This window comes from Hemitrygon akajei, chromosome 7 (genome assembly GCF_048418815.1).
Source record: "Hemitrygon akajei chromosome 7, sHemAka1.3, whole genome shotgun sequence".
Taxonomy (NCBI): Eukaryota; Metazoa; Chordata; class Chondrichthyes; order Myliobatiformes; family Dasyatidae; genus Hemitrygon; species Hemitrygon akajei.
Window position 1 is genome coordinate 95,296,539 of NC_133130.1, and position 144,179 is coordinate 95,440,717.

General features: G+C 45.2%; 1 protein-coding gene across 6 annotated transcripts; it reads left to right on the forward strand.

Annotated features, from left to right (window-relative positions):
* Window positions 1-11,568: 11,568 nt before the first annotated feature.
* Window positions 11,569-81,781, forward strand: LOC140730693 (synapse differentiation-inducing gene protein 1-like). 6 transcript variants are annotated; one of them, XM_073051480.1, is made up of 4 exons: window positions 11,569-12,504; window positions 31,231-31,806; window positions 46,097-46,234; window positions 77,645-81,772. In XM_073051480.1, exons 2-4 carry the CDS (start codon window positions 31,336-31,338, stop codon window positions 77,801-77,803), a joined length of 768 nt encoding a protein of 255 aa, XP_072907581.1. In that variant the 5' UTR covers window positions 11,569-12,504; window positions 31,231-31,335; the 3' UTR covers window positions 77,804-81,772. The 6 variants fall into 6 exon arrangements, with proteins under 6 accessions (XP_072907581.1, XP_072907583.1, XP_072907584.1 ...); XM_073051482.1 differs by having other exon boundaries at window positions 11,569-12,387; XM_073051483.1 differs by lacking the exon at window positions 11,569-12,504 and adding an exon at window positions 12,950-13,272.
* The last annotated feature ends 62,398 nt before the right edge of the window (window positions 81,782-144,179 follow it).

Consider the following 144,179-nt stretch of genomic DNA (forward strand, 5'->3'; position numbering starts at 1 on the left):
TGTAATGCAGTTAAAAATTGAGACAACGTTCCTCCAGAAAAGCATATGACAAAACAGACTACACCAGAAAATCCACATAACGTTTGGCAATCCCCAATCCAGAGTCCGGAGAGACTGCTGCGTATTAATATCACGCTACCATCTTAGCGTGTTCCCCGGAAAGGAGCTCCAAATTCACCAGACAAAACAAGACCAAAAACTAAAGCTACAAGACCTGCACAAAACCACATAGTTACAACATATAGTTACAACAGTGCAAACAATAGCATAATTGATAAAAAATAAACAGACCATGGGCACAGTAAAAATAGTCCAAAGATGTTAAAAGACTATAAGTTCAAAAGAAATCACCACACAGTTTCCACGAGTCCCCAGGGTCCCGACAGACTCGCCATCCCACGCCGGCGGCAGGAGGTAATACCCCCACTATGGACTTCCAAGGCACCGCCCGACTCAGTCTCGCAGACACAGCACAGAACAAAAGCTCTGTCGAACCCAGCCTCGCAGACACAGCACACACCGAAAGCGACCTGACCGCAGCAGATTCCGAGTCTGTCGAACCTGACCATCCCCTCCGGCACAGTTTCTCCGAGCACCATCCTCTGCCGAGCGTATTAAGACGGCCCCGCCAATGGCCATTGGCAACGTGACCCTGAGGACTGGGGGCCTGTTCTTCCCAGCAGAGTCCCGGACCTCACAACAGCAGCAGCAACGAAGAAGGTCTTCCTGAAGATTACCCGATGTTCCTCCGTGCTCCCACGTCCATTTTCAATCGATTATGATTGCGCACGGCACCCCACTTCACAAATAACAGATAATCAGCTCCGGAGTGGCCGCTGCAAGCTGCGTCGCGCCGCCATCTTAGAATTAATTATGTACTTTTGATTATTTTTGGTACTAACCACCTGGTCCTGTGTTCCCAGAAGGAACCTTCTGTTTCTGGGAAAAGGTCTCCAACTCTGATCCAGGCGTTCAACACTTCCTCGTCAACATCTAGTCTGCTCAGATCGTAGGGATGTCTTCCATGGAGGGTCATGCTCTTCCGTTGGTTAATTTTCTCTTTATAGTGGCAATTCTTTTCAGTTTTCTGGATTGTGCTTTCATTTAAGTTTAGTGGTATGTGCTTATCAGAATTGTATATGCTCACCTGGAGTGCTGAATCCGGTTTTCATTGAAAATATATCTTTAGAAGTCTTATCTGACTGTTGTGTGTATTTTCCTATGATTTCTCTTCTACCTTCTGTCCTAGGTAGTGTTAATCTAAGCACATTCAAGTATACATAGTGTTTTCTAAAAGTTCGTCATTTCAGTTTTTATCTTTCTTTGTAAATGTTCCAAATCAGTTTTAGACCAAGTTATTATGCCAGAAGAATACATTAATATAGGTACAGCGAAAGTGTTTATTGCCTTTGTTATATTGTTACTACTGAGCTCTGTTTGGCAGATTTTCTTAAGCCTTGAAGTAAATTCTGTCAAAAATTTTCCCTTTATCACACTATGCTCTATCTTCCTTATTTGTTGATATCCCAGATACTTAAATATTTCACAATCCTCCATCAGTTGTATTGTATCCTGCTGCCCTGTTTTTTTATTCTACTAGTTCTATCGTGCCTTTCTTTATGTTTAATGTTCTGCACTTATCGTCCAAAGTTCATGTTTCTATCTTTTGAAAATAATTCTACTAGTTGAATTAATTGCTTTAGCTTTACTGATGAAGGAGTATATAATTTCAAATCATCCATGGATAGAAGGTGTATCAAGGTATAATTAATTTGGTTGTTTCTAATTTCATACCCTATTTTCATCCAATTCAGTAAAATAGGGAGTGGGTTTAAAGCTAGACAAAACCATTGTGGGCTTAGAGTGGCCCTGGAAAATGTCTTGTTTTATTTTGATAATTCTTTTTTGGTTATTAATAGATAGGGTGATTATAGTACACCAATGCTTCAGCAGATGTTTTAGGAATTTTGCAAGTATTGGGTGCAGTTTATATATATTAAAAACTTCTATTAACCATGTGTGTGGGACAGTCAAATGCTTTTTAGTATTCCATATAGCAACATGAAAGATTTCTGCTTTTCTGTATTATTATTCGTTTTTATTGGTATTTGCACAATTTGTCTGCTTTTACACATTTGTTGTTAGTGTGTTGTTTTTCATTGATTCGTTGATCTACTGTCAATGCCCTCATGAAAGTGAATCTCAGGGTTAGATGTACACTGTGTGTATGCTGCAGTCATTCACCCCCTTCAAGGTTCAATGTGTTGTGTGTTCAGAGAAGCTCTTCTGCACACCACTTTTGTTATATGTGGTTATTTGAGTTACTGTCATCTCCCTGGCAGCTTGAACCAGTCCGGTCATTCTCCTCTCACCTCTCTCATTAACACGATGCTTTGCTCACAGAACTGCCACTAACTGGATTTTTTTCTCTTTTTCATACCATACTCTGTAAACTCTAGAGACTGTTGTGCATGAAAATCCCAGGAGATCAGCAGTTTCTGAGATACTCAAACCACCCTATCTGGCACCAACAATCATTCTATGGTCAAAGTCACTTAGATCACATTTCTTCCCCATTCCGGTGTTTGGTCTGAACAACAACTGAACCTCTTGATCACTTCTCCATGTTTTTATGCATTGAGTCGCTGCCAGAAGATTGGCTGATTAGATATTTGCATTAATGAGCAGGTGTACCTAATAGAGTGGCTACTGAGTGTGGTGACAAACAAGTACTTTGATTATAAAGTTGCTTTGAACTTTGAACTTTTGTTTTTTGAATCCAGCCACGTCCTTAATATGCTAAAGCTGGAACTTATGCATCTGTAAGATTCTGGTCAAGTATCTGAACTAAAGAATGGAGGATAAAGTCAATTATTGCTTGCAAAGTGATTCAACAGAATGAATGATTCAAATCAATTTGGACATCTGAGGGGAAATGAGCTGTTGAACTCTGTCATACGGTGAAAGGAAGTACTCACCACACAGAGCAATGAAAAATGACAAAGAGTGCACAGCAAGATCCCAGTCCTGAAATGAGAAGATATACACTTGGTGGCATCGCTTCAAGAATAACTATCCACTGGCCTTTGCCAAACGTGAGCCTGTTAAGATGGGCAGACAAGACCTCAGCTTAATGTTGCATGACCAAAAACCTGCAGATGTTGTAATTGCAAAATGAAAACAAAGTGCCAGAAACACTCAGCAGGTCAGACAGTGTCTGTTGAGAGTTCATAGTCATAGCAAACCACAGCATAGAAGCAGACCCTTTGGCCCATCTAGTCCATACTGAACTGTTACTCTGCCTAGTCACATACCCTCCACACCTCTCCTATCCATGTACTTATCCAAACTTCTCGTAAATGTTCAAATTGAATTTGGATCCACCACTTCTGCTGGCAGCTCATTCCACCTTTGCTCCATCCTCTGAGTAAAGTAGTTCTCCCTCATGTTCTCCTTAAACACTTTACCTTTCACCCTTAACCCATGACCTCAGGTCTCACCTAGCCTCAGTAGAAAAAGCCTATGTGCATTTACATTTCATCATTTTGTATACCTCTATATAATCTTCCCTCATTCCCCTACACTCCAGGGAATGAAGTCGTAACCTATTCAACTCTATAAGTCGTAACCCTATAACTCAGGTCCTCAGGACCAACCAAACTCATTGCAAATTTTCTCTTTAGCCAGAGGGTGATGAATCTGTGGAATTCGTTGTCACAGATGGCTGTGAAGGCCAAATCATTGGATATATTTAAAGCTGACATTGATAGGTTCTTGATTAGTAAAGGCGTTAAAGGTTATGGGGAGAAGGCAGGAGAATGGGGTTGAGAGGGATAATAAATCAGCCATGATGGAATGGTGGAGCAGACTTGATGGGCTGAGTGGCCTAGTTCTGCTCCTATATCCATGTTCTTATAGATAAGCTTCCTGCAGGTAGGTGACCAGGACTACACAGTAAAAAAGGAGCTTTGATCAGCGAGCAATCCAGATACCAGAACTTGTGAGAGAAAGGGATTTCACTCAGGTCCACTGCCCGAGTAGAAAAGCAGCAAAGAAGGACAAAAAAGAGCTTGGACAAGTGACCAATTGATGTTTGCGATTGATTAGAAAGAGCAAATTAAAGGAAGCAGGGCAAGTGTAGCAGCCATCGTCTGCGTGGACAGAGTCAGAGTGGTGATCTTGAGGCTTCAGCAGAGAGAGACTTCACTCAGAAAAAGCAAAGGAAAGAGAAGTTCTAGGTTAAGTTTTTCTTTCCTTCCCTTCTTTATGTCTGCTCAGCTAGGACAGCAGAGATGCCAGACAGGGTAGTGGAATGTTCCTTCTGAAGTATGTGGGAAGCCAGGGAGACCTCCAGTGTCCCTGATGACTACAAATGCGAGAAGTGGATCCAGCTGCAGCTTCTAACAATCCGCATTAAGGAGTTGGAGCTGGAACTGGATGAACTCCGGATCATTTGGGAGGCTGAAGGGATGATAGATAGGACATATAGAGAGGTAGTTACACCCAAGGTGCAGGACACAGGAAACTGGGTGACAGTCAGGAAGGAGAAGAAGGTTAAGGAGCCAGTGCAGAGCCCTGTGACCATCCCCCCTCATTAACAGGTCTATCACTTTGGACACTGTTGGAGGGAATCGACCAAACAGGGAAAAGTCACAGTGGCTGGGTCTGTGGCACTGAGTCTGGCTCTGCGACTCAGAAAGGAAGAGGGGAGAAGAGGCACACAGTAGTGACGGGGGATTTGTTAGTTAAGGGAACGAACAGGAAGTTCTATGGACAAGAACAGGATTCCCAGATGGTATGTTGCCTCCCAGGTCCCAGGGTCCAGGATATCTCAGACCAAGTCTTCAGCATTGTTAAGTGGGAAGGTGAACAGCAAGAAATTGTGGTCCATGTAGGTACCAATGACATGGGTAGAACAAGTGACGAGGTTCTGCATAGGGAGTTCAAGGAGTTGGGTGCTAAGTTAAAGGGCAGGACCGCCAGGGTTGTGATCTTAGGATTGCTACCTGTGCCATGTGCTAGTGAGGCCAAAATGAGAAGATTATACAGTTTAATATGTGGCTAAGGAGTTGGTGTAGGAGGGAGGTTATAAGATTTTTGGATTTTTGGGCTCTTTTCCAGGGAAGGTGGGACCTGTACAAAAGGGACAGCGCGCACCTGAACTGGAGGGGGACTAATATCCTAGCAGGAAGGTTTGTTATTGCTACACTGTGGAGTTTAAACTACAGTTACAGGGAGATGGGAACCAGGGTGCCAGAACAGTTAGTGGAGAGGTTATGGAGCCAGATGTTGGTAAGACCTCAGACAAAGTTCAGAATCAAAAGGCTGAGCATGGTGTGACTCATGTCCTGAGCTACATACAGTATACTTCAATGCAAGAAGTATTGTAGGAAAGGCAGATGATAGAGCTGAAGATGAGGTAGCTGGTTCATAAACAGAGGTAATGTGTAATGAGGAGAAGCTGTTGATAGGGCAAAATTGCAGTCAACTGGATGAGTTGCAACAGAAAAGACAGACAAAATCGAAAAGGGTGAAAGCAGGACTGAAGGTGGCTACACACAGTAAACGGATTAAGGTAGATGAACTTGCAGCAAAGTTACAGGCTGGCAGGTATGATGTTGTAGGCATCACTGAATCATGGCTGAAAGAAGATTATAGCTGGGAGTGTAATGCCCAAGGATACACATTGTATCGAAAGGACAGGCAAGAAAGCAGAGGGGGCAATGTTGTTCTGTTGGTAAAATATGAAATCAAATCATCACAGAGAGGTGACACAGGGTTGGAGGGTGTTGAATCATTGTGGATAGAGCTAATGAACAGCTAGAATAATAAGACCCTGATGGGAGTTGTACACAGACCCCCAAACTGTAGTAAGGAAATGGTCTACAAATTACAATGGGGGATAGAAAATGCATGTCGAAAGGGCAATGTTACAACAGTCGGGGGGATTTCAATATGTGGGTAGATTGGGATTCTAGCATGGATAAAGCCGCGGCTGATTGCCAGGAGGCAAAGAGTGGGACAACGGGAGTCTCTTCGGGCTGGCTGCTGGTGATTAGTAGTGTTCAATGGGAGTCTGTGTAGGGAACAATTCTTTTTACATTATATGTCAAAGATTTGGATGATGGAATTGATGGCTTTGTTGCAAAATTTGCCCGTGATATGAAGATAGGTGAAGGGTCAGATAGTTTTGAGGAAGCAGGGAGGCTACAAATGAATGGGCAAAGAAAAGGCAGATGGAATACAGTGTCAGGAAGTGTTTGCTTGAAGAAATGAAAGGGTTGACTATTTTCTAAATGGAGAGAAAATACAAAATACTGAAGCGCAAAGGGACTTGGGAGTCCTTGTGCAGGATTCCCTAAAGGTTAATTTGTAGATTGAGTCTGTGGTGAGGAAGGAAAATGCGATGTCAGCATTCACTTCAAGGGGACTAGAACATAAAAGCACGGATGTAATGTTGAGACTTTATAAAGCACTGGTGAGGCCTCACTTGGGAGTATTGTGAGCAGTTTGGGCCCCTTATCTTTGAAAGAATGTGCAGAAACTGGAAAGGGTTCAAAGGAAGTTCTCGAAAATGTTTCCAGGAGTCAATGGCTTGGCATATGATGAGCATTTGATGGCTCTGGGTCAATAAGAAAGCTAATGGCATGCTGGCTTTTATAACAAGAGGAATTGAGTATAGGAGTAAAGAGGTCCTTCTGCAGCTGTACAGGGCCCTGGTGAGACCCCACCTGGAGTATTGTGTGCAGTTTTGGCCTCCAAATTTGAGGCAGGACAATCTTGCTATTGAGGGAGTGCAGCGTAGGTTCACAAGGTTAATTTCCGGAATGGCGGGACTGTCATATGTTGAAAGATTGGAGTGACTGGGCTTGTATACACTGGAATTTAGAAGGATGAGAGGGGATCTGATTGAAACATGTAAGATTATTAAGGGACTGGACACACTGGAGGCAGGAAGGATGTTCCTGCTGATGGGTGAGTCCAGAACTAGAGGCCACAGTTTAAGAATAAGGGGTAGGCCATTTAGAACAGAGATGCGGAAAAACTTTTTCACCCAGAGAGTGGTGGATATGTGGAATGCTCTGCCCCAGAAGGCAGTGGAGGCCAAGTCTCTGGATGCATTCAAGAGAGAGTTAGATAGAGCTCTTATAGATAGCAGGGTCAAGGGATATGAAGAGAGGGCAGGAACGGGGTACTGATTGTGTATGATCAACCATGATCACAGTGAATGGCGGTGCTGGCTAGAAGGGCTGAATGGCCTACTCCTGCACCTATTGTCTATTGTCTATATAATTCACTAGTATTCAGAAGGATGAGGGATGACCTCATTGAAACCTATCAAATGGTGAAAGGCCTTGATAGTGTGGATGTGGAGAGGATGTTTGCTATGATGGGGGAGTCTAAGACCAGAGGACACAGCCCCAGAATAGAGGGGTGTCCTTTTAGAATGGAGATAAGGAAGTGCAGGTGAGAGAGTGGCGTATTGTGGATTCTTTGCCACAGGCCAAGTCTTTAAGTATACTTAAGGCAGAGGTTGATAGCTTCTTGATTGGTCAGGGCATGAAGTGATATGGGCAGAAGACAGGAGATTGAGGCTGAGAGGAAAATTGGATCAGCGATAATGAAGTGGTGGAGCAGACTCGATAGGCCAAATGGCCTAATTTTGCTCCTATATCTGATGGTCTTATGGTCTTAATACTCCAAATTAGGCCTCGCCAGTGGCTTATACAACTTCAACATAACATCCCAACACCTGTACACAATACTTTGATTTATGAAGGCCAATGTGTCAAAAGCTTTCTTTGCACCCTATCTACATGTGATGACGTTTTCAAGGAATTATGGATCAGTACTTCATGATCCCTCTGTTCTACCACACTCCTAAGTTCCCTGCTGAGTGCATTGTGCAAGTCCTATCCTGGTTTGTCCTTCCAAAGTGTAACAACTCACACTTGTCTGCATTAAATTCAACCTGCCATTTTCCAGCCCACTTTTACACCCCACTACAAGCTTTGATAGCCTTCCTCGCTGTCCACTACGGCCCCAATCTTGTTGTCATCTGTAAATTTGCAGATCTGGTTTACACATTATCATCAATATTGTTGATATACTGCAGATGACTAACAACAGCAGACGCAGAACCGATCCCTGCAGCACTCCACTACGTACAGGCCTCTAGGCAGGGAGGCAGCTATTTAGATCCACTCTCTGGGTTCTCCTGCAAAGCCAATGACTAATCCAATTTATTACCCCATCCTGAATGCCAAGTGACTGAACCTTGCACTCGGACCATTGACAAAGGCCTTGATAAAGTCCATGCAGACAACATCTACTGCCTTTCCTTCATCAACTTTCCTGGTAATTGGTTGGACATGACCTACCATAAACAAAGGCATGTTGACAATCCCTAATCAGAACCCGACTTCCCAAATATTTATATATCCAGTCCCTTAGAACACCTTGCAATAACTTACTCACTGCTCACCAATCTATAATTTCCCAGCTTATTCTTAGAACCTTTCTTAAACAATGGAGCAACATTAGCTATCCTCCAATCCTGCAGCAGCTCTTTCCTGGCTAATGATGTAGACCTGAAGTTCCAGCTTGAAGACTTATGTCAGAACAGCTTCTTGCTAAGTACTGACACCAATGGACCTTACCTCTCCTCATTGATGCTGCCCAATTTATTCTAAATTATTGAGATACATCGTGGAATAGGTCCGTCCAGCCCCTCGAACCACATCGCCCGGTAGTCCTCTGATTTAACCTGAGCCTAATCACAGGGCAATTTACAAACTTATCTACCAGCCAGTACATCTTTGGACTGGAGGAGGAAACCCACGTGGTCATGGGGAGAATGTACTGTACAAACTTCTTACAAGCTTCGGTGAGAATTGAACCCAGATCACCTGTACTGTAAAGCGTTGTGCTAACCACTACACTAGCGTGACTCCCTGACTGCTGTGCAATTCTGGCATTCTCTATCTTTAAATCTCTTCAGTGTCTCCACCAAAAGAGTACACCTCTGAGAGTGCAGTTCTCATTCCAGTTTCCACTTGGGATGTCAGACTAACCTCTCACTCAGACCTTAATGTCAAACTTGCAACAAAGCAATTGGGGAAGGAAAGCTAGCAGTAAGGCTAGTGCACATTGTCCCACAGAGTCAGAGACTGATGGAATAGTACAGCATGAAATCAGGCCCTTCACTACACTGGGCACTTGCTGACTCTCCCCTCTCACCTTACATGCATGCCCTCTACTTCTTGATTTCCCCACCCTGGGGAAAAACCCCAACCCTGTATCCCTCTTCTTCCACTTAGGCAATCTCTCAGGATGGAGAATTTCCTGCTGCCACTGCACTGTGAGAAAACCAATGAGGCCACTGTTGGAACTGCAGGCTCTTCTGCAGACAGAGAAGGGTCTCATAGAGTGATACAGTATGGAAACAGGCCTTTTGGCCCATCGAGTCCATGCTGACCATCAAGCATTAGTCCCACTTTATTCTCCCAGCATTTCCCCTCAAGATCCTACCCCTCACCTACCAGCTAGGGGCAATTTACTGTGGCCAATTCATCACTGACCATGTACACCTTGCGATGCGCGAGGGATCTGAGACAGGCAGAATCTTTTTCCCAGGGTAGAAATGCCAAGTACTAGAGGATAGCTATCAAAGTTGAGAGGGGGAAAGTTTAACAGAGATGTGCAGAGCAACCTTTTAACACCGAGAATGTGGGCCGCCGGAGGTAACGGTTGATAGTGGTGTTTCAGAGGCCGTTATTCACATGATTATGCAGGGAACAGAGGAATATGGATCATGTGTAGGCTGAAGAAATTTATTTAATTTGGCATTTTGTTCAGTGCAGGTGTCATGGGATAAAAGCCCTGTCCCTGTTCTGTCCTGTACTGTGCTGTTCCATGGCAACACACATAGCATGAAGAAACTCAACAGGTCAGGCAGCATCTATGGAGGAAAATGGAGAGTCGGCATTGTGGGTCCAGACCCTTCATCTGCACTGAAGGACAGAGCGAGGAGTTTCAAGCTCCTGGTTGTCAACATCTCTGAAGATCTATCCTTTGGCCCAACATATTGATGCAATTACAAAGAAGGCATGTCAGTGGCTCTACATTGTTAGGAGTTTGAGGAGATTTGCTATGTCACCAAAAATTTCTGCAGGTGTACTGTGGAGAGCATTCTAACTGCTTGCATCCACCATCTGTTACGGAGGGGCCACTGCACAGGATCGGAAAAAGCCGCAGAGGGTTGCAAACTCAGCCAGCTCCACCACAGGCACTCACCTCCCCAGTACCGAGGATACCTTCAAAAGGTGATGCCTCAAAGTGCATCATTAAGGACCCCCATTGCCCAGGACATGCCCTCTTTTCATTCCTACCATCAGAGAGGAGGTACAGGAGCCTGAAGGCACACACTTAATATTTTAGGAACAGCTTCTTCTCCTTTGCTGTCAGATTTCTGAAAGGACATTGAACCAACCCATGTACCTCATCATTTTTGCTCTGTTGATGCATTACTTATTTCATTTTTTAAATATATTTATAAGTGCAATTTATAGTTTTTATGTATTGCGCTGTATGGCTGCCACAAAATATGCAGTATGTGATATGAAAGCTGATTCTTGTTATAGGGAGGTCGCTGGTTTATGGGTGACCGGGTGGATATACCAAAAGAGGAGCCAGGTGCTCCTTCCCTCTGCCAGCCTATAGGTCACCCTTGGGCAAGGTGGTTAGCCCCCCCCCTCCCCCTTTGATCAGAGCCATGAGAAGCCATGGGAACAAGTGGTGGATGGTCATATGAGCAGCTGATGCATATTAAGTCCTGGTTATGCAACCACTGACGCCAGGCAGACAATCTCTGAAGAGGATTGATAATGGCTGGGGTCACCCGTCTTGTCCTGGTCGTGGAAAGATAAAGATCACCCAGGTCATACGAGACGGCACATAATGAATGAACCAACAGGCCAGTATAGCCAGAACCGGTGTACAGGTACCAGATAGCCTCTCCTTCAATCAGAGGAGGCTCTTGATCCAAAACGTGGGTTATTCACTTCCCTCCCTAGATACTGGTTGACCCGCTGAGTTCCGTCAGCAGGTTGTTTCTTGCTGCGGGTTCCGGCATCCGCCGCCGCTTGTGTCTCCTTACAATTCTGCAGAGCAACCAGAGAAACACGTGGTCGAATCGAAACTCGCAAGCGGGGCCCTGTCTCTGCTGTTCACAATAGACTCCTGAGGTATGATTGTTGCCTAGCACTGACGCAGAGGGCCGAAGGGCCTCTTCTCATGCATTATGAACTCAGTGGCCTTGGAGTTGAATATCAGGCAAGTTCCGTGAAGTGTCTGAATGTAGCGAAATCTTGATGTATCTTAGACCCCCAGCATCACCTAAGAGATGGGAAGACCATTGTCTGATTCTCCAGTGGACCTCCGCAAGTCGACGTCAATTATTGATTACGTTTTTATTTAAGCGTTCGTTTGTTTAACTAAACTGATGTAACACACGCACAAAACGCTGGAGGAACTCGGCAGGTCAGGCAGCATCTGTGGAAGGGAATAGAGTCGAAGTTTTGTGATTTTATCTGAAACGCCCACGCTATTCCTTTCCAAAGATGCTGCTGAGTTCCTCCAGCATTTCGCGTGTGTTGCTTTGGATTTCCAGCATCCGCAGAATCTCTTGTGTTTCTGATGTAGCTCTATATTCTTACTAAAGTGACCGTTCGGCCGATTGAATCAATGTCAGCAGTTCCATCCTTCGCTAATTTTCCCCGTTATCTATTCTCCCCTGATTCCATTTCTCTCTCATAGCCCGGCGCCGCAGGTTACTGGTCACTCTCGGGGAAACTGCCTGTGACTGAAAGCAGTTGTTTTCCCGGGGTGAGGCGTTGGGAGGGAGGGGAGCTGAACTGTCCGTCCACGCACAGGAGCCGAACAATGCGGAAATCTGCTCAGATGTGGGCGAAACTGCTCCCCCTCCCCCTCCCCCTCAGTTGCAGTGGTTTCCGCGGGTAAAGAACGCTGCATGGATAAATGATGCCCACATAACAAGGAACTGGCATTTTCCGTGTGCCTGAAAAACGGTGCAGGGAGCGAACAGGCACGGCGGCCGTGTGCACAGAGGAATCTGGACGAATACCCACAAACAACGTGAGCAGAGACAGCCTCATACTGCAAACATGGGTCAGGAAGAACCCCCCTCCCTACATCGCCGGTAACCGGACTGTTGAAAGGATTGTGCTCCGTGTGGCGAGTTAAAACCCGGCGGTAGTTCTGTCTCTGGACCGTCTTAACCCGTGGGCAGCAGAACTGTGGAAGCTTTGCACTTGGGTCTGGAGTTGTGGCTGTCGGTGTGGGCGCACATAGTCCCTGGACTGCCTGGTGAGCGAGGAGACTCAACTCTAGAGTGGGAGAACTTTTAAAGAAACGTGCCTAACTGGATGTTAGGGGGTGGCGGAAATATATCGTGACTGGGTCGCCGGTTACTCCAGCTTAACGGTGAGCCCCCCCCAAAAAAAAAAACAACCTTAACCAACATTAGTACGTGTCAACGGGGCGGGAAAGGGGAAAAGTCTATCGCACTGTATCACATGCCTTCTCTTTCTCTCTCTCTCTCTCGCTCTCACACACACACGCTTAGGCATTGCTGTATGCACACCTTTACACAATCTCGCACACATACACAGACTCACGCACATACGCAAACTCATAGATGTGAACATACGCACATCCAGTGTTTAATACATAGCAACACTCACGTGCACATTTAATTATACATGAATGCACTTTATACTAATGCAAACACGAATTTATAAACAAAATGCGTTATAAGTATATCATGTGACCTACGTGTGTGTGTACTGACACTAATTTAACACGGTTTGTACGCACGGCTATGTAAACATACGTATATGTATCGGTATGTCTGCGCGCCTGTGTTCTTTCTGCACACAGACACGCATGTGTACCTGTACATATATATTTGCATAGACACTCCAGTTCACGCCCCGCCAAAGTGTGCCGGGAGGCAGGTTGTACCCGGAGACCTCCGGGGGGTCTGCCGGGCTGCGAGCTGCGGTCAGCGGGATAGGCTGGTCCGGAGGTGCGAGCGTCAGGACAGGCGATCCCTTCCACAATGCAGCAGTCCCGCTGCCTTCTCATGCGGTTCACACCCCCCGGAGGGACTCCTGGCTGTAAGAAGGCTCCTCCAACAACCCCGCGGACTGAGAGGGGCATTCGGCAGGGTCATTGAACGAGGAAGGTGAGGTAGGAGGGAGTGCATTTGAAACAAAATGTTGTAAGCGAAGAATGCGAAGCAGCGCGTTTATAGAGACACCCACACACGTATACATTCCACACACTAACTCAGGGCCACGCATCATTTCCCGGACACTGCAGAGCACGGGGATGAGTTCTGCTTCACAAATAAGCGCCCCGGCTGGTTTGTAACCGAAGCCCCACCGTGGCTGTTGTGCGTGCGGGGATTTGAGAAATCCTGCCGCTGTAGGGAGTCGTGATCTGATGGTCTGTGTGCCCCCCTTCATGTCTCTGCATCTTTCCGTAAGACTGGGCGAACACCTGTGTGTGTGTCTCTAACTCTAGATCTGTGTGCTGCCTTTTGCATCTATATACATTATTTTTGGCATGCTGTACAGTACAGGAAAAGGCCCTTCACCCCATCACATCCATGCCCAAATTTTTTTACCAGTCTACTCGAATCCCCATTTGCCTTTATTAGGTCCATACCCTTCTAAGCCTGTCTAAAATGTTCTGAAAGGTGGTCATTATGTCCAACTGCACCACTTCCTCAGGCTGTCAGTTCCACATATCAATGGCCCTCTGTTTAAATAAAAACTCTTCCTCTCATTCCCCCTCAAAATTCCAGCCACACACCTTAAATGTATGCACTCTTGTTTTTTTGTTATATCCCCGCTATAGGAGTGTGTGTGTGTGTGTGTGTGTGTGTGTGTGTGTGTGTGTGTGTGTGTGTGTGTGTGTGTGTGTGTGTGTGTGTGTGTGTGTGTGTGTGTGTGTGTGTGTGTGTGTGTGTGAGAGAGAGAGAGAGAGACTCATCCTATGTGTGCTTGTGATGCATCTGGTGTGTGTGTGTTAAACATAACAGATTCTGTAGATGCTGAAAATCTAGAGAAACACACACAAATTGCTGGAGGATTTCAACAGGCCAGGTGGCATCCATGGAGAGGAATAAACGGTCAACTTTTCTGGCCGAGATCCAAGTCCTGATGAAGGGTCTCGGCCGAAAAAACATCAGCTGTTTATTCCCCTCCGTAGATGCTGCCTGACCTGCTGAGTTTCTCCAGCATTCTGTGTGTATTGTTCCTGTGTGTTTGTGTGTGTGACGGTGTGAGTTTGAGGGTGTGGATGTGTTTGTATGACTGTGTGTTAGTAGAGGCTGTTGGGAGTTCACATAAAGATGGAAATGATTAAAGTTCCTTTTTTGCATGCCCTGGCGTAACCAAATTGTTAAAGGACTTGGTGGATTGCAAGTAGGTCGTTGCTGCAGTTCTTGTCGATTTGATCAACTGTAGGCAAAAAGCCAGCTGATTTTGCATGTGTGTATGTAGTACCTGGAGCTGTTTCTGCAGTCTGTCTTCAAACAGTCCCCCAATCCTTGTGATACCATGATCGATAATATTGGCAGTGTGTAACATAGGAGTTCAATTCGGTTTCACAACACTGATACATGGTTAATTATGGTATCATTGTCTCCAAAGCAGTGGTAGTTCTATTTATTTCAGTAAATAGTAAAGGTCTCTATGAACTATAAAATGAGCACAAAATAATCTGAATGAACTGCAATGAGAATTCAAGCTGTCCAATATTTGAAAGTTGTTTTGCTGTGCGAGGACAGTCTTGCCAAATCTAAAGTGGAAATATTCTTTGAATCACACATCTTCCACATCAGATGAGAGGAGTAACACAATCACCATGCTGGCAGCATCTTGGGCCAAGACCCATCCTCAGGAAATGTTAACTATTTATTCCTCTCCATAGATGCTGCCTGACCTGCTGAGTTCCTCCAGCATTTTGTGTGTGTTGATCAAGATTTCCAGCCTCTGCAGAATCCCTTGTGTTTGAGAGTGGAGGGGTGTTGGAGAAGGCAACATTTTTTTAACTGCAGCACTCCAAGGGATCCCCACCAAATGAGGGGAGAATGCCAAGCGTTACTTGGAAACTTGACATGCCTTGTCGAACGTCTACTGCTGCCGCTGTTTCTTTAAAGCTGCTGCAAAGTGACGAAATTAGGGTTCAATGTCTGAATGCCTGATTCAAAGGAAAGGACAGGTATCACATGGGATGTAATCGCACTATAGTCTGGGGAGTGGGGAAATGAGGAAGGAGCAAGAGCTTCTCTCTCCTCCATGTCTCTCCATACCCTTCTCTCTTTCTCTCCCTCTCTCCACTCTTCCCTTCCCTCTCTCCACTCTTCCATCTCCTCCCTCCGCTCTCCGCAACCCTCTCTCCAATCTCCCCATCCCTCTCCCTACTCTCCCCATCCCCCTCAATTCCCATAGCCTCTCAACTCTTCTCATCCCCCTCTCAACTCTCCCTTCCCACTCTCCACTCTCCCTTCCCTCTCCCTACTCTCCCCATCCCACTCTCCACTCTCCCCATCCCTGTCCCCACTCTCCCCATCCCCCTCAATTCCCATAGCCTCTCAACTCTCCCTTCCCACTCTCCACTCTCCCTACTCTCCCCATCCCACTCTCCACTCTCCCCATCCCTACTCTCCCCATCCCCCTCAATTCCCATAGCCTCTCAACTCTCCCTTCCCACTCTCCACTCTCCCTACTCTCCCCATCCCACTCTCCACTCTCCCCATCCCTGTCCCTACTCTCCCCATCCCCCTCAATTCCCATAGCCTCTCAACTCTCCCTTCCCACTCTCCACTCTCCCTTCTCTCCCCATCCCACTCTCCACTCTCCCCATCCCTCTCCCTACTCTCCCCATCCCCCTCAATTCCCATAGCCTCTCAACTCTTCTCATCCCCCTCTCAACTCTCCCTTCCCACTCTCCACTCTCCCTTCCCTCTCCCTACTCTCCCCATCCCACTCTCCACTCTCCCTTCCCACTCTCAACTCTCCCTTCCCACTCTCCACTCTCCCTTCCCTCTCCCGACTCTCCCCATCCCACTCTCCACTCTCCCCATCCCTCTCCCTACTCTCCCCATCCCCCTCAATTCCCATAGCCTCTCAACTCTCCCTTCCCACTCTCCACTCTCCCTTCCCTCTCCCTGCTCTCCTCATCCCACTCTCCACTCTCCCCATCCCTGTCCCTACTCACCCCATCCCCCTCAATTCCCATAGCCTCTCAACTCTTCTCATCCCCCTCTCAACTCTCCCTTCCCACTCTCCACTCTCCCTTCCCTCTCCCTACTCTCCCCATCCCACTCTCCACTCTCCCCATCCCTGTCCCTACTCTCCCCATCCCTTCATCTTTCCCCACCCCTCCACTCTCCCCTTTCCCCTCCCATCCACCCTCCACTATCTCCATTCCCCTTCTCTCTCTCTTCATCCCCTTCGCTCTCTCTTCATCCCCTCTCTCTCTCTCTTCATCCCCTTCGCTCTCTCTTCATCCCCTCTCTCTCTCTCTTCATCCCCTTCTCTCTCTCTTCATCCCCTTCTCTCTCTTCACCTCTCCTTCTCTCTCTCTCTTCATCCCCGTCTTTCTCTCTCTTCATCTCCTTCTCTCTCCATCCCCTCCTCTCTCTTCATCCCCTTCACTCTCTTTTCATCCCCTCCTCTCTCTCTTCATCTACTTCTCTCTCTCTTCATCCCCTTTTCTTTCTCTTCATCTACTTCTCTCTATACCCATCCACTTTTCTCTCTCTCTCTCTTTTACTCTCCCCATCCCAGTCTTTCTCTCTTTCTCCATCCCAGTTTCTCTCGTCCTCCATCCTGATCTCTCACTCACTCTAGCAAACCCCTTCTTTATTTCTTCACCACCCTTCTTTCTCTTCACCGCTCTCTCCATCCCCATCATCCTTCCCTCTCTCTCCATCTCCTTCCTTCTCTCTGTCTCCTTCCCCCTCTCACTGTCCCCTTCCCTTCCCTCCTTGTCCCCCTCCCCACCTGTCCCCCATTCCATTTCCCCCTCCTCCACATCCTCTTCCCCCATCCTCGTCCCCTCACATTATCCATTCCCTTCTCTCTCTCTCCAACCTCCTTACCCTCTCTCCATCCTCTTCTCTCCATTACACTTATTTCTCCCTCTATCCCCTTCACTCTTTCCATCCTTGTTCTCTGTCTCGCAACCTTCTTTCTCTCTTCCTCTCTGCATTGCCCTTCTCTCTCCCCTGCCCTTCCCCCATCCCCCTTCCTTCTCTCCACAGCTTCCCTCTCCCAACCCCTCCACCATCTCCCCAACCAAACTCTGATCCTTGCTTCTACCCTTTGCTCTCTCCACCCCTCCTTCCCCCTCTCCACCCCTCCTTCCCCCTCTCCAACCCTCCTTCCCCCCTCCAGCCCCTCTTCCCCCCTCCAGCCCCTCTTCCCCCTCCAGCCCCTCTTCCTCCTCTCCACCACTCCTTCCCTCTCCGCCCCTCCTTCCCCCTCTGCAACCCTCCTTCCCCCTCTCCAACCCTCCTTCCCCCCTCCAGCCCCTCTTCCTCCTCTCCACCACTCCTTCCCCTTCTCCTTCCCTCTCCGCCCCTCCTTCCCTCTCCACCACTCCTTCCCTCTCCGCCCCTCCTTCCCTCTCCACCTCTCCTTCCCCTTCTCCTTCCCTCTCCACCCCTCCTTCCCCCTCTCCACCCCTCCTTCCCCCTCTCCACCCCTCCTTCCCCCTCTCCAACCCTCCTTCCCCCCTCCAGCCCCTCTTCCCCCCTCCAGCCCCTCTTCCCCCCTCCAGCCCCTCTTCCTCCTCTCCACCACTCCTTCCCCTTCTCCTTCCCTCTCCGCCCCTCCTTCCCCCTCTCCAACCCTCCTTCCCCCTCTCCAACCCTCCTTCCCCCCTCCAGCCCCTCTTCCCCCCTCCAGCCCCTCTTCCTCCTCTCCACCACTCCTTCCCCTTCTCCTTCCCTCTCCGCCCCTCCTTCCCTCTCCACCACTCCTTCCCCTTCTCCTTCCCTCTCCGCCCCTCCTTCCCTCTCCACCCCTCCTTCCCCCTCACCACCCCCCTCTCCAGCCCCTTCCCTCCCTTTCTCAAGCCCCATTCCTTCCCTCCCTCCAGCCCCCGTCCTCCCCTTCTCTCTCTCCACCCTCCCCTCCCTATCTCCTCCCCTTTTCTCTCGCTGCACTTTCTCTGTGTCTGTTGCATTTCATTCTGCATTCAGCTGTTGTTCTATCTCGAAGCACTCTGTAAAAAATTGGTCAGCACAAGCTTTTCACTGCATTTCTGTGCACGTGATAACTCTAATTCCAATTCCACCTGCACCTTCCCCACGTTAACCTGCTCTGCTCAGACTCTTCCCCATTGCTCGTGATGCTGCACCAGTTGAAGGTACAACCTCTCTCCTCATGCACTGTTGCATTCTAAGAAGACTTGTAGGCAGAGCTGCTTCTGTTGAATGGCATTTAGTCAATTGCGTACTGGTCCCAGAATCTCAGACTTGTTCCAGTACAGAGACAAGCTTATCATCTCATCTAGCTGCCCTCTGCAGGACAATTGATTCAGTTGTTTTTAATCCAGACACGACTGATATTTGGATTGTGGGGTCAAATGACCCTTATAGAACTGCCCTGTCTCCCAGGTCTTCACTTCTTCATGAGAACCTCTACCATGGCGTGCCAATGCAGTTGCTCAAACAGTGAACACTCATGATAGATTATGTGTGTGGACCCGGTTGGTGCTCGAGGTGAACAGAAAATCAACACGGCGTCCTCTGATTTTTTTTGTTCTATTGGGTTCTTCATTCTTCATTAATGCTTCACTTCATGTTTACTGTTGCACCTCTGCTGGTTCGTGGATGTGGCTGCAGCTTAGCTTTTCATTGTGTCTGTACATTCATGGATTTGTCCCTTTGACAACAAACTTGACTCCATCCATCAGCCTTTGGGATGCTCTGTATCCGAGGGGGTGAGCAAATGGTCCCTGGGGCACTTCAGAGTCATGGTGGGAAAGGAACAGTGGGGAAAGCCAACTCCAGTGGCGTATTGCTCCCGACAGAATCCTTGGAGCATGCCGTGACATTTCAAGGTCTCATGACAACTACCACCCCTCCCCTGCCAGGTGGACCCCAAGTCTTACATTATATGATGCAGTCACAGCCTTGAATATGCAGGACATCCATTTAGAACAGAAATTAGGAGAAATTTGTTTAGTCAGAGGGTGGCGAGTCTGTGGAATTCATTGTTGTGGAGGCTAAGTCATTTTCTACAGGCTGAATGGCCTAATTCTGTTCCGATATCTGATCAGAGCAAGGATGAATGTGTTACTGGAGCACTGCATTAACTAAAGGAAACCCTTACTTGACATGGAGTAATAAGAATTGGCGAAGTACTTAATAATGCAAGAAATGATGGTTTGATATTGTTTCATCTATCCTCTAAAAAAGGCAGTCAATAACTCCAATTATTTCCCTGGTTTTGAAATTAACCGTTATGATCTGTCTGCATTAATAAAGGACAATTACTAGTGTCTTTCCAGTTAGCAGGTCAGTCAAAGTAAATTTATTATCAAAGTACATGTATGCCACCCTGAGATTCTTGTGGCATTCTCCATAGAACAAACAACAGAATTAATGAAAAGCTACACACAAACAAAGACTGGCAAGCAACGAATGTGTAAATACAAAAAAACTTTAAAAATAATAATAAATAATGCTGAGAACATGAGCTATGGAGTCATTGAAGGTGAGTCCATTGGTTGTGGAATCAGTTCAGACAATGTCCATGCACACAGAAGATGGGTGTCTACTCCTGGTTTTGCCTTGTGTATCCTAATTCCTGCTTTCACTCGGAAAGGCTTTGGTTCTTCCCTGAACATCATGAATGTCATCCAACTCAGCAAGCAGGGGGATTCTTGTATTAGGTGTGTGTGTGTGTGTGTGTGTGTGTGTGTGTGTGAGTGTGTGTGTGTGTGTGTGTGTGTGTGTGAGTGTGTGTGTGTGTGTGTGAGTGTGTGTGTGTGTGTGTGTGTGTGTGTGTGAGTGTGTGTGTGTGTGTGTGTGTGTGTGTGTGTGTGAGTGTGAGTGTGTGTGTGTGTGTGTGTGTGTGTGTGTGTGTGTGTGTGTGTGGGTGTGTGTGTTTGTGTGTGTGTGTGTGTGTGTGTGTGTGTGTGTGTGTTTGTGTGTGTGTGTGTGTGTGTGTGTGTGTGTGTGTGTGTGAGTGTGTGTGTGTGTGTGTGTGTGTGTGTGTTGTGTGTGTGTGTGTGTGTGTGTGTGTGTGTGTGTGTGAGTGTGTGTGTGTGTGTGTGTGTGTGTGTGTGTGTGTGTGAGAGTGTGAGTGTGTGTGTGTGTGTGTGTGTGTGTGTGTGTGCGCGCGTGCGTGCCCTTAAGTCAGGGCGCTGTCATGACAAGCTTTTTGCACCGATCTTTTTGGTGATTGCTCATCGTACGGCGTGTCTTGAGCATCTGAAACCTGGCGGAGCCCATCCCTCTCCAGGAGATGTTAGGCGTTAGGAAAACAGTAAACATCATGCCTTAGGAGCTGAGGGATCCTGTCACTCTGAATTTATGATGCGCTGAGCCAGCAAGCATACCCTTGAATGTTCCTGGATTGCTATTGGAGAAGACACAGGTAGATTTCATGTCCTTCTGGAATGAGTCATAATTAACTCCAGTCCTGCCCTGCAAGGTGGTGCGGGTGAGACACAGTGGCATTTTGCAAGCAGCTAACAAAACTACTAACTACAGGTGTGCACCCCTTAACGTCCATTCGGACACGTCCGATCGCATATACATCTGTAGTCCCGATCGAGAATGTGACGTAGCGGACATAACCAATCTCGTGTATCGCACATCTCTTGAATGTAGTAGTTTAATTTTCTTATGAAAATATTACCGTAAAGTGCATCATGGCTTCCAAACGCAGCAAAACCACTCCTAGTGATAGCAGCAGCAAGAGGCAAAGGAAGCGTATTGGTTTGGAAGTGAAACAAAAGGTTACTAAACAATATGAAGGTGAAAAACCAGTGAATGCTATTGCTCGGGATTTAGGCATGTCGTGCCTGGCAACTACGACGATCCTGAAAAACAAAGAAAAAATGCTCAAAGCTGTTAAAGGATCGGCTTCACTGAAAACTACAAGGCTCACGGAAATGCGAGAGGGACCTGCAGTATATTGGATAGGGAGAAATTACTAGTGACATGAATTTAGTTAATACAGGTGCACTACAGTACTCCATATAGGTTTGCTAAGTACGTAATATGGTGTTCGCACAACGTCCAAATCACATAACGTCGGATTTCACAGAACATATTGTGGACGTTATGCGATGCATACATACATGTATTTTACTAAATATACTTTTTCTGGACTATGATCACTGCAATCACAGCCTGTAATTTCTCTCTGGGAGTTGTGCTTTTGAACCATCTGTACAACCCTGCATTTTTGGGGTATCCTAAAGGATTCTGCGAACTGGACTCCCGAGAATGCAGGTACGGCCAAGGCAGGCATTGCCGGATTGAAACTTCAGGCTTGATCAAAGCAGCGGGGCCCAGTCCTGAGGGTGGAAGTCAAACTGGTGTTTAGCCAGTTTAAGCACCGGCAGATTTAAAAGATGAAAACGCCGAGGCTGAGGGTGAGGGCGAACCGGTGTTCAGCTCACTACTCTGTGAGGCTTCACTTGCCTCAGTACTGAACTGACTCTCCAGCTGCAGCCTACAGCCATTGGGCTCCTGGACCAGCTGCAGCCTACAGCCATCGGGCTCCTGGACCGGCTGCGGCCTACAGCCATTGGGCTCCTGGACCAGCTGCAGCCTACAGCCATCGGGCTCCTGGACTGGCTGCAGCCTATAGCCATCGGGCTCCTGGACTGGCTGCGGCCTACACCCATCAGGCTCCTGGACTGGCTGCGGCCTACAGCCATCGGGCTCCTGGACTGGCTGCAGCCTACACCCATCAGGCTCCTGGACCGGCTGTGGCCTACAGCCATCGGGCTCCTGGACCAGCTGCAGTGCTGACCTGGCACTGTGGCTGTGGACTCACTTTCAGGGACTCTACAGTTTATGTTCTGTGCGTTATTTGCTTACTTTTTAATTGTTTGTACTATTTGTTAATTTTCACACACTGTTTGCTTGACGGTCTTAGTTGTGTGGGGGTTTTTCATGGATTTTATGGTGCCATTGTGCTTTTTTGTTTTGTGCCTGCCTGCAAGAAGATAAATCTGAAGGTTATGTATGGTATACAGTGTCTTCTGTAAGTATTCAGCCCACAACCCTTTGTTCACATAAGTGAGTATTACAATCAGGGGTTTTGATCAATTTCACTGAGAATTTTGATCTGTGAATCACATTCCCCTTTTTATCACAGTAGTGCCCAAAAAGCAGGGAGATAGTAAAGCATGGAAAACTTAAAATTCAAAAACCGAAATGCCAGCAGTACAAAAGTATTCGTCGCCATTTGCTTATTACTTAGTTGAACCACCTCTCACAGCTATTACAGCCAGTATTTGTTTTGAACAAATCACTATTAGCTGTGCAAAATGTGATGGAGCAAGATTTGCCCATCCCTCCTTGCAAAATTGCTCAAGCTGTGCCAGGGTAGTTGGGGAGGGGCAATGGACAGCGATCTTGAGGTCTTGCCGGAGATGTCCTTCCTTGCCACTCTTCCATAAGCACCCATTTTGTGCAAGGCCTTAGAAATGGGGAGCCATGAATTTCATCTCCAGTTGCGTCCACTGACTTCTGCAGCTCACTCAGAGTGACTGTTGGTGTCACAGTGGCCTCTGTTACAAATGTCCATTTTTCTTTGGTGATTCAGTTTAGAGGATTTGCCTGACCTAGGCAGTGTGGCTGTGGTTTCATACTTTTTCCACATTTTCACAATGGACTGCACTGAGCTCCATATGTTCAGTGTCTTTCAGATTGTCTTATACCCTTGCCCTGATTTGTACTTCTCTATTATCATTTCCCTAACCTGTCTTGAATGCTCTTCTCTTAATTTTGCTTTGGTCTGTTGAAAATCTACCATACTGTTGGATCTTATATAGAGAGGGGATATTTATTCTTGTGGAGAGGCATTGATCGTGTGGATGTCAGAGGCTTTTTCCCAGGGCTGAAATGGCTGCTACAAGAGGACACAGGTTTAAGGTGTTGGGGAGTAGATAGAGGAGATATCAGGGGTAAGTTTTTTACTCAGAGAGTGGTGAGTGCGTGGAATGGGCTGCCGGCAACGGTGGTGGAGGCGGATACGATAGGGTCTTTTAAGAGACTTTTGGATAGGTACATGGAGCTTAGAAAAATAGAGGGCTATGGGTAAGCCTAGTAATTTCTAAGGTAGGGACATGTTCAGCACAATTTTATGGGCCAAAGGGCCTGTATTGTGCTGTAGGTTTTCTATGTCCTATGAATCCATTAAAAGCAGGTGATCCTCCAATTTCCTACATCAGCAAATTGGGTGAGTTGGCAGGTACTATTACAATATTGCACCTGAGGAAAGTTAATGTAGTAATTACAAAGGGGATGAATAGCTTTTCAGGCTCACAATTTAGATTTTTAACTTTTAGTAAATTGTGGACAGGTTTTGGAACTTTTCTTTTAATTTGACATGGTACACAATATTTTATAGATCAGCTCAAAAAATCTTACTTCAATATATTTTAAATATAGAAAATGAGACAGTAAAATGTGAAAATGGTTGTGGGGGTTGATTATTTTCTCAAGGCACTTTACATACTTTGATAATAAATGTACCTTGAACTCATACAGCCATGGAATAAAAGAGCAATACAACACAGATACAGACCCTTCAGCCCATCGAGTCCAAGCTGACCATCAGCCGCCCATTTAAACTGATCTTATATTAATCCAATTTTATGCCTTGCACATGCCCATCGACTGCCCCCAGATTTTCCCCACACACTTACACACGGGTCACTTTACAGTGGCCAATTAATCAACCAGAGGTCACATCTTTGCGATGTGGGAGGAGAACAGGTTGCCAGGGGAAACCCAAGGAGTCACAGAGGGAGCATGCAAACTCCACACAGACAAGATGCTGGAGGAACTCAGCAGGCCAGGCAGCATCTATGGAAAAGAGTAAACAGTCAACGCTTTGGGCCGAGCCCCTTCATCAGGACTGGAAAGGAAGTAGAGAAGTCAGAGTAAGAAGATGGGACGAGGGAAGAAGGTGGTAGGTGATATGTGAAACCAGGAGAGAGGGAGGGGTTAAGTAAAGAGCTGGGAAGTTGATGGGTAAAAAAGATAAGGGGGGAATCTGATAGGAAAGAGTAGAAAACTGTGGAAGAAAAGGAATGGGGAGGAGCTCTAAGGGGAGGTGATGGGCAGATAAAACCATAAGACATAGGAGCAGAATTAGGCCATTCAGTCCATCGAGTCTGCTCCACCATTCCATCATGGCTGATCCCGGATCCCACTCAAGCCCAAACACCTGCCTTCTCACCATATCCTTTGATGCCCTGACCGATCAGGAAACAATCGACTTCCACCTTAAATATACCCACGGACTTGGCCTTCACTGCAATCTGTGGCAAGTCTTTGGCTTAAAAAATTCCTCCTTACCTCTGTTCTAAAGAGTCACCCCTCAGTTTTGAGGCTGTGCCCTCTAGTTCTGGATACCCCCACCATCGGAAATGTCCTCTCTACACTCGCCCTATCTAGTCCTTTCAACATTCAGTAGGTTTCAAAGAGATCTCCCTCATTCTTCTAAATTCCAGTGAGTACAGGCCCAAAGCTGCCAAACGCTCCTCGTTTGTTAACTCCTTCATTCCCGGAATCATCCTCGTGAACTTCCTCCAGATTCTCTCTAATTACAACACATCCTTTATGAGATATGGCGCCCAAAACTGTTGGCAGTACTCTAATTGCAGTCTGACTAGTGTCTTATACAGCCTCAGCATTATCTCCTTACTCTTATATTTTATTCCCTTTGAAATAAATGCTAACATTGCAGTTGCCTTCTTTACCACAGACTCAACATTATCTGTTATTGCTGATTATCTGTTATTTGTGAAGTGGGGTGCCGTGCGCAATCATAATCAATTGAAAATGGACGTGGGAACATGGAGGAACATCGGGAAATCTCCAGGAAGACCTTCTTTGTTGCTGCTGCTGCTGTGAGGTTCGGGACTCTGCTGGGAAGAACAGGCCCCCAGTCCTCGGGGTCGCGTTGGCGGGGGCGTCTTAGTACGCTCGGCAGAGGATGGTGCTCGGAGAAGCTGTGCCGGAGGGGATGGTCGTCAGCTCGGAGGTTCGACGGACTCGGAGTCCGCTGCGGTCAGGTCGCTTTCACTGTGTGCTGTGTCTGCAAGGCTGGATTCGACGGAGCTTTCATTGTGTGCTGCGTCTGTGAGGCTGAGTTGGGCAGCGACGTGGAAGTCCATAGTAGGGGTATTCCCTTCTGCCGCCAGCGTGTCTGGGATGGCGAGTCTGTCGGGACCCTGGGGACTCGTGGAAACTGTGTGGTGATTTCTTTTGAACTTATAATCCTTTAACATCTTTGGACTATTTTTACTGTGCCCATAGTCTGTTTTTTATCAATTATGCTATTGTTTGCACTGTTGTAACTATGTGGTTTTGTGCAGGTATTGTAGCTTTAGTTTTTGGTCTCGGTTGTCTGGTGGGTTTGGAGCTCCTTTCCGGGGAACGCACTAAGACGGTAGCGTGATATTAATACGCAGCAGCCTCTCCGGACTCTGGATTGGGGATTGCCAAATGTTATGTGGATTTTCTAGTGTAGTCTGTTTTGTTGTGTGCTTTTGTGATATCATTCTGGAGGAACGTTGTCTCATTTTTTAACTGCATTGCATTTGTGGTTTCTAAATGACAATAAACTGAATCTGAATTTGAACATGTAAATTAACCTTCTGGGAGTCTTGCACGAGGACTCCTGAGTCCCTTTACGCTTCTGATGTTTGAGATTTCTCCCCATTTAGATAATAGTTTGCACTATTGTTCCTTTTACCAAAATGCATTATCCTACATTTCCCAACACTATTCCATCTGCCACTATTTTGCCCATTCTTCCAATTTGTCTAAGTCCTACTACAATCGCATTGCTTCCTCCGCACTACCTACCCCTCCACCTATCTTCATATCATCCACTAACTTTGCCACAAAGCCGTTAATTCCGTTATCCAAATCATTGACAAACAATGTGAAAAGTAGCGGTCCCAATACTGACACCCCCCCCCCCCCCCCCAGGAACACCACTCGACACCAACAGCCAAACAGAAAGGCTCCTTTTATTCCCACTCACTGCCTCCTGGCTGTCAGCCATTCCTCTATCCATGCCAGTATCTTTCCTGTAATGCCATAGGATTTATCTTGTTAAGTAGCCTCATGTGTGGCACCTCATCAAACACCTGAAAATCCAAGTAAATGACATCCACTACCTCTCCTTCGTCCACCCTGCTTGTTACTTCCTCAAAGAATTCTAACAGATCTGTCAGACAAGATTTCCCTTTACAGAAACCATGCTGATTTTGACTTACTTTATCATAGTCTCCAAGTACCTCATAACCTCATCCTTAATAATAGACTCCAACACTTTCCCAACCACTGAGGTTAGGCTAACTGGCCTATAATTTCCTTGCTTTTGCCTTCCTCCCTTTTTAAAGTGTGGAGTGATATTTCCAATCTTCTAGTCCTCTGGGACCATGCTAGATCAAGTGATTCTTGAAAGATCGTGACCAATGCATCCGTTATCTCTTGAGCAACCTCTCTCAGGTCTCTGGGATGTGGTCCATCTGGTCCAGGTGACTTATCCACCTTAAGACCTTTCAGCTTGCCTAGCACTTTTTCCTTTGTAATAGCAATGGCACTCACTCCTGCTCCCTGACGCTGAGGGACCTCTGGCACACAGCTAGTGTCTTTCACAGTAAAGGAGAATGCAAAGTACTCATTAAGTTAATTTGCCATTTCTTTGTCCCCCGATTACTACCTCACCAGCATCATTTTCCAGTGGTCCAGTATCAACTCTCACCTCTCTTTTACTCTTTATATAACTGAAAAATTATTTGGTATCCTGCTTTATATTATTTGTTAGTCTGTCCTCATATTTCATCTTCTCCCTTCTCATAGATTTGATGGTTGCATTTTGTTGGATTTTAAAAGCTTCTCAATCATCCAATGTCCCACTCACCTTTGCTACCTTATATGCCTTTTCCTTGGATTTTATGCAGTGCTTAACTTCCCTTGTCAGCCACGGTTGCCATTTGAGAACTTCTTCCTCTGTGAGACATATCTACCATGTGCCTTGTGAACTATTCCCAGAAACTTCAACCACCACAGTTCTGCCGTCATCCCCGCCAGTATTTCCCTCCAATCCACGTGGGCAAGCTCCTCTCTCATGCCTCTGTAATCCCCTTTATTCCATTGTGATACTGATACACGTGTCCCTCTCAAACTGCAGTATGAATTCAATCACATTATGATCACTGCCTCGTAAGGGTTCCTTTGCGTTAAGCTCCCTAGTAAGATCTACAAACGCTTGTAGGTTATTATACAACACCCAATCTAAGATAGCTTTTCCCCAAGTAGGCTCAAGTGCAAGCTGCTCTTAAAAAGCCATCTCGTGGGCATTCAACAAACTCCCCCTCTTGCAACCCGACACCAGCCTGATTTTCCCATTACAATTAACTCCACTGAAAAAAACTCAACATTCTCTGACCTTATGCCACCTCTTTCTAAAGATGTAATTCCATCTCTTACCAACAGAACCACACCACCGCCTGTGCCTTCCTGCTTGTACTTCCGATAACATCCTTTGATGTTAAGCTCCCAACCATGGCCTTCTTTCAGCCACGACACATTGATGCCACAACATCATATCAACCAGTCTTTAATTGTGTCAAGAGTTCATCCATCTGATTCTGAATGCTACGCACATTTAAATACAGCACCTTCAGTCCTGCATTTTTCACCCTTTTGAATTTTGCCTCTGTGGTACAACTTAACTCTTTGCTCTGTCTACAGTTGTACCCAATCGTTGGCTTGTCCTTCCTTACATTCATGTTACACCCATCATCTACTTGTAAACCTGCGGGCTCATCCTCAGCTCCATCATACTGGTATCCGTCGCCCTGCCGTATTAGTTTAAACCACTCCCAACAGCTCTAGTAAACCTGCCCGCCAGGATATTGGTCCCCCTCAGATCAAAGTGCAACCCATCCCTTTTGTACAAGTTACACCTGCCCCAATGATCCAGAAATCTGAATCCCTGCCCCCTGCTTCAGTTATTATGCCACCTCATTCTGTTCCTATTCTCCTCACTGAGATTACTATCTTTGAGGCCCTGCTTCTCAGCTTCCTTCCTAACTGAGAGGCAAGACCTCAAGGGTAGTAATCTCAGAATTACTAAGCACGCTTGCCTTCACTGGCAGTGAGTGTAAGGGCCAGGAAGTCATGTTGCAGATGGATAAAACTTTGTTCAGACTCCACTTGGAGAATTATGTGCAGTTCTGGTCACTGCATTACAGGAAGGATGTGGAGGCATTGAAAAGAGTATTGAAGACATTTGGCAACCTGGTGCTCATCAGTCAGGTCACAGAGTACAGTGCTCTGTTGCAGTTATGTAGGACATTGACACAGCACTTGGAGTACTACGTACAGTTTTGGTCACCCCGCTATGACGCCATGAAGCTGGAAAGAATGCAGAAACGATTTACAGAGATTGAAGGTGAGAGGAGAAAGAATGACTAGTGACCTGAGGGACAATTTTGTCAAGCGGCAAGTGGTGCGTATTTGGAACAAGTTGCCAGAGGAAGTGACTGAGGCTCGAACAGTAGCATTTGATCCGTGGCAATTGGACAGGTACATGGATAGGAAAGTTTTTGAGTGATGTAGCCCGAATGTGGCTTGCTTAGAGGGACTTCATGGTCAGCAGGGGGCCAGTTGGGCTGAAGGGCCTGTTCCATGCAAGATGACTCTGTAAAGTGTGGGATAGTGAGACATACTTGGTCCCTTGATAGCTTCCCTTTAAAACCTGTCTGGATAACAGATCTTCCCTGTCCACTGTCAGCACTCCTTAGGGAGATCACGTGGGCAGTTCAATAACTGCTTCATGAGTCAGGGCATCACGACTGAACCTGATCCCTATTATGCAGTCAGATGCAGTGGCAAATGAGGTATGGGTACTGTAGCAAAAACTAATTGCCATCCACCACAGTGGCGTGTTTTATCTGGCTGTGTTAAGTAGGTAGGGTGGTAAAGAACCCAAATGGCACGCTTGCCTTCACTGGCAGTGAGTGTAAGGGCCAGGAAGTCATGTTGCAGATGGATAAAACTTTGTTCAGACTCCACTTGGAGAATTACGTGCAGTTCTGGTCACTGCATTACAGGAAGGATGTGGAGACTTTGGAAAGAGTTTAGAAACAGTTCAGCAGGATGCTGCCTGGATGGGAGGGAATGAAATACAGTACAAGGGCAGGTTGGACAAATTATTGTCTTTTCATCTGAAGCATCAGAGGGGAGATCTGAAAGTTCATGAAATTATGAGAGGCTGACAATCAGAATCTTTTCCTCAGGGTAGAAATGTCAGATATTGGAGACCATGCTTTGAAGACGATGAGAGAAAGTTTAAAGAAGTTTTTTACACAGGGAATGGTAAACTGGCTGTCAGAAGCAGATATGGTAGTGACACGCTGGAGGCAGGAAGGCATGTTCCCGCTGATGGGTGAGTCCAGAACAGTGAATGGCAGTGCTGGCTAGAAGGGCTGAATGGCCTACTCCTGCACCTACTGTCTATTAGTGACAATTAACAGGCATTTAGTTGATTATAGGCCATGTGCAGGCAGATGGGATCAGATTAAATTGTCCTCATGGTCAGTACAGACATCAAGGAGCAAAGGACCTGTTCCTGTGCTATGATGTTCGAAACTTCTCCACAACATTGTCCGTCTGTATCCTCCTACAGCCACCTGAGTACTCTGACTTCCTTCAGTCCTGGCCTCTTGTGCTTCACGGCCTCTCACTGTCCTTCCTCCTCTGGACCTCCCTCCTTCACAGCACATGGGACAGCTCAGAGACAAGTTTGTCTAACCTCTCCAAATAGTACACGCCCTCTATTCCGGCTGGAATTGATTCTGGGAAACCTCTTCTGTGTCCCCTCCAAAGCTTCCACACCCTTCCCATAATGGGGAACCAGATGTGAACCAAACTAGATTTTTATGAAGCTGCAACGTTACTTTATGAAGCTTAAACTTTTATTCAATGCCTTGATTAATAAAGGCAAGGAAGTCATATTTATTCCTTCTTTACCATCCTATCCACCTGTACAGCCACTTTCAGGGAGATATGGACTTGGACTCTAAGATCTCTCTGAATATCAAATTTCTTTCTCTGAGCTTCATGTCTTTACTTTTGATCTCCCAAAGTCACAACAAATCCAGTCCCATTGGCCATCTAGCCTGCAACTGAATCCACAGCTCAGTATCAAGATTTATCAAGCATCATTCCCATGATAGGTTCTAGGACGTCAATGAAGTAGACAGAGGCAGCTGTACACTCAGTAGCCACTTTATTAGGTGTCTCCTGTACTGAATAAAGTGGCCACTGAGTGTATGTTCATTGTCTTCTGCTGCTGTAGCCCATCCACTTCAAGGTTTGATATGTTGTGCGTTCAGAGATGCTCTTCTGCACACCGCTGTTGTAACGTGGGGTTATTTGAGTTGCTGTCACCTTCCTGTCAGCTTGAACAGGTCTGGCCATTCTCCTCTGACCTCTCTCAATAACAAAGAGTTTTTGCCCACAGATCTGCCGCTCACTGGATGTTTTTTGTCACATCATTCTATATAAACTCTAGAGGTGGTTGTGTGTGAAAATCCCAGGAAATCAGCGGTTTCTGAGGTAATGAAGCCACCCCTTCTGGCACCAACAATCATTCCATGGTCAAAGTCACTTACATCACATTTCTTCCCTGTTCTGATGTTTGGTCTGAACAGCAACTGAACTTCTTGACAATGTGTACATGCTTTTATGCATTGAGTTGCTGTCACATGACTAGCTGATTAGCTATTTGCATTAAAAAGCAGGTACGTACAGGTGTATCTAATAAAGTGGCCGCTGAGTGTAGGTCTGCTGCTGTACAGGGTGGTGCCTCGCCACGTAATGCTAATAATTTTTTTTCATTTGCACAATAGGAGGAAGACCCAAAAGTCAGATGTGAGCTCCACTTTGATAACCTTTCCTCCTCGACAGCACTGGGAATCATCAGGAAAGCAGCTGGAGGGGCTGTGACAAAGAGAATGGAGGGCAGTCTGGATCAAAGCAAGGGCTCAAGTCCCAAACCTGGGAAGAGGAATGGGTTGATCAACACCAAAGACCTGAAGACAGACAGCAAGGACGGCCTGGTTTCTCTGTACTCGGCTCCTCAGTACCAGGGCTACGTGCTGGGGAGCTTTCCGTCTCTGAACTACATGGAACAGGGCAGAAATGGCTCCGATCAGCAACAGGTCCTGAACCCCCGCACCCTTCAGCACACTGTCGAGACCCAGTACCGACCTAATATCTTTATGCACTCGGAGAGCGTGCTGAGAGCCTGGGGGGAGATCGGCAGCACAGACTGCTGTGAAACAACTTTTATTGAAAGCAGATCGCCCATAAAGGACGGTCTGGACGATGGGGAGGACCACCTTATAGACCTGTCCACAGCTGACGGCAAACTTCAGACGCTCTCCTACGATGTGGAGGATGAAGACGAGTTCCAGGAGCTGGAGGTAGGACTGGTTGTGGCCCTGAGGCCCGGAATGGTTGTGGAGTACTGGAAGGTACTTGTAATCTAATGCAACCAATGGGAATGAGCACAGAGTTCAGTCCAGCTTGCATTTCGCCTAATTTTAGCCAGGACACAAGGGACAGAGTTATAGAGGGAGGTTGAGCTGTTCAGCAGCCAATTCTAACCAAAACAATCGCCGCTGTTGGCAACCCATCTGGATTTATTATATTTGCCCTCACCTCCAATAATGATTGTTCCAAAGTTCGATCCTGTATTAGCAATTAACAAACTTACAATCTTGAAGTGATGAAACTTAAGTGTACCCAAGTGTAAATTAAGCGTAGTTGAACATAATTAAGCGAAATTGAGCAGTCAACAAAAGATATGACTTTCATTGGCCCCCAGCTGCAATCTACCATAGACAAAGTACAAAGACATAACTTATTCCCTTCACTTTTATTCTGCCCTCACCCGTGTGACTCGTTACCGTAATGAATGCACAACACAGGATACAATGCAGATAGAGAACAGATGCATGGCTCCTACAAGCACGTTTGAACATCTGCTTGCAGCATGAAAGAATGGGGTGGGGGGGGGGTGAATGTATAGAGACGTATAGAGTTATGAGGGGCAAATGCAAGGTGAATCTGCAGTCTTTTTCCCAGCACTAGAGGGTATAGGTTTAAGGTGAGAGGGGAAAAATGTAATTGAAACTGAGGGGCAACTTTTCACCCAGAGGGTGGTCAGAACACGGAACGAGCTGCCGGGGAGGTTTCGGAAACAGAGTCGATAGCAACGTTTCAGAAGCATTTCGACAGACACATGGACAGGCAGGGAGTGCGGGGAGATGTGGCGACGTGGACCCTGATGGGATCGGTTTAATTTGGCAGCATGGTCAGCAGAAACACTGTGAGCTGATGGGCCTGTCCCTGTATTTTAGATTTCTCTGTTCTACGTAGGTGTAAGCTACGTAGAAGGTGGCAACTTTTCTTCTGCTTCAGAGTGGACGTTCCACCTCAATGGTAATAGATTCTCTGAAAGGCCGATCTCCTTGGTTCACATCTTGTAAACCGTTTGGAACACAGGAGATTTTATTTTGGGAGAGGCTGCAGCATGCATATTAGCTGCCAAGTTCCCTTATTTATTTAGAGGTCCTTCTGGTCCAACGAGCCACAGCACCCAGCAACCCACCTACTTAACAATAGCTTCATCACAGGACAATTTACAACTGCCATGCGTTTCCTCCAGATGCTCCGGTTTCCTCCCACAACTCAAAGACATGCCGGCTTAGGGTTAGCAAGCTGTGGGCGTACTATGTTGGCGCAGAAGTGTGGTGACACTTGTGGCTGTCCCACCACCATCTTCGGGTTGTGTTGGTCATTGGCGCAAAAACAACGGATCACTGTACATTTTGATGTTTCAATGCACGTGTGGCAAATAAAGCTCATCTTTATCTTTTTTTAATCTACAACCCATTTCTGTTGAAATATAATGGGTTGAAACACAAGGATGATAGCAAAATGGAGGGCTATGTAGGAGAGAAGGGTTAGGTTGATCTTAGAGTAGGTTAAAAGGTTGGCACAACACTGTGGGCAGAGGGACCTGTACTCTGCTATATTTTTCTTTGGATTATGTTCTATTTCTGATCTCTAGCATCTGCTGGGAGTGGTGGTAGAGGCAGATACATTGAGGGCATTTAAGAAACTTAGGTAGGCTCATGGATGATAGAAAAAAGGTGGAGGGAACGGTTAGGTTGATCATAGTGTAGGTTACAATATTCCATGTTTTCCAAGAACATACGACAACCTTTATGAATGCCTTTCATAAAATCCTTTAAATCTCAGAGTGTTGCCAAAGCCCCAGGTTAACACTGATCAGACATCTTCAATAGGCGATGCCTCAAAAAGGCTGAGTCCATCATTAAGGACCCTCACCATCCAGAAAATGTCCTCTTCTCATTACGACCATCAGGGAGGAGAGGACATACAGGAGCCGGACGACACATGCTCAATATTTTAGGAGCAGCCTCTTCCTCTCCGCCTTCAAATTTTTGATGGGACTGTAAACACCATCTCACTTTTTGCACTACTTAGTTATATTTTTATATGTTTCTTATTGCAGCTTAGTACTTTATAATGTGTTGCACTGTACTGCTTATGCAAAATAACACATTTCACGACCTCTGTCAGTGATTAAAAACCTGATTCTGATTCAGAGTACGTACCTCCAACGTGTTTACAGTCCCCCACCACAAGACCCCATTATATGCTCCAGCCTTCACAGTTGGCTTGATCCGACCAACATCTGACTCACGGCAGGGGCATCCCCTGAGGCACACCTGTGGTCAGCGAACTAACCTCGGCAGCTGTGCCAGACAGCTCTGTGTTACACTGAACCTGTCAGAGTGCAAGAGTTGTTATCAAAACTGCAGCTGGTAATCTGCTGAGTTAATTGGTGGGCCGTAGGATCAGATTTCAGTCCTGAGAATAATTGTTTCCCTGGGCTATATTTGTGAAAATGTAAGTAAGGACACATCTCTGGACTAGCCGGTAATTACTGTGTGGGAGGCGATGCATGGAGGAGTCATGTTGAGTATGTCATTACCTGAAAACATCTCCAGCCATTCTGAGTTCTCTTAATGAGGATGTAGTTTGAGGGTAATTGGCAGAAGGGAGATGAGAGGAGTATTTGTTGCGTGGGGAATTGTTGTGATCTGTATTGTACATTCCGAGAGGGAAGGGAGTTCAGGCAGGGTGGCCTTGGGCAAAAGGGAAAGAAAGACTAATTGGATCTCTCTTTCAAAGAGTGGGTCCTGGCATAATTCCTCATTTGCCATTGGAGTCTACAGATGTTGCTTTCACAATTCCTCATATGCACTTTTTATTAGGTACCTGATAAAGTGGCAATTGAGTGTATGTGCGTGGCCTCATGTCGACCATCCACGTCAAAAGTTTGATGTGTTGTGTATTCAGAGATGATCTTCTGCACACCATTGTTATGACACACAGTTATTTGTGTTACTGTCGCCTTCCTGTCAGCTTGAACCAGTCTGACCATTCTACTCTGACCTCTCTCATTAACAAGGCGTTTTCACCCACAGAGTCGCTGCTCACTGGATGATTTTTGTTTCTCACATCATGCTCGGTAAACTCTCGAGACTGTTGTGTGAAAATTCCAGGAGATCAGCAGTTCCTGAGATACTCAAACCACCCCATCTGGCACCAACAATCATTCCACAGTCAAAGTCACTTAGATCACATGTCTTCCCCATTCTGATGTTTGGTCTAAACAACAACTGCACGCCATGGGAGCATAACAGTTATCGGGAGGCTATTACGGCTCAGGCCATTGGAGTGTGCAATTCAGTTTCTGCGCTGTCTGTAATGAGTGTATACGTTCTCCCCATGATTGCGTGGGTTTCCTCCGGGTGATCCAGTTTCCTCCCACAGTCCAAAGCCAGACCGGTTAGTAGGTGAATTGGTCATTGAAAGTCGTCCTGTGATTAGGTTAGGATTAAATAGCTGGGTCGATGGGCAGTGTGGCTCATTGTGCCTGTGGCTCTAAATAATAAGAACAATATCTGAACCCCTTGACCGTGTCTGCACACTTTTATGCAGAGTGGCTGCCAAATGATTGTCTGGATAGATATTTGCATTAACGAGCGGGTGTGCAAGTGTACCTAATAAAGTGGCCACTGAGTGAGTACCGTGATATTCGCCAGGCGAACTTTGCAAGTGCTTTTCCGCAAGTGCGCAGTGCAGCCATTCACCACTGCACATGCGGCCTGCTACTCAAGAGGCTGCAGGTGCTGGAATCTAGAGTTTGGAAAGCAAAGGCCTGCGTCAGGCAGCATTTAAGGAGGGGGAATGGACAACCGACGTTTATGGTCAGGGGCCTTCATCTGGACTGAAAGACGGGAGTTGATAGCCGGTACAAAGAGGTGAAGGGAATGGGTGAACAAGAGCAGGCAAGCGACAGGTGGATCCAGATGAGGAGGGGTGATAGCTGGAGGAGCGGAAAGTCCATGTGAAGGTTCTCGACCTGAAAACGTTGACTGTCCATCTCCCTCCACGAGTGCCACCTGTCCCCTTGAGTTTTTCCAGCGTTTGATCCGCAAACGGGTTATCGTGTGGTATTTTAATCAGCCTGTTGTTAGGTTTCGCTGTGTGTGTTGGTGTGTATGTTTCTTTGCAATGACTGTGGGCGAGTCTGTTCTGTCAGATGAATAAAGCCATCTTATGCTGTCTATATTTATCATATTGAGTGTCTTATATAAATTATCCCGTTATGGAACAGCACAGTCAACGTGCTGAACAAAATATCAGAGTGAAGTTAGCACTGGCATACATCAGATGGACATTCTAATTACACCCTCTGGTAAAGTGAGCATCCCCCACACAGTCCTGTGGAGATACAGGAGGCTGCAGATGCTGCCTCCTCCATAAGTCCTGATGAAGGGTCTCAACCCAAAATGACGACCGCCTGTTTCCCTCCACAAATGCTGCCTGGCACTCTGGGTTCCTCCAGCAGCTCGATTTTCTTTTCCTCTCCCTGTTTAATGCCGGTATGCTAGTCTCCTCTCCTCTCCCAGGAAGCTAATGGTACCTTTTCACTACCTTAACAAGCTATTAATCTTAAATAAACATTGGTATCAGTTTCAGCAACACACAAAATGCTGGAAGAAATCAGCAGGTCAGGCAGCATCTATGGAGAGGAATGAACAGTCAACGTTTCGGGCCGAGTCCTGACTTGAGGTGAGAGAGGGAACGTTTAAAGAGATGTGCAGGGCAGGTTTATTTACATAGAGAATGGGTGCTTGGAATATGCTGCCAGGGGAGATGCTGGAGTCAGAGATGACAGTTGCCTTTCAGAGGTTGTTAGATAGGCAGATGAACATGCGGAGGGAGGAAGGATGTCGATTGCTTATAGACAGAAGAGAATCATTTTAATTTGACATCGTGGTCAGCACAGACATTGCCAACAAACGGCCCGCTCCTACTCTCTACTGTTTTATATTTTGCACTCAGTTGTCAGGTACACCTGCCTGTTAATGCAAATACCAAATCAGCCAATCATGTGGCAGCAACTCAATGCATAAAAGCATGCAGACGTGGTCAAGAGGTTAAGCTGTTGTTCAGACAAAACATCAGAATGGGATAGAAAAGTGATCCAAGTGACTTTGACCGTGGAATGATTGTTGGTGCCAGATGGGGTGGTTTGCGTATCTCAGAAACTGCTGATCTCCTGGGATTTCCACACACCACAGTCTCTAGAGTTTACAGAGAATGGTGTGAAAAACACACAGCCAGTGAGTGCCACTTCTGGGGTGAAAATGCCTTGTTAATGAGAGCGGTCAGAGGAGAATGGCCAGACTGGTTCAAGCTGACAGGAAGGCAACAGTAACTCAAATAACCACGTGCTACAACAGTGGTGTGTGGAAGAGCATCCCTCTACAAAATACACGACAAACCCTGAAGTGGATGGACCACGGCAGCAGAAGACCAGGAGCATACACTCAGTGGCCACTTTATTAGGTACAGGTGGTATATATCTAATAAAGCAGTCACTGGGTGTCTATTGCTTTTCCTGTGAGCCTGTCACTTTCTCAAAGATGTAAGTGAAGTTGCTCAGGCAGAGTCTTCACCTTCTAAACCTGCATGGGCTGTTGCCTCCTGATCTTTGTTATTCTGATAAAACTCACTCTCACTTCTCTTGGTCAGGTTCCTTTAATTTGATGGGTCTGGATGTATCTGTCACTGTTATGACCATCCATTTAAATGCGTCTGTTTCTGATCGCCTGATGTCTCCAACGGTAACCCTGGGCGTTCAGTGACTGAGACGTGCCTTCCCTGCTCACAGATCAACACCAACTATTGGTGAGGATGCATGGAGCCTCATAGATCAGTAAAACCCGAGTGGTGCCAATTTTCACTCACTCTCGTGAAATGATCCTGCAGGGTATTTGTCATACTGTGGCCATTCTCGGTTTAGGGTATCTTTGTGCTTCTACCGGAGAGAGTGCAGTGTGATGTTTCAGAACTGACCAGCTGCACATTGGTTACCCCAAAGCAGCAGAATGATCAATAATTCCTGAACAATATTTTCCCATCATCACTCAAATGGATTGACTGCTTGTGCATTCCTGTTAAGTGAGAATTCCCTTCTGGAAAGCACTATAGGGCTACTAAAACAAAAACTTCATGCTGTCTTGAAAGTTTCTGCCCCCCAGCAATGAATCTGATCAACCATTCTAGATAGGTCTCCACCCCACTCTATCTATTACCCCCTTCACTGCACAGTAAACACACTTTAAAACACTTTTTATAATGCTGCTAACATTGTAAACTCATGCTGGTATTTTGTATGTTTTATTCAATATCTGTACTTCAACCTCCGAGTTTATTTTACATACAGTATGTCTTTATTCTTATCATTGTTGAATGTTGTTTCTTGTTGCATGTCATACCGAAACACCACAACAAATTCCTAAAACATGTAAATTCATATAGTTCAATAGTTCCATTTAATATCAGAGAATATATACAATATACAACCTGATGACTTCCTTGTTTTTCACAGACATCCATGAAAACAGGGTACCTCTAAGAACGAGTGACAGTAAAACCGTTAGAACCCCGAAGCCTCCTCTACCCCCCACCCCAACACACAAGCAGCAGCAAAGCATCGACCCCCACTTCAGCAAAAAGCATCAGCACCCTCCACCCACAGAGCAAAGGCCCCAAGAAAGACCACAATCTGCAATACAACAAAAACTAATCGTTCACCCGACAATTCGACATGTCACAGGCTCTCTCTCCCCCTAATAAAGGGGCAGAGAGGTGTCACACGGTGAGAGGGGAGGCTAACAAGACAAAAAAAACACTTGCAGATATACGATGTTAAAGTCTGCCGAGTCACTTTTTTTACCCCAAGTTCTCCGACTCCAGAATCAGTGACAAACTCTCTCCCCACCAACAAGAGAAAGAGAGAGGGAGATAGCGATTCACTGAGTACAGAGCCCTCCGACAGCTGATCCGCTGTTCACTATATTCCTTTCCTCCCGCAACGCTGCAGTGGGTGACACTGGCATAGGATTGGCTTATCCCCAGGGTAGCAGAGCCTCAGCACTCCCAGGGCAAACTCGTCTTCTAGGCTGCGTTCTTGGGATATCAAAAAACAGCCAGTCGGTGAGCCCCAGGACTGGGTACTATCGCCGTAAAGAACTGAAGTTTGAGTGCAACTGTAGATCCGGGACTATGACATAACCCCATCTACCTTGACAAGGAAAGAAGACGTTAAGGGTAGAAATTAAGCTGTTTCCGCAGATGAGCTCAATGAAGCCACTTCGTAACACCATTGTAGCTCTCTACATATGGGGAATAAAGTTGATCCCTTGATAAAGTTTGCCACGTTGAGTCAATGATTAATCTTCCCTGGAGAGGGTCCAGAAGAGATTCACAAGAATGATCCTATGAAAGGAAGGGTTAACGTTCCAGGAGTATTTGATGACTCTGCGCCAGTACTCACTGGAGTTTAGAAGAAGGGGGGAATGGGAGTGGGGGGGGGGGGATCTCATTGAAACCTATCGAAGATTTAAAGGCCTAGATAGAGTGGACATAGAGAGGATGTTTCCTGTAGTGGGGAGTCTAAGACCAGAGGGCATAGCATCAGAATTCAAGTTCCGCTCTTTAGAACAGAGATGGGGAGGAATTTCCTTAGCCAGAGGGTGATTAATCTGTGGAATTCATTGTCACAGGCATTTGTGAAGGCCAAGTCATTGGCTATTTTAAAGCAGAGGTCGATAGGTTCTTGATTAGTAAGGATGTCAAAGAATACAGGGAGAAGGCCGGAGAATGGGGTCTAGAAGTATAATAAGTCAGCCATGAGGAAATGGCAGAGCAGACTCGATGGGCTGAATGGTCTAATTCTACTCCTATGTATTACGCTGTTATTGTCCTAGACTCTCACTGCTAGTCCATCTTTCCTGCATCCTTCCACTAGTCTTACTAAAGGGTACGTACAACACGCTGGAGGAACTCAGCAGGTCGGGCAGCATCTATGGAAACGAGCAGTCAACGTTTCAGGCTGAGACCCTTCATCAGGACTGAAGAGGGAGGGGGCAGGGAACCATCAAACAATCAAACCATTGTCTCCCATACCATCACTGCCCTTATCAACTCTGGAGACCTTCCATCCTCAGCCAAAAAGCTCATAATTCCCACACCCCACACTGCTTCGTTTTATCTCCTCCCCAAGATCCACAAGCCTGATTGTCCCAGTAGACCCACAGTTTCTGTCTACCTGGACTCCATTTTGTCACCCATCAATGTTTCCTGCCCCCTCCCTCTTCAGTCCTGATGAAAGGTCTCGGCCTGAAACGTTGACTGCTCGTCTCCACGGATGCTGCCCGACCTGCTGAGTTCCTCCAGCGTGTTGTGCGTATTGCTTTGACCCCAGCATCTGCAGTGTACTTTGTGTTTACTAAGGGGTAGTTGTCCCCTCTGTTCTGATTAATTTGTCTATCCACTGGTCCCAGCCTGTAGGTTTCTGCTGCATGTACTTAATCTGCACCATCAGCTTTTTGCTTTCATGCTGTTCTGCTTATTATCTACCACGGTATTGTCAGAACATCTTCCCCCAAGCCACTTGCTCCAGTTTGTCCCTGTTTGAGCTGGAAATCCACACCAGAAACAGAAAAAGCTGGAAACACTTGGCAGGTCTGCAGAGACACCAATTTGAACATAGAACACTACAGCATAGCACAGGCCCCTTGGCTCCTTTATCCTACCCTTAGATCAATCTAATCCTTCCTTCCTACATAGCCCTCCATTTCTCATTCGTCCATGTGGTTATCTAATTGTTTCTTAAAGATACCCTCCATGTACCCTCTACCTTCTCTGAGCAAGCCATTTCTGAATCCAACCAAGTTTCCCTGGGTCCCACACTTCCTGATGTTCTGAATGAGCCTACTGTGGGGAACCTTGTCAAAAGCCTTACTAAAACCCACGTACACCACACACACTGCTCTATCTCCGTCAATGTGCATTGTGACGTCCTCAGAAAATTCAGTCAGGCCTGTGAGGCTTGAGCTGCCCCTCACAAAGCCACGCTGACTATCCCTAATCAGACCATAACCAAACAAATAATTTGCTCTCATCATTACCCCGTTTGAATGCTGGAGGTCTGCAGTGAAATCAGAAAAGGCTGGAAACGCTCAGCAGGTCAGGCAGCATCTGCAGAGACACCAACCTGGAATGTTAATTGTTTTCAAGGTCAAGTTCAAGTTTATTGTCATTCCAATCTGCACGTGTCTACAGCTAAATGAAACATCATTCCTCAGGGACCAAGATGAAAAATACAGTACATATATCACATTCAGCACATAATATTATTAACAGATAATAATAAAAATATTTTGTAGATGTCCAAGTCAACATAAAGTGCATATATTATATATAGTTAAACATACAATCGTATAATGCTACTGACACTATCATAAATAATGTGTACTGGGTGGTAGCAGTGTGTTCAGAAGTCCCACAGCTTGTGGGAAGAAGCTGACAGCCCTCGTTCTTGTGCAAGTCACACAAAATGTTGGAGGAACTCAGCAGGTCAGGCAGCAACTACGGGAAGGAATAAAAGGTCAATATTTCAGGTCTAGCTCCTTCGTCACACCCTTTAGAGTCCTGTTGAACAGACGCTGTGTAGCGTAGTGTTATTCCAGATTAGGGCACTCTGGAGTTCGGTGTTCAGTTCCAGAGCTGTCTGTAAGGAATTTGTACTTTCTCCTTGTGAGCTGCGTGGTTACCTCTGGGGCGTTCCAGTTGGCTCTTACAAGTCCAAAGGCGTACCGGTTAGCAGGTAATTGGGCATTGTAAATTGTCTTGTGATTAGGTTCGTGTTAAGTCAGGGGTTGCTGCGTGGTGCGACACATTGGGCCGGAAGGGTCTGTTACCTGCTGTATATCGAAATAAATAATAAGCAACATCAGGAATGGCACAAAGCTGCAGTTGCTGCCTCACGAGTCCAGTAACACAGGTTCAATCCTGACCCTGGTGCTGTCAGAGCAGAGCATACACACTCTCCCTATCACCACGTGGGTTTCCTTCACACACTCCTGTTACACCCCACATCCCAAAGCCATGTAGATTGATTGATAAGTTGTAAATGACGCCTGGTGTGTTGGTAAGTGGTAAACTCTGCCTGGAGTTAGACTATAAGACAATGAGACATAGGAGCAAAATGAGGCTGTTTGGCCCATCAGATCGGCTCAAAATTCTCCAAGAGCTGACTGACCAACGCTTGATAAAGCCTCAGCATTACATCTCGAAATTGATTCCAAAATGCTAGTGATGGAAGTGTGAGGAGAATAGAATGGGAGCACACAGGAGGATCAGTGTATGGCTGGCACAGGCTCAGTGGGCTGAATGGCCTGTATTCCTTCTGCATCTGTCTGTGACACTTCATCAATACACTCCCAAGATCGTGCCACCATTTACAGTTTAAACTTATTTCTGCCAGAATGTACTCCATTTAATTTGGTCAAATCTGCACCTTTCTGTTTTGTAACTTAGTGAATTGCGTGGGAAGTTCTTAAGCAGCCTTCAGATGGAGTGCTTTCTGCTCTGAGTAATAATATCAGCTGTTTCTTTTTTTATTTCTGATAGACACTAAATGGTAAAGTAGGAAGGATCAATATAAATCATGTTCTCAAAAGGCTTATCCCCCACCTCCTCCCTCAACACCACACTTGGAAATTGATTTTTAATTTAATTTTATTTAGAGATACAGCACTGTACCAGGCCCCCACCACCCAACTGCACCCTTATATCCAACTAACCTACTAACCTGGTCATCTTTGGGATGTGGGAGGAAACCAGAGCCAGGGGTGCACAGGAAGAACGTATAGACAGCGGCGGATTGAACCCAGGTCACTGGCACTTTAATAGTGTTGTACTAGCAGATACGCTACCGTGCCATGGTGTGAGATGTGAAGTTATTCAAGTTTGGGTTCGTTCGAGTAAGGACTGGCAATGTGACAGGTCATTTGTTGCACACCAGGCTTGCTGGACAAGCCATCCATGGCTTTGAATTCCACCGAGAGGAAGCAGCCTGTTGGTTCCTTACCGGGGTCAGGAAGTCCTGGGCAAATCCAAGAAAAAGTCATCTCCAAGATCTCTGGTACTTCCTGACCTACACTGGCTTCTAATGGTGTGATTGTGACAATCTTGTCCTAGTATACAGATGCTCCTAAGGTCTTATCTCTCCTTAGCTAAATGATCTCCTCCAGACCCATAAAATCTATAAATAGCCTCACTCTTCCTAGTCTCGCATTCCTTCCCGTCTTTAATCCCCACACACGAGAGGCAGAAGTGTCAGCTGTCAAGGCCCTGGTCCTCTTGAATTCTCCTGAGAAAGCATCACCTCTATCTGATTCCTTTCCTTCTCCCTCTCTCATTACTGATCCACTTTTCCCACTCTTTCTCATTCTCCCACTATCTCCACCTCTCCTCACCACTTCACCTATCCCTTTCACTCTCCCTCTGCCTTCATCCCTCTCCCCTCTCCTTTCCCCTCCCTCGTTCTCTCTTCCTCTCCTTTTCCCTTTCTCCCCCCTTCCCCCCTTTCTCTCTCTATCGATTCTCCACTAACAGATTTTTGAATGGACCATGAACACTACCTCACTATTTTTGCACTACCTTTTGCACCCAGGTTATCTCACAGCACGGGCAGTGCTTCACACACAAGTTGTGGTGTATATGTGGCTAGTGGGCAAAGTCCTTCCTCAACAACACAGATTAAAGTTTATTCAACAGCCATTAGGGAGTCTGTCTGATCTATACCATCCACTCTGTTTAAAAGATATTTAAACAGGTACGTGGATAAAAAAGACCAAAAGGGATATGGGTCAAAAACAGGCAAATGGGAATTGCTGTAATAGTCATCTTGCTCAGCATGGACAAGCTGGGAAGAAAGCGCCTGCTATCATTCTGTATGATTTTGTGACTGTTAACATCTGGGTGCAGTTTAACCAATACTCTCAGGTGTAAGTAAGCAGTGTCATGCCTATGAGAAAATACTCAGGGGAGTTGTTCTCCAGGCCTCCGTGTTATTGGAATTATTTTTCTTTTAGTCACCGTAGGATCTTCCTGTACTTTACTAATGGAATTATCATGTTTCCAACAAGTGTTTATAGTAGGAAAGAACTATGAAGTTGCTTTAGGTTTGCAAAAGGTTTGAAATAGTTTCTTAATATTACAGGTAATTACAAAGTCAGTTCCATTACTGGTGACTGCAGCATTTCACCTTTTCTTTTCCCTATTTACCTCTTGAGGTTTGAGGTTTCCAAATGTGCCAGCCCTGTTCCTTCACCTGTAGAAGCTCACCTCTCCAAGCGGAACTCATCCAGGTTCCTGTCTTCAGTTTTCACAAGCGGAGCAAAGCCAGCAAGCTCGGGCAAGATAACAAATAAAATTGCAAATTGGTTTATCGTCACCGGTACTGCTCAGTTCTACTGAAAGCGTAGGAGGCAAAGATTTTTTTAAAAATCACCGACAGTTTCTGGCAATCTCCACTAATGAGAACCGACTCGGTTGCAAGCTCTTTCATTTTGCTAGTGAACAGACTGCTTGTAGTATGAATGTCTTCAGAGTCAAGGTCAATGTTGAAATATAAAAGCAATTGTCATTGTTAGTAATCTGAAACACTGGAGACACTCAACAGGTCAAGCAGCCTCTGTGGAGAGGGAAAAATTGCCAGTGTTTCTGGTCAAAAACCCTTCATCAGTTGCTCCCTTTCCCCTTCTGCAATGTCAATATTGCTGGGTAGATCAGGCTGAGGAACTGCACCTCATACTTCACCTGGGCAGTCTCCAACCTGATGGCATAAGCACTAAATTCTCCAAATGTGGATGAACGATTCCCCCTCTGTCTCTTTCCTCTCTCCTCCTACTCCATTCAGTTCCTCCCACTCCCACACCAGCCCCCATCATCCTGTCTCTTTCCCCTCCTCTGCTCACTCCATCTGCCCATCACACACACACACACTCCCCCCCGCTGGGTCCCCTCCTCAATCCACCCCTCCCACTGTTCAGACCTGCCCACCTCGCCTCCATTATTTGATTCCATGCTCCGCCTTGTTCTCCTCTCTGTTTCCATCATCTGCAGCCCCTTGTTGGCTCCACCCATCACCCTCCAGTCTCAGCCACCATTTCCACTTCCCCTCCTTCCTCTCCTAAATCCATCAGTCACTTACCAGCTCTCACCCACCCCTTCCCCTCGCCTTTTTATGGTGGCTATCTACCCCCTGTCTTTCAATCCAGATAAAAGCCAGTGGTAAGCATTTTTGGAACACTTATCTAAGAAATGATCTGCTGATATTGGAGAGGGTCTAGAGAAGGCTTACGAGAATGATCCTGGGAATGAAAGGGGTAACATACCAGGAGTATTTGATGGCTCTGGGCCCGTATTCGTTGAAGTTTAAATGGGGGGGAGTCTCATTAAATCTATTGAATATTGAAAGCCTTAGACAGAATGGGCATGGAGAGAATGTTTCCTATATTGGGCAAGTCCAGGACCAGAGGGCACAGCCTCAGAATACAACGATGTCCCTTTAGAGCAGAGAAGAGGAGGATTTCTTTTGGTGAGCCTATGGAATTCATTGCCATGGACAGCTGTGAAGGCAAAGTCAATGGGTATATTAAGTGGAGGTTAATAGGTTCTTGATTAGTAATGGCATCAAATGTTATGGAGAGAAGGTAGGAGAATGGAGCTGAGAGGGTTAATAAATCAGCCATGAATGGTGGAGCAGACTCGATGGGCTGAATGGCCTAATTCTACTCCTTTGTCTTATGGTCTTGACCCAAAACATCAACTGTCCATTTCTCTGACTCATTGAGTTCCTCCAGAAGTTTGTTTGTTGCTTGGAGTTAATGTTTTTTTTTACAGGTTCCATTCTATTTGACTTTGGCAATGGTTCATGATATTGGTGGGAAGGGAGTGACTCATATGGAACCCACTGACTTGGTACAGCAGAAGCTAAGCTGGAAATAATTCAGAAAATGTGTAGCTCGGGTGGTTGTTGGGTGGTCCTCCTATCTTGACAGTTTACTTGCAAACGATCGGAGGACAACTCAACCCAACCAGAAGTTAAGCATCTGTAATGCAGGACACAGTTTGATCCGAGTTCATTAAATACTTAGCAGGGTCCTGCTGTGTTGCTGCAATAAAACAATGAGGCATTCATACCAAGCAGTGCATATGTAACCTGCCTTTCCCTATCATCTTGTGCAGAGTGATTATTCGAGTGACACAGAGAGCGAAGACAACTTTCTCCTGCTCCCACCCAAGGACCATTTGGGCCTCAGTGTCTTCTCCATGCTGTGCTGCTTCTGGCCTTTGGGAATTGCCGCCTTCTACCTTTCACATGAGGTAGGTTTGGGCTGAAAGGTCACAGTTCACTGTCAAATATCAGCTGGTGCGGCAGCGTAGAGTGACAGGGTGGCTTTTCTCATTTACTTAGCTGGACCACTTTCTGAGAAGGATGAGATCGCTCGCGGAGGCAGAGGCTTGTGCAGTTTTTGAGTGACAGATTTAGAAAGTGAGCCGGGCCTGTCGGGACTTTCTGCAGAGATTGAGATCATTTGGGTTAACAGGCCCTTTGGAAAGGGCCAATAGAAAAAATGTTAGGTTTAAGCAGTGACAGGGTTGGAGTGGGGAGGCTTGAAGAATTGGTTCAAGAGGTTTAGGCAAGGAGAGGCTGAAGATAGGTTGATATTTCTGTCAGGTTTCTCTCTTGTCTATTAGTGCCTAGCTAGAGTAGAGAGAATGGATCCCAGGTCAGTGGTGTGTCCCTAGAGCAAGATGTGGGACAGTACATTAATACAGGAAGGTTGTGGATGCTGTAGAGATGGTACAGAGGAAATTTAACGGGATCTTGCCTGGATCAGAGAGCATGTCTTATGAGGGTAGGTTAGCAAGCTGAGGCTTTTCTTGTTGGAGCGAAGGTAACTTGATAGAGATGTACAAGATGATAAGAGGCATATCTAGAGTAGTCAGCCAGAGACCTTTCTCCCCCAGAGTGGAAATAGCTATTACGTGGGATCATAACTTTAAGGAGATTGGAGTAAACTATAGGACGGGGGGGTGGATGTCAGAGATAATTTTTTTCTACACAGTGTGTGGTAGGTCAGTGGTACACACTGCCAAGGGTGATGATAGAGGCAGATATTTAAGAAACTCCTAGTTAGGCATGTGGAAGAAAGAAAAATGGATGTCGATGTGGGAGGGAAGGGTTAGATTGATAATGTAGGTTGACACAACATTGTGTGCTGGAGGGCCTGTTCTCATGAAACAAATCCAGACTGGTGCAGTTCACCCAGGGGCTTCCCTGAGAGGCTCAGTCGTTGAATATAGTCGATACACAGATGGATAGATCTTTGGATATTTGGGGAACTGATTGATATGGAGTTCAAATAGTGCTGAGGTAAAAGAGCAGCCAAGGTCTTATTGAACAAGCATGATAGGCTGAATGCCCATTCCTGCTTCTACTTTATATATTCCTGTATACCAGCTGCTGTGCTTTTATATAGAAGAATCAGGGAGCATAACTAAATTCAGATTACATAGAACATTTAATATTACAATTTTGGGCCATGGTGTTGTGCCGACCTTTTAATGTACTCCAAGGTCAACCCCTCCAACACAGCCCTCCATTTTTCTATCATCCATGTGCCCATCTAGAGTCTCTTCGATGTCCCTAATGTATCTGCCTCTACTACCACCCCTGACAGCGCATTCCACGCACCTCCCTTTGTAAAAAACTTACCTCTGACATCTCCCCTATGCTTTTCTACAATCATCTTCAAGTTATGCCCTCATTTATTAGCCATTTCCAACCTGGGAAAAAAGGCACAGGCTGTCCACTCGATTTATGCTTCAATCACGTCACCTGTCATCCTCCTTCACTCCAGAGAGAAAAGCCCAAGCTCTCTAATCCAGGCAGCACTATGTCATCGTCGTAGGTCGCATCTGGAATTTCCAATTGGCGGACAATTTCCCTCCACGCCGCTCTGACATATTGGGAAATCATGAACTCAGCAGGTTACAGCAATGGTTTGCCTTTGCCTTCTGCCAGGTGAGTTCAAAGAGATCACCACCTCTTGCGGTGGATGACCAGGACGTCTACGTGTCTTGTCGTGCTCTTTCGGGGAGATCAAACCGTTCTGCTTTTGGACTCTTGCACTTGACTATTGTGTGCAGATCTGGTCGCCCGGCGGTAAGGAGGATTGTCGTAAAGGTGGAGAAGGTGCAGAAAAGATTGCTAAGGATATAATCAGGATGAGAGGGCTTGATGTACAAGGGCAGATTGGATCAGGACTGATTTCCTTGGAGTGCGAACGGCTAAGGGGTGGCCTCATAGAGGTATATAAAATCATGAAGGATATCCACAAGATGAAGGTCACAGACTTTTTCCCAGGTTTGGTGAGGCTATCCCTAGAGGGCATCGTTTTAAGATGAGGGGGGAAAGATTTAAAAAGGACGTGAGCGGCCACTTCTTCATAGAGAGGGTGGTAGCTATATAGAGGAAGTGGTTGAGGCATGTGCGCCAACAACATTTAAAGGACATTTGGATAGATACATGGAAAAGGAAAAGTTTAAAGCAGCAGTCCCCAACCTTTTTTATGCCATTAAGCAAGGCGTACATGGATCCCAGGTTGGGAAGCCCTGGTTTAGAGGGATGTGAGCCAAACTCGGGTAAGTGAGACTAGCTGAGGCAGACACCTTTTGGCATGGGTGAGATAGGCAGAAAGGCCTGTTTCTGTGTTGTTTCACTGACTCCACGAGAGGGGTGGGGTGATGAGCGGCAACTCACATTGAGGGGCTGGGGAAGAGCACAGCCTCATTGGGTCAGGCAGTTCAATGCTGAGAACATCACATGGAGCACCAAATTGCAGATGCCCAACCCAGGCAGTCCCAGCTCCCCATAGCGTGGCTCAGGAGGGAAACAACTGACCTGACCCAGAAATCACACCAAATGATCAAGCTAGTACAGCAGAAGGAATGAACATTTTAGTGCGATGCCCATTCTCCTAAATGACACTAACAAAAAAAAGAGTCACACAATTGAACTGGTGAATCTGTGGAATTCTCTGCCCAATGAAGGAGGAGGCTACCTCAGTAAATATATTTAAGACAAGGTTGTATAGATTTTTTCGTAGTAGAGGAATTAAGAGTTATGGAGAAAAGGCAGGTAGGTGGAGATGAGTCCGTGGCCAGATCAGTCATGATCTTTTTGAATGGTGGAGCAGGCTTGAAGGGCCAGATGGCCACTCCTGTTCCTATTTCTCATGTTCTTATGTCCTTATGGACAATACAGGCTCCAGCATGGGGGTGATAAAAAGATAATTAAAAATGAACACAAAGGGGAACTGCTATTAAACTGAGTTAGACTATCTGTGCCTTGTGTTACAGAAGAGTCAAATTGAAGGCAGTAAAATCTTGCAACCTACCAATGACAGCAGCTATTACTGAGATCCAAAGTGGGAATAAACACAGAAGAATGCAAACTATTGCAGAAAGATGGAGAAAAGCACAGGTGGACAGTCTGTACAAAGGAAGGTAATGAGACAAAGAAACACTCGGATAGTGCGGGGTAACCTAAATGAGATGAAGAGAGTATAGACATTGAAGAAGTAATAGTAATAAGAATGATGATCCACAAGTTAGAAAGGAGCTGAAGGAAGAAATTTGCAAATGAGACAGTGAAATGTGCACTCCTATCCCTGGTAAAGTGACACTGACTGCATGTTCATGCTCTTCTCCTGCTGTAGCCCATCCACTTCAACATTCCACATCCTGTGCATTCAGAGATGCTCTTCTGCACACCACTGTTTTAACATGGTGTTACTGACACTTGCTGTCAGCTTGAACCAGTCTGGTCATTCTCTTCTGCCCTCTCTCAATAACAAAGAGTTTTTGCCCACAGAACTGCCACTCACTGGATGTCTTTTTTTTGTTTTTGCACCATTCCCTGTAGAGACTGTTGTGTGTGAAAATCCCAGGAGATCAGCAGTTTCTGAGATACTCAGACCACCCCATCTGGTACCAACAATCATTCCACGGTCAAAGTCACTTAGACCACATGTCTTTCCCATTCTGATGTTTAGTTTGAGCAACATGTGAACCTCTTGACCATGTCTGTATGCTTTTATGTTTTGACTTGCTGCCACATGATTGGCTGATTAGATATTTGCATTAATGGGCAGGTGCAGGTGTACCTAATGAAGTGGCTACTAAGCGTATAGCAGAAAGAACACTACTTACAGAGGATTTTAAATAACGCAGAATTAATTGACCAGAAGAGTGAGATAACAAGAATTAGGAAACCAATGTCTCACGTGTGCAGGACTTCTTCCGAACTCCTTACATAAGGAACACAAATAGGAGGCTTCATTATCACATATGGTAAGGGAAAATGAATCCAAGTATTTAAGAGGAATACATACAAGTTAGGGAAGGTCTAGGTAATGGTATCCCCCCAACGTCAGGAGGAGGATGAGAGGTGAGTTGATAGTGATGTATAAGACAATAAGAAGCATTCATATAGTGGATGCCTAGAAACATTTTCCAAGGGCAGGATTGACTAATACAAGGGGGCATAACTCTCAGGTGTTGTCAGAGGTAGATTCTCACTTTGGATCTCAGTAATAGCTGCTGTGATTGATAGTTTGAAAGATTTTACTGCCTCCAATTTGACTCTCCTATCCCATACAACACAGATAGTCTAACTCAGTTTCAGGGGATGTCAGAGGTAGGTTTTTACATGGAGAGAGGACCGTGCATCGAAACCCTTGCCTGGGGTGATGGTGGAGGCAGATGCATTAAAGAGATTTCAGAGACACTTAGGTAGGCACATGGATGAAAAAACTCATGCAGAGGGTTTTGTGGGAGGGAAGGGTTAGATTCATCTTGAAGAGAGTTAAAAGGTTGGCACAATATCATGGGCCAAAGGGCCAGCGCTGTATTGTACTGCTCCATGCTCCATGAGAGAAATGCTGTCCCTGGAGATGTGTATCTGTGAATCTATTATAGTGTCTGCGTCCTGAATAAATCCGAAGGCCTTTCACCGCAGGTGGTCCGATATGCCTCTCACTCCTATACTGACGTGTTCATTAATCCTTTCCTTCTTGATGTCCACTACCCTTTACAACTCCCGAAAGAGAACTTCCATAAATGTGGATGAGACCCTCCTGTTCATGCTAATATTGTGGAAGCTCACATCAGAGGCACCAAGTGATAAATACTGAGATAAATTCACTGGTTCTGGAACACAGATGATCATTCTCGATTAGATTAATGTTGTGCTCCATTGCTTACAAAATAACTGAATCTTTCCAGCTGCTGCATGAACCTTTAACATTGCTTCCTATTTAAATGTTGATTAAACCTATTAAAGTGCAAACTATATCAAAATTCCTCCTGCCTTCATAAGACCAGAAGTCCATAAGACATACAGTACATGGGAGTAGAATTAAGCCATTTAGCACATCGAGTCTTTGCTACCATTCCATCATGACTGATTCATTTTCCCTCTCAGCCCCATTCTCCTGCCTTCTCCACATAACCTCTGACGTCCCTACTAATCAAGAACCTATCAACCTCTGCTTTGAATACACCCAATAACTTGGCCTCCACAGCCATCTGCAACAATTAATTCCACAGATTCACCATCCTCTGACTAAAGAAATTCCTCCTCCTCAGAGGTATAAGAAAGAAACTAACCAGAATTGATTGGAAAAGAACAGTGACAAGGATGATGGCAGAGCAGCAGTGGTTGAATTTTCTGAAAGCAATTGGGAAGGCACAGGATATATACATCTCAATGAAGAAGAAGTATTCTAAAGGCAAGGTGACCTAGCCATCGCTAAGAAGGGAAGTGAAAGCCAACATAAAAGCCAAAGAAAGGGTATATAGTAGAGCAAAAATTAGTGAGGAATTGGGAAACTTTAAAAAACCAACAGAAGGCAACTTAAAAAATGGAATTCAAAGGTAAGCTAGCCAATAGTATAAAAGAGTATACCAAAAGTTTCTTCAGATACATTAAGTGTAAAAGAGAGGTGATAATGGATATTGGACCTCTGGAAGATGATGCTGGACAGGTAGTAATGGGGAACAAGGAAATGACGGATGAACTGAATAACTATTTTGCATCAGTCTTCACCGTGCACCCAGCAGTATGCTGGAAGCTTGAAAACATCAGAGGGCAGAAGTATGTGAAGTTGCCGTTACTGGGGAGAAGGTTCTTGGAAACTGAAAGGTCTGAAGGTAGACAAGTCACATGGACCAGATGGTATACAACCCAGGGTTCTGAAAGAGGTGGCTAAAGAGATTGTGGGGGCATTAGTAATGATCTTTCAAGAATCAATAGATTCCAAAGGAATGGAAAATTGCAAATGTCACTCCACACTTTAAAAAGGGAGAAAAGCAGAAGAAAGGGAATTGAAACTGGGTCTGGTGCTCCCGGTGTGGCCTTTTATATATTGGTGAAACCCGACACAGACTGGGAGACCATTTCGCTGAACACTTACACTCTGTCCGCCAGAGAAAGCAGGATCTCCCAGTGGCCACACATTTTAATTCCACGTCCCATTCCCATTCTGATATGTCTATCCATGGCCTCCTCTACTGTCAAGATGATCCACACTCAGGTTGGAGGAACAACACCTTATATACCGGCTGGGTAGCCGCCAACCTGATGGCATGAATATTGACTTCTCTAACTTCCGTTAATGCCCCTCCTCCCCTTCTTACCCCATCCCTGATATATTTAGTATTTTTCCCCTCCTTTTTTTTTGCTTTCTCTCTCTGCCCATCACTCTGCCTGTTCTCCATCTCCCTCTGGTGCTCCCCTCCCCCTTTCTTTCTCCCTAGGCCTCCTGTCCCATGACCCTTTCCCTTTTCTAGCTCTGTATCCCTTTTGACAATCACCTTTCTGACTCTTAGATTCACCCCACCCCCTCCGGTCTTCTCCTATCATTTTGCATTTTCCCCTCCCCCCACCACTTTCAAATCTCTTACTATTTTACCTTTCAGTTAGTCCTGACAGAAGGTCTCAGCCCGAAACGTCGACATCGCTTCTTCCTATAGATGCTGCCTGACCTGCTGTGTTCCACCAGCATTTTGTGTGTGTTAAAGGAAATTGTAGGCCAGTTAATCTGGTTGGGAAAATGTTGGAGTCATTTGTTAAGGATGTGGTCTTGGGGCACATGGAGGCATATGATAAAAATAGTTTGAAGTCAGCATGGTTTCCTCAAGGAAAAATCTTGCCTGAAAAATCTGTTGAAGAAATAACAAGCAGGATAGACAACGGAGAATTGGTGGATGTTGTTTACATGGGTTTTCAGAAAGCCTTTGACAAGGTGCCACACACAAGGCTGCTTAAGAAGTTCAGAGTGCATAGTGTTATGGAAAAGATACTAGCATGGATGAACCATGGCAGGAGGCAAAGAGTGGGAATAAAGGGAGCCTTTTCTGGTTGGCTGCCGGTGACTAGTGGTGTTCCATAGGGGGTCTGTATTGGGACCGCTTTTTTTTAACGTAATATGTCAATGATTTGGATGATGGAATTGATGGCTTTGTGGCAATGTTTACAGAAAAGGGCAGGTACTTTTGAGGAAGTAGAGAAGCTACAGAAGGACTTAGACCAATTAGGAGAATGGGCAAAGAAGTGGCAGATGGAATACAGTGTTTGGAAGTGTATAGTCATGCATTTTGGTTGAAGAAATAAAATCATAGACATTTTCTAACTGGAGAGAAAATTCAAAAATCTGAGGTGCAAAGGGACTTGGGAGTCCTTGTGCGGGATTTCAAGAGGACTGGAATATAAAAGCAAGGATGTAATGTTTAGGCTTTCTAACGCACTTGGAGTATTGTGAACAGCTTTGCGCCCCTTGCCTAAGAAAGGATGTGCTGAAACTGGGGAGGGTTCAAAGTGATTCCAGGATTGAATGGCTTGTCGTATGAAGAGTGTTTGATGGCCCTGGGCCTGTATTCACTAGAATTCAAAAGAATGAGGGGCAACCTCATTGAAACCTATCGAATGGGGAAAGGCCCTGATAGAGTGGATGTGGAGAGGATGTTTCCTCTGGTGGGAGAGTCTAAGACCAGAGGACACAGCCTCAGAAGAGAGGGGTTTCCTTTTGGAACGGAGATGAGGAAGAATTTCTCTAGACAGAGAGTGGTGAATCTATGCAATTCGCTGCCACGGGCAGCCATGGAGGCCAAATCATTGGGTATATTTAAGGCAGAGGTTGATAGCTTCTTGATTAATTTGGGCATGAAGGGATATGGGGAGAAGGCAGGAAATTGGGACTGAAAGGGAAAATGGGTCAGCCATAATGAAACTGTGGAGCAGACTCAGAGCAAGAAACAGTCTAATTCTGCTCCTATATCTTATGGTCTTAAAGCTGTGTCCTCAAGGAATGTCCGTTACCATCTGTGTCACGCTATAATACATTCCCTGTGAGAAAAGACAGTGCCCGTTGGGGGGGAAAAAAACAAACTCCCGGAGGAACTCAGGGAGTCGAGCATCACCTGTAGAGAAAAGAGAATTGTCGACATTTCAGTTCCAGACCCTACACTGGTGGTGGAGCAAAAGGTCTCCACAGATGCTGCTCAACACATCGAGTTCCTTCAGCAGCTTGTTTTTCAAATTCAAGTTGATTGTCATTCAACCATAGGCATGCGTACAGCTAAATGAAAGTCCAGCACATACAGTCACAACATACGAGCACGAGGCCCTGGGTGGTATGGACTGAAGGTTGGCAGGTTGACATGAAGTATGAAGGGCACATTTATGTAAGACAGCATAATGTCACTGGCACAATAATGAAACCAGCAGTCGTATAAATATGTGACAAAGCAGCTATAACAGATGGGAAGTGGCTGTGCAGGATGAGAGTGTGTCTGTCAGATGGGGAGTGGGGGTTGTGGGGGGTAAGAGGAGCAGCAGGGCATTCAGATAGGGTGTGCAAGTGTGCTGGCTGGCATCAGGGCGTTAAGTTCTGCTTCTTTTGCTGCATCACCTTCTGGCCTGATGGCTCCAGATTCCAGCATCTGTAGTTAATGGTGTCTCCAGTGCCCACTGGAAGTATTGCTAAGGGAGGCCAGTGTCTACTGGAGGTATTGGTGGGAAAATAGCAGTGCCCACTAGCAGGGTTGCTGAGAAAGAGCGGTGCCCACTGGAAGCATTGCGATTTGTTCATGGTGACAGTTTGAGGAGTCCGATCTTGATGGAGATCCAGCAAATGGATTTACGACTGAAGCTGGGTAAGCACTGCAGAAACAGCACACCCTCGTACATTTTTCACATTTGCTTTTTGCTTCACCTGTATTTCACTTGGTTTTTTGGTACCGCAGCACTTTATTTTTCCAGCAAATGCTTCAGAGGACACGTTCCAACTGCCCAAGCACTCCACGCAGGGCCGTGCTGGCAGAACATTGTGTATGAATAGCCCGTTATTAATTGCTGGGGGAGGTGTAGTGTGTGGGCAAATTTCATTCAGTCAGCAGAGACTCTCATTAAAGATAATTGTTCTGGATTGGAGTTGAACGCATGCAGAGCAGAGGGATGTGAACCCTGACACACTGCTCATTGTTTTATCCGATGCTGAGACTGCAATGCAGAAATGGTAGGAAGCCCTGTCAGAATCAGGCAGACATGAGCAGGAAGCTCGGAGGGGCAGGGTTACTGTTTGCACTTCAGACCCTGAGGCAATCTGCCTTCGTGTTGCCCAATCGCTCCTTCAGGACTTGCACGGAGGTATTTCACTTTGTCATATAGCAGCCGACCCCTCTGAAGTAAAATTAAATAACAGATATTATTCACTCTGATCGCCACACAGGCTGCGAGGAAAAAGCCAAATGCAGCCAAGCCGAGTCTCGATTCAGAGACAAGGGGTGGAGAGGACAGAGGCTGCTGTATGAATCCAAGTTTCAGCCGACTTCCCTCCTGTAGACACTGGCCTTCCCTCCTGCCCATTCTGTGCAAAATCCCTGGCAGCCCGGGAGCCTCAGTCTACAAGATACAAACAAGAGGCAATCTGCAGATGCTGAAAATCTGAGCAACACGCACAAACTCAGCAGCCCAGGGAGAGGGGAACTCAGCGGGGGAGGGGGAAAAAAAGCACAGTCGACGTTTCGGGCCGAACCCCTTCGGCAGGACTGGAGAGGAAAAATGCTGAGGAGTAGGTTTAAAAAGTGGTGGGAGGGGAGGGAGACGCACCAGGAGATACGTGAAACGGGAGGGGGTATGAAGTAAAGAGCTGGGAAGGTGATTGGTGAAAGAGACAAGGCCATGGAAGAAAGAAAAAAGGGGAGGGAGCACCAGAGGGAGGCGATGAGGTGAGAGGGGGAAAAGGGGATGGGAAATTGAGAAGGAGGGGGTGGAGCTGGGGGGTTATTACCAGATGTTTGAGAAATTGATGTTCATGCCATCAGGTCGGAGGCTACCCAAACGGAATACAAGGTGTTGTTCCTCCAACTCAAGTGTGGCCTCATCACAACAGTGGAGGAGGCCATGGATGGACATATCAGAATGGGAATGGGAAGTGGAATTAAAATGGGTGGCCACTGGGAGATCCCACTTCTTCTGGTTGACAAAGCGTTGGTGCTCGGCGAAGCAGTCTCCCAATCTATGTCAGGCCCCACCCATGCACTGGAGGCCACACCAGGAGCACTGAACACAGTCTTGTGATATACCATAAATCTGGTATACCATCTGGCACAGCCCAGGTTACCAGCTCTTTGCCCATTGATAAAGTCATCCTCCCTGCTAAACCTCTCACTTCAGAACTGATTACATTGTGGATGTACTTCATAATCCAGCATTTTATGTGTGTTGCCTGGATTTCAAGCACCTACAGATTTTCCCTGTGTTTGTGCTCCATGGTCTGTTTAGCAATGCCCGAGGTTGGGATTGGGACTAGACAAGAGCATCTCTTTCCCACCATTCCTCACTTTTGACACGTGGAGGCTGAGCAGTGATCTCAGAAGCTTAGAAAATCTTGAAGGGTGTAAATGGTCGTTGTAGTCTTCCCTGCCCTCCCCGGGGAGGGGGAGCCAAAAACCAGAGGAATTAAGGTGAGAAATGTCTAGAAAGAGACCTGAGCAGACAGAGGCTGGTGTCTGGAATGAGCTGCCCGAGGAAGTGCTAGGGGCAGCTATGATTATAATGGATGGGTGCTCGGAAAGGAACGACTTACAGTAGTGGTTCCCGTGCCATTAAGCAAGGGGCCATGGACCCCATGTTGGGATGATTTAGAGGGATTTACTCCAAGTGCAGGCTAACGGGTCACGTTTGGTCAGCATGAACCAGTTGGACCAGAGAGCCTGTTTCTGTCAGAATGTTCAGATGTGGCCAGGTGCGCAGGGAGTGACACTGAAGCGGGTCGATCATTCACAGACTTTAAAGTGAAATGTATTTTGAGGGAAAAGGAAGCAATAAACACTCAGCCAAACGGGGCCCATTAACCAAAACTCCCCAACGGAAAGCTAGACGCCAACACTGCGGCTGAAAGGAATATCTGAGTGTTAAAGGAATACCACTAGTCTTCAGCGTCAGTCGACGCGACGGTCCACTTCCCTCAGGCAAGGCCAAATGCAAGCAAGCAGCGTATGCCGTGCTTTGCTGAATTCTCGACAAGCGTTACTACGAACAGAAGGGAATTAAATACGCTGTAACAAAATAATAATTAGCCGACACGTGCATATTCACAAGTGTAATTGCAGAATCTGCTGGGCAGCCTGCCAGTGGGGGCATGTAGACCCTGCAGTAGAGTCCGTGGTTGTGACAGTTTCCGTGTTGTATGACCCAATGTCTCTGTGCTTTCATTCATGTTTGTCAGCCCCTTGGACTGACAAAGGGGCTTTTATCTGTGTAAAAGATAAAATGGTGGCAATATAGTCTCATCAGTATGTTGCAATCTCTGGATTACTTCCTGTGCCATGGGCTAGTGCAGGTAGGAACGGGGTGTTGGCATGGATGAAGGAGTGGCTGCGGAGCTGGTGCTGGGGACAGAGTTTCTGGATGATCAGGGGAGGGGGTGACCTGTACAAGAGGGACGGGTTGCAACTGAACTGGAGGGAAACCAGTATCCTGGCCAGGAGGTTTGCTGATGCTACTCTGCAGAGTGTAAATCAGTTTTGCAGGGACTGGGAACTGGAGCCCCAGGGGAGTAAGGGAAGGATTGGACCAGAAGGTAGATGTCAGGGAAAGTATTGACAGACAAAATTGAAATAACAGGTATGATGGGTCGGATAGTTTGAAGTGTCTATATTTTAATGCTAGGAATATTATGGGTAAGGGTAATGAGGTTAGAGCATTTTGGAGGGGGAGAGAGAGCAGCCACATGTCTTGTTACTTATTGATGCCAATGACAGAGGAAGGAAAAGCAAAGAGGTCCTGAAGAGAGAATTTAGAGAGCTAGGCAGAAAGCTGAGAAGCAGGACCTCTTGGGTAGTGATTTCTGGATTGCTGCCTGTGCCACACGCCAGTGAAGATAGTAAAAGGATGCGCTGGCAGATAAACGCGCGGCAGAGAAGCTGGTGCAGGGGGCAGGGCTTCAGGCTCTTGATTCATTGGGATCTTTTCTGGCACAAGTACGAAATGGACGGGTTGCACCTGAACCAAAGCGGGGGGCAATATTCTCGAGGACAGGTTTGTTAGAGCTGTTGGGGAGGTTTTAAACTAATTTGGCAGGGGTTTGGGAACCGGGGTGAAGGGACTCAGGATAGGACGGGTGGTAAAAAAGCAAAGAGAGCGTGCAGTCAGACTGTCAGGAAGGGCAGGCAGGTGACAGGACAAAACTGCAATCAGCGGGGTGAAAATCAGTACGTTAGGGATGCAGAATCAAAAAAGGTAGCAAACACAGTATTCAGAGTGTTATATCTCAATGCATGGAGTATAAGGAATAAGGTGGATGATCTTGTAGCACTTTTACAGATTGCCAGGAATGACGTTGTGGCCATCACTGATTCGTGGCTGTAGGATGGTTGTAGTTGAGAGCTGAATGTCCAAGGTTACACGTTATATCGGAGGGATGAGAAGGTAGGCAGATGGGGTGGTATCGCTGTACTGGTAAAGTATGCCATCAAATCATTAGACAAATGTGACATAGGATCGAAGATGATGAATCCTTGTGGGTAAGAAACTGCAAGGGCAAAAGGACCCAGATGGCTGTTATTTACAGGCCTCCCAACAGTCGCTGGGATGGAGAACACAGATTTCAACAGGGAATAGAAAAGGTGTGTCAAAAGGGCAATGTTATGATCATCATGGGAGATTTCAACATGCAGGTGGACTGGGAAAATCAGGTCTGAAGAGAGTGAGCTTGTTGCCTAAGAGATGGCTTTTTGGAGCAGTTTGTCGTTGAGCCTACAAGAGGATCAGTTATACTGAATTGGGTGTTATGTAATGAACTGGAGGTGATTAGGGAAAGGAAACCTTAGGAGCCAGTGATCACAATATGATTGAGTTCCACTTGAAATTTGATTGGCAGCAAGTAAAGTCTGACATAACAGTATTTCAGTGGAGTAAGGGAAATTACTGTGGTATGAGAGAGGAGTTGGTCAAAGTAAATTGGAGGGAGATGCTGGAGAGGATGACAGCAGAGCAGCAATGACGTGAGTTTCTGGGAAAAATGAGGAAGGTGCAGGATAGATGTATTCCAAAAACAAAGAAATAATCAAATGGCAAAATAGTACAACCATGGCTCATAAGAGAAGTCAAAGCTAATGTAAAAGCAAAAGAGAGGGCATACAACAAGCAAAAATTCATGGGAAGATGGAGAATTGGGAAGATTTTAAAAGTCTACAGAAATCAACTAAAGGAATCATGGGGGGGGGGAAAGATGAAATATGAAAGCAAGTTCCACTCTTTAAGTAAGAAGGGAGGCTGCAGAAAGAAAATTATAGACCAGTTAGTCTGTCCTCAGTGGAGTCAATTATTAAGGATGAGGTTGGGGAGTACTTGGTGACACAGGACAAGATAGGACAAAGTCAGCATGCTTTCCTTAAGGGAAAATCGTGGCTGACAAACTTGTTGGAATTCTTTGAGGAGATTACACATAGGATGGATAAAGGAGATGTAGTGGATGTTGAATATTTGGATTTTCAGAGGCCTTTGACAAGGTGCCACACATGAGGCTGCTTACCAAGTTAAGAGCCCATGGTATTACAGGAAAGGTACTGCCATGGTTAGAGCATTGACTGATCAGAAGGAGGCAACGAGTGGGAATAAAAGGATCCTTTTCTGATTGACTGCCACTGACTAGTGGTGTACCACAGGGGCAGGTGTTGGGACCGCTTCTTTTTATGCTGTATATCAATGATTTAGATGATGGAACAGATGACTTTGTTGCCAAGTTTGCAGAATGTACGAAGATTGGTGGAGGAGTAGTTAGTGTTGAGGAAACAAATAGGCTGCAGAAGGACTTAGGAGAATAGGCAGGAAAGTGGCAAATGAAATACAATGTTGGAAAACGTATGGTCTTGCACTTTGCTAGAAGAAATAAATGTGCAGACTTTTTTCTGAATGGGGAGAAAATCCAAAAATCTGAAATATGAAGTGAGACTTGGGAGTTCGTGTGCTGAACATCCTAAGGGTTAACTTGAAGGTTGAATTGGTGGTGAGGAAGGCAAATGCAATGTTGGCATTCATTTCAAGAGATCTAGAACATAACAGCAGGGATGTGACACTAAGGCTTTATAAGGCTCTGGTGAGGCCTCACCTTGAGTATTGTGAACAGTATGGGGCTCCTTATCTAAGAAAAGATGAGCTGGCATTGGAGAAGGTTCAGAGGATGTTCACAAGGATGATTCCAGGAATTCAGAAGGATGAGGGAAAATCTCATTGAAACCTTTCAAATGTTGAAAGATGTGGTTGGGGGAGTCTAGGACAAGAGGGTTCAGCCTCAGGATAGAGGGGCGTACATTTAAAACAGAGATGCAGAGAAATTTCTTTAGCCAGAGGGTGGTGAATTTGTGGAATTTCTTACCACAGGCAGCTGTGGAGGCCAGGTCATTGGGTGTATTTAGGGCGGAGATTATTGATAGGTTCTTGACTGGCCACAGCATCAAAGGTTATGGGGAGAAGGCCAGGGAGTGGGGCTGAGGAGGGGAATAAAGGATCAGCTATGATTGAATGGCAGAGCAGGCTCAATGGGCCAAATGGCCTAATCTGCTCCTATGTCTTATGGAACTACGATGTCATCGCCATTACTGAAACTAGGTTGAGAGAGGGGCAGGAATAGGTGATTAATGTACCAGGTTTTCAAAGTTTTAGAAATATAGAGGAGACAGTAAAAGAGCGGTGGGGGGGAGTTGCATCACTAGTTAGGAAGAATCACAGCCGCACTCAGGGGAGACATAATGGAGGAGTCAAAGACTTTGGTTGGAGCTCACGAGAAGGAAAGGGTGCAATCACATTGATGGGATTGTACGACAGACCCCCAAATCGCCACCAGGACACTGAGGAACAGATACATAATCAGATTAAAATAATAGGTTGTTGTCATGGGGGATTTCAACTTCCTAGATATAAATTGGGACCTTCTTAATGTAAGGGATTTATATGGGGCAGAATTTGTTAAGTGCATCCAGAAAGGTTTCTTAAATCAGTATGTGGATGGTCCAGTGAGAGGAGGGGCCACACTAGACGTGGTGTTGGGTAATGAGCCTGGCCAGGTGACTGACCCTTCTGTGGGTGAACAGTTATGGAACAGTGACCACAAATCCTTAACTTTCAGGGATAATTATGGTCCTTGTGGGAGAGTTTTGAATTGGAGTAGGGCAAATTACGGGGCATTAGGCAGGTAGTAAGAAGTGCTAATTGGGGAAAACCTTTTTTCTGGCAAGTCCACATCAGATGTGTAGAGGATGTTTAAAGATCAATTGCACAGAGTACAGGAAAGGTATGTTCCTGTTGGAAGGAAGGACAGGGATGGAAAGAAAAGAGAACTTTGGATGTCCAGAGAGATGATGAATTTAGTCAAGAAGAAAAAGGGAAAAGTATGTAAAGCTTTGGAAGTTGGAATCAAATAAATCACATGAGGAGTACAAAAAAGCCAGAAAATAATTATAGCAGGGAATTAGGAAAGCCAGGAGGGGCCATGAAAAGTCCTCAGCAAGTAGGATTAAGGTGAATCCCAAGGCAGTCATATACATCAAGAGCAAAAGGATAGCTAGGGAAGGGGTAGGACCACTCAAGGACAAAGGGGGAAATATTTGCTTCAATGCAGATAATGTGAGTGAGGTACTTAATGAGTACTTTGCTTCAACATTTACCAAGGAAAACGATGTGGATGACCAGGAGATCAGTGCTGAGTGTATAACTACATTAGGGTGTTTAGAAGTCAAAGAGGAGGAAATGTTGGGTTTCCTAATGAGTATTAGAGTAGATAAGGCCCGGGGCCTATGGGATTTACCCCAGGTTATTGAAGGAATCAAGAGATGAGATTGCTGGGGCCTTCATATCCTCTCTAGCCACAGGTGAGGTCCCAGAGGACTGCTGAGTGGCTGATGTTGTATCTCTATCTAAGAAGGGAACAAGGGAAATCCTGAGAACTATACACCGGTGAGTCTTATGTCAGTTTTAGGTAAATTGCCAAAGAAAATTCTTAAGGATAGGATATATGAGCATTTGGAAACCCATGGCTTTGTGTGTGGCAGGTCATGTCTTCCCAACTTGGTTGAGCTTTTTGACAAGGTGACGAGAGAGGTTGATGAGGGTAGGGAAGTGGATGTTGTCGATATGGATTTTAGAAATGCATTTGATGAAGCCTGTCATAGGAGGTTAATCCAGAAGGTTAAGATGCATGGGATCTGCGGCAAATTGGCTTTTTGGATTCAGGACTGGCTTGTGCAGAGGATAGTGGCTGAAGGGACCTATTGAAGCTGGAGGTCTGTAATTAGTGGAATTCCAGAGAAATCTATGGTGGGACCTCTGCTGCTTATGATGTATATGAATAACCTGGATAAAAATGTAAATGGGTGGGTTAGTAAGTTTGTGGATGATACCAAGATTTTTGGAGTTGTGGATGGTGTAGAAAACTGGCAAAGAAAACAACATGATGTAGATCAGTTACAGATATGGGCTGAGGAATGGCAGATCGGAGTTTAACCCAGATAAATGTGAGATGTTGCCCCTTGGCAGGGAAAATGCAAGGATGCAGTGCAAGGAGAGGGCAAGATCCTTCACATGTTGCTGAGTTAAGAGAGATCTTGGGATTCAAGTTCATTGCTCCTTGAAAGTGGCTACACGGGCTGATAAGGTGGTTAAGAAGGCTCATGGAATGCTTGCTTTTTTTAGTCAAGGCACTGAGTCCAGACGACATTGCAGCGTTATAAAACTCTGGTTAGGCGACATTTGGAGTATTGCATACAGTTCTGGACATTAGAGGCTTTTAAGAGACATTTGGATAAGCACATGGATGTAAGGAAGGTGGAGAGAAATGATCAACGGTGTAGCTGGGAAGAATTAATGTTTGGCTGTTTTTAATTTTTAGCTGGTTCAGTACAACTTTGTGGGCTGAATGGCCTGTTCCCATTCTGTATTGTTCTATCTTCTGTCATTTGGGGGGTTAAACTTTAAACATTGTGACATTGGTGGAGAAGAGCCTCCTGGCCAATATAAAAACATCTATCGAAGCTGGAATGTGTCATGTGGTCGGTCCTGCAAAGCTGCTCCAAGGCTTATTGGCTGACCAGATGTTTCATCCACCTTCCCACCAGGTCCCTACTCACTTGGTGCCAAAATGTTTTGCAGTCCCATCCTTAAATAATCTCAATGCCCAGCATGCTTGACCATCTGATCAGTGGAGTACCGTGAGCAGTTTTGGATGCCTTGTCTGAGAATGGGTGTGCTGGTATTGGAGCGGGTCCAGAGGAGGTTCAGCAGAATGATTTCAGAAATGAAAGGATCAATATATGAGGAGCATTTGATAGCTCTGGGTATGTACTTGCTGGAGTTTAGAAGAATGAAGTGTAGGGGCGGGGGGGGGGGGGGGGTTCAATAGGCTTCTCATTGAAACCTATTGAATATTCAAAGTCCTAGATAGAGTGGATATGCAGAGGATGTTTCCTATAGGAGTGGTTTCCAGGACCAGAAGGCACAGCTTTAGAATACAAGGATGTCGCTTTAGAGATGAGGGAGAATATCTTTAGCCAGAGGGTGGTGGATCAATGCAATTCATTGCCACACGTCGGAGGAGGCCAAGTCATTGGGTATGCAGTATTTAAAGCAGAGGTTGATAGGTTCTTGATTAGTAAGGGTTTCAAAGGTTACAGGGAGAAGGCAGGAGAATGGAGCGAGAGGGACAATAGATCAGCCATGATGGAATGGCAGAGCAGACTCGATGGGCCAAATGGCTTAATTCTGTTCCTATGTCTTTTGGTCTGAGGAAGAGAACTCTTGAGTGTCCAGTCCTCTGACTGAAGAAATATCTCTTCAATTTAGTGATGTGGCTGAACTCTTTTCCATGTTCTGGATTCTCCATCTGGACAAGAGACTATTAACTTCCACCTCATAGTGCCATATAATAATTTGTCATTGAAACAGCCCAGCTTGCTCAGGGTGCATTCCAAAGATGGCCCCATTTGCCAGTGTTCATTTCCATGTTCCTGTGCTTATCTAGATGTTTTTGTAGATGTTGTTCTCTTGCCGGCCTCAACTACCTTCTCTGCCCACTCGTACCGTAAGTGTGACGACGTTTTCTCCTTGGTCCTGTAGGAGGCTCTGGATAGGTCTGTCCCAGTGAGGCAGGGAAAGAACCATGGGTCAAGAGATGTGTGTCATCATGTCAAGAGGAACAAGGAAGCAAAGATCAGACAGGGCTCTAGAGAGTTACAAGTTAATCAGGAAGGCAATTTTGAAAAATAGAGTTAAGAGAGAGAGAAGGGGCCATGAGACGGTATTGGGTGAGTAGATTAAGTGCTCTACATGTACGTGAAAAACAGGAGGATGGCTGTAGTCAGGGTAGGACTGGTCAGGAATAGAAGAAGAAGCTTGTGCCTGGAATTGGGGGGTAGGTGAGGTCCTTAATGATGTTTTGCTTCAGTATTCACCAGTGAGAGGGAACTTGTCTGAGAAGGGCTTGGCAAGTAGGAGTAAGGAAAACTGCAAGGCATTCTACACAAATGTGAAGAACAGGAGGCTGGACAGAGCGAGGGTAGGACCAATCAGGGACAGAAGAGTGAACATAGTCCAAAGATAGACCGGTTAATTGGTCATAGTAAATTGTCCCTTGATTAGGCTAGGGTTAAATCTAGAGTTGCCAGCAGCAGGCTCAAAGGGCCGAAGGGTCTATCATGCATTGTATTTCCAAATAATAAATAAAAGCACAACTTCTAACTTGGAGAGAAAGTCTTCCACACTGATACACTGTCTTTTAATGGTGTTGCGTGTTCACACAAGAATATCTCAGCATTCTATTTTATAAGTCTGTTCTGCTTATCTTGGAGACTCAACCGACAGTACAAATTCAAAAGAATTCAGTGTGTAAAATATAATGTCAGCCATAATTTCTTAATCAGGGAAACAAATCAAAAGCTTTAGGAATAGGCTACAATCACTCAAATCTGCACTCCTTCATTATCTATTGAATTACTTTTACATGTCTGTTGCCTAGTAACTGACTTGGTTGCTAAGTGCCCCTCCATGTTTTATCCGGTAATGGTTATGCTCTGAAGAGTCTGTTGAAGAACAGAGTACCTTGTGCTCTGTTAGAGGTGAACATCTTATGATCATTTGGGAAGGTTAAAGAGCTAGATCATTCAAGCATCTGCCAATTGTTTTTCTAATTACTCTGCGAAGGACAGATCAATCAAAGCATGATGAATAACATTCACTGACTGTAATGACTTCAGACTGGGGATAGTAGCCTGACAGATATAGAGACATACAGATTAGAAGCAAAAGTAACCGTACAGCCCTTGCTCCAGATCTACCACTTCATAAGATCTGATTGCAATGGCAACCCCATTTTCCTGTCTACCTGTAATAATCATTTACCCATTTCTAATCGAGGTTCAAGTTTAGTGTTGGGGACATGCATAACCAGGGAACCAGTGCCACGAAAATTATCATCTTGCTGCAGCAGCACAGTAGATTATGCCAAGCATAAACCAATTAACATTTTCACAACAAAGTAAGCAAAACAAAATGAGTGCAAGTTGAGGGAAATAGAGTCTGAGGTAGAGTTAAGGTTTTCCGGGTCAGTTCAAGAATATTGACGGCAGAAGCTACTGTTAAACTTTAAGGTGTGGGTCTTTGGGCTCCTGTACCTCCTGCCTAATCACAGCAATGAGAATCACAAGGGATTCTGCAAATGCTGGCAATCCGGAGCAACACGTACAAAATGCTGGAGTATCTCAACATGTCAGGCAGCATCTATGCAAAGGAATAAGGAGTCAATGATTTTGGCTGAGACCCTTATCAGGCAGCAATGAGTGGTCACAGCATGGATGGTGACATAAAAATAATCAGACTCTCCTTCCACTGCTTCCTGAGGAAGAGCTGTAAAGATTTGTCACCAGGTGGATAGGCTAGTGACAGGGGTACTGCTTGCCTTTATAAGTGAAGTACTGAGTTTCAATGTTGGAACATCAAGGCGCGGTTGTACAAAACGTGGTCTGAAACACTTTGTGCATTATGGTCACCACACTACAGAAAGTGTGAGTGTTCACCAAGATGTTGCCTGGAATGCAGGATTCTAGTTATAAGGAGAAATTTGATTGGCTGGGATTATTTTCACTGGAACGTAGAAGGCTGTGGAGTGACCTTGTCGAGGTTTATAATAAAGACCTTGTTGAGGGGTCTGGTTAGGACAGAAAATCTTTTTTTATTTTTTTCTATATATTGAGAGATACAGCATGGTACTAGGCCCTCCTGGTCCAACAAGCCCACACCACCCAGTATACTCATGTGTCCGGTTAACCTGCTAACCCATATGCCTTTGGAATATGGGAGGGAGCCAGAGCACTCGGAGAAAATCCATGTGGTCGTGGGGAGAACATACAAACTCCTTACCCGAGTCACTGACGCTGTAATACGCTAATCGCTATGCCTACGTGCCGCCCCAACTTCTTCTCAGGGCAGGAGAGTCTAGAACTAGAGTATTTGGGGGATACAGGCTTATGGTGTGAGGGGAAGAAATTTAAAGGGAGTGGAAAGGTATTTCTTTTTCAACTGTGGCTGCTGGTTACATGGAACACTAATTGCCAAGGGCGTAGGTAGTGGAGACTAATGGGTGACAACTTGTAGGACCAAATGTAGTCCCTTTTTTTTCTCTTTCTCTCTCTCTCCCCCCTCTTTTTCTTTCTCCTTTTTTCTCCCCTTCTCCCTCCCCTCTTTTTCTTTCTCTCCCCCTCTCCCCCCTATGCTAGTCAGCTATGATATTTACAGACACAACCCTTGTAAGCGACAGAGTGGTTGGAAAGACTCGGTGCCCAAAGTGTGGGAAAGGGAGGTTGAGACATTGGCCTTGTGAGTCATAGTGCAGGTTGTACTGTTTGTGCAGCCAGCTGCAGCTTCTATCTCTGATGTTCTATGATGATAAATGTTTGCAAGAACTTGCTGTTCTCAAGGTTATGACAGTGGTGATGTAATTAAGAACATCCTCCTAGCTTGGTATCCTCTGGGGGTGCAGTATTGATGCAGGCTTCCTCTGGCTGCCTTTCTCATGAATACATAAGGAGCACCACTGGTAAAGTAGCGGAGCAGTACTATGACACCACAGGACCAGAGACTTGTGTCACAGATGTGTTCGGTGCATCCTGCATGTGTCCCACTAGGGAACAAATATCTTCAGCTTGGCCAGGAGGCTCTGGGGTGGGAGCAGTGAGGTTATGGAGGAGGGAGAGGTGATGGAGGCAGCAAGTGGAAAAGAGTAATGCAGGGAGGGGGAGGAAGGACGGAATCAGGAGCAGCAGTCAAAGGAGGAAGAAGACAAAGGCACTGAGAGGGAGGAAGATGGAGGATGGAGAGAGTGAAGGGGAATTGATGCTGAGAGAGGGAGGGAGCATGAGAGGAGAGCAAAATAGGAAAGGAGTGCAAACAGAGAGAGAGGGTGAGGAAGATACACAGTTCAAACTAAATGAATAATCAAAGTACATACATGTCACCATATACAACCCTGAGATTCACTTTCTTGTGGACATGCTCAGTAAATCCAAGAAATGTAATAGAATCAATAAAAGACCAAGCCCAACCAGTGTGCAAAAGACAACAAATTGCAAACACAAAGGAAAAGAAATGATAATAATAAATACCATGAACATGAGATGAAGAGTCGTTGAAGGTGAGTCCGTAGGCTGTGGGAACAGTACAGTGATGGGGCGAGTGAAGTTATGCCTGGTGGTTAACTGTTCCTGAGCCTGGTGGCGACAGTCCCAGCGCTCCTGTACCTTCAGGAGCATGGTGGGGGGTCCTTGATGAGGAATGCTGCTTTCGTGTGGCAGTGCTTCATGTAGATGTGCTCAATGGTGGGGTAGGCTTTACCCGTGAAGGACTGGGCTGTATCCGCTACTATTGTAGGATTTTCTGTTAAAGGGCATTGGTGTTTCCATACCAGGCTGTGATGCAACCAGTCAATATACTCTCCACCACACACATATATAGAAGTTCGTCAGAGTTTTAGATGTCACGCCAAATCTTCACTAACTTCTAAGGGGGCGCTGCTGTGCTTTCTTCATAATTGCACTTGCCTGCTGGGCCTAGGATAGATCTTTTGAAATGGTAACACCGGGGGGGAGAGGGGGAGATATTCAGGCAGAGAGGGGAAGGGAGAAAGAGGGAGGGTGGGACATGGAAGGCCATTATCACAAATGTTCAGATGCCTTGTCAAGAGCTAATCCTATTTCCACAGAGGAGATACTGAGAATAATTTCACTGTATTCTCTGAGGATCTGGAGCAAACCTTTGGTGGCCCAGTACAGCAGTCAGCTCTGTTGCAGAACTTGGTCCCTGATTTTCATTCGGGGTGGGGGGGGGGGAGGGTTCTAAGGCACAACTTAGACTGCCTGAGAAGTCGCCTGCCTGATAATTAGGTGAGGTGCTTTACAAGGATCCCTGGGACGGGAGACTTTGGACTCTAAAATGGAGAGCTATAATGAAATCCATTTTTCAACACAATTATAAAGAGAATGCAAAGCAAGATGGGGAAGGTATAACCTTTACAAAATCGACATGTTGCAGCTGAACTTGAGGGGGCCCAATATCCCTTTGGACAGGATTTAAACTAGCTTGGTAGGGGCATGGGAACCAGAGTGATAGGTCAGAGGTTGGGGCAGCTGCTTGTCGAGAGACTGCGAGGAATGATAGGCAGTTGATAATGCAAAATTGCTGTCAGTAGAATGGGTTGAAATGTGTCTCTTTTGATGCTTTGAGTGCACCCGATGGGAGAGGTCGGAAACCTGAGAAGACATAGCTCATTCAGGTTTGCTGATTGAGGAGATAAGGCAGTGACTTGTGGCAGTATGGAGCTTTGAGCAGCGGGCAATTCGCATTCAGGATTGATGGGCAAGAACAAATTAAAGCAAGGCAGGGGCAAGCAGAGCGGCCATTGTTGGAGTGCACAGAGTTAGCATGGAGATCTTGAGACCTCAGCTCTTCGAGGCTTCAGTGAGAGAAGAAGGCAAAAAAAAGCTGCATGTAGAGGTCTCCCCCTCCCCCAACAGTTTATTGTTCTTCCTTCTTTATATTGGCTCAGTTAGAATTGTCGAGACGCCAGGCAGGATAGTGGAATGTGGGAAGGCAGGGAGACTGCCAGTATCCTTGACCACCACAACTAGGAGAAGTGGATCCAGCTGCAACTTCTAACAATCCACGCTAAGGAATTGGAGCTGGAACTAGATAAACTCCTGATCATTCGGGAGGCTGAGTGAGTGATAGGACATGTAGAGAGGTGGTTTCACCCAAGGTGCAGGGAGGGGAAAAAGGGTTAAACAGCCAGCGCAGAGTACCCCTGTAGCCAGCCCCCTCAGCAACAGGTATATCACTTTGGATATTGTTGGGGATCGACCTAGCAAAGGAATGTCACAGCGGTCACATCTCCGGCTCTGAGTTTGACTCTGCATCTCAGAAGGGAAGGGGGGAGAAGAGGCGAGCTGTGGTGACTGGGGATTCATTAGTTAGGGGAACAGAAAGGAGGCTCTGTAGATGAGCACAAGATGCCCGGATGGTACATTGCCTCCCAGGTCCTCAGCATTCGTAAGTGGGAGGCTGAACATCCAGAGGTTGTACTCCATATGGGTACCAATAACATGGGTAGGAAGATTGAGGAGGTTCTGCAAAGTTTGTTCAGGAAGTTAGCTGCTAAGTGAAAGAGAAGGACATCCAGGTTTATGATCTCAGCATTGCTACCCATGCCCCGTGTTAGTGAGCTCACTACTAGGAAGATTATACAGTTTAATGTGTGGGAAAGAAGTTGGTGTAGGAGGGAGGCCATAAGATTTTTGGATCATTGGGCACTCTTCCAGGGAAGGTGGGACCTATACAGGAGATGCGGTTTGCACCTGAACTGGAGGGGGACTAGTACACTAGCAGGAATGTTTGTTACTGCTACACAGTGTGGTTTAAACTAGAGTTGCAGAGGGATAGGAACCAGAGTGCAAGAACAGTTCATGGAGAGGTTGTGGAGCAAATGGTGTTAAGACCTCAGACAAAGTCGGGAAGCAAAAGGTTGACTGGGATTCCCATGCTGTAAAAGGACTAGATGAGTCAGAGTCTGTCAAATGTGTTCAAGAAAACTTCATTAATTAGTAAGTAGAAATCCCTATGAGAGAGTGTGTGATATTTGATCGGCTATTAGTGAATGAGACAGGGAAGGTGACAGAATTCTGTGGAGGGGAACACTTTGCATTTAGTGATCATCTCTGGTACCTCACCTGTCATAAAGGATAGCCAGTGTTGTTCCACTGTTCAAGAAAGGCTCTAAATATAAACCATGAAATTATAGACCTGTGAGCCAGACATCAATAGTGGGAAAGTTATTGGAAGGTATTCTGAGCGACTTGATATATAAATATTTGGTTAGACATGGACTGATTGAGGATAATCAGCATGATAGGTCATGTCTAAGCAATCTTATAGAGTTTTTCGAGGATGTTTCCAGGAAAGTTGATGAAGACAAGGCAGTGGATGTTGCCTGAATGGACATTAGCAAGTCATTCAACAAGGTTCCACGTGGGAGGTTGGTCAAGAAGGTTCAGTCGAGATAAAGTAGTAAATTGGATTAGACATTGGCTTTGTGGGAGAAGACAGAGAGTGGTAGTAGATGGTTGCCTCTCTGACTGGGGGCCTGTAACTAGTGGAGTGCCGCAGGGATTGGTGCTGGGTCCATTGTTGTTTGTCATCTATATCAACAACCTGGATGTTAATGTGGTGAACTGGATTGGCAAGTAAGCAGATGACACTAAGATTAGAGGTGTACTAGATAGCGAGGAAGGCTATCATGGCTTGCAGTGGGATATGGACTAGCTGGAAAAATGAGCTAAAAAATTGCAGATAGAACTTAATGCAGGCAAGTGGGAGATGTTGCACTTCAGTAGGACCAACCAGGGTAGGTCTTACACAGTGAACGGTAGGCACTTAGAGGTGTGGTAGGATCTGGGAGTACAACCATCACAAATAGATAGGGTCATAAGGAAAGCTTTTGACACATTGGCCTTCATAGATGGAAGTACTGAATACAGGAGACGAGATGTTATGCTGGTGTTATTTAAGACATTCGTGAGGCCTAATTTGGAGAATTGTGTGTGGTTTTGGTCACCTACCTACCGGAAATATGTGAATAAATCTGAAAGAGTGCAGAGAAACTTTACAAGGATGTTGCTGCGTCTGAAGGACCTGAGTTCTAAGGAAAGATTGAATAGGTTTAGGACTTTATTCCTTAGAACTGTCAGTACCTCCAGTTGAACTCTGTCTTTCTGTGTAATTCCCCCTAGCTGTCAGTCTGTGCTTTTGTGTTACCGTGTGCTCCTGTCCCCGCTCCTGCTCTACTCCGGCCCCTGTATCACTGAGTACTCCGTCTCTCATCTGTTTCTCATTGTTACCTGGATTGCTGCCGCCCGTGTCTCATTGTGCTCCACCTATCATCTGCCTCTCTGTTTATTGCTCAGTGTATTTCAGTTCTGTCTTTTCACCTGTTTGTTGCCAGATTGTGCCAGTGAATTTTCCTGAGCCTGTCCAACATTTGTATCTGTACTCTGTCTGTCTGAATATTGACTCTGTCTGTTTCCTGATTCTGATTTTTGGATTCCTCTGGATGCTTTGATCTCTGCCTGAACTTTGACGCCGACTTTGTTTATTACTCAGTTAATATCACTGTGTACACAGTACTGGGTCTGTGATTGGATCCCTGCTCCAGTGTCCTGATGAGAACATAGAATATTGTGAGGAGATTTGATAAAGTTACACAAAATTATGAGAGGTATAGATTGAGTAAATGCAAGCAGGCTTTTTTTCCACTGAGGATGGGTGAGTGTATGACCAGAAGTCATGGGTTAAGTGTGAAAGGTGAAAAGTTTAAGGGGGACAGAATGGGAAACTACTTCAGTCAGAGGTTCATGTAAATGCAAGCTTGATTTCAAGGTTTAAGAGAAGTTTGGATAGGTACATGAATGTCAAAGGTATGTAGGGCTATGGTCCCAGTACAGGTTGTTGGGAGTCAGCAGTTTAAATGGTTTAGCATGGACTAGATGGGCCATAAGGCCTGGTTATATGCTGTACTTCTCTATGATGTTATAAATATGACTTGGTTGTCACAAGGGCAGGAGTGACTGCTGTATGTTCCAGGGTTTAGATGTTTCAAAAGGAATGGGAGTGGGGGGCAGAGGTGGGAGTGGCATTGCTGATCAGGGATAGTATCACAGTTGTAGAAAGGGAGGATGTCATGGAGGGATTGTCTACTGATTCATTGTGGGCAGAAATCGGAAATGAGTGAGCAATCACTCTACTAGGACCTTCAATGGCAACAGAGGCACTGAGAAACAGATTGAGAGGCAGATTTTGGAAAGGGGCAAAAATAGCAATGTTGTTGGCATGGGTGATGAACTTCCCTAAAATCAATTGGTACCTCCTTATGACAAAGGGTTTAGATGGGGCTGAACTTGTTAGATGTATCCAATAAGGGTTGCTGACACAATTTATGTGGACAACCTGACTAGAGGAGAGACCATGCTATGTCTAGTACTAAGCAATGAATCTAGTCAGATGACAGACCTCTCGTGGGTGAGCATTTCAGAGCCAGTGACCACAGCTCCCTGACCTTTACCATATTCTTGAAAAAAGGATAGGATCAGACAGCATTTAATAGGTGGAAGGGAATTACGATGCTGTTAGGCAGGAATTTGAGAGCATAAAGCAGGAACAGGTGTATTCAGGGAATGAAAATATGGAGGATGTTTCGGGAGTATTTGCATGGGTTTCTGGATAGGTTTGTCCCACAGAGGCAGGGAAAGGATGGGAGGATGAAAGAACCATGGATGTCAAGAGACATGGAACACCTACTCAAGAGGAAGAAAAAAATACTTAAGGTTTAGGAATCAAGAATCAGATGGGACTCTAGGGTTACAAGGTAGCCACGAAGGAGCTGAAGAAATGACTTGGGAGAGCTAGAAGGGGGCCTTGGTGAGTAGGATTAAGGAAACACCTAAAGTGTTCTACATGTATGTGAAGAACAGGAGGATGGTCAGAGTGAGGATTGGACTGACCAGGGATAGAAAAGGAAATGTGCCTGGACTCGGAGGAGGTAAGGGAAGTCAGTATTCCCCTGTGAGAGGGAACTTGATGTTTGCGGGACGTTGTAAATTAGGATGGTATGCTAGAACATGTCAATATTAATAAAGCATGCATTGGAACTTTTTAATAACAGATACAATACTGTGTAAAAGTCTTAGCTTAAGACTTTTGCACGGTACTGTAGTAATGTTAGGTATTGCTCTGTACTGCTGCAAAAAAAAACAAATTTCATGACGTGAGTGATGATAAACCTGATTCTGATATGGGTCTCTATTGTGGACTGAGAGTGGGAATGGGGCAGGGAGAGGGGAATAATGATTGGGAAAAGGGAAAGGGAGAGGGGAGGGAGCAGGAAGCATCAGAGAGATATTCTGTAGTGACCAATAAACCAATTGTTTGGAATTAAATGACTTTGCCTGGTGTCTCAGGGCTGGGTGTGTCTGCACCCATTGCCACCCCCGCCCCAGCACTCCTTCTCTGCCACCTGTCCCACACCCCTCCCATGGTACTCCACCCTCACCATTCCCAACATCCTTTGCTCCTGCCACATTTGCAAACTTGTTCTCTGCTCCACGTTGACAAATACTAAGCAAAAATCTTGGCACCCCAGCTATATTTACGTGCCCAAGACAAATCCTCTTGCATTTGTGCAGAGCCCTGGTGAGACCACACCTGGAGTATTGTGTACAGTTTTGGTCTCCAGGGTTAAGGAAAGACATCCTGGCTGTAGAGGAAGTGCAGCGTAGATTCACGAGGTTAATTCCTGGCATGTCTGGACTGTCTTACGCAGAGAGGTTAGAGAGACTGGGCTTGTACACGCTGGAATTAAGGAGATTGAGAGGGGATCTGATTGAAACATATAAGATTATTAAGGGATTGGACAAGATAGAAGCAGGAAATATGTTCCAGATGCTGGGAGAGTCCAGTACCAGAGGGCATGGTTTGAGAATAAGGGGTAGGTCATTTAGGACAGAGTTAAGGAAAAACTTCTTCTCCCAGAGAGTTGTGGGGGTCTGGAATGCACTGCCTCGGAAGGTAGTGGAGGCCAATTCTCTGGATGCTTTCAAGAAGGAGCTAGATAGGTATCTTATGGATAGGGGAATCAAGGGATATGGGGATAAGGCAGGAACCGGGTATTGATAGTAGTTGATCAGCCATGATCTCAAAATGGTGGTGCAGGCTCGAAGGGCCGAATGGTCTACTTCTGCACCTCTTGTCTATTATCTATTATTATTATTATTATTATTATTACTTGCTCAGTACTGTAAGTCCCTGGAAGGGATGTACCCCAGGTGACAGGAATAGTACCAGAAGATCGGAGTGTAGCAAATTTTAGTCCTTTGTTCAAGGGAGTTAATAAGGAATTATGGAAAAGTGAGCCTTACTTCAATGATGAAGAATATTGGAGAAGATTCTTACGAATCGAGATTTTCAAGCATTTGGAGAAGCATTATCTGATTAGGGATCGTCAGCATGGCTTTGTGAGAAGCTGGTCGTGCCTCATGAGCCTTATGGAATTTTTTGAGGATGTGACGAAGCACGTTGATGTAGGTTGAGCAGTGGATGTAGTATATATGGATTTTAGTAAAGTGTTTGACAAGTTTCCCCATGGTAGGCTCATTCAGGAAGTATTGAACCCAGGGAAACCTGACGGTGTGGATTCAGGACTGGTTTGCTCACAGGAGGTAGAGGGTGGTTGTAAATGGAGAGTATTCTGCCTGGAGATCATTGTCCAGTGGTGTTCTGCTGGGATCTGGTCTGGGACCCCTGCTCCTTGTGATTTGGATGAGGAAGTGGAAGGGTGGGTTGGTAAATTTGCAGATGACACAAAGGTTGGTGGAGGTGTGCAGGGTTGTTGCAGTTGTCAGTGGGATATCGACAGGATGCAGAGCTGGGCTGAGAAGTGGTAGGTGGAGTCCAACCCAGAAAAGTGTGAAGTGATTCACTTTGAAAGGTCGAATTTTAAGGCAAAATCCAGGGTTAATGGTAGGATTCGTAGCAGTGTGGAAGAACAGAGGGATCTTGGGGTCCACATCCATAGATAGATCAAAGTTGCTACGCAAGTTGTTAGGGCAATCAGGGAAACGTATGTGGCATTTGGACTTAATATTTTGGGGTTGGAGTTCAAGAGCTGTGATGTAATGCCGTAGCTCTTCAGACCCCTGATCAGGCCACAGCTGGAATAGTATGGTCACCTCATTATAGAAAGGATGAGGAAGCTTTCGAGAGGGTGCAGAGAAGATTTACCAGGATGCTGACTGGATTGAAGAGCATGTCTTATGAGGATAGCTGGAGCAAGTTAGGACTTTCCTCTGCGGAGCAAAGGAGGATGAGAGGTGACTTGATAGAAGCGTACAAGATGATAAGAGGTCTGGATCGAGAGGATAGTCAGATGGAAATGGCTAATAGGAGGGAGGCATGATAAAGTGATTGGACCAAAGTATATTGGGGGATGTCAGAGGTAAGTTTTTAGAGTGGTGGGACACCCAGCCAGGTGTGGTGGTAGACTTTGATGCATCAGGGATTTTAAAGAAACTCATAGATAGGTTCATGAATGATAGAAATGTAGGAGGGAAGGGTTAGATTATTCTTAGAATAGGTTAAGACATAGTGGGTCAAATGGCCTGTACTGAGCTGTAACGTTCCATGTTTTATGTCGATGTTGCACAATCCATGTCAAATTTCTTAAACCAAGTCAATTGATGATCTAAATTGTAAAATCATTCCCTCAGACCTAGCGATGCAAGCCACCCCATTGTTACAAGAGCAAACTGCACCAACTTCCCTTGCAATCCCTGAAGCTGCGGCAAGTTTTAGAATGCTTCTGTCTCCTGCGGCCTCAGCCATGGAGAGCCAGAACAGAAAAACCCAGCAGAGTTTGAGATCCTGAGTACTATGTCTCTCCCTCGATCCATGTTCACCTCTAGCTGGTACCCTCGCCCTTCCACCTTTGGACTTCCGCTGCCTGCAGTCAGTGCCCTTCTGTCTCGGCAGCTCCTAACACTCCCCAAGAGGGTTATTTGCCTTTTCTTCTGGACAACAGGAAGTCTGAAGGAGTCCTCGCCCTTCTGAATCAACGATCAGATGGGTAAGTGGGTCACAAAGAGTGGCAAATGGAGTTTAATCCTTGTAAGTGTGAGGGGTTGCACTTTGGGAAGTTAATTTTCACAGAGAATGGGGAGGCCTTGGGGAGTGTTGTGGACCAGAGGGACCTCGGAATACAAATACACTGCGCTGTCAGTGTGGCGTCACGGGTAGATGGTGTGGTCGCACTGCTCTTCATCAGTCAGAGCTTTGAGTATAAAATGGTGAGGTTGTACATGGTGCTGGTGAAGCCACACTGGGGGCATTGTGTTCAATTTTGGTTATGGTGCCGTTAGACCGGAAAGAATATAGAGGAGGTTTACGAGGATGTTGCCAGGACTCGAGGAAGAGGCTGGGCAGAATTTTATGCATCGGAGGTAGGAGTCTGAGGGGGTGATCTTATAGAGATGTACAAATTCATGAGAGGCAAAGTTAAGGTGGATACACACACTCTTTTTCTCCCCCAGGGTTGGGGAATCGAGGGCTTGCGTTTAAGGTTAGAGGGGAAAGATTTAATAGGAAACTAAAGGGAGACTTGTTCACGCAGAGGGTGGTCCGGAAATGGAACAAACTGCCAGAGGAACTGGTTGAATCATGTACAATAACAACATTTGAAAGACACTTGGACAGGTGCATGGATAGGGAAGGGTTGGAAGGATACGGGCCAAACACTGGCAAATGGGACTAGCTGAGATGGGCATCTTGGTTGGAAGGGACCAGATGGGCCGAAGGGCCTGTTCTTACATGTTGATTTGGTGGGAGTGGGGCGGGTCAGTGTTGTAGAACAGAGGGCCCTATGATTACAAGAACAGGGTTCCTGGAAAGTGGCATCACAGGTAGGCAGGGTGGCAGTCCGGCCTTCCTCAATCAGGGCACTGAATCCTCTTGCAAAGAAGCTCAGCTTTTTCAGAAGCTTGCCGTTTCTCACTGAGCTGTTTTCTTTTCTCTTGATTCCATTGCAGACCAACAAGGGGGTGGCAAAGGGCGACTATCACCACGCGAGCTCCAGTTCCAAGCGTGCCCTCTTCCTGGCTGTCCTCTCCATCACCATTGGAACTGGCATTTACGTGGGCGTGGCCGTGGCACTGATCGCCTACCTGTCGAAGAACAACCATTTGTAGGGTGCTGGCCAGCAGAGCTCTCCGCTGCTGAGGGGGGGGTGGTGGGAAACAACATCTGAAGTCAGTGACCCATGAAAAGGCTGCACTGCTGAAACCTCACAGTCGGATGGCAAGCTGACTGCCTCAGACGTGGCCAGCGGAATGATCCGTCCATCGCAAAGTCCCTCAGTGTGTTCATTCAGCAATTAATCATATCAGTACACAGCAGCAGAGGGAGGGGACAGCAGAGCATTGACCTCACTAAGAAGCATCAATCAGCGCAGCTAAGGGGGAGACGGGCTGCTTTCTCCAAAGTGTGCCATGCAGTGACTTAAATTCCATGGAGTACGGAACTGCATTAAGTTAGCATGGTGCAGCCCTCACAGGGATTACAGTGGCCCTGGAATCCATTCTCCACTCACCCCGACGCAAGCAGAAACAGAAATCGCCGGGAATGTTCAGCAAGTCAAGCGGCGACCGTGGGGAGAGAAGCCGATTCCACCTTTCAAGTCCACAAACTTTCGTTGGAATGCAGCTGCCTGCAACCTGTTCTCCCTTCTCGCAGACGATGAGTATTTCCTGCTGTTCTGTTTTTTATTTCGGATTTCCAGCGTCTGCAGCCTTTTGTCACTCCATCTGCTTCTTCACTCGGCCTTTTCATTGGCTGAACCGAGATGCTGCCCCACTCTGAGGCCTCTTGTTAATTTCACAGCGAAACTGGTCAGTGGGCAGCCTAGCACTCTGGTCCTTGGAACAGAGTGGACATAATCAGAGGCCCCTGCAGTCCTCTACACCACCCATCTCTGTGGCAAGCAGTAGAACCCACACATAGGTGGTCTTCAAACTCCATTCCTCCCCCCGGACCTGCTGTGGGTCTACCAAAGCCAGCCAACAACACACAGAGCAAGTGTTCCCAATCAATTAGACTGCCCTCCCTTCCACTGGGATGGAACGAGGGATCAGCAAAACCTGCAATGGACTCTCCGGCCACTGGCCTGTTGTCTGAGTACAGCATAAGGCATTCAACTTGACTGATCGACCCCATGTGAAATCCTTCCAGACACGCACAGCCACCACGCCCCATGAGTGAGAAACCAGCTGGAGGTATCAGCTGCACCTGGATCCACAGAACAATTCAAAAGGGCCGGAGCACGCGGTTCTGAGGAGGCAGATGGCCCCGAGTGTCCAAACAAAGCATCTTCTCCCATCGTATCTTCAGCTAAGGCACTTGACCTTTGGCTGAATCCAACCGATGACTTAGTTTCCTAGCATTTCTCTTCACGGTGATCCAGGACAAGGGGCAAATAATTGCAACATTACAAGGTGGAGTGAGGTCAAGAAGTGATTCCTGTTTTGCCCGAGCATTCCCTCCTGAAAGCCTCCTGTGGCTTCAGGTCAGCTGGAGCCCCAGATAGATTCATGTGGAGTATTGGCTTCCAGCAGAGTCGGAAAGCATGAGGCCAGAAGACCAAATGGCATAGGCCTTCTGGCCCGTTAAATCTCCTCCTCCATCCCATCATGAATGTTTTATTATCCCTCTCAATGCCATTCTTCCTGTAACCTTTGACATCCATACTAACCAAGAACCTTTCAACCTCCATTTTAAATATACTCAGTGACTTGGTCTCCATAGCCATGTGTGGCAATGAATTCCACAGAATCACCACCCTCTTGTTAGAGAAATTCCTCCTCAACTCTGTTCTAAAGGGACGTCCTTCTATTCTGAGGCTGCGTCCCTTTGTCCTAGACTCTCCCACTGAAGGAAACATCCTCTCCACATCCACTCTATCCAGGCCTCTCAATGTTTGGTAGGTTTCAATCATTCTTCTAAACTCTAGCAAGTACAGACCCAGAACCATCAAATGCAACTCATAGATTAACCCTTTCGTTCCCAGGATCATTCTCATGAACCTTCTCTGGACCCTCTCCAATGCCAGCACAACTTTTCTTACATAAGGGGCCTAAAACTGCTCACTATATTCCAAGTGTGGTAATTGCTGCCTCTTCTGGGATTCCACTCACATCCCAAAAATTTGCTGCCCCACCCATTCCCACTTTGCAGGGAATGCTGAGCTAGGAATCAAAAGAATGTCAAAAAGACATAGTGGATGAATTGTTATTCCTTCTCTTGCCACATTGATTCAAAAGCATAACAAAATTTCTTTCATATTAGCAATATCACTTGTGACTTATGTTCTCTCATAGCAGTTAGCTTCCACTGACTTTGAAGTTTCATACTATTAATGGTAATAACATCACCAGACTGTTTGCATAGTAATTTACCACTTCCTAACCATGCCAGGAAGTTGAGGCTGGGTATCATTTGGTAATCAGTTGTTTTGAATAAGTAATGGTCAGAAGGGTCCTTCATCAGAACTTGGCCCTTGTGCTTTAAGCACCAACAGTTTGCCAATCATCTTGTAACTTCTCTTCTCCCTACTTCCCACTCTGTTCCCCAACCAATTCCCTTCCCTTCAATTGTTTCCTAACATGTTTCTTGACATGGTCCAACCTTATCTTGTTCATCTATCACCATGCAATTATTTCCAGTGAGCAAACCTTTGGTTTAGTCGACCAGAGGTCTAGATCCACATGCGGTTTGACATACCCAGTATATTGCTGGGGGACTGATCCACACCTGGAGAAACTATCCTCCATCTGAGACATTTCCCGTCAGGTAATAAATCCCAATGCAGTATTCTGGACAATGCGGAATTCTCCCTGCGATCAATATTCATCTTTCAGCTATCTGTTAATCATCTCACTTCTGCTTTTGGAACTTGTAGTGTCCAAATTAGCTGATCACATTACACATTCTGTTCGTGTCTATGATCCATTAAAATGACAAGGAAGCTGCATCGGCTTTTCATGGAGGTAAACTGATACTAACCACACCGGTGGTCGCACCTGCCACATCTCTCCGAGAGCCTGGGACCAGAAATGGAAGGCTTTGCTTTACTAAGCCTTACCCCTGCTGTTGGTTTTGCCTCCTGCATTGGTCTGCATCAGAGTGCCTGATATTCCAGAGTTCTGCTTGCAATTTGCAGAATTCCTCAGAGTGCCAACAGCATTCACTATTTCTCACCACGGGGCATAGGGAGGGCCAGCTCTTCAGTACTGACCTTAATGCCACTGTTTCTGGAATTCAGTGTGAAAATCTGGTCAAATCCAGGATGGACGATGCTCTTGCGGCACTGAAGTGATGCGAAACTCGATTGAGAAACAAGTTTGACATATTGGTTCAGCCACTTGCCACGCTTTCTGAAAGCCAAGCATGCAGACGATGCAAAAGCAGCAAAAATGCCTCTTTATTCAAATTTAATGATTAATGAATGCCCTGTTACTAAAACAATGGTTTAAGTTTAACTTAGAAGCTGTCTGACCTGCTGAGTTCCTTCAGCAATTTGTGTGTGTTGCTCTGGATTTCCAGCATTGGCAGAATCTCTTGTGTTAATGGTTTAAGTTCTGTTTGCATGTATAACTGGATGTGTATTGATTGAATTGCACACTGAATTTTCCCATTGATATACATATAAATGTAAATAGAAACTGGCAAAGTTATTGTATATATCTTCTAATTATTTGTGGATAGGGTTTGCTTCATTCCTTAAACAGAACCTTTTTATATGCTTTGTTTTCATGAACAAGGAATGGTTACAGCATACAGAGAGACTGTAGCGAGAGTCCATTTGCGATGGTCATTTGGCCATTCTGACAGGTGTCCATCAAACCCGTGGATAGGAAGAATTCTCAACAGAGAGTGAACACTCCACAAGAACCATCGCCCAAAGTCATTCATTGGGACCAGCAATCGGTATCTTGATTTAAAGATTTATGAATCTATAAAGAAAGTATTTAAAAATAAACAGGCCTCCATATAGTTTATGTGTCTGAGATTTGTTACTGTAATTGATCATTAATCTCACTCTGACTTCTGCTCTGATCCTGAGAGCTTCCTGAATGTGTGTTGATCATTCAGCTGGGATTTATTCTTCTGAATAATAGGCTAGTTATTGGAAAAGCTAATTGGATGGAATATAATAATAAACTTATTCACACTCTCCACCATTGCACAAACATCCCTGGTGCTGCCTTTATGTGGCGATTTAGCTGTAATTTGCGGTACAGTGCGTAGTTCTGAGTGCACAACTCAGGAATATATTGGACCCATCATTACAGATCAGAGTCACATAAATTTATTAGCAAATGTTAATTTTTAAGTAGATAATGGTACAGGAGCGGTGTGCTAGTCCTAAGGAGCCATTCTGTAGTAACAACCATCAAACTTCACATTACATCCCTGCCTTAACACTAGTACAAGAGATTCTTCAGATGCTAGATACCAGGAGCAAAACACTTAGGGTCTTGGCCCAAAACAACAAATTTTTTAATTCCATTCCATAGACACTGCCTGACCTGCTGAGTTCCTACAGCATATTGAATATCCTGCCCTAACATTCCTACAGTCAGTTAGAAATGTACTCATTATCCCTGTGACACCACCAACCAGTCCCGTGGCCGGGTTTAAATCTCCTTGCCAGAGAGGAGAGTGATAATCCATATGTCAGGAGACTGTGTTTAAAGAGGGATTGATTCTTCTCATCAGTCAAAGGTGTAGCAGCACTTTCAGTAATGTAGGAGGTAAAGAAACTCCTTATGTGAGACTGAGAAAATGAAACTGCCTAGCCTGCCTCGTAAATAACCTCCTGTTCAAGTCAAAGCCGTGGATGTGAGGTGATACTGAAAGGATTGGTGGGTTTAAACACAGACTAGGTTCACTCCAAAGACCAAGAACAGCTATCATAGGATTACAGAGTGGTTATAACCGAGAACGAGGCATTTGGCCCATCTAGTCTCACCTAGCTCATAGTAGAGCAATCTCTTTTGTCCCTGCCATGTACAACTACATTAGGGTCAAGCAGCTTTTATGAGGGAGGAATCTGTTTTAAAATTAAGAGTCTGTTAATCAAACAAACACATGGAAAAATAAAATGAAATAAATTATACTCTGTTCTAGATCGATAAAAATGATTCAGTATATTGGCTGAGAAACATCGGTGTTCCAAATGTAGCAATCAAGACTGACAGAGTCTATGCTGCTCCCAAACCTTTGGGAGTCATTGTTTTCTTTTATTAAAGATTGAAATGCCAGCGTATCAAATTTAAGTGCTGCTATTATCATGACAGGAATAGATGCCTTACGGCTGTTAACAGCATCAGTCCTTCACCAAAGGCATTGCACACTGAGTTCAAGTATTCAGGGATTTGCTTTCCATGGGTTAGGAATTTACTGTAGTGTGTTGGTCAGGGAACCAGATGCAACAAAAGACAGTGTCATTCAACAATTAAAAGAATGAAGATTTATATAAAAATAGATTTAGAGGCATGTGAAATAGAATGTGCCTAAATACATAAATACCAGCATGTATTTACATTGTAAGCAGCACTATAAAAGTGACTTGGTGTTTACAGTGCAGTGACTGAAGTCATAGACAGTGGGGGAGGGGCAAGCTAGAGCAGTTCATCAAATTAACTGCCTGGGGGAAGAAAGTTAAGACATTGGGAAGTTTTGTTTTAATAGCTGGAAAGTGCTTTCCAGAAAGGATCTTCTGGAAAGAGCAGTTTGCAGGATGGGTGGTGCCCGCAATGATTCAGCCTGCCCACTTCTTTGTCCTGGGCACATACAGGTCCAGCAGCGATGGTGGTTGGCAGCCAGTGGCCTGAGAGTTTCCGTACATTGTGAGAAGATGCTGCACTAAACCAGACACTAATGGCTGATGTGAGAATGCTCTCTATGATGCATGCCTCTTCTATTCTAATAATATAAATCCTTTAGATTAAGATATGTGAAATACCCTTCTTGATACATTAAGGCTAGATAGAAACCAGGTGACAATCTTTAAAAAAAAACAGTAACTCATCAATATTAACAAATAAAGTTCAAGTAAAATACTTTCAGGTATCAGCCTATTGTAGACCCAGGCACAACCCTCCTCACCTAGTACATAGAAAAAATGAGACAACGTTTTTCAGGACCATGGTGTTACATGACACAGTACAAAAAACTAGACTGAACTACGTAAAAAGCAACACAGAGAAAAAAAAACACAACTACACTAGACTACAGACCTACCCAGGACTGCATAAAGTGCACAAAACAGTGCAGGCATTACAATAAATAATAAACATGACAATAGGACAAGGTGTCAGATCAGGCTCTGGGTATTGAGTCTGATAGCTTGGGGGAAGAAACTGTTACATAGTCTGGTCGTGAGATCCCGAATGCTTCGGGGCCTTTTCCCAGACAACAGGAGGGAGAAGAGATTGTATGAGGGGTGCATGGGGTCCTTCATAATGCTGTTTGCTTTGCGGATGCAGCTTATAGAGTAAATGTCTGTAATGGTGGGAAGAGAGACCCCGATGATCTTCTCAGCTGACCTCACTATCCGCTGCAGGGTCTTGCGATCCGAGATGGTGCAATTTCCGAACCAGGCAGTGATGCAGCTGCTCAGGATGCTCTCAATACAACCCCTGTAGAATGTGATGAGGATGGGGGGTGGGAGATGGACTTTCCTCAGCCGTCGCAGAAAGTAGAGACACTGCTGGGCTTTCTTTGCTATGGAGCTGGTGTTGAGGGACCAGGTGAGGTTCTCCGTCAGGTGAACACCAAGAAATTTGGTGCTCTTAACGATCTCTACCAAGGAACTATCGATGATCAGCGGGGAGTGGTCGCTCCATGCCCTCCTGAAGTCAACAACCATCTCTTGTGTTTTGTTCACATTCAGAGACAGGTTGTTGGCTCTGCACCAGTCTGTTAACTGCTCCTCTCTGTAAGCTGACTCGTCGTTCTTGCTGATGAGACCCACCACAGTCGTGTCATTGGCGAACTTGATGATGTGGTTTGAGCTGTGTGTTGCAACGCAGTTGTGGGTCAGCAGAGTGAACAGCAGTGGACTGAGCACACAGCCCTGTGGAGCTCCCGTGCTCAGTGTGATGGTGTTGGAGATGCTGCTCCCGATCCAGACTGACTGAGGTCTCCCAGTCAGGAAGTCTAGGATCCAGTTGCAGAGGGAGGTGTTCAGGCCCAGTAGGTTCAGCTTTCCAATCAGTTTCTGAGGGATGATTGTGTTGAATGCTGAACTGAAGTCTATGAACAGCATCCGAACGTATGTGTCTTTTTTGTCCAGGTGGGTTAGGGCCAGGTGGAGGGTGGTGGCAATGGTGTCATCTGTTGAGCGGTTGGGACGGTGAGCAAACTGCAGGGGGTCCAGTGAGGGGGGCAGTAGGGTCTTGGTATGCCTCATGCCGAGCCTCTTGAAACACTTCATGATGATGGATTTAAGTGCAACGGGACGGTAGTCATTTAGGCAGGACACTGAAGACTTCTTCGGCACAGGGACGATGGTGGCGGCCTTGAAGCACGTTGGATTGGTGGCGCTGCTCAGGGAGGTGTTGAAGATGTCAGTGAGAACATCTGCTAGCTGGTCTGCACATCCTCTGAGCACTGTACCAGGGTTGTTGTCTGGTCCAGCAGCCTTCCGTGGGTTGACCCTGCAGAGGGTTTTTCTCACGTCGGCCACGGAGAGACACAGCACCTGGTCATTCGCAGGACGGGTGGACTTCCTCGCCGCCACATCATTTTCCACCTCAAACCGGATGTAGAAGTTGTTCAGCACATTTGGGAGGGAGGCATCACCTGCACAGGCAGGTGATGTTGTCTTGTAACTGGTGAAGTCCTGGATGCCCTTCCACATGTGCCGTGTGTCGCCGCTGTCCTGGAAGTGACTGTGGATTAGCTGGGCATGTGCACGCTTTGCCCCCTGATGGCCCGGGACAGGTTGGCCCTTGCTTTCGTTAAAGCTGCCTTGTCGCCTGATCTGAAGGCGGAGTCGCGGGACCTCAGCAGTGCACGCACCTCTGCGGTCATCCATGGCTTCTGGTTGGCACGTATAGTGATGGTCTTGGACAGAGTAACATCATTAATGCACTTGCTGATGTAGCTGGTCACTGATGCTGTGTATTCCTCTAAGTTGGTAGAGTCTCCATCGGTTGCAGCCTCCCTGAACACGTGCCAGTCAGTGTGCTCAAAGCAGATTGAAGAGCAGAGATGGCTCCTGCTGGCCAGGTTTTCACCTGCTTCTGAACCGGTCTGGAGCGCCTGACGAGCGGTCTGTATGCTGGGATTAGCATAACAGAGATGTGGTCTGAGTATCTGAGGTGGGGGCGGGGCTCTGCCCGGTACACATTGGGAATGTTTGTGTAAACCAGGTCCAACACGTTCTCCCCCCCTCGTTGCAAAGTCCACATACTGATGGAATTTGGGGAGCACTGACTTAAGGTTCGCGTGGTTAAAATCACCAGCGACAATAAACAGACCATCAGGTTGTGTGTTCTGCAGTTCGCTAATAGCCCCGTACAGTTCACAGAGCGCCTCCTTAGCATTAGCGCTGGGGGGAACGTAGACACCGAATATCACTAAGGACCCTCACTAGCCTAGATATACTTTTATCTCTTTATAGATTTGTGGTAAACTACATATATCTGTCTGGACACGCCCCCCCCCCTCCCCCTGCTGGCTGCTCCTGTGGCTCCTCCCACAGACCCCGGTATAAAGGCGATTGGAGACACAGCCCAGGCCTCAGTCTCCAGGATGTAGTGTGGTGGTCAACTACTGCTTGTTCTTTCTTCCAGCCAATAAAAGCCTATATCTCACCTCACGTCTCCGAGAGTTATTGATGGTGCATCAAGATTGAGTACACCTTACCCAAATTTCCAAAATCCAAAAGCCTCGGAAATCCATTTTTGTTTTGAGTGCTAACATGCCATCTCAAATGGAAAACTCCACAAGACACAGGGAAGGTTCCCAGGTGATGTGCAGGTCTCTGTGCACCACAGGCGGTTCTGAAAGGTGAACAGAAATTAATGGAAAATAGAAAAACACTGCATAAAGTGAAAAATGAAGAATGCAGTCATATATATCATCAGCATCAGAGTGAGCATATGCCATTTAATGGAATATTGATCATGAAACAAGCAAAAATCTATCATGACAAACTTAATACTAAAGATAATTGTGAATATTCAGCAGGCTGCTTGAAGAAATTGAAGAAAAGGCATAGCATTAAATTTTTTAAGTATTTTGCTGATGAAAATCTAGCATCAGAGCAAGTCTATAATGCTGATTATTTGTATACCTTATTAATTTGAAGAGTCGCTGATGAAAATCTGGCCCCATTACAAGTATACAATCCCGGTTGATTTTATGCCTCACATAAAACCTAAAAGCAGTAATATACGAACACTGTAATCTAATCAAAACCCACCATCACAGGTGGAGACTGAAAGCCTGGCGTTATGATTCAGATATTCTCCCAATGCCGCTGAGTGCTTTTGTTATCTTGCACACATCATATTTTAATTATATTAATGGTTTGTAACGATTTGTACTGTTAAGTACGTATGTGGATTGAACAAGTGTAAGACAAAACCTGCCTACCCATAGCACATAAATTCAGAGTCAAATATGACGGTGATCCCAAGCTATCCAATTATGTATTCAAAATCCAAAATCCAAAACACCTCTGGCCCCCAGCGTTTTGTAGAAGGGGTACTCAACCTGTTCCAGCATCAGGGAAGAGATTGAAGACCCTGATTAACAAGTAGCTTCTTCCACTCAGTCATTAGATATATGAACAATCCCAGAGCCATCTATACCAACTTGCTACCTTTCCTTGTTTATTTATTGTGCTTTCTGGAAATAGTATGTCTTTGCACGAACTGCTGCTGCAAAGCAACAAATTTCACGTCAAGTGTCAGGGATCAATCTGATTTGGATTGTAATGACATTAGATAGTTTGTACTAGAACCTGGTTCCTAAGGGTGTCGTAGCTGGGCTGGAGTGAATGGGGAGTGGGAATTAATGGGGACAAGCTCCCAATGGCGTGCCCCTCAAAGAACTTCTGATTACCACATCCAGTTCCTGACCTTCACATGTGGTTCGGTTACTAAGCCCGGCAGAACCAGTTCTACTGACAGGAGAAGGGACAAAAGGAGGTTACTGGCACCTCAAAACCAGGTTCTTCAGGCAGATATGGCTCATCAGCCGTGGTTGGCAGCTCATCGAGGAGAAGGAAAACTGATCTCAAATCTCCACCATCTTGCAGCTATACCCACTCATGAGGAAGGCTTTGGGAGTAAACCCTGAGGAAAAGTCCACAGTTAGAGTCTCTAAAGCAGTCCTACGTTGAGTTCAACACTGACTGGCAACTCCTGCGACGCTGCTGTTGCCAAACTTTGGTTTTGAAAGCTGTGTGGAGAGGGGTTCCTGCTGCACGGGCAACAGACTGCTCTCCATATCTAACTGCCCTGCCTTGCATCCTGACTTGTCTATCAACTGTGACATGAACAGCTATCCATGGTCAACCCTAACCAACAGAGGGCCTAGTGGAATTACATTAGAGTTTAAATACACATTTCATTATTTAACATTAAATTTAAAGTAAAATACTTATTCAATATTAATTAGTTCTCATTAGATAAAATAATCTCATGGAGAAATTCGATATTTTATTTAAGTATGTGTTTTATTGAGTATTAACTCAAAAGGGATTTAAATAAAATAGCCTCTTCGATTTTAAGGTGAGAGTGATGTACTCTGTTCAATAATAAACAAATTATGGTCCGATTAAAACATTATCGTCAGTTCTAACTGAGCTATGACTTAGGTAAAATACACTCTTTGTGTTTAACAAGATAAAGGTTGAAACAAAATACCTATGCAGTATCTTATATTCTGTCCAGGTGGCCTCCAACCTGATGGCATGAACATCCATTTCTTCAACTTCCAGAACACTTTTCCTCTCCCTTCTCCTCTTCTGTATTTCCCCATGTGCCCTCTTACCTCTTCGTCTCACCTGCCTATCACCTCCTCCCTGGTGCCCCCCCTTCCCATTCTCCCGTGGGCCACTCTCCTCTCCTATCAGATTCCCTATTCTCCAGCCGTTTGTCTTTTCCACCTATCACCTTCCAGGTTGTTTTATCACCCCCTCCCCCACCCACCTGTCTTCTCCTATCACTTTCTACCTTGACCTCCTCCTTCTCCCCCCCCCCCCCCCCACCACCTACTTGTTCCAGCTTCTTCCCCCTTCCTTTCCAATCCCGATGAAAGGCCTCGGTCCAAAACATTCATTTCCATGGATGCTGCCTGATCTGCTGAAATCCACCAGCATTTTGTGTGTGTAACCCCTGTTCAGCTCTGAGCCATATGGAGATCAGAAGACAAATCTTTCTTGACATGTGAAAAAGAACATAAAGCAATGGTAGCCACTGGGGGCATCTTGTGAGCATCCGATCTAATACTCCTACTCCTCTGCCGCTTTCCCACTGCTCTGCAATATCTTGCCCTTCAATTATCTATTTAATTTCCTTTTGCATGATTATTGAATCTGCTCCCTCCATCCTTTCTTTAGTGAATTCCTGAACATAAAACTTACAGTGTGAAATTATTTATCCACATTATTGCATCTGTGATTTCAATTCCAGTCATTTGAAATATGAGCCCTCCTCCTTACTTCATTTCTCCTTATTACTTGTCCACATCTCTGTTATGCTAATCCCAGCATACAGACCGCTCGTCAGGCGCTCCAGACCGGTTCAGAAGCAGGTGAAAACCTGGCCTGCAGGAGCCATCTCTGCTCTTCAATCTGCTTTGAGCGCACTGACTGGCACATGTTCAGGGAGGCTGCAACCGATGGAGACTCTACCAACTTCGAGGAGTACACAGCATCAGTGACGAGCTACATCAGCAAGTGCATTGATGATGTTACTCTGTCCAAGACCATCACTATACGTGCCAACCAGAAGCCTGGATGACCGCAGAGGTGCGTGCGCTGCTGAGGTCCCGCGACTCGGCCTTCAGATCAGGCGACAAGGCAGCTTTAACGAAAGCAAGGGCCAAACTGTCCCGGGCCATCAGGGGGCAAAGTGTGCACATGCCCAGCTAATCCACAGTCACTTCCAGGACAACAGCGACACACGGCGCATGTGGAAAGGCATCCAGGACTTCACCAATTACAAGACAACATCACCTGACTGTGCAGGTGATGCCTCCCTCCCAGATGTGCTGAACAACTTCTACGTCCGGTTTGAGGCGGAAAATGATGTGGCGGCGAGGAAGTCCACCCCTCCTACAAATGACCAGGTGCTGTGTCTCACCGTGTCTGATGTGAGAAGAACCCTGTGCAGGGTCAACCCACAGAAGGCTGCTGGACCAGACAACATCCCTGGTAGAGTGCTCAGAGGATGTGCAGACCAGCTAGCAGATGTTCTCACTGACATCTTCAACACCTCCCTGAGCAGCGCCACCGTTCCAACGTGCTTCAAGGCCGCCACCATCGTCCCTGTGCCGAAGAAGTCTTCAGTGTCCTGCCTAAATGACTACCGTCCCATTGCACTTACATCCATCATCATGAAGTGTTTCGAGAGGCTCGTCACGAGGCACATCAAGACCCTGCTACCCCCCTCACTGGACCCCCTGCATTTCGTGTATTGTCCCAACCGCTCAACAGACAATGCCATCGCCACCACTCTCCACCTGGACAAAAACTGGATCCTAGACTTCCTGACTGGAAGACCTCAGTCAGTCCGGATCGGGAGCAGCATCTCCAACACCATCACACTGAACACGGGGGCTCCCCAGGGTTGCGTGCTCAGTCCACTGCTGTTCACTCTGCTGACCCACAACTGTGCTGCAACACACAGCTGGAACCACATCATCAAGTTTGCTGATGACACGACCGTGGTGGGTCTCATCAGCAAGAACGACGAGTCAGCTTACAGAGAGGAGGTGCAGCAGCTAACAGACTGGTGCAGAGCCAACAACCTGTCTCTGAATGTGGACAAAACAAAAGAGATGGTTGTTGACTTCAGGAGAGCACAGAGTGACCACTCCCCGCTGAACATCGACGGCTCCTCGGTAGGGATCATAAAGAGCACCAAATTTCTTGATGCTCACCTGGCAGAGACCCACAACACCTGCTCCATAGCCAAGAAAGCCCAGCAGCGTCTCTACTTTCTGCGAAGGCTGAGAAAAGTCCATCTCCCACCCCCCATCCTCATCACATTCTACAGGGGTTGTATTGAGAGCATCCTGAGCAGCTGCATCACTGCCTGGTTCGGAAATTGCTCCATCTCAGATCGCAAGACCCTGCAGCGGATAGTGAGGTCAGCTGAGAAGATCATCGGGGTCTCTCTTCCCGCCATTACAGACATTTACACTACACGCTGCATCCGCAAAGGAAACAGCATTATGAAGGACCCCATGCACCCCTCATAAAAACTCTTCTCCCATCTGCCATCAGGGAAAAGGCACCGAAGCATTCGGGATCTCACGACCAGACTATGTAACAGTTTCTTCCCCCAAGCTATCAGACTCCTCAATACTCAGAGTCTAGACTGACATCTACATCATTTATTATTATATTGAAATTTGTCTTCCACTGTGTCTATTGTTTTGTTTATTAATTAATTACAGTATTGTACTGCCCTGCACTGTCTTTGTGTAGTCCTGCGTAGGTCTGTAGTCTAGTAGAGTTTTTGTGTTGTTTTACATAGTCTAGTGTAGCCTTGAGTTATCTCACATAGTCTAGTGTAGTTTTTATGTTGTTTCATGTAGCAGCAGGGTCCTGGAGGAACATTGTTTCGTTTTTACTGTGTATTGTACCGGCAATTTATGGTCGAAGTGACAATAAAAAACAACTTGAATTGACTTGACTTGATAAGACCTTAAGACATAGGAGCAGAATTAGGCCATTTGGCCCATCAAGTCTGCTCCACCATCTCATCATGGCTGATCCAGTTTTTCTCTCAGCCCCAATCTCCTGCCTTCTCCCCGTATCCCTTCCTGTCCTGACCAAACAAGAATCTATCAACCTCTGCCTTAAATATATATAAAGAATTGTCCTCCACAGCTGCCTGTGGCAAAGAATTCCACAGATTCACCACTCTCTGGCTGAAGAAATTTCTCCTCATCCCCGTTCTAAAGGGATGCCCCTCTATTCTGAGGCTGTGTTCTCTGGTCTTAAACTCTCCCACCACAGAAAACATCCTCTCCACATCCACTCTATCAATGCTTTCACCGTTCAATAGGTTTCAATGACATCATCCCTCATTCTTCTGAATTCTAGTGAATACAGGCCAACCCATTCATTCCTGGAATCATTTTCGTGAGCCTCCTTTGAATCAGTTTTCGCACATCCTTTCTAAGATAAGGGGCCCAAAACTCATCACAATACTGCAAGTGAGGCATCACCAATCCACTTCACCTCCATTAGAACACAAGAAAATCTGCAGGTGCTGGAAATCCAAAGCAACGCACACACAGTGCTGGAGGAACTCAGCAGGTCAGGCAGCATCTTTGAAAAAGAGAAAAGAGTCAACATTGCGGGCCAAGACCGTTCATCAGGACCAGAAAGGAAGGGGGAAGAAGTCAGACTAGAAAGGTGGGGGGTGGGGTGGAAGGTGGCAAGTGATGGGTGAAACCTGCAGAGGGGAAGGGGGTGAAGTAAAGAGCTGGGAAGTCGATTGGTGAAAGAGATAAAGGGCTGGAGAAGGGGAATCTGATTGGAGAGGGTAGAAGGCCATGAAAGAAAGGGAAGGGGGAGGAGCACTAGATGATAGGGCAGGTAAGGAGTTAAGGTGAGAGAGGGAAACAGGGATGAGGAATGCTGAAGTGGGGGGAGAGAGGCATTTACTAGAAGTTCAAGAAATTGATGTTCATGCCATCAGGTTGGAGTCTACCCAGACGGTGTTGCTCCTCCAACCAGAGTGTGACCTCATTGTGGCAGTAGTGGAAGTCATGGACTGACATATTGGAATGGGAATGGGAATGGGAAGTAGAATTGAAATGGATGGCCATCTGGAAATCCCATTTTTTGTGGTGGATGGAGTGAATGCACTCGATGAAGTGGTCTCCCAATCTACTTCGGGTCTCACCGATATACAGGAGGCCACATCGGGAGCACCGGACACAGTAAATGACCCAAACAGATCCCCAGCCAAAGTATCACCTCACCTGGAAGGGCTGTTTGGGACCTTGAATTGTAACTAGGGAGGAGGTGTAGGGGCAGGTGTGGAACTTGTTCCGCTTGCAGGGGTAAGTACCAGGACAGAGATCAGTCTGGAGGGATGAATAGACAAGGGAGTCACGTAGGGAGTGATCCCTACAGAAAGTGGAAAGTGGAGGGGAGGAAAAGATGTTCTTGCTGGTGGGATCCCACCGGAGATGGTGGAAGTTACAAAGAATTATGTGCTGGACGCAGAGGTTGGTAGGGTGGTAGGAGAGGACAAGAGGAACCCTATCCTTGGTGGGGTGCCAGGAGGATGCAGTGAGGGCAGATATGCACAAAATGGAAGAGATGTGGGTGAGGGCAGCGTTGATGGTGGAGGAAGGGAAGACCCTTTCTTTGAAGAGGAGGAGATCTCAGTTGGTCTGGAATAAAAATACCTCATTCTGAGAACAGATGTGGCAGACACTGAGGAACTGAGAGAAGGGGATGGCATTTTTACAAGTGACAGGGTGAGAAGATGTATAGTCACAATATCTGTGAGAGTCAGTGGGTTTATAAAAGATATCAGAAGATAGACTGTCTGCAGAGGTGGAGACAGAGAGATCGAGAAAGGGGAGAGAGGTGCCAGAAATGAACCAAGTAAATTTGAGAGCAGGGTGGAAATCGGAGGCAAAGTCGATGAAATCGACAAGCTCTGCATGGGTGCAGGAAGCAGTATCAATGTGGTTGTCGATGTAGTATAGGAAGAGTTGGGGAGTGATACTGGTGTAGGCTTGGAACATGGACTATTCCACATAGCCAACAAAAAGGCAGGCATAGCTGAGGACCAATGTGAGTGCCCATGGCTACACCTTTTGTTTGAAGGAAGTGGGAGGAGGCAAAGGAGTAATTATTGAGGGTGAAGACCAGTTTTGCCAGACAGAGGAGAGTGGTGGTGGAGAGGAACTGTTTGGGTCTGTATCCAGAAAGAAGTGGAGAGTTTTAAAGCCCTCCTAATGGGGAATGGAAGTGTAAAGGAACTGGACATGGATAGTGAAAATGAGATGATTGGGGCCAGGGAATTTAAAGACGTTGAAAAGATTGAGAGCTTTTGAAGTGTCACGGATGTAGGTAGGAAGGGACTGAACCAGGGTGGGATAAGAACAGAGTAGGGGTATGCAGATATAAGTTCAGAGGGGCAGAAGCAATGGGTCTACCTGGACAGTCAGGTTTATGGACCTTGGGTCGGACGTAGAAACAGGAAGTGCGGGGTGAGGGAATGATGAGGTTGGTGGCAGTGGATCTCCAGAGTTGATAAGATCAGTGATGCTGTGGGAGACTATGACCTGGTGCTCTTTAGTGGGTTCCTGTTCAAGGGGTAAGTAAGAGGAGGTGTCTGAGAGATGCCGTTGACCTCAGCAAGGTAGAGGTCAGTCTGCCAGACTAATATAGCACCCCACTTATCTGCGTGTTTGGTGGTAAGGTTGGGATTAGTGCAGGAGGGTTGTGAGTTCCCCTACCATTTTAAATGTACAATAGAACTCTAGAATACTACAGCACAGTACAGGCCCTTCAGCCCTCAATGTTGTGCTGACCCATATATTCCTTAAAAAAAGTACTAAACCCACACTACCCTGTAACCCCCTATTTTTCTTTCATCCATGTGCCTGTCCAAAAGGTTCTTAAATACCTCTAATGTTTTAGCCTCCACCATCATCCCTGGCAAGTCATTCCAGGCACTCACAACCCTCTGTGTAAAAAACTTACCCCTGAGGTCTCCCCTAAACTTCTCTCCCTTAACTTTGTACATATGCCCTCTGGTGTTTGCTATTCATGCCCTGGGAAACAGGTACTGGCTATCCGCCCTATCTATGCCTCTCATAATCTTGTAGACCTCTATTAAGTCCCCTCTCATCCTTCTACGCTCCAAAGAGAAAAGTCCCAGCTCTGCTAACCTTGCCTCATAAGACTTGTTTTCTAATCCAGGCAACATCCTGGTAAATCTCTTCTGCACCCTCTCCATAGCTTCCACATCCTTCCTATAATGAAGAGACCAGAACTGAACACAATACTCTTAAGTGTGGTCTCACCAGAGATTTGTACAGTTGCAACATGACCTCCCTACTCTTGAACTCAATCCCCCTATTAATGAAGCCTAGCATCCCACAGGCCTTCTTAACTACCCTATCAACCTGTGCAGCGACCTTGAGGGATGTATGGATTTGAACCCCAAGGTTCCTCTGTTAATCCGCACTCTTAAGTAACTGACCATTAACCCTGTATTCAGCCTTCTGATTTGTCCTTCCAAAATGCATCACCTCACATTTATCCAGATTGAACTCCATCTGCCACTTTTCTGCCCAACTCTGCATCCTAATCTATATCTTCTTGTAACCTTCAACAACCTACAACTCCATCCACAACTCCTCCAATCTTTGTGTCATCTGCAAACTTACTCACCCATCCTTCCGCCTCTTCATCAAGGTCATTTATAAAAATCACAAAAAGCAGGGGTCCCAGAACAGATCATTGCGGCACTCCACTAGTCACCGACCTCCAGACAGAATACTTTCCTTCCACTAATACCCTCTACTTTCTTCCTGTAAGCCAATTTTTTATCCAAACAGCCAAGGTTCCACTGATCCCATGCCTCATGACTTTCTGGATGAGTCTCCCGTGGGGGACCTTGTCAAATGCCTTGCTAAAATCCATGTAGACCACATCTACTGCCCTACCCTCATCAATTTCTTTTGTTACCTCTTCAAAAAACTCAATTAGGCTCGTGAGGCACGACCTTCCCTTCACAAAGCCATGTTGACTATCCTTGAGTAGACTGTACTTCTCCAAATGCTCGTAGATCCTATCTTTAAGAATCCTTTCCAATAGTTTGTAGACCACCGACGTAAGATTCACTGGTCTATAGTTCCTAGGATTCTCCCTATTATCTTTTTTAAACAAGGTTTTAAAAAGGTTTACCTTTTTTTGCCATTCTCCAATCCTCCAGCACCTCCCATGCAGCCAAAGAGGATTCAAAGATCATAGCTACTGCTCCAACAATCTCTTCTCTCACTTCCCATAGCAACCTGGGGTATATCACGTCCAGCCCTGGGGACTTATCAATCTTGATGTTTTTAAGAAGATCCAACACTTCTTCTTCCTTAATCTCCACATTGTCCAGCACACAAGCCTGTTCTATTTTGACTTCACCCTGATCAAGGTCCTTTTCACTTGTGAATACTAAAGCAAAGTATTCATTTAGGACCTCCCCAACCTCCTCCGCCTCCAGACACATGTTGCCTTCTTTATCCTTTAGCAGCCCCACCTGCATTCTTGCCATCCTCCTGTTCTTCACATACGCATAGAATGCCTTGGGGTTCTCCTTAATCCTACATGCCGAGGCCTTCTCATGTCCCTTTCGAGCTCTCCTAAACCCTTTCTTAAGATCCTTCCTGGTTACCCTATATTTCTCATGAGCCCCTCCTGCTTCCTGCTTCTTATATCTAACATATGCTTCCTTCTTCCTCTTGACGAGTTGCCTCACATGTTTAGTCAGCCACCGTTCCCTTTTCCTACCATTTTTTCCTTGTCTCAGTGGGACAAACCTATCTTGAACCCAGCACAAGTGGTCCCTAAATTTCCTCCACATTACTTCTGTGCTTTCAGCCTTGAACATCTGTTTCCAATTTACTCTTGCTAGTTCCTGCCTCATCCCTTCATAGTTAGCCCTTCCCCAGTTAAGCAGTTTCCCATTTTGTCTGTTCTTATCCTTTTCCATAGTATGTTGAAGATAAGGGAGTTATGGTCACCCTCACCAAAATGCTCCCCCACCAAGAGGTCTGCCACCTGACCAGGTTCATTACCCAGAACTAGATCCAGTATAGCCTCTCCTCTCGTCAGCCGGTCCACATACTGTGTCAGGAATCCTTCTTGAACTCACCTGACAAATTCAGCCCCATCTATCCCCCTTGCAGTCAGGAGGTGCCAGTCAATATGAGGGAAGTTGAAATCACACATAACTACAACCCTGTATTTCCTGCACCATTCTAAAATCTGCCTGCTTATCTGCTCCTCTGTGTCCCGAGGGCTATTTGGGGGCCTATAGACTACTCCCAGCACAATGATTGATCCCTTCCTATTTCTGACTTCCACCCAGACCCACTCAGTGGACACTCCTTCTGCAGCGTCCTCCCTTTCTATAGCCGTGATACTATCCCTGACCAGTATTGCTACTTACCCCCCCCCTTTTCTACCTCCCATCCTATTCCTTTTAAAACACCTAAACCCCAGTACCTTCATCAGTCAATCCTGCCCTTCCTCCAGCCAAGTTTCAGTAATGGCCACAACATCATAGTTCCACGTACTGATCCATGCTCTAAGTTCACCCCCTTTATTCCTAATACTCTTAGCATTGAAATAGACACACTTCAACCCCTCTAACTGGCTACATTTATGTTTTGTCCCCTGTCTGTCCTTCCTCACCAACAGATAGCACCATGTCCTTGTTTCCTAGCATTGGAATAGACACATTTCAACCCATCTAACTGGCTACATTTATGTTCTGTCCCCTGCCTGTCCTTCCTCACCAACTCAGAACACATAGCATCATGCCCTTGTCCTTCTACCCTAATCTCTGCACTCACATTCTGATTCCCACCCCCCTACCAAACTAGTTCAAACCCCCCCCAGCAGCTCTAACAAACCTGCCCACCAAGATATTGGTCCCTTTCCAGTTCAGGTGCAGCCGATCCTTTTGTACAGGTCAGACCTTCCCCAGAAGAGATCCCAATGATCCAGAAATCTGAACGCCTGCCCCCTGCACCAACTCCTCAGCCACACATTCATCTGCCATGACTTCCTGTTCCCTCCCTCTCTGTCTCGTGGCACAGGCAGCAATCCCAAGATTACTACCCTTGATGTCCTGCTTTTTAACTTCTTTCCTAACTCCCTATATTCTTTCTTCAGGACCTCTTCCCTACTCCTATCGATGTCATTGGTCCTCACGTGCACCACGACATCTGGCTGCTCACCCACTCTCCTGAGAATACTGAAAACTCGATCCGAGACACCGATATTTTGTGTGTGCTGCCTCTATTAAATCTCTCTTCTGTTCTAAGGAGAAAGATCTTTATTTCCCAAGTCTGTCAAATTACTGTAAATAACTTTCCAATAATTTCTCCATTGCATACTGTGGTGAACTACATATACCTGTCTGGACTGCTCCTGTGGCTCCTCCCACTGACCCCTGTATAAAGGCGACTGAGGCCTGTTGCCCAGCCTCATTCCCCAGGATGTAGTGTTGTTCATTCTTCCAGTCAATAAAAGCCGATACCTCGCTGCCTACGTCTCAGCGTGAGTTATTGACGGTGCATCACATACTTTCTAAGGTTTTGACTTTCTTCCTAAACTTCAGTGTTCAGAATGGGCTCAGTAATGCAGGGGGAGTTAGCTGACTACATCTTTAAGAAAGATTTCACTAACATATTGACATATTGATGTTGTCAGGCTAGATAGAGTGGATGTGGAAAGGATATTTCCTATAGTGGGGGAGTCTAGGAACAAAGGGCACAGCCTCAGAACAGAAGGACATGCCTTTAGAACAGAAATGAGGTGGAAATTCTTTATCCGGAGGATGGTGAATCTGTGGGATTCACTGCTACAGACAACTGAGGAGGCCAAGTCACTGGGTATATTTAAAGCAGAGATTGATAGGTTTTTGATTAGTAAGAAGGTCAAAGGTTACAGGGAGAAGGCAGGAAAAATGGATTGAGGGGGACAGTAAATCAGCCATGATGGAATGGTGGAGCAGACTGAATGGGCCGAATGGCCTGATCCTGCTCCTATGTTTTATGGTCTTTTGGTTATGGGGAGAAAGCAGAAGAATGGGGTAAACAGTAAACCTTGCTAATCCAGCACATTTGGCACTTTGGTGGCATCAGACTGGCAATCTTTTCAGACTATTGGATGCCGTGCTCATTAATACTGTCTTTCAACACACTTTGAATTCACTTATTTTTAGAAATTACACATAGTATAATACATTTTCCATGAAGCAAAGGGAGAGTGGGAATTGGAGCCAATGTGTTTCAAAAGAATGTAGGGACAGCTTCTCCCCTCCACCATGAACACTACCACATTATTGCCCTTTTGTATTATATATTCATTAGTAGTAATTTTGTCTTGCACTGTACTGTCACCACAAAACAACAAATTTCAAAACATACAGGGCCTGTAAAAAGTGTTCATTCCCCTACCCTCTTGGAAATTCTCATGTTTTATTGTTTTACAACATTGAATCACAGTGGATTTAATTTGGCTTTTTTGACACTGATCAACAGAAAAAGACTTTTGTGTCAAAGTGAAAACAGATCTTACAAAGTGATCTAAATTAATTACAAATATAAAACACAAAATAACTGATCCCATAAATATTCACCCCACTTTAATATGACACACCAGATCATCACTGGTGCAGCCAATTGGTTTCAGAAGTCTCATAATTAGTTAAATGGAAATCTGTTTTTGGAGACCTGTGTGCAGTCAAGGTATTTCAACTGATTGTAGTAAAAATACACCTGTGTCTGGAAGGTCAAACTGCTGGTGAGTCAGTATCCTGGCAAAAACTGCACCATGAAGACAAAAGAACACTCCAAACAACTCTGTAAAAAGGTTATTGAAAAGCACAAGTCAGGAGATGGATACAAGAAAATTTCCAAGTCACTGAATATCCCTTGGAGTACAGTTAAGTCAATCATTAAGAAATGGAAAGAATATGGCACAGCTGTAAATCTGCCAAGAGCAGGTTGTCCTCAAAAACTGAGTGGTTATGCAAGAAGGGGACTAGTGAGGGAGGCCCATGACAACTCTGGAGGAGTTACAAGCTTCAGTGGCTGAGATGGGAGAGACTGCACATATAACAACTGTAGCCCGGGTGCTTCACCAGTCACAGCTTTATGGGAGAGTAGCAAAGAGAAAGCCGCTGTTGAAAAAAAAATCCACGTAAAATGACGGCTAGAATTTGCCAGAAGGTCAGACCTTGAAGTCAGCTGGCAGAAGGTTCTCATGAAACCAAAATTGAGCTTTTTGGCCACCAGATTAAACACTATATTTGGCGTAAGCCTAACACCACACAACATCTAAAACAAACCATACCTACCACGAAGCATGGTGGTGGCTGCATCATGCTGTGGGGATGCATCACTCCAGCAGGCCTGGGAGGGCTTGTGAAGATAGAGGGTGAAATGATTGCAGCTAAATACAGGGAAATCCTGGAGGAAAACCTGATGCAGACTGAGAGAGAACTGCAATTTGGGAGATTTGTTTTCCAGCAAGACAATGACCCCAAGTGTAATGCCAAAGCTATACAGGAATGGCTTAAAAACAATGAAGTTAATATCCTGGAGTGGCCAAGTTAGAGTCCAGACCTCAATCCAATTGAGAATTTGTGGCTGGACTCCATGCCTCAAACTTCAACCCTCCAACCCTACACCTCAAACCCCACACCTCAAACTCACAATCCCCATGCAATCTGACAGAGCTTGAGCAGTTTTGTAAAGAAGAATGGGGAAAAATTGCAGTGTCCAGATGTGCAAAGCTGATAGAGACCTGTCCACACAGGCTCAAGGCCATAATTGCTGCCACAGGTGCATCTACTAAATACTGACTTGAAGGAGGTGAATACTTATGTAATCAATTATTTTGTATTTTATATTTGTAATTAATTTAGATCACTTTGTAGATATAATTTTTCACTTTGACACAAAAGTCTTTTTTCTGTTGATATGTGTCAAGAAGCCAAATTAAATATTAAATCCACTGTGATTCAATGTTGTAAAACAATAAAACATGAAAACTTCAGGAGGGAGTGTGAATATTTTTTTATAGGCACTGATTGCCCATAAGACCATATGAGCAGAATTAGGCCATTAGACCAGTTGATTCTGCTCTGCTGTTCAATTATGGCTGATTGATTTTCTCTCTCAACCCCTTCCTGCTGCCTTCTCCCCATAACCTTTGATGCCCTTACCAATTGAAAACTTATCAACCATCATTTTAAATATGACCTATAACTTGTCCTCCACAGTCACCTGTGGCAATGGATTCCACAGATTCACCACACTTAGAGTAAAGAATTTCCTTCTCATCCTAGTCTAAAGGGACATACTTCTATTCTGAGGTTGTGTCCTCCGGTTCTAGACTCTCCCACTATCATCTGCAGCACCCACTGTATTATTGCCTTTCAATATTTGATAGGTCTCAATGAGATACTCCCTCGTTCTTCTAAACCCAGAGCCATCAAATGCTCCTCATACATTAACCCTTTCATTCCTGGGATCATTCACGTGAACATCCTCTGGACCCTCTATGTCACTGAAAATTGACCTGATTCTGATTCTGAAACAGGGCCCCAGAGAGTTTGGAGAAAGGGAAACAAGACCCAGAGAAGTTAAAAGGAGCATGGTAAATATCAAACATGAGAAAACCTGCCGATTTTGGAAATCCAGAGCAATGCGCACAAAATGCTGGAGGAACTCAGCAGGCCAGGCAGCACCCTGATGAAGGCTCTCAAACCTGAAATGTCAGCTGTTTACTCTTTCCTGCAGATCCTGTGTGGGTTGCTTGATAAATAGATAGGGTGAACAGTCCTGTTTCCAGGGTTGGGGAATGAAAACTAGAGGACATACTGTAATGTTAAGGTTAGAGGTGAAAGGTTTACTAAGAACCCAGGAGGCAACTTTTTACACAATGGTGGTAGATGTATGGAACCAGCTGCCAGAGGAATTGGTTGAGGCAGGTTCATTATGTATACTGAAACCGCTGATCTCCTAGGATTTCTACATACAACAGTCTCTAGAGTTTACAGAGAATGGTATTAAAAACAAAAAGCACCTAGTGAGCGGCAGTTCTGTGGGCAAAAACACCTTGTTAATGGGAGAGGTCAGAGGAGAATGGCCAGACTGGTTCAAGCTGACCGGAAGGCGACACTAACTCAAATAACCAAGGGTTACAACAGTGGTGTGCAGAAGAGCATCTCTGAACACACAAAACGTTGAACCTTGAAGTGGCTGGGCTACAGCAGCATAGAAACACAGAAAATCTACAGCACATTACAGGCCCTTCGGCCCACAATGTTGTGCCGACTGTGTAACCTACTCTAGAAACCGCCTAGAATTTTCAATATTGAAATTGCTCCTGCATTTCACCACTTCCTCTGGCAGCCCACTCCACGCTCTCACCACTGATGTTCCCCCTGGTATGGAGGTGTACCTACAGAAGAGTGGCCACTGAGGGAATATAAATAAATAAATTAAACACGTAGTGCAAAAACAGAAGCAAACATAGTGGGGTGGTGGTCATGGGTTGGTTCATTGCCGTTCAGAAATCTGATAGCAGAGGGGAAGAAGCTGTTCTTGAAATGTTGAGTGTGTTTCTTCAGGCTCCTGTACTCCTTTTTGATGGTGGTAATAAGAAGGGAGCACAGGTGACGAGGGTCCAGAATGACAGAAGCCACTTTGGGAGGCATTGACATTTGAAGATGTCCTCAGTGCCCATGATAGAACAGGCAGAGTTCACAACCCTCTGCAGCCTTTTCTGATCCTGTGCAGTGGGCCCCTTCAATCAGACCATGATACAATCAGTCAGAATGCTCCCCACAGCACATCTGTAGAAATTTGCTACAGTCTTTAGTAACATGCCAAACCTCCTCAAATTCCTAATAAAATATAGCCACTGATATGCCTTCTTCGTAATTGCATCAATATGTTGGGCCCAGGAAAGATCTTCAGTGTTGTGGACCCAGGAACTCTGTGTAAAAATACCTCTGACAACCCCCCTATACTTTTGTCCAATCACCACATGCCCTCTTCTCCTGGACTATTCCAGCCGAGGATATAATATCTTGTTAATCTTCATCATCTAATACACCCACCTTTTAAAAACCTTGATAAATCACTACTCAGCTTTTAAGTTCAATAGGACACATACCTAGTTGTCCTTCCAACCACAAGAAAATAAGACATGGGAGCTGGATTTGGCCATTCAGCCCATTGAGTCTGCCCCACCATTCCATCACGACTGATTTATTAACCCTCCCAATCCCATTCTCCTGCCTTATCTCCGTAACCTTTGACATCCTTACTAATGAGGAACCTATCAACCTCCACTTTAGACTTCCCCATTTTCTCCACATTTAGAAATTAGTCTATGCCTTTATTCCTTCTACCAAAGTGCATGACCGTACACTTCCTTATGTTCCATCTGCCACTTCCTTAACCATTCTCCCAATCTGTTTAAGTCCTTCTGCAGACTCCCTACATCCTTAATGCTACCTGCCCCTCCACTTACCTCCATATCACCTGTGAACTTGGCCACAAAGCCATCCTTCTTCATTTGCCCAGAGACAAATGGCCAGTCGTCCTCCTTTAGCTAACGAGAACTCAAGCCAGAGTAATTTGCTGCTCGTGTTAAGGTCGGCTCAGTGGCACAGCAGGTAGAGCCATTGCCTCAGAGTGCCAGAGACCCTGGTAAAATCCTGACTACTGTGCTGTCTGTGTGGAGTCTGAAAGCTCTCCCTCTATCTGCTCTAGTTTCCTCCAACATCCCAAAGAGGCAAGGGTTGGTAAATTAACTGGCTGCCATAAGTTGCCACTCATGTGTAGGTGAGTGATAGAGACTGCAAGGAGTTCAAAGTAAATTTATTAACAGAGTACATACAATCTCATCATAAACAGCCCTTAGATTCATTATCTTTTGGGCAAACTCAATAAATCCATAGAATAATAACCATTACCGAATCAGTGATAGACTGCACCAATTTGGGCCTTCAACCACTGTGCAAAAGACAACAAACTGTGCAAATACAAAAAGAAAGAAATAATAATAATAATAAATAAATCAGCAATAAATATTGAGAACATGAGATGAAGAGTCTTTGAAGGTGAGTCTATAGGCTGTGGGAACATTGCAATGATGGGGCAAGTGAAGTTGAGTGAAGTTATCCCCTTTTGGTTGAGGAGCCTGATGGTTGAGGGGTAATAACTGTGCCTGAACCTGGTGGTGCGGGTCCTGAGGCTTCTGGAACTTCTCCCTGATGGCAGCAGTGGGAAGAGAGCATTTCCCTGATGATGAATGGTGCCTTCCTGTGATAGTGCTTCAAGTAAGTGTGCTCAATGGAGGGGAGGCTTTACCCATAATGGACTGAGCCATATCCACTACTTTTTGTAGGATTTTCCATTCAAGAGCTTTGATGTTTCCATACCAAGCTGTGATGCAACCAGTCAATGTACTCTACCCTACACATCAATAGAAATTTGTCAGAGTTATAGATGTCATGCCAAATCTTCACAAGCTCCTAAGGAAGTAGGGGTGCTGCCATGCTTTCTTCACTTACGTGCTGGCCCAGGACACGTGCTCCAAAATACTAACATTGAGGAATTTAAAGTTGCTAATCCTCTCCACCTCAGTTCCTCTGATGAGGGCTGGCTCATGGGCCCCTGGCCTCCTTCTCCTGAAGTAAATAATCAGCTCCTTGGTCTTGCTGACATTGAGTGAGAGATTGTTATTGTGTCACCACTCAGCCAAATCTTCAATCTCCCTCCTCTAGGTTAATTTCTCACCACATTTGATTCGGCCTGTGACAGTGGTGTACCCAGCCAGGGTAGCGTGTGTGTCCTTGAGCAAGGCACTTAACCACACACAGCTCCAGTCCACCCAGCTGAAAATGGGTACCGGCAAAAATGCTGGGGGTTAACCTCGCGATAGACTGGCATCCTATCCGGGGGAGAGTCTCGTACTCTCAGTCGCTTCACGCCACGGAAACTGGAAATAAGCACCAGCCTGATGAGCCTGTACGGCTCGGGACAGACTTTAACAGTGACAGTGGTGTCATCAGCAAAGTTGAATATGGTGCTGGAGCTGTGCTTAGCCACACAGACTTAAGTGTAAAGCAAGTAGAGCAGGGGTCTAAGCACACAGCCTTCTGGTGCATCTTCCTGGTGGAGATTGTGGAGGAGATGTTGTTGCCAATCAAAACTGACTGGGGTCTGCAAGTGAGGAAATCGAGGATCCAATTGCACAAGGAGGTATTGAGGCCACGGTCTTGGAGCTTATTGATTATTTTGAGAGGATGATAATATTGAATGTTGAGCTACAGTCGATAAAGAGCATCGTGATGTATGCATCTTTGCTGTCCAGATGTTCCATGGTTGAGTAAAGAGCCAATGAAATGGCATCTACTGTGGAGCTGTTGCACCAGTAGGCAAATTGGAGTGGATCCGAGACATTTCTCAGGTAGGAGTTGATATGTTTCATCACCAGCCTCTCAAACCACTTCATCACTGTGGATGTTAAATGCTACTGGATGATAGTCATTGAGGCAGGTTACCACATTCTTCTTAGGCACCGGCTTAATTGAAGCCTGCTTAAAGCAAGTGGGTACCAAGAAAGTTACAAGAGGTCCACGCCTCTGACTGCCAAAGTGAGAAGTTAAAGATCTCAGTGATGTGAAATAGACAATAGACAATAGGTGCAGGAGTAGGCCATTCGGCCCTTTGAGCCAGCACCACCATTCAATGTGATCATGGCTGATCACCAACAATCAGTACCCCGTTCCTGCCTTCTCCCCATATCCCTTGACTCCGCTATCCTTAAGAGCTCTATCTAACTCTTTCTTGAAAGCATCCAGAGAACTGGCCTCCACTGCCTTCTGAGGCAGAGCATTCCATCGATCCACAACTCTCTGGGTGAAAAAGTTTTTCCTGAACTCTGTTCCAAATGGCCTACCCCTTATTCTTAAACTGTGGCCTCTGGTTCTGGACTCCCCCAACATCGGGGACATGTTTCCTGCCTCCAGCATGTCCAAATCTTTAAAGGCTGCTTGCACATTGGCCACGGAGACTAAAATCACAGGATCATCGAGCTCTGTGGGGATTCATGATGACTCCTCTGTGTTTTCATGGTCAAAGCGAGCATAGAAGACATTGAGTTCATCTGGAAGTGAGGCCCTGCTGACACCCATGTTGCCTGATTTTACTTTATAAGAGGTGACGGCATTCAAGTCCTGTCACAACTGTTGAGCATCCTCATTGATTCAAGTTCAGTCCGGAATTACCACTTCACCCATGAGATGGCTCTCCGGAGATCGTACCTGGACCTCTTGGAACTTTCTTGGTCACCGGACTTGAACGCCTCTGATCTGGCCCTCAGCAGATTGTAGACAGTGAAAATGTGGAAATAATGCAAAATGGGATTAGAGCAAAGAGACAGGTGGTGGTTTACACATACCTGGTGAGCTGCTTCTGTGCTGTATCTCTCTCTGATACAACTCTGTTTCTCCTGACTCTAAGTCAAATAGACAGGTGCCCAGGGATTTGTAAAGGTGGCAAAAGGCAGAATAACTGAGATCACTGAGCAGAATAAACTATATCCAGCATATACTGCAAATCCAAAGACTTGGGAGGAAAGTAAACAATACAACTGCCTCTAAGTTTTCAGGTTCCATCAGTTTTTAGCTACGTTGGGAAGCTGTCTTGAGTAATTATAATGTTAAGCAGTGATTATCTAACTCTGCAGCAGGCACTAAACCATTCGGCATGTGAAGCTAAAGGCAAATATACAGAGTGTTAATCCTTTAATGGAAATAGTTCTGCATTTCCTCCACCAACAACACTTATCAATTCTAATCCAGTAATTCTTGTAAGCACACATTTACTTGTTTGGGCTTCTAACCAGCATCCCATGATACTCTTGTTCACAAAAACAGAATTGAGACTCAAAAAAATAATTCTGCGCTCTTACATAGAACATAGGAGAGTATGGCATAGGGAGAGGCCATTCGGCCCACAATGTTGTGCTGAACTAATTAACCTATTGATGCCTTCTGTCTGCACATTACCCATATCCTTCCATCCTCTGTACAGTCACGTGCCTGTCTGAAAGTTTCTTCAGTGCCACAATTTATCTGTTTCCACCATCACCCCTGGCAGACACCTACCGCCCTCTACGTAAAAAAACTTGCCCCAGGATCTCTTCTGCATTTACCCCCCACACCCACCTTAAATGCATGTCCTCTAGTAATAGAACCTTATAACCATAGAACATTACAGCACAGAAACAGGCCTTTTGGCCCGTCTTGGCTGTGCCGAACCATTTTTCTGCCCAGTCCCACTGACCTGCACCTGGCCCATATCCCTCCATACACCTCTCATCCATGTATCCAAGTCTTTCTTAAATGTTAAAAGTGGGCCCACATTTACAACTTCATCTGGGAGCTCATTCCACCTTCCCACCACTCTCTGTGTGAAGAAGCCCCCCCTAATGTTCCCTTTAAACTTTTCCCGCTTCACCCTTAACCCATGTCCTCTGGTTTTTTTTTCCCCTAGCCTCAGTGGAAAAAGCCTGCTTGCATTCACTCTACCTATACCCATCATAATTTTATATACCTCTATCAAATCTCCCCTCATTCTTCTATGCTTCAGGGAATAAAGTCCTAACCTATTCAACCTTTCTCTGTAACTCAGTTTCTCAAGTCCCGGCAACATCCTTGTAAACCTTCTCTGCACTCTTTCAACCTTATTAATATCCTTCCTGTAATTAGGTGACCAAAACTGCACACAATACTCCAAATTCGGTCTCACCAATGTTTTATACAACCTCACCATTACATTCCAACTGTTATACTCAATACTTTGATTTATTAAGGCCAATGTACCAAAAGCTCTCTTTACTGCCCTATCTACCTATGACGCCACTTTTAGGGAATTTTGTATCTGTATTCCTAGATCCCTCTGTTCTACTAGTATTTGACATTTCAGGATCAGAATCAGAATCAGATTTATTATCACTGGCATGTGACGTGAAATTTGGTAACTTAGTAGCAGCAGTTCAATGCAATAGAAAAAAAAAGAATAAAAATAATAATAAATAATAAATAAATTACATAGAAACTTAGAAAACTTACAGCACAATACAAACCCTGCGGCTCACAATACTGTGCTGAACACCTACTTACTTTAGAAATTACATCAAGTTGCCCATAGCCCTCTATTTTTCTAAGCTCCATGTACCATATACAGTATATAATAAACATATATTGGATAGATTTAAAATCATGCAAAAAACAGAAATACTGCTTATTAAAATAACTTGAGGTGGTGTCCAAGGGTTCAATGTTCATTCAGGAATCAGATGGCAGAGGGGAAGAAGCTGTTCCTGAATCACTGAGTGTGTGCCTTCAAGCTTCTGTACCTCCTACCTGATGGTAACAGTGAGAAAAGGGCATGTCCTGGGAGCTGGAGGGTCCTTAATAATGGACGCTGCCTTTCTGAGACACCGCTCCTTGAAGATGTCCTGGGTACTTTGTAGGCTAGTACCCAAGATGGAGCTGACTAGATTTACTAAACTCTGCAGCTTCTTTCAGTCCTATGCAGTAGCCCCCACCCCCATACCAGACAGTGATGCAGCCTGTCAGAAAGCTCTCCATAGTACATTTATAGAAGTTTTTGAGCGTATTTGTTGACATGCCAAATCTCTTCAAACTCCTAATGAAGTATAGTTGCTGTCTTGTCTTCTTTATAACTGCATCATTATGTTGGGACCAGGTTAGATCCTCAAAGATCTTGATACCCAGGAACTTGAAGCTGCTCACTCTCTCCACTTCTGATCCCTCTGAGGATCGGTATGTGTTCCTTCATCTTACCCTTCCTGAAGTCCACAATCAGCTCTTTTGTCTTACTGATGTTGAGTGCCAGGTTGTTGCTGTGGCACCATTCCACTAGTTGGCATATCTCACTCCAGTACATCCTCTCGTCACCACCTGAGATTCTACCAACAATTGTTGTCTGTCTAGGTAGCATATCCGATGTGGACATTGGTGACCATGGTTTTCCATACAGATCTATCCCTCGTTCTTTGGATGACTTCCATTTCCTCGATGTGTAGCCACCCGGCTAGACATTTGATGTACATAAGCCGAGGTCTTCCTCTAGGTTTGCTCCCCTCGATCTTTCCAGAGAGTATGAGATTTTCTAGTTCATCTTTCTGCATGATATGTCCTAGGAATCTGGGTTGTCTCTCTCTTCTTGTTGGTACGAGTGATCTAACTGCTTGGGCTCTTCTGAGAACTTCTTCATCTGATGTGTGTGTGGTCCATGATATTTTTAACATTCTCCTGTAGAAACATAATTCAGCTGCTTCTAGTCTTGTTTCCATTGCTGGGGAAATGGTCCAGCATTCACTTCCATAAGTCAGGATAGAATAAATGTAGCACTGCAGTATTCTGTTTCTAGTGTACATGCTCATCTTTCTGTCTGTTAATATGGTCTTCATTTTCTGGAAAGCTTCTTTCACCATTGCTATTCTGTATTTGATATCTGTGTTGCACCTGCCATCTCCTGTTATTTGGCTGCCAAGGTATCTGAATTTGTTGGCTTGTTTGATGTTTGTATTTCCGATCTTGATCACACCTTGTGGGATGTTTGTCTTTCTGGAGATGACCATGTTTTCTGTCTTCTTGGTGTTGATTGAGAGGCCTCTGTGATTACTTTCTGCTGCCACTATAGTGAGTAGTTATTGAAGTTTTGTTTCTGAGTCAGATATTAGTACGAACTCATCAGCATATCTGATGTTATTTATATTATGGCCTCCAATTGTGAGTCCTTTGATGTCTTTGATATTTCTCAAGATGGTTGTATCATCAACAAATTTATAGATTGTGTTTGAGCTATGCCAAGCCACACAGTCATGTGTATAAAGAGAGTAGGGTGGTGGGCTAAGCACACACCCCTGAGGTGCACGAGCGTTGATCCTCAGCAAGGAGGACATGTTATCACCAATCTGCACAGATTGTAGTCTCCTGGTTAGGAAGTCAAGGACCCAATTGCAGAGGGAGGTACAGGGCCCAGGTTCTGCAACTTCTCAATCAGGATTGTGGGAATGATGGTGTTAAATGCTGAGCTATAGTCAATGAACAGCATCCTGACATAGTGACATTGAAATTGTGTCTGCCATTGACTTATTGTGGCGATAGGTAAAATTGTAATGGGTCCAAGTCCTTGCTGAGGCAAGAGTTTAGTCTAGTCATGACCAACCTCTCAAAGCATTTCATCACTGTAGATGTGAGCACTACTGGGCGATAGCCATTAAGGCAGCTCACATTATTCTTCTTAGACACTGGTATAATTGTTGACTTTTAGAAGCAAGTGGGAACTTCCACTCATAGCAGTGAGAGGTCCTTGAATACTCCTGCTAGTTGGTTGGCACAGGTTTTCAGAGCCTTACCGGGTACTCCATCGGGATCTTCTGCCTTGTGAGGGTTCACTCTCTTTAAAGATAGCCTAACATCGGCCTCTGAAACAGAGATCGCAGAGTGATCAGGTGCAGCAGGGATCTTCACAGCTGTAGTTGTATTCTCCCTTTCAAAGCGGGCATAGGAGGCGTTGGGTTCATCTGGTAGTGAAGTATCCCTGCCATTCATGTTATTGGGTTTCACTTTATAGTGTCTTGCAAACCCTGCCAGAGTTGCCGTGCATCCAATGTCACCTCCAACCTCGTTCAAAATTGTTTCTTCACCCTTAAAATAGCCCTCTGCAAATCATACCCAGTTTTCTGGTCCAGGCCTGGGTCACCAGACTTGAATGCCACAGATCTAGCCTTCAGCAGATGACGCACCTCCTTGTTCATCCACGGCTCTTGGTTTGGGAATGTACAGATACATCTTCTGGGAAGATATAACAAATCTCTACCCTGTCTATACTTCTCATAATTTTATAAACTTCAATCAGGTCTCCTTTCAGCCTCTGCTACTCCAAAGCAAAAATGGCACGGTTTTTCCAACCACAAACAACAGGGAGTCTGCAGATGTTAGAAATCCCAGCAACACACTCAAAATGCTGGAGGAACTCAGCAGGCAAGGTTGCATCTATTGGAAAAGTGTACAGTCGATGTTTCAGGCCGAGACCGTTTCAGCAGGACTGGAGAAAAACAATGTGGAATAGATTCAAAAACTGGGGGGGGGGGGGGGGAGGGAGAGGGAGAAACACGAGGTGATAGGTGAAACTGAGAAGGGGAGGGGTGAAGTAAAGAGCTGGGAAGTTGATTGGTGAAAAAGATACAGGGCTGGAGTCTGATAGGAGAGGACTGAAGGCCATGGAAGAAAGAAAAGGGGGAGGAGCACCAGAGGGAGGTGATGGGTGGGCAAGAAGGTGAGAGAGGGAAAAGGGGATGTGGAATGGTGAAGGGGGGCATTACTGGAAGTTTGAGAAATCAACGTTCATGCCATGAGGTTGGAGGCTACGCAGATGGAATATAACATGTTGTTCCTTCAACCTGAGTGTGGCCATAGTAGAGGAGGCCATGGATAGACATATTGGAATGGGAATGGGAAGTGGAATTAAAATGGGTAGCTACTAGGAGATCTCGCTTCTTCTGGCAGATGGAGCACAGGTGCTCGGCGAAGTGGTCTCCCAATCTACATTGCGTCTCACGGATATACAGGAGGCCACACCAGGAGACGTAGCATATGACCCCAACAGACTCACAGATGGTGTCGCCTCACCTGGAAAGACTGTTTGGGGCCCTGAATGGTAGTGAGGGAGGAGGTGTAGAGGCAGGTGTAGCACTTGTTCTGATTGCAAGGGTAAGTGCCAGGAAGATCGGTGAGAAGGGACAAGGGAGTTCCATAGGGAGCGATCCCTGCGGAAAGCAGACAGTTCTGGATGTGGAAGCAGGTGCAGAGGAGATTTACTAGGATGCTGCCCTGTACCAGAGAGCATATCTTATGAATATAGGCTGAGCAAACTAGGACTTTTCACTTAGGTTGAGTGGACAGCCAGAGTCCTTTTCCCAGGGTGGAAACGGCTCATACAAGAGGCCATTTTAAGGAGGAAACTATAGGGGGAAGTCAGAGGTAAGTTTTTTTTTACACAGAGGTTGGTGGAACGTTCTGCTAGGGGTGATGGTAGAGGCAGAAACATTAATGGCATTTAAGAAACTCCTAGATAGGCATATGGATGATAGAAAAATGAAGTGAAAAAGAAGAGTTAGATTGATCTTAGAGAAGGTTAAAAGGTCACCACGACATCATGGGTTGGGTGGGCCTACATTGTGTTCCATGTTCTGTGTTGATGGTTCTGTGGCCAAGTTTGCAAATGATACAACATAGGTGGAGAGGCAGGTAGTGTTGAGGAAGCAGGGAGTCTGCAGTAGGACTTGGACAGATCAGGAGAATGGACAAAGAAATGGCAGATGGAATATAATGTTGGGAGGTGTAGGGTCATGCACTTTGATAGAAGGAAAGAAGGCGTAGACTATTTTCTAAATGGGGAAGGAGAAGGTCCAGAGGAAGTTAACGAGAATGATTCCTGGAATTAAATGGTTAACTTTGAGGAGCATTTGATGGCTCTCAGCCTGTGCTCACTGGAGATCAGAAGGCTGAGGGGAGTTCTCACTGAAACCTATCAAAAATTGAAAGACCTAGATGGAGTGGATGTAGAGAGGATCTTTCCTATGGTATGGGAATCCAGAGGGCACAGGGGCAGAATACAAGTATGTCTCTTTTGGAACAGAGATGAGGAAGAATTTCTTTAGCCGGGGGTAGTGTATCTGTGGAATTCATTACCACAGATGGCTGTGGAGGCCAAGTCATGGGGTATATTTAAAGTGGAAGTTGATAGGCTCTTGATTAGTGATCAACACAAAGTTTACTGGGTGAAGTCTGAAGAGATAATAAAACGCACATACTCAAAACCCCGTGAGAAAGAGAAGGACTTCCATGCATTGGAGACACAGTCGATTCACCACAATTGGCCGCATGCATACTCGCAATCGACTTGATATGGTTCAATTAAATGCCCTAAGCAAAGTTATTTTCCCCTTTAAGCAATGAGGTAGTAGACCCGGAAAACAGTCAAATTCAGTGGTTCAGTGAAGAAAAACATTTTTGAATAAGCTAAGTCACTTACGGTTATTTTAAACCTCGTATGGTAAGAATTTCTAAAAATATGTCAGAGAAATTAGAAAAGAAACTGGTCATCCTGTGCAGTCAACACTTGGTGTCAACACTTCGCAGTCTGTAATTAGTAGGCTGCATCTGCGCTGTCTGGTGTAAGGAAACAGTACATGAGAAGGCAATGAGCAGAGTAACCCGACAGCTCCTAGAACCTGCCTCACCATTCAGTTAGACCGTGCCAGTACCAACTTCGTCCTCGCCACCAATTTCCCACTCTCTCCTCATATCCTATAGTTTAACTGTTCGGCAGGCGCATCCTTAAAATGCTTCAAGAAGGCAGCATCCATCATTAAGGATCCCACCACTAGGGACATGACCTCTTCTCATTACTACCTTCAGGGAAGAGTTACAGGAGACTGAAGATACATACTCAACATTTTAGGAACAGCTTCTTCCCCTCTGCCATTAGAAACATAGAAAACCTACAGCACAATACAGGCCCTTCAGCCCACAAAGCTGTGTTGAACATGTACTTACTTTAGAAATTACCTAGGGTGACCATAGCCCTCTATTTTTCTAAGCTCCATGTAGCCATCTAGGAGTCTCTGAAAAGACCCTATCGTTTCCGCCTCCACCACCGTTGCCGGCAGCCCATTCCACGCATTCACCACTCTCTGTGTAAAAAACTTACCCCTGACATCTCCTCCTTCCAATTACCTACTTCCAAGCACCTTAAAACTGTGCCCTCTCGTACTAGCCATTTCAGCCATGGGAAAAAGCCTCTGACTATCCACATGATCAATGCCTCTCATCATCTTATACACCTCTATCAGGTCACCTCTCATCCTCCATCGCCCAAGGAAAAAAGGCCAAGTTCACTCAACATATTCTCATAAGGCATGCTCCCCAATCCAGGCAACATCCTTGTAAATCTCCTCTGCACCCTTTCTATGGATTCCACGTCCTTCCTGTAGTGAGGTGACCAGAACTGAGCACAGTACTCCAAATGGGGTCTGACCAAGGTCCTATACAGCTGTAACATTACCTCTTGGCTCTTGAACTCAGTCCCTTAGTTGATAAAGGTTAATACACTGTATGCCTTCTTAACCACATGGTCAAGCTACGCAGCAGCTTTGAGTGTCCTATGGACTCAGACCCCAAAATCTCTCTGATCCTCCACACTGCCAAGAGTCTTACCATTAATACTATATTCTGCCATCATATTGCACCTACCAAAATGAACCACCTCACATTTATCTGGGTTGAACTCCATCTGCCACTTCTCAGCCCAGTTTTGCAACCTATCAATGTTCTGCTGTAATCTCTGACAGCCCTGCACACTATCCACAACACCCCCAACCTTTGTGTCATCAGCAAATTTACTAACCCATCCCTCCACTTCCTCATCCAGGACATTTATAAAAATCACAAAGAGAAGGGGTCCCAGAACAGATCCCTGAGGCACACCACTGGCTACTGACCTCCATACAGAATATGACCCATCTTACAACCACTCTTTGCCTTCTGTGGGCAAGCCAGTTCTGGATCCACAAAGCAATGTCCCCTTGGATCCATTGCCTCCTTACTTTCTCAGTAAGCCTTTCATGGGGTATCTTATCAAATGCCTTGCTGAAATCCATATACCCTACATCAACGGCTCTACCTTCATCAATGTGTTTAGTCACATCCTCAATAAATTCAATCAGGCTCGTAAGGCACGACCTGCCCTTGACAAAGCCATGCTGACTATTCCTAATCATATTATGCCTCTCCAAATGTTCAAAATCCTGCCTCACAGGATCTTCTCCATCAAGGTACCAACCACAATTATAGACTCACTGGTCTATAATTTTCTGAGCTATCTCTACTCCCTTTCTTGAATAAGTGAACAACATCTGCAACCCTCCAATCCTCCAGAACCTCTCTGGTCCCCATTAATGAAGCAAAGTTCATTGCCAGAGGCTCAGCAATCTCCATCCTTGCCTCCCACAGTAACCTGAGATATATCTCGTCCAGTCCCAGTATCCAACTTGATGTTTTCCAAAAGCTCCAGCACATCCTCTTTCTTAAAGCCTATATGCTCAAGCTTTTCAGTCCACTGTAAGTCATCCCTACAATTGCCAAAGTCCTTTTCTGAATACTGAAACAAAGTATTCATTAAGTACCTCTGCCATCTCCTACAGTTCCATACACAGTTTTCCACTGTCACACTTGATTGGTCCTATTCTCTCACATCTTATCCTCTTGCTCTTCACATATTTGTAGAATGCCTTGAGGTTTTCCTTAATCCTGTCTGCCAAGGCCTTCTCATGGCCCCTTCTGGCTCTCCTAATTTCATTCTTAAGCTTTTTCCTGCTAGCCTTATAATCTTCTAGATCTCTATCATTACCTAGTTTTTTTAACCTTTCGTAAGCTTTTCTTTTCTTCTTGACTAGATTTTCAACAACTTTTGTACACCACGGTTCCTGTACCCTACCATCCTTTCCCTATCTCATTAGAACGTACCGATGCAGAACCCCAAGCAAATATCCCCTGAACATTTGCCACATTTCTGTCATACATTTCCCTGAGAACATCTGTTCCCAATTCATGCTTCCAAGTTCCTGCCTGATAGCTTCATATTTCCCCTTACACCAATTAAATGCTTTCCTAACTTGTCTGTTCTTATCCCTCTCCAATGCTATGTTAAAGGAGATAGAATTGTAATCACTATCTCCAAAATGCTCTCCCACTGAGAGATCTGACACCTGACCAGGTTCATTTCCCAATACCAGATCAAGTACAGCTCTCCTCTTGTAGGCTTATCTACATATTGTGTCAGGAAACCTTCCTGAACACACCTAACAAACTCCACCCCATCTAAACCCCTTGCTCTAAGGAGATACCATCAATATTGGGGAAATTGAAATCTCCCAACATGACAACCCTGTTGTTATTGCATCTTTCCAGAGTCTGCCTCCCTATCTGCTCCTTGATGTCCCTGTTACTATTGGATGGTCTGTAAAAAACACCCAGTAGAGTTATTGACCCCTTTCTGTTCCTAACTTCCACCCACAGAGACTCGGTAGACAATCCCTCCATGACTTCCTCCTTTTCTGCAGCCGTGACACTATCTCTGATCAGCAGTGCCACTCCCCCACCTCCTTTGCCTCCCTCCCTGTGCTTTCTGAAACATCTAAAGCCTGGCACTCTAAGTAACCATTCCTGCCCCTGAGCCATCCAAGTCTCTGTAATGGCCACAACATCATAGCTCCAAATACTGATCCACGCTCTAAGCTCATCCGCTTTGTTCATGATGATTCTTGCATTAAAATAGACACATCTTAAACCATCAGTCTGAGCGTGTCCCTTCTCTATCACCTGCCTATCCTCCCTCTCACACCACCTACGAGCTTTCTTGGTTTGTCAACCAACTGCTCCTTCCTCTGTCTCTTCAGTTTAGTTCCCTCCCCCAGCAATTCTACTTTAAACTTTCCCCAGCAGCCTTAGCAAACCTCCCCGCCAGGATTTTCATCCCCTTCAGAATTCAAGTGCAACCCGTCTTTTTTGTACAGGTCACACCTGCCCCAAAAGAGGTCCCAATGATCCAGAAATCTGAATCCCTACCCCCTGCTCCAATCCCTCAGCCATGGATTTATCCTCCACCTCATTCTATTCCTATTCTCACTGTCACGTGGCACAGGCAATAACTCATTAGATTGAATTGAATTGAATTGACTTTATTTCTTACAACCTTCACATACATGAGGAGTAAAAATCTTTACGTTACATCTCCATCAAAATGTGCAATGTGCAATCATAATAATTTATAATAAATAGAACAGTCAATGTAACTTAGAAATACACTCAAATTAGCGTGAGTTAATCAGTCTGATGGCCTGCTGGAAGAAGCTGTCCCGAAGCCTGTTGGTCCTGGCTTTTATGCTGCGGTACCGTTTCCCAGATGGTAGCAGCTGGAATAGATTGTGGTTGGGGTGACTCGGGTCCCCAGTGATCCTTCGGGCCATTTTTACATACCTGGCATGGGAAGTTGACAACTACAGATGTGCTGGGCTGTCCGCAACACTCTCTGCAGAATCCTGCGATTAAGGGAGGTACAGTTCCCATACCAGGCAGTGATGCAGCCAGTCAGGATGCTCACAGTTGTGCCCCTGTAGAAAGTTCTTAGGATCTAGAGGCCCATATCAAACTTCCTCAACCCTCTGAAGTGAAAGAAGTGCTGTTGTGCCTTTTTCACCACACAGCTGGTGTGTACAGACCACATGAGGTCCTCGGTGATGTGGTCACCGAGGAAGTTGAAGCTATTTACCCTCTCAACCCCAGATCCATTGATGTCAATAGGGGTTGGCCTGTCTCCATTCCTCCTGTAATCCACAACCAGCTCCTTTGTTTTTGGACATTGAGGGAGAGGTTGTTTTCTTGACAACATTGTGTCAGGGTGATGACTTCTTCTCAGTAAGCTGCCTCATTATTTGAGATAAGGCTGATCAATGTAGTATCATCTGCACATTTAATTAGCAGATTGGAGCTGTGGGTAGTTACACAGTCATGGGTATACAGAGAGTAAAGGAGGGGGCTTAGGACACAGCCCCGGGGGGCACCTGTGTTGTGAGTCAGAGGGGCAGAGGTAAGGGAGCCCACCTGCTGGCAATCTGACAGGAAGTCCAGGATCCAGCTGCACAAGGCAGGGTGAAGGCTGAGGTCTCTGAGCTTCTTGTCAAGCCTGGGGGGAATTATCATGTTGAAAATTGAACTGTAGTCCAATAACAGCATCCTCACATAAGCATCCTTCTTCTCCAGATGTGTAAGGATGGTATGTAGAGCTGTGGCTATTGCATCATCTGTCGATCAGCTGTGTTGGTAGGTAAATTGCAGGGGGTCCAGTTTGGATGGTAGCAAGCTGCAGATGTAGTCCTTGACCAACCTCTCAAAGCATTGGCTTATTATTGAGGTGAGTGCGACAGGACTCCAGTTGTTTAGGCATGTTATCTTTTTCTGAACTGTTTATAAACCCATAAACCTAATTATTTCCATTCTCTTTCTGCACTACTTATTTTTTAACTCCTATTGTAACTTATAAACAAAAATTATATATTACATTGTTATGCTGCTGCAAAGCAACAACAATGCCAGTGATAACAAAACTGATTCTGATTTTGATAACCTAAGGTCACAGCCTCGGAAAAGAAGAATGTCTCTTTAGAACAGAAATCAGAAGGGATTTCTTTAGCCAGAATCTCTGGAATTTATTGCGTCACACAGCTGTGGAGGCCAAGTCATTGGGTGCATTTAAAGCAGGGTTTGATGGGTTCTTGATTAGTAAGGGTGTCAAAGGTTACGAGAAGAATGGGATTGAGAGGGATAATAAATCAGCCATGGTGAAATGCCAGAACAGACTCAGTGGGCCGAATGGGCTAATTCTGTTCGTATTTCTTATGGTCTTATGACAGGGTAGCGTCAACGGTTAACCAACGTGAGAATGTCAAACACGATGATAAGAGGACAGTTACTTAAAATTGAGGAGTGTAGAAATTTCTTTGCTCCAAGAGTCGAGTCTCTCTGAAATTCTCATCTCAAAAGGGCTGTGGAAGCCAGATCATTACAGTGAAGATAAATAAATATTAGAAAAATGAAGGGATTTAGGGTGACAGGAAGCTGGCACAAAAGAGAAGCTGAGGCCAGAGTCGATCAGCCAGGAGCAGGCCTGGTGGTTGAGCAGCCAATCTGTGCTTCTCTTCCCTTGTGTTGGTGAGTGAGATCAGCAGACCAGTTTGAACCAGCACAGCAAGATAATTCCTGCAAAGTGCATATGAGCACTAACTGGGGCTTCAAGCGGCATGGATAGGTGGATATTAGTGGCGGTGGCTCGCAGTCCCATCAACACAGCCAATATTGTATGATTAATAGCTCCAATTATATGAACATCTGCTCCGAGAAAGGTCAAATACTTACAAATAGCCTATGCCAGCCTCTCTGTTGGAAGAAATATGGACATAGTAAAGGCAACTGACAGATACGATTTTATTGCAGATTCAGTAGCTAGTTCCATTAGAGTCATAGAGTCATCGTGCAATACAGCATAATTCAAGCCCTTTGGCCCAACAAGTCTCTGCTGCTGATGGTGCCCACCAACTTTCCCTCTAGTCTTTTTACAGCTGCGTGAACCAACCATTGCTCCAAGCAGGAAATGGTTACACAGAGTGAAAACTGCGTGGCACTTTAAATGTTTATTTTGTAATGTGCATACTATGAATATTTAGAAAGAAAATGGAAAAATCACGTTCTTTTGATCTTATTTATTAACTGAAGGGTATAATGACAAAAGTAAGATGTTTTGACTAGATGGTATCAGCATTCAATGAGCCTGTGGTTTATTAACAATGAGCTACCGACATCCATTCTGTGTTTATTGTTACATTTTGTAACAATGTTGTAACTTGAAACACTGACAGTGGGAATATGTTGAAGCTCTAAAATATTTCAAAGCAAAGGTTGTGGTACATTTATTATTAAGAAAAATGTTGAATTATATTCATTAACATATAATTAATTACAGAGCATTTCATAATGATATTAACATAGTTTTCAAATATATTAGCTTAATTTCAAAATTATATAAAATAAAATTCCAACTGCAAGGCAGCAAAGGCTATGTGCATGGGAGCATTTCCGTTACTGTGTGGCCGTGCACCCACAGAGCTTAAAGCGGACAGCGGTGTCCACCCGGCTAGTCCCAATGCCCTGCATTCAGCCCATATTCCTCTAAGCCCCACCGCTCCATATACCTATTCTAGAGACTCTTAAATGATACTATTGTACCTGCCTCAACTACTTTCCCTGACAGTTTTTTCCATACACACAGCACCCTCTGTGTGAAAAAGTTGCCCCTCAGTTCCCTTTTAAATCTTTCCCCTCTCTCCTTAAATCTATACTCCCTACTTTGCTTCCCTTTGGATAGGGACTACTTTGGGTCTCTGCTTCCCTGGGGAAAGGATTATTACTGCCCACCTTATCTATGCCTCTCATAATGTTAAACATTTCTATAAGGTCATCTTTATTCTTCATTCCAAGGAATAAAGACCTACTGTAGTCTGGTCAATCTACCCCTATAACTCAGGATCTCTTGTAAAATTTTTCTGTGCTCTTTCCAGTTTAGTCACACCTTTCTTATACTCCAAATGCAGCCTCACCAACAATTAGTACAACTGCACCATAATGTCCCAACTCCTATACACCACACCCAGACTGATGAAGGCCAGTATGCTCAATGTCTTTATCACCACCCTGTCTACTTGTGATGGCGCTCTCAAAGTTAAAGTCGTCAGAGTAGGTTTAGTAGCAGAGAATGTATATGCTAATTTATACTACTTTGAGATTAATTATTTTTGAAAGCATCTTTGCTTTACCTGTGCTTAAGATTTTTGCACAGTACTGTGATAATACTGAGAACATGAGTCGCAAAGCTCTTGAATGTGAGTCTGTGGGTTGTATAATCAATTCAGAGTTGTGTTGATCGGCCTGGAGTTTCCTGGCTTGTCCTTGCTACCCTTCTTAAATGGAACAACGTTAACCACCTTCCACAGTTAAGGAACTTTACCAGTGGCTAATAAAGAATTAAGTACCACTGCAAGGGTCTCCACAATTTCTTCTCTAGTCACCCACAATGTCCAAAGATGCACTCAGTCAGGCCCTGGGGATTTATTCACTTTAATATGTTGCAAGTGTGCAATATCTCCTCCCTGGTAATTAGGAGAACCAAGAGGGAAGTCTGACCATCAAACTATGAGAGACTCGGTAGGAACAGGAGAGTTCTTTATCTAAAGTTCATATCACCTAAAGTCCTTCTGCCATCTACAAGCTGCGAGCCAGGAGTGTGATGGAATAATGTCCACTTGACTGATGTTTCCAACAACGTCCAAGGAGCTCACAACATCCAGAACAACGCAGACAGCTTAACCAGCATCCCACCATCACCCTAAACATTCACTTCACCAGAGGATTGAAAGGAGTCCCATCTGCAAAATGGACTGCACCTACTCCAACAACAGCTCCAAAACCACCGAGAAAGGAAGTCGGGACATGGGAAGACCACACGCTGGGGGGCACCGTCCCGACGTGGAAACATATTGCTGGTTCTAAATTCATGAACTTGCTCCCCACTGTGGGAGCTCCTTCCCCACAAGCACGTCTCTAGTTCAAGGTGGCTCCCCATACTTTCTTGAAGCAATACAAAGAAAAACAACAACACAGTGCAGAATGAAGTGTAACAACAGCAGAGGAAGTGCGATGCAGTAGCATGGTGGTTAGCACAACGCTTTGCAGTACCGGCAACCAGGGTTCAATTCCCGCTGCTGTCTGTAGGAGTTTGTATGTTCTCCCCATCACCACGTGGGTTCCTTCCAAGTGTTCCTATTTCCTCTTGCAGTCCACATGCTGGTTGGTAGGTTAATTGGTCATTGGAAATTGTCCCATGGTTAGCTTACTGTTAAATCAGGGGTTGCAGGATGACACGTCTCAAATGGCTGAAGGAGCTTATTCCATGCTATACCTCAATAAATAAACAATAAGGTGTACGATCATAACAAGGTAGGTTGTGAGGTCAAGAGTCCATCTTATCATAGTAAGGAACTATTTAAAGGCCAAATGACCACAGGCTAGAAGCTGTCCTTGAGCGTGGTGGCTCGTGCTTTCAGGTTGCTGTACCTTCTGTCCAAGGGGAGAGGGGAGAAGCGAGAATGTCGAGGTGGGTGGGGCATTTGAATATGCTGGCTGCTTTGCCAAGGTGTTGACAAGTGCAGGCAAGTCCATCCAGGGGAGGCTGGTGTTCATGGTGTTCTAAGCTGAGTCCACAATTCTGTAGCTTCTCATGCGTTCAGTGTTCCACTTGTTCTGACTGTGTGGCACTCCCTCAGAAAGCAGCAACCATTGGAAACACTCAGCAGGTCAAAGAGCATCTGTGGAGAGAGAATCACAGTTAAGGTTCCAGGTTGAAGGTCTGTAACTGATTTGCATCTCCATTTCAAACTCTAGCTTAGGAATTGAGGCCCCAACAATCTGACAGAGAGGTGACGATACTATCTCTGAGCGCGATTAACATTGGTTATATTATACAATGATTATTCAGGGTATCCATCCTCAGCTTCATCCAGCAAGCAGCAGAACCAGTCTGTTAGAATTATATTCTCCAGTAATGTACCATTAAATCCCTTCCAGTTTAATTATTTCGCAGCCAGCAATCTCTCATAGACTGCAGGCAAGAATAGTTGTACAAACAGTATTATCCTTTAAACCACAAAGTGATTACTAAATCCTAGCAAGAATTATAATGTTTAGTAATACAGTTTATCATTTGATGGTCAAATGTTAATACCTCACAATTTGTTACTTTGCTGATTTTATTGAATTACCCATGAAGGAAACACAAAGCAAAATGAAAATTATTAACCACTGATGCCTCTGCACCGAACTTAATAGGACAACTCCAAATAGGACATACATGGTAAATGGTAGGGCATTGAAGAATGCAGTAGAACAGAGTGATCTAGGAATAATGGTGCATAGTTCCCTGAAGGTGGAATCTCATGTGGATAGGGTGGTGAAGGAAGCTTTTGGTATGCTGGCCTTTATAAATCAGAGTATTGAGTATAGAAGTTGGGATGTAATGTTAAAATTGTACAAGGCATTGGTGAGGCCGAATTTGGAGTATTGTGTACAGTTCTGGTCACCGAATTATAGGAAAGATGTCAACAAAATAGAGAGAGTACAGAGGAGATTTACTAGAATGTTACCTGGGTTTCAGCACCTAAGTTACAGAGAAAGGTTGAACAAGTTAGGTCTTTATTCTTTGGAGCGTAGAAGGTTGAGGAGGGACTTGATAGAGGTATTTAAAATTATGAGGGGGGTAGATAGAGTTGACATGGATAGGCTTTTTCCATTGAGAGTAGGGGAGATTCAAACAAGAGAACATGAGTTGAGAGTTAGGGGGCAAAAGTTTAAGGGGCAACACGAGGGGGAATTTCTTTACTCAGAGAGTGGTAGCTGTGTAGAATGAGCTTCCAATAGAAGTGGTAGAGGCAGGTTCGATATTGTCATTTAAAGTAAAATTGGATAGGTATACGGACAGGAAAGGAATGGAGGGTTATGGGCTGAGTGCAGGTCAGTGGGACTAGGTGAGAGTAAGCGTTCAGCACAGACTAGAAGGGCCGAGGTGGCCTGTTTCCGTGCTGTAATAATGAGATGTGTTGGTTGAGTATAACAGTTCTGTGGAAGGGACTCTGTGAATTCTGAAAATGCTGGAAACACTCATCAGTGTTTGTGGAAAGAGAAGCAGTTACTGTTCCTTCAAAGGTCCTCAATCAAATGCGTTAACTGTTTCTCACTCCACGGATGTTGCCCGACCTGCTGAGCCATAGAGTTATAGAGCTGTCCAGTGCAGAAGTAGACCCTTCAGTCCACTATATACACACTGTCCTTTATGGTCATCTACACTGACCCCATTTGCCTGCATTAGGACAATCTCCTTCTATGTCTCACCTGTATAAGTGTCTGTCTAATCATTGAAATTACCATAAGGCCATAAGCTAGAGGAGCAGAAGGAGGCCAATCAGCCCATCGAGTCTGCTCCACCATTCAATCATGGGCTGATCCAATTCTTCCAGTCATCCCCACTCCCCTGCCTTCTCCCCATACCCTTTGATGCCCTGGCTCATCAAGAACCTATGTATCTCTGTCTTAAATACACCCAATGACTTGGCCTTCACAGCCACTCATGGCAACAAATTCCACAGATTTACCACCTTCTGACTTAAGTAATTTCTGTGCATCTCTGTTCTAAATGGCTGTCCTTCAATCCTGAAGTCATGCCCTCTTGTCCTGGACTCCCCTACCATGGGAAATAACTACAGACCTTTTAACATTCAGAATGTTTCTATGAGGTCCCCTCTCATTCTCCTGAACTCCAGGGAATACAGCCCAAAAGCTGCCAGACATTCCTCATAGAGTAACCCTTTTGTTCCTGGAATCATTCTTGTGAATCTTCTCTGAACCTTTTCCAATGTCAATATATCGTTTCTAAAATAAGGAGCCCAAAACTGCACACAATACTCCAAGTGTGGTCTCACGAGTGCCTTATAGAGCCTCAACATCACATCCGTGCCCTTATATTCTATACCTCTAGAAATGAATGCCAACATTGCATTCACCTTCTTCACCACCGACTCAACCTGGAGGTTAAACTTTAGGGTATCTTGCACAAGGACTCCCAAGTCCCTTTGCATCTCTGCATTTTGAATTCTCTCTCCATCTAAATAATAGTCTGCCTGTTTATTTCTTCCACCAAAGTGCATGACCATACACTTTTCAACATTGTATTTCATTTGCCACTTCTTTGCCCATTCCCCTAAACTATCTAAATCTCTCTGCAGTAGCTGTTTCATCAACACTACCCACTCCTCCACCTATCTGTGTACCATCGACAAATTTAGACACAAATCCATTAATCCCATCGTCCAAATCATTGACATACCTCGTAAAAAGCAATGATCCCAACACCAACTCCTGTGGAACTCCACTGGTATTCAGCAGCCAGCCAGAATAGGATCCCTTTATTCCCATTCCCTGTTTTCTGCCGACCAGCCAATGCTCCACCCATGCTAGTAACCTTCCTGTAATTCCATGGGCTCTTATCTTGCTAAGCAGCCTCATGTGCGGCACCTTTAAAAAGGCCTTCTGAAAATCCAAGTACACCACGTGTATTGCACCTCTTTAGTCTACCCTGCTTGTAATTTTCTCAAAGAATTGCAGTAGGTTTGTCAGGTAGGATTTTCCTTTCAGGAAACCATGCTGGCTTTGGCCTCTCTTGTCATGTGCCTCCAGGTACTCCATAATCTCATCTCTAACAATCGATTCCAACAGCTGATGTCAGGCTAACAGGTCTATAGTTTCCTTTCCGCTGCCTCCCACCCTTCTTAAATAGCAGAGTAACATTTGCAAATTTCCAGTCATCCAGTACAATGCCAGAATCTATTAGTTCTTGAAAGATCATCATTAATGCCTCCACAAGTTCTCTAGCTACTTCCTTCAGAAGCCGAGAGTGCACTCCATCAGGTCCAGGACGTTTATCCACACTCTGACCATTAAGCTTCCTGAGCACCTTCTCAGTTGTAATTTTCACTGCAGAAACTTCACTTCCCTGACACTCCAAATGTCCATTATACTGCAGACGTCTTCAACTGCTAAGACTGATGCAAATTACGCATTCAGTTCCTCTGCCATCTCTGCATCTCTCATTACAATATCTCCAGTGCCATTTTCTTTTGGTCCTATATCTACCCTTGACTCTCTTTTACCCTTTATATACTTTAAAAAAAGCTCGTAGTATCTTCTTGAATATTAGTTGCCAGCTTCCTTTCTTAATTCATTTTTTTCCTTCCTAATGACCTTCTTAGTTTACTTCTGTAAGTTTTTAAAAGCTTCCCAATCCTTTGTCTTCCCACTAGCTTTGGCTTCCTTGTATGCCCTCTTATTTGCCTGATTCCACCACTTCCCCTGGCAGTTATGGTCCACATACCAACCACTCTCTGTGTGGAAAAAGTTGCCCCTCAGATTCCTTTAAAAGCTCTCTCCTCTTGACTTGAACCTTGTTTTTGATACCCTTACCATGGGAAAAAAGGTTTTCACTCTCTGTCTTGTCTGTGCCTCCCATGATTTTAAATGCTTCCATCAAGTCAACTTTTTCAAGGATCAATCTTATTCGCCGTGTATGTTTACTTGTATTAGGAATTTACTGTGTCATGCAACACAAAACAGAACATTCAGCAATTATAAAGAAAAAAGAATTACATAAAAATTAAGCATTATATATTAAAAATAAATGAAGTTAGAGGTTAAAGGACAGACATTGAATCCATAAATAAATGCCAGTGTAGCACAGTGACAAGTGTGATAGAGAAAGGGGATTGAGGGGATGACGAGAAGCAGATTGACCACCTGGGGAAGACGCCCTTCAACCAGGAAAAGCAAACCAAGCCTCCACCAATAACGAAAGTCCTCTGATCCAGAGTGCTTCTGGCACTTCCAGATTTCCAGCTTTTGCATCTTTTTTCTGATTTTCTGCAAATTCTGGTTCATTCTGGGGTCTCTGTAAGGATGAATGCTGTCTGGTAGACTTGCTGAGCTCAACCAACTACTCCAAACGTAAGCGCATCAGGAGCTGGTTTGTTCGATGGCAGTGCCCCACACCGAGTGTTCTTCTGGGTGCAGATGAACACTGCTTTAATTTACACAGCACCTGGAATCTGGCCTACAGCCAATTCCCATCATCCGAGAGACACTTTACAATGAACCCAGCAAAATCCCTCTCATTACACAGAACTATTACACCGCCAGGTGTCCTATTGACTCATGGTGTTTATTCTTCTAGAAGTCCTAGGAAAAATTTACATCTGCCCAGAGCTGCAGACAGGACCATCTTCTCCTGGGAAACACAACATCTCAGTTTTGCTCTTCTCCCAATTCCCTTATTCCAATAATTCCTGAAATGCATTTTTCAGATTCAGATTTCAGGTTTGTTTATCACATGTACATTGAGGCATGCAGTGAAATGTGTCATTTTTGTTAACAACCAACACACCCAAGGCTGCTCTGGGTACAGCCCGCAACTATCACTGCATATTCCGGTTCCAACACAGCATGCCCATAGTACTCGGGAGGACAACACGGAACACAACAAGCAACAAAACTACAAGAGCAAAGCACGTCCCGTTCCTCCCTCCCTCCCTCCCACCCACCCACACACAGGATACGTCTCCAGTCTCTGGGCTCTGGCCACCAGGCTTTGACTTGTGGACTTTATTCTTCATTTTTGACCCCTCCCCACCAGGCTAACCACAACAGAACTCCATGCTCCAGACACATTGAATGTAATCTAGGACTTGGAATCTTAGAGCCTCTGGGATCACAACTTCTAAAGACGCTCAACCCCTGCAGCCAATAAATGCTTCTTCATTTTCTTCCTGGCAGATGCCACCTTCCTGAAGCAACTGGATCTGGGCTTATCGGCCAAGGAAACTGACCTCCATTAATCACTCCAATTGCATCACTTCCCTTTGTCCCCAGCTCCAGCGAGCACAGGCACACACCGGGGCAGGAGTGTGGACTAGTAGGATGATCCTGGTTCAATCCTGACCTCCGGTGCTACCACAGTGGAGTTGATGTGTCCTCCCTGTGACACCCCATGCTTCCACCTCTTCCCACATATCAAAGACGTGTGACAGGTCTCGTTGCACCCATTGTGGGGGAATCCGCGAAGGAGTGGATGGAAAAGCGGGCAGAATAAAATAAGACTGGTGAAAACGAGGGCTTGGTGGTCAGTTTGTAGGTGGTATCACTCACCAAATAAGAGTAACATTGATTCAGCAGCACAAGGGTCAATTAGCTCCTTAAATCACAGAGGCAGGGCTGAAACACGTGACATTTCTATAGATCCTTGTAGATGGCAAATTAGGTTGGCAACATGGTTAGGAAGGCCAACGGGATGCAGGCCTTTATTAGTAAGGGCTATGAATACAGAAGTAGTAAACTTCATAAAACCTCGGTCAGACTGCAGACTGTGTGCTGTTCTGGTCGTCGTATTATAGGAAGGATGTGACAGCACTGGAGAGGGAGCAGAGGAGATTCATCAGGATGTTGCCTGGCATGAAGCTGTTCTGTTATGAGGGGAGATTTGAGGAGTTAATCACAGATATTTTCAACCTCTCGCTCCAGCAGTGTGTGGTACCCACCTGCTTCAAGCAGGCTTCAATGATACCTGTGCCCAAGGAGAGTTTAGTAACTTGTCTCAATGACTCTCGCCCAGTGGCAATTACATCCACAGTGATGAAGTGTATGAGAGGCTGGTGTTGAAGCATATCAGCTCCTGTCTGAGTGGCGACTTGGATCCGTTCCAATTCACCTACCGAAGCAACAGGTCTACAGCAGACGCTATCTCATTGGCTCTCCACACAACCCTAGAACATCTGGATAGCAAAGATGCATACATCAAGATGCTCCTTCACGATTACAGCTCAGCATTTAACATCATAATCCCTTCAAAATTAATCAGTAAGCTCCAAGACCTAGACCTCAATACTCCCTTGTGCAATTGGATCCAGGATTTCCTCACTTGTAGACGTCAGTCAGTCCAGATTAGCAAAAACATCTCCTCCACGATCTCCATCAGCTCAGGAGCACTGAAGGGATGTGGGCTTATCCCCCCGCTCTACTCATTTTACACCAGTGGCTGTGTGGCTAAGTTCAGCTCAAACACCATATACAAGTTTGCTGACAACACCACTGTTGTGGGCTGCATCAAAGTTGGTGATGCATCAGCATAAGGAGGGAGATGGGCTGAGTGGTGTAATAACAACAATTGTAGACGTCAGGAGAGGGAAACCAGAGGTCCATGAGCCTGTAATTATTGGAGGATCAGAGGAGGAGAGTGTCACTACCTCAGAGGACCTGTCCTGGGCCCATCATATAAATATAATTGTGATAAAAGCGCAACAGCACTTCTACATTTTCTGGAGTCTGCAGAGGTTTGTCATGTCATTTAAACCTTGGCAAGCTTCTGTAGATGTGTCCTGACTGGCTGCATTACTGCCTGGTATGGGAACACCAATGCCTTGGAGTGGAAAATCCTACAAAAGGTAGTGGATTCAGCCCAGTACATCACGGGTAAAACTTTCCCAACTGTTGAGCACATCTACTGTGGAAAAACAGCATCCATTTTCACCACCCAGGCCATGCTCTTTTCTTGCTGCTGCCATCAGGTAGAAGGTACAGGTGCCTCAGGACTCGCACCACCAGGTTCAAGAACAGTTACTACCCCTCAACCATCAGGCTCTTGAACATAGCGAACATAGCGAGTAATACACTTATTCTATTTCTGGTGTTCCCACAACGAATGGTCTCACTTTAAAAACTCTTTATCTTGTTATTTCATGCTCGTTATTATTGAAATTTATTTCACTAAGTATGCCCACAGGAAAAGAATCTCAGGGTTGTATGTGGTGACATGTATGTACTCTGATAATAAACTTTACTTTGAACTCTGAAGTTACATCTATTCTCCTTGGAGCTGTGGTTGTTAAGAGGGGATGTGACTGGTGTATATAAAATTATGGCAGGGGAGACTTTAGGAAATATGTCCCATTATCAGATGTAAGTAAAACAAGAGGACATGGTTTAGGTTAAAGGGAAGAGATTTAGAGGGGATATGAGAGGGACCTCCCTCATGGAGGGATTAAGAGAAGGACCTCTTCACCCAGAGAGTGGCAGGTACCTGGAAGGCCCTGCCTCAGAGAGTGAAGGATGTTGAATCAATGACAGCATTTCAGAAGTATCTAGATGAGAACACAAATCACTTAAACATGAGCATGATGGACTATAGACCAAGTACTATGAATGCTACCACCTCCTACAAAGTGAAGTCACGTGACATGGGTGTCAACAAAGCTTCACTTCCAGGTGAGCTCAATGCCTTTTATGGTCACTTTGACCATCCAAACATGGAGGCACCCTCACAAACTCCCACAGCCCCCGATGACCCTGTGATTTCAGACTCTGAGGCCGATATGAGAGATTGCTTCCAAAAGGGTGAACCCACAGAAAGCATCCGACCCAGTCAGAATACCGGACTGACTATTAAAGACCAATGCTGATCAACTGGCTGACGAGTTCACCAATATCCTTAATATCTCACTTCGGCAGTCAGATTTACCCTCCTACTTCAATTATTATACCGGTCGGTGCCTAAGAAGAACGTGGCTCAATGACCATCATCCAATAGAACTGTGATAAAGTGTTTGGTGAGCTTGGTGGTGAAATGTATCGACTCCTGCCTGGGAAGTGACTTGGATCTGCTCCAATTGGCCTACCGGCACAACAAGTCAGGAACAGATGGCATCTCATTGACTTTTCACTCAACCCTGGTGTGGTGAACTACATATACCTGTCTGGACACGCCCCCCCCCCCCCCCGCTGACTGCTCCTGTGGCCCCTCCCACAGACCCCTGTATAAAGGCGATTGGAGGCACTGCTCCTCCCTCAGTCTCCAGGATATTGTGTGGTGGTCTCTTGCTGCTGACAGTGCTTTCTTCCAGCTAATAAAAGCCTTTCTCGCCTCACGTCTCCGAGAGTTATTGATGGTGCATCACCTGGAACATCTGAACAATGGAGATGTATACATCAGGATGCCCTCCATTGACGACAGCTCAGCATTCAACACTATCATCCCCTCAAAACTAATCAATAAGCTTCAGTGCTGTGGCCTCAATACCTCCTTGTACAACTGGATCCTCAATTTCCTCACTTGCAGACCCCAGTCAGTTCAGATTGGCAACAACATCTCCTCCACAATCTCCATCAGCACCGGTGCACCACAAGGTCGTGTGCTTAGCCCCCTGCTCTACTCACTTTATACATATCTGTGAGGTTAAGCACAGCTCCAATGACGTATTTAAATGTGATGATGACACCACTGTCATTGGCCGAATTAAGAGCGATGACAAATCAATGTATAGGAGGGAGATTGAAAATCTGGCTGAGTGGTGCCACAACAACAACTCATTACTCAATGTCAGCAAGACCAAGCAGCTGATTATTGACTTCAGAAGGAGGAAACCAGAGGTCCATGAGCCAGTCCTCATCAGGGGATCGGAGGTGGTGAGGGTCAGTAACGTTAAATTCCTTGCCATTATCATTTCAGAGGATCTGTCCTGAGTCCAGCATGCAAGTGCCATTATGAAGGAAGCATGGCAGCACCTCCACTTCCTTCGGAGTTTGTGGAGACTCAGCGTGACATCTTAAACTTTGACATGTTGTGGAGAGTATATTGACTGGTTGCATCATGGCCTGGTATGGGAACACCAATGTCCTTGAGTGAAAAATAATGGAAACGACCCATTATCACAGGTAAAGCCCTCCACATCATTTATCACATCTACATGGATGGCTATCACAGGAGAGTGGCATCCAACATCAGAGGCTCCCACCACCCAGCTCATGCTGTCTTCTCGCTTCTGCCATCAGGAAAAAGGTACAGGATCCTCAGGACCCACCAGGTTCAGGAACAGTTATTACCCCTCAACCACCAGGCTATTGAACCTGAAGGGATAACCTCACTCAATTTCACTCGCCCCATCACTGAACTGTTACCACAACCTATGGACTCACTTTCAAGGACTCTTCATCTCATGTTCTTGATACTTATTGCTTAATTATTATTGTTATTGCATTTTTATTTTTTTCTCAGCTGAGTTACAAGCACAACCAAGTACACTCATTCATTAATTTTTCAATTGCTAGGAGCTTTTGAACTGTTCTGTTTAGTGTTGTTGCCTTCTGAAGATATTACTGTGTAGCCCTAATGGGACGAAAGCTATTGTAGATACTACTATCGGGACAATGTATGCCCTGTTCATGTTCCAAAATCTTTCAATTTCATCTTTTAATTCAATATATTTCTAGTGTTTTTCATTTCTGTATGTTATGTGTGCTTGAAATGGCTATATCTATTAAGTAAGTCATTCTTGCTTGTTTATCTTATATTATTATACCCAGATGGTTATTATTGATTGCCCTATCAGTAACAACTGATCACTCATAATATAATTTGTGGCATTCTGACTCTAAAACTGAATCAGACTTGTATTTATAGTGAGGTGTGATTTCATTTATGAGTTTGTATTTTAAAGCAAGCTCTTGATGAATGATGTTTGCCTGTGCAAGTAATCAGATTGAATTAAACTGCTACAGGATCTTGTAATGTGTTGGATTGTTTCTGCTCTTTTATTATTGTTTTTTTCTCTTTCTTTTTGTACTTGCACAGTTTGTTGACTTTTGCAGATTGGTTGTTCATCCTGTTGGGTGCAGTCTTCCATTGATTCTGTTGTGTTTCTTCTACTTACTGAGAATGCTCAGAAGCAAGTGAATCTCAGGTTTGCATATGTACATTGATAATAAATTTACTTAGAACTTTGAACTTGGAAGTACTGGCAAGTGTGAGTTGTATAGCAGGATGCCCATCGGTCACTGTGGGCACATCAGGCTAAATGTTCTGTTTCCATGCTGTACATTCCTATGACCTTCAGCTCAGAGGAAAGCTTACTCCCACTGAGCCACAACAGACAGCATGCGAGCCAAAGGGAATCGAGAGCACATTACAACACAGGCAAAGCCTTCCCCGTTGACCAGGAGCACTGCCATGAGAAAGCTATGAAAGCAGCATCCATCATTAAGGACCCCCACCATCCAGGCCATTCTCTCTACTCGCTACTACCATCGGGAAGGAGGAACAGAAGTCTTGATCCCACACCACCAGATTCAGGAAGAGCTCTTATCCTAAAACCATCAGGCTCCTAAACTAGCATGGAAAGCTTCACTGACCACAACTCTGACCCGATTTCACAGCCTGCAGACTCACTTTCAAAGACTCTACAACTCATATATATCCTTAGTATTATTTTTTATTTGCATAATTTCCCTTGATTTGCACATTCGTTGTTTATCAGTTTATGTAAAGTTTCGCATAAATTTTATTGTATGTCTTGTAAGAAAACCTGCAAGAAAATGAATTGCTGGTAGCATTTGGTGACATATATATCCTTTGATAATAAATATATTTTGACTTTGATTTTGACATTAAGAAAATAGGGGATTGACACTCCAATAAACCTTCCCAGCTGCAGTTTTTAAAACTGAACAGATGGTCATTTCCTACCCCAGCTGTGACAGTACTGTGGGGCAGATGTTTTGCAGTTCCCTTTGATTTTCTGTTTTGGACTTAAACCATAAACAAAATATAATTTTCTTCCAGCTGGAAACTGCTGAGGAGATCAAAGTAAACTTGATCATTTAAGTTTGATAAATCTGATAACTTTATTATCAAAGAACATATATGTCACTATATACTAGCCTGAGATTCATTTTATTGTAGACATGCACTGTAGAACAAAGAAATACAATAGAATCAATGGAAAACTACACTTCGTTATGAAAAAGCATATAGTAGAGAGGACAGAGTTGCAACGCAAAGAGAAGACAGACTGAAATTGGACCACCAAATAGAAATAGCTTACTGACTGCTTTAATATCAGATAATAATGTCTAGAAAGTAATTAATTTGGTAAATGAAGAAAGACCTAAAATAAAAGCCCCAAAAGGAAGACAGCTGTGGGAAATACTTTGAATTGTTTTTACCTCATCTTGACTCTTCATTTCCTGTCCTGCTGTGCTAAATTAAACACAAATATTTGGTTAATATTGCATTCAGTTTTGACTCAAGAGATGAGCTGTACAGCTACGTCAAAAGGGTCAAGTTCTGGAGAACGAAACACTCAATATAGATCTTTACTGAGAGTCCACTGTACACTTAGAGGTGAGGACTTCTCAATTAAACATAGAGTGCCTAGAAAAAATATTCATCCCTCCTTGGAAGTTTTTATGTTTTATTGTTTTACAACATTGAATTGCAGTGGTTTTAATTGACTTTTTTGACACTGATCAGCAGAAAAAGACTCTTCTGTGTCAAAGTGAAAACAGATCTCTGCAAAATGATCTAAGTTAATTACAAATATAAAACACAAAGTAATTGATTGCATAAGTATTCACCCTCTTCAAGTCAGTATTTAGTAGATGCATCTTTGACAGCAATTACAGCCTTGAGTCTGTGTGGACAGGTCTCTATCAGCTTTGCACATCTGGACACTGCAATTTTTCCTCATTCTTCTTTATAAAACTGCTCAAGCTTCCAAGGGAGAGGTGAATACTTTTTAGAGGCACTGTATAAGCTAAGGTCCATCAATACTCTGAAGTGCAGGTAGAGAGCCATAGCATTCTCTGTAAGAGATAGGGAGATTTCTCCAGTGTTCTGTCAGAAAGTTATTTCATGATGAAAATACATTTTTTAAACTGCACACACAGGAAATTTGAAACAGAACCAAGAAGTGCTGGAAAACTCAGCAGGTCAGTCAGCATCTGTGGAGAGACGAACAATCCCCTTCATCATAAGTAATGAAGGGCCATGTGTCTCTAACATCAACTGTTTCCACTCCTACAGATGCTGCCTGACCTGCTGCATGTTCCAGCATTTCCTGCCCCTATTTCACTCACTGCATGGGGTGGGACTTGGAATGCTGCAGGTTCAGGAAGGGGTCATGTTGGGGAAGATGACAAACATCACGCAGGAACTCAGCCAGCTCCATCATAGCCACTAGTCTCCCCAGCATCAAGGACATCTTCAAAATGCAATGCCTCCGAAAAAGAGGCATCTATCATTAAGGATCCCAAGATATGCTCCTTCTCACTGCTATCATCAGAGAGGAGATACAGGAGCCTGAAGACACACTCTCAACATAGACAATAGACAATAGGTGCAGAAGTAGACCATTCGGCCCTTCGGGCCTGCACCGCCATTTTGAGATCATGGCTGATCAATTCCTTATCAATACCCGGTTCCTGCCTTGTCCCCATATCCCTTGATTCCCCTATTCATAAGATACCTATTTAGCTCCTTCTTGAAAGCATCCAGAGAATTGGCCTCCACTACCTTCCGAGGCAGTGCATTCCAGACCCCCACAACTCTCTGGGAGAAGAAGTTTTTCCTTAACTCTGTCCTAAATGACCTACCCCTTATTCTCAAACCATGCCCTCTGGTACTGGACTCTCCCAGCATCTGGAACATATTTCCTGCCTCTATCTTGTCCAATCCCTTAATAATCTTATATGTTTCAATCAGATCCCCTCTCAATCTCCTTAATTCCATCGTGTACAAGCCCAGTCTCTCTAACCTCTCTGCGTAAGACAGTCCAGACATCCCAGGAATTAACCTCGTGAATCTACGCTGCACTTCCTCTACAGCCAGGATGTCCTTCCTTAACCCCGGAGACCAAAACTGTACACAATACTCCAGGTGTGGTCTCACCAGGGCTCTGTACAAATGCAAGAGGATTTCCTTGCTCTTGTACTCAATTCCCTTTGTAATAAAGGCCAACATTCCATTAGCCTTCTTCACTGCCTGCTGCACTTGCTCATTCACCTTCACTGACTGATGAACAAGGACTCCGAGATCTCTTTGTATTACTCCCTTACCCAACTCTATACTGTTCAGATAATAATCTGCCTTCCTGTTCTTACTCCCAAAGTGGATAACCTCACACTTATTCACATTAAACGCCATCTGCCAAGTATCTGCCCACTCACCCAGCCTATCCAAGTCACCCTGAATTCTCCTAACATCCTCATCACATGTCACACTGCCACCCAGCTTAGTATCATCAGCAAATTTGCTGATGTTATTTTCTATGCCTTCATCCAAATCGTTAACGTAAATGGTAAACAGCTGTGGTCCCAATACCGAGCCCTGTGGCACCCCACTAGTCACCACCTGCCATTCCGAGAAACACCCATTCACCGCTACCCTTTGCTTTCTATCTGCCAACCAGTTTTCTATCCATGTCAATGCCTTCCCCCCGATGCCCTGAGCTTTGATTTTACCCACCAATCTTCTACGTGGGACCTTATCAAATGCCTTCTGAAAATCGAGGTACACTACATCCACTGGATCTCCCCCGTCTAACTTCCTGGTTACATCCTCGAAAAACTCCAACAGATTAGTCAAGCATGATTTACCCTTGGTAAATCCATGCTGGCTCGGCCCAATCCTATCACTGTTATCTAGATATGCCATTATTTCATCCTTAATAATGGACTCCAGCATCTTTCCCACCACCGATGTCAGGCTGACAGGTCGATAGTTCTCTGTTTTCTCCCTCCCTCCTTTCTTAAAAAGTGGGATAACATTAGCCATTCTCCAATCCTCAGGAACTGATCCTGAATCTAAGGAGCATTGGAAAATGATTACCAATGCATCCGCAATTTCCAGAGCCACCTCCTTTAGTACCCTAGGGTGCAGACCATCTGGACCTGGGGATTTGTCAGCCTTCAGTCCCATCAGTCTTCTCATCACCGTTTCCTTCCGAATGTCAATCTGTTTCATTTCCTCTGTTACCTTATGTCCTTGGCCCATCCATTCATCTGGGAGATTGTTTGTGTCTTCCCTAGTGAAAACAGATCTAAAGTACTCATTAAGTTTCCCATAACAATTTCACCCAATTCATTCTTCAAGGGCCCAACATTGTTCTTAACTATCTTCTTTCTCTTCACATACCTAAAAAAGCTTTTGCTATCTTCCTTTATATTCCTGGCTAGCTTGCGTTCGTACCTAATTTTTTCTCCCCGTATTGTCTTTTCAGTTAAGTTCTGTTGTTCCTTAAAAACTTCCCAATCATCTGTCCTCCCACTCACCTTAGCTCTGTCATATTTCCTTTTTTTTAATGCTATGCAGTCTCTGACTTCCTTTGTCAACCACTGAGGCCCCTTTCCCCCCTTTGAATCCTTCCTTCTCTGGGGGATGAACTGATTTTGCACCTTGTGCATTATTCCCAAGAATACCTGCCATTGCTGTTCCACTGTCTTTTCTGCTAGGATATCCGTCCAGTCAACTTTGGCCAGCTCCTCCCTCATGGCTCCATAGTTTCCCCTGTTCATCTGCAACACTGACACCTCCGAGCTGCCCTTATCCTTCTCAAATTGCAGATAAAAGCTTATCATATTGTGATCACTACCTCCTAATGGCTCCTTTACTGCGAGATCATGTTAGGAACAACTTCTTCCCCTCTGCCTGTACGTATATTTTGAAATGGATATAGTATATTTCTGATAGTAATGTACAGTATATTTTATGTATTGCACTGTACTATTAAATTTCACAACATTTGTTAGTGATAATAAACCTGATTCTGATTGGAAGCTTCCAACAAGAAGGTCTGGAGAGGGTAAAAGGTACTAATGGGATTCTGAAACTAGAGCTGTTTTCTCTGACAGGAAAGATTCCTTATTAAAGGTGCGATTGGTGGTGGAGGAAGAGTTCAGTATTCCACCATTCTCCAGTGAAAGTGCAAGGTTTTGGATAGGGAAGGTGAAAGAGCATAGGGAAGGAATGAACCAGAGGGCATGTGATAAAGGGTTCGATTCTGACAGAAGGGCTTTTGTTAAATCGCTAGGTAAGCAAAAGGGTGATGTGGAGCTTGTCAGGAGGATAACAGTCAGGCGGAGCCTGCATTTTGCACTGAGTGTGGCTCTAGGGAGATCGAGGCAATCGAGGCTCCCCGCCCCCATTCTAACCACAGCCTACCATTGCACGTCGAGTGCCCTGACCTGATGTAGCACTGTCTGGTATGGGAATCGCAAGGCATCTGACCGCAGCACCCTGCAGCAGATTGTCAGGGTCTCTCTGCACCTTTTCCCCCTCCCCGCATCCAGGGCGTGCACCAAAAGGGCTGCAATGGCAGAGCATTGTTGGGGACACCTCCCATCCATCCCACAATCTCTTTGACCTCCGACCATCAGGCAGAAGGTACCACACTATAATAGCAAGGACTGTTAGGCAGGGTAACAACTTCTCCCTCCAGGCTGTGAGACAGCTGAACATCCTGCTACCACACAATACAGATTATTTAGGAGAGCACCAGTAGCATTATAGTGGTGTGTATTTAACTATATCTTATATATGCACTTTATGTTAACTTGTACATCTACAGAATTTTTAAACCTGTTAATATTATTTTATGTGCTGCATGGGATATATGTAGTGTATTTTGCACTTTGATCTCCAAGGAACATTGTTTCATTTAGCTGTATAAATGTGTATGTTTGAAAGACAATAAATTTGAACTTAAACTTGGTGAGAGCTGTGGCCCAGGAAGTTTTGAAAATCAGGCTTCCGTCTGTAATCACAGAAATATTCAAAATATCAAGGATGGATTAAAGCCACAGTCCAGGGTAAAAGAGTTGGAGAGATCTGATGAGCTCTTGGACTGGAGCTTAAACGTGGGTCTCTAGTAAAATCCACAACTCAGTTTCCACCAGCAATAAAATCTAATAAAAGCCAATGCAATTCATACTTTAACTCGGCCAACAATTCAGAGCAGCGAGGAAGAAACGAGGCTGTGTCAGAGGAGCTTTCCTTCTGTACTGGATCCCAGGCACATACTGAGCAGTGTGTGGTTTACACAACACAGAAGGCAGCCTTTCTGTCTGTTGTTCTGGTGCTGCCTGTAGAAGAACGATTCAGTCTACCTGTACGCCTCCCCCACCGTTCTCTGTGTCAGTCAATGTTCCCTCCACCAAAGCTGAATTTGGGATCTTGTTGTGTATAAATTGTCTGTCACAACCTCCCACAAGGCAACAGTGATTGCACATCAGGAGTAATTCATTGGTTCTAAGAGACTTTCAATATCCTGGGGATATTGAATCATAAACTACAAATTCAATACAAGCTCTTATTATTATTTAACCTTTAATAACATAGTAATTAAAATTTAATTCATACCTTCCCTGCTTCTATAATTACACAGTGGATGTATATATAGTCAGAGTAGTTATTTGGGGCAATTGCACTGCTCTAAATTAACTTGAATAAAATAAATACAAGCAAACCGTCAAGGAAGCAAGAGGCATTTCATTTGAATGAATCCAGGTGAGGCGACGTCTGTCGGGGTCGTCTACAGTACCTCGTGCTCCTGGTGAGGCCTCGTCTCCATCAGTGTTACACGACATAGATCAGGGGACTGCTTCATCAAGCACCTCTGCTCCGTCCACCACAATCCATCGGATCTCCCGGTGACCACCCATTTTATTCCTACTTCCCATTTCCATTCTAACACATCAGTCCGTGGCCTCCTCTACTGCCGCGAAGAGGCCACACTCAGGCTGGAGGAGCAACACCTCATACTCCATCTGGGTAGCCTCCAACCTGATGGCACCAACATTGATTCCAGGAGCCCCTTCCCCCCCACCCCCGCAATTCTCTCTTTTTCCATTCCTCCTTCTGGCTCCCCTCTTAACCCTCCTCTTCTCCTCACCTGCCTATCATCTCTCTCTGGTACCCCTCCCCTTTCCCAATTGCCCACAATCCCCTCTCCTCTCCCATCGGGTTCCTTCTCCTTCAGCCCTTTACCTCTTCCACTGTCACCTCCCACTTCTCACTTCATACCCCCTACTCCCTCCCCAATTTCGTCAACCACTTACCACCTTGTATTCCTTGCCCTTCCCTCCCTCCCTTCTTGCTCTGGATTCTTCCCCCTTCCTTTCCAGTCCTGATGAAGAGTCTCGGCCCAAAACGTCAACTGTTCATTCATTTCCATAGATACCGCCCAACCTGCTGAGTTCCTCCGGCATTTTGTGTGCGTTGCTTTAAAAATAAGTAAATAATTGTTTTAATTTTAAAATCACCAACTATAATTAAACTGTAAACTACTGAGATAGTTCAGTTGCAAAAAAAAGTAGAGGTGATCTCAAGGGTGTTTGGCAGGAGTAAGTTCGTGCTAAAATTCACTTTCCTTCCAATGGAACTGTCACAACTGGGTAGCTGCTGCATTTTTAAGCCTTGCAAGTGTTGCTGTCGCAAGTTCATTACCAAAGTCTCAGAGCGGTGAATCTTCTGAAGGATTGAGGTAACTGGTGACAGCTTCATAAATGTAGTAACTGAGAATTTGTGTTCCGAGGATCAACGTTATTTGCAATTTGCCGTGGTGTGTTGGTCAGGGGAGGACATGCAAGAGAAAAACAACATTCGGCAACTATAGAAGTCAGATTAACTACCTGGATGAAAAAAAACCATTTAAGATGGAGTGTAGTTTTTGTTTTAATTGCCCTATAGTGCTTTCCCGAATGGAGCATTTGGAAAGTCATTTTGCAAGGTGGGTAGTGTCTGTAATGACTTTTCCTGCCTGTTTTTCTTTGCCCTGGACACCTAGACATCCTGCTGCGATGGTAGACTGCTGCTAGCTGTTCTTCACCGAAGAGAGTATAGGCCCAGTCTGCTTAATCACTTCCCTTGTGACAAACAAGTTTTCTTCTGTGTTGTTTTTACGTAGTTCAGTCTAGTTTTTGTACTGTGTCATGTAACACCATGGTCCTGAAAAAACATTGCTCATTTTTACTATGTGCTGTACCAGCAGTTATGGTCGAAATGACAATAAAAGTGACTTGACTTGAAAAAACTGCCATTGGGCAATCAGTCTTTGAGCAAACACTCTATCCTGACCACAGCCATCCTTAGGGAGGGAGACCAGATCTGTACAATGTTCCAAGTGCAGTCTCGCAGGATGCTATACGATTGGAGCCAGATGTCTCCACCCTCACTCTCAAACCCTCTCCAAATAAGAGCTAATGTACCATAAGTTAAAGAGATGGATGAATGGTTTAATTTCCAGCAAAGTGTCTTTTAAATCTGATTCTCTGCATCAGACTCCATCACCTCCTCTTGCCTTGCACTCCAGATGTCAACTATTTCCTCTGTAGAAAAAAAACGTACCCATCAGAGTCCTTCTACACTGCCATCATAGAAAGCTTCCTCACTTGAGCCCTCACTGTCTGGTTTGGTGTGGCATCCTCCCAGAGTATTTGAGAACTACAGCAATAGGTCAGGACAGCAGACAAGGTCATTGGCTTCAGTCTACCATCACTGCAGGACTTGTATGCGTCCAGGACAAAGATGCAGGCAGGAAAAATCACCCTGCAAAATGCTTTTTCCAAAGAAAACTTGCTTCTGGAAAAAAGTCACGCCATCTTCCCCCAGGCGGTTAATTTGTTCAACCATTCTATATTGCCCCCCACTCCTCTCTATCTATTGCCCTGTCACTGCACTGCAAAAAATTTAAACCACGTTTTATAGTTTAATGGGTCAATGGTTCCATTTAATGTCAGAGAATGTATCTAACATGTAGCCTGCAATTCGTATTCTTCACAGACATCCACGAAACAGAATAAAGGCCCCAAAGAGTGAATGACAGAAAAACATTAGAACCCCAAAGCCCCCTACCCCACGCTCAAGAGGTAGTAAAGCCTCAACCCTCCCCATCCCCCTCCCCCATTTGCCTCAGTTCCACCCCCTACCAGCCACTATGGAAGCAATAACAAAGCCCCCCAAAGAGGCCATGAATAAAGAAACACTGTTCATCCCAGCACTTCACATCCCACAGGCTCTCTCTCTCTGTCTCACTAATGAGGGAGAGAGAGGTATCTCTCCTGCGACAGTCAGAAGGGAGGCTAGCTGCTCACCGTTTCAATATTGCAGTCCGCAGAGCTGCTTATTTCAACAGCAGCTTACTCAGTTGTCTCGTTCTAATCTCCCACAATGCTTTGGCTGGCGACACCAGTGAGGAGTCCACAGTGTGGAGGCGCACACCTTCCAGACCGCTCCTGGAGATATTGAAAATGCTAGCCCGCTTGCCGAGCTCCGAGAATGGGAACCCACTGCCGTGAAGATCACGGACTCTGACAGAACCCCAGCCACCTTGAAAAGGAAAGAAGAGATGTTAAAGAGAAGAATTTAATCTCTTTCACAGATGAACTAGAAAAAGTTGCCCTCTAGCCCAATCCTTAGCTCCTCCTTCTCTTTACTGCTATTGTATATATTGTATATACATTCTGGCATTTATTTATACACAGTTTATTCCATATCTATCCTTTAATCTCTAGCTTCATTACCCATTTTCCATATATATATATATAATTCTTTATTTTGATATAGTTCTTTATTCTGATAATGATTTTGTCGTTGTTGCATGTTGCGCCCTGACTAACACACCACAGCAAGTTCCTAATACATGTAAATGTAAATGGTGAATAAAGTTGATTCTTGATCTTTAAAGCTCCTTGCTCTCTCCTTAAACCCATGCACTCTTATTTTTGGCACCCCTTCCATGGGAAAAAAAGATCTTGACTATTTGCCCTATCTATCTATGCCTCTTCTGATCTATTACACTTCTAGCAGGTCACCCCTCAGGCCCCTCCACTGCAGGGACAAATAGTCCAGCATACCTATTTTCTCAGTAACTGAGGTTCTGCAACCCAGACACATGTTAATCAATGGGCAAAAGTTAATGTGCTGGCCCAGCAAGCAAAGACCCTCACCACGGGGGTCATGCCTTCTTCACGTTACTAACGTGGGGTGACAGGCCTGCCACATGGGGAGCGGTTAAACAGACTGGGCCTAGACTCTGCGGTGAAGAAGAATGGGAAGCAACCTCACTGAAACATAACAGATGCAGATTCATTTAATTGTCACCTGTACTTTGAGGCAAACAGTGAAATTCATCGACTGCATTAACAAGCAACACTAAGGATGTGCTGGGGCAGCCCACAAGTGTCACAGCCAACGTTCATCAGAACACAACAAGTGGCAAAACAAACCCCTTTCCTCCGACAAATCCACTCACACAGACAGACCCCAGGACAGGCCTCCGGGCCTCCTGCCTCCAGTGAACTTGGGGACTTGCCGATAACACACCTCCAATTTTTGCTTCAGTATCTACCAGGGAAAAAGACCTTGGCGATTGTCGGGCTGACTTACAGCAACTGAAACACTTGAGCGTATAGACATTAAGAAAGAGGGTGTGCTGGAGCTTTTGAAAAACATCAAGTTGGATAAGTCACTGGGACTGGATGAGATATACCCTAGGCTACTGTAGGAAGTGAGAGAGGAGATTGCTGAGCCTCTGGTGATGATCTTTGCATCATCAATAGGGATGGGAGAAGTACCAGAGGATTGGAGGGTTGCAAATGTTGTTCCTTTGTTCAAGAAAGGGAGTAGAGATAACCCAGAAAATTATAGACCAGTGTGTCTTACTTCAGTGGAGGGCAAGTTGTTGGCGAATATCCTGAGAGGCAGGATTTATGAGCATTTATGAGACAAAATCGGATTAGGGATAGTCAGTATGGCTTTGTCAAGGGCAGGTCATGCCTTACGAGCCTGATTGAATTCTTTGGGGATGTAACAAAACACAGTGATGAAGGTAGAGCTGTGGATGTAGTGTATATGGATTTCAGCAAGGCATTTGATAAGGTTTCCCATGCAAGGCTCCTTCAGAAAGTAAGAGGCATTGGATCCATGGAAACCTTGCTTTACGGATCCAGAAATTAGCTTACCCACAGAAGGCAAAGGGTGGTATAAATGGTTCACATTCTGCCTGGAGATTGGTGTCACAACCACGGATTCGGCAATGCAGCAGATACGGCAATAGCTCTCGTGAATATACACATGTCAGCTAATTATCATTTCATTGAGATGGTATCTAGCTCCATTCTTTTCGTCATAGTGCTTCTCAAGACTGAAGCCAAGCACAGCAAAATTTCACTGCCTGCTTGCATTTGGCCTTGCCTGAGAAATTGGACTGTCGAGTCAACTGACTCTGAAGACCAGCAGTATTCGCGTTGTATTCAGCTATTCCTTTCAGCTGCAGTGTTGGCTTCGTTTTCCATTTGAGAGTATTGGGTAATGGCTCTGTTTGGCCTAATGTTTATTGTTTTCTGTTCCCTCTAACTCTGTTCGCATTAGGAGGGCCGGAATGGCCTGTTTCCGTGCTGTGATTGTTATATGGTTGATTAAAGTCTGTGAACTATCGACCCGCGTCAGTGTCCTTCGCTCCGCACTTGGGCCATATCCAAATGTAGTGACAGTCGGTGACCAGTGGTGATCCTCAAGGATCTGTTCTGGGACCCCTCCTTATTGTGATTTTTTAAAATGCCTGGATGAGGAAGTGAAGGGATGGGTTAGTAAGTTTGCTGATGACACAAAGGCTGGAGGTGTTATGGATGGTCTGGAGGGTTGTCAGAGGTTACAGCGCGACATCGATAGGATGCAGAACGGGGCTGAAAAGCAACAAATGTTCAACACAGATAAATGTGAAGTGGTTCATTTTGGAAGGTCAAATTTGAAGGCAGAATATATAACATTAATGGTAAGATTCTTGGCAGTGTGGAGGACCAGAGGGATCTTGGATTTTGTGTCCATAGCACGCTCAGAGCTACTGCACAGGTTGATAGTGTTGTTAAGGTGTATGGTGTGCTGGCCTTCATTACCCATGGGATTGAGTTTAAGAGCCAAGAGGCAACGTTACAGCTATATAAGACCTTGGTCAGACCCCACTTGGAGTACTGTGCTCATTTCTGGTCGACTCACTACAGGAAGGATGTGGAAACTATAGAAAGGGTGCAGAGGAGATTTACAAGGATGTTGCCTGGACTGGGGAGCATGCCTTATGAGAAAAGGTTGAGTGAACTTGGTTTTTTCTTCTTGGAGCAATGGAGGATGAGAGATGACCTGACAGAGGTGTATAAAATGATGAGAGGCATTGATCACGCGGCTTTTTCCCAGGGCTGAAATGGCTAACATGAGGAGGGATAGTTTTAAAGTGCTTGGAAGTAGGTACAGGGGGATGCCAGAGGTAAGCGAGTGGTGAGTGCATGGAATGCACTGCCAGTGATGGTGGTGGAGGTGTATACGATAGGGTCTTTTAAGAGACTCTTAGATAGG

Coding starts and splice junctions, on each gene's coding strand:
- LOC140730693 (XM_073051478.1), top strand. CDS start 25,153: ATGGAGGAACATCGGGAAATCTCCAGGAAGACCTTCTTTGTTGCTGCT. Junction 31,807..46,096: donor ACGAGTTCCAGGAGCTGGAG/GTAGGACTGGTT, acceptor CATCTTGTGCAG/AGTGATTATTCGAGTGACAC. Junction 46,235..77,644: donor CCTTCTACCTTTCACATGAG/GTAGGTTTGGGC, acceptor ATTCCATTGCAG/ACCAACAAGGGGGTGGCAAA.